Source organism: Mirounga leonina, unplaced genomic scaffold (genome assembly GCF_011800145.1).
Source record: "Mirounga leonina isolate KUSES-001 unplaced genomic scaffold, KU_Mleo_1.0 Mir_174, whole genome shotgun sequence".
In the NCBI taxonomy this organism is placed as follows: Eukaryota; Metazoa; Chordata; class Mammalia; order Carnivora; family Phocidae; genus Mirounga; species Mirounga leonina.
In genome coordinates, this window is record NW_023270451.1 from 74,560,539 (window position 1) to 74,704,717 (window position 144,179).

Here is a 144,179-nt window from a genome sequence, read left to right on the forward strand (position 1 = left end):
GGTTTTTCTGTTCCCCACTGGCAGTTGATTTTGACTTAGTGGGGAGATAGGAACCCCCTCAACATTTCTAGCTCAAGTGGAGTCTTTGGTTAGATGGCAGAACAGTTTAGCTTTGAAGGCTCTTTGCTGCATCATTAGACTAGTTTGTAATTATTTTATGGTTAGTGCAAGGTATGTTTAAACTATTATTTCTGAAAGTGGACTTGGAGTTATCTTGGTAGACAGGTGTTTGTTTATTGAGTCTTATCACTTTAAAATTAGAGGTGGCTTTTTCAAGTGTAATACTAGCTAATCTCAGCTGATTTCTGAAGTGTTATTTTTCTGAATAATAGAAGCATTGACTTGTTTATTTAAAGATTGTACTTGGAACCCAGCAGATAAGGGAGTTGTACAGATAGTCCTTGGTAGATACTTGGTACATATAGTAGATAATAGAGTAGGAATTCTTGGCTTATGGAAACCAAGTACAAACTACTATTTTGCATGTGTTACTCTGTTTCTGATTTGGATTACGTGAACTCACCCAAATTTATTCAACATAAGAGGAGTGTTTTTCTGTTCCATCAAACTCTAGATTACTTTGGGACTTTTCAATTCCATAGCACTAAATATTGATAGTTAAAAATATTCAGATGTACATGTACATCTATATACCTAAACTCTCTATAACATTTGTGCCCAAGAGTGAGTGATTTTAATTAGTTTGTATGATAGGTTGGGGGGAGTGCAGGGGACAGAGAAAGAGGGTTACAATATCAAATCACTGCACACAAAAGCACCCTTTTTCAGCATCACCTTGATTTATTTTCCTAGTCTTTTTTTTCTCAGAAGGAAAAATAATTTCATCAAGAAAACAAATGTTCCTGCCAAAGTTAAAGAATTTAATGCTTTTCTTAAAAAAAAAAAAAAGTCAACATTGAATTAGAGCATGCTGTGCCCCCTTCCCCATTTTGCTGACCAAAGTTTTTTTTTTTTTTTTAATCCACTGGCAGAAAACAAGATATTTTCCTCCGATTGGATGATTATATTTTATTGCTGCTTTGTTTAGTATAGATTTTTCTCAGTTGGGAAAAAAAGTCTAGGTGAAAAAATTATCTAACAAGAAAAGTAGTTTACATGGTCATAACACGTAAATTGCTGCCAAAAGAAAAAAAAATGTAAAAAAAAAAAGATTTTAAATGTAAAATATCACATAACTTCAAAAAACTTACCTCAATTTTCTACCATGTATCATGTACTATAAGTCAACTTTCTAAATAGGATTACAGTCCTTTATTATAAGCCCCTAGTGGTCCTATGGTATACATTTAAAAACACTACTACAAAATTTTTCTGTTCTGTTTCTGCCTATTGTGTACTTAAGCTATAGATAATTTTTGAATAAAAAGCCTACATAGGTATAAATGCAATAGTTAACTGATCCTGTTTGCTGATGTCCTTTTCATGTTCCACAGAAGGTGGCATCTATTAGTCCAGCATCTTCTCCTGTTTCTTTCCCTCCTTTTTCTTTTTCTTAGATTCTGCTGTGATAAAAAAAATAGAAAAAGAAGCATCGCATTAGTAAACAGTGGGGGCACTTTTCTTATACAGTAAACCCTTGAACAATGCTCAGGTTGAGGGCGCCAACCCTCCGTGCAGTCAAAAATCTGCATGTACTTTGTACAACCCCCAAACTTAACAGCTTACTGTTGACTGGAAGCCTTACTGATAACGTACATAGTCCATTAACACATATTTTGTGTATGTATTACATACTGTATTCTTACAATAGAGCAAGCTAGAGAAAAATGTTGATATAGTTTTATAAAAAAAAAAAATTCACATCTAAGTGGACCAAGCAGTTCCACCCCTCATTTTTCATGGACCCGCTGTCACTTTCCAGGAATGAAATGATTAGATGGAGAGACAAGGTACATGTGCGTGCCAGGGGAGTGCCTAGAATAGGCCAGAGTAACACAGGAACCTCCTGTAGATGCCGGTCATCTTATTGGTTGCCCCCATTTGATAGAAAAAATACTGAGGGTCCTGCTTAGAAAAGAGAAACAGGGCAGACCTCCCTGAGAGAATACACCAGGATACTCACTGCTCAATGGAGAGCTATAAAAGCTCTGCTTAGCCCCTCACTTCCCATACGCCCTTTCCGTGGGGCTGTTGATAAGCATTTTTGCTGCCAATTTCAAAGTGCCTCCTCTCCTGATTTGCCCTTTGCTTATATATTTGCCAGCTATTCATACTTGAAGGACCAGCTGTGAAACACATGGAGCTTTGACTCTATAGAGTCTCCTAGTCTTGGAGGAAGCAAATGGAATGTACCAACCTGGGCTACACCAGGTAAGTAAAACCATGAGGATTTAAATCAAAACATCCCATCCTTTTCCATTCAGTCATCGTGCTGTCTCCCTTTGCCTAGGCAGAGGAGAATGCAGTGTAGAGTAGGACATGTCAACTTGGGCTCCAAAGCTGAGAATGGTCAGAATCACTAGGCTACCAAGTGAAAGGATGTTGCTCAATGTTTGTAAGATCCTTCCCCCTGTTTGGCCCACAATAGTGGTAGAAACATAGGGGTTAGGTACAGGCTCTGGAGTCAGATGGCTGGCATGTAACTCGTAGCTCCAGCACTAAGTTACTTTGAGGCTTCCTCAAAGCCAATTCATGTATTTGTGTCTCAGATCTCTCACTTGTGAATGGGCATACGAATCGTACCACTTTATAGAGTCAATATCCATCTTAAATGAGTGGTAGAAAATCCCCTGAGCCCAGAACATGGCAAAATAGCCTGTGCTCAATAAAGGTTAGTCTAGGGGCGCCTGGGTGGCTCAGTTGGTTGGGCGACTGCCTTCAGCTCAGGGAGTCCCGGGATCGAGTCCCACATCGGGCTCCCTGCTCGGCAGGGGGCCTACAATAATGATGGCCAGCAGGGATTGTTTACTGGATCACAGGGCCTGTGTCCAAGAGGGGCCAATGGGATATAATGCCAATCACGTATGTTATAAAAACCCAACCTTATACTTCGGGCAGAGCTTGAACCTTTTTTTTTCTTGTCCTCATCACTTCTGATAAGTTCGAAAGTCCATTATATACCAGTTGAAATAATATTCCATACAAAGTAATTGTCCTAAGCTCCCTTTACTCAAGTTACGTCAGGAGTTGTTGCTAACATCCTGCTAAAGCACTGTTCACAGAAGACCGTATCTATCATCTACATCTGTGTCTTCACTGCCTGGCACATAAGAGCTCATGAAATACCTGTTGCATAAAAGTGAAGAAACGAACACCTGGATGGGAAACACAGAGTCAGTTCATTAGTATTTCTCAAGGAAAGTACGAGTGTAAATTCACTCAAAATCTTGCCTTATTTCAGTACTTCTTTATGAAGAAAAAAATTACCTATATCCGTGAACGTTACCAAATTTCTCAACCCTTTCCCGTCTTTACATAAAAGACTGAACTAACTCTGAATAAACGTTATGTCCCATTTTAGTAGCCTGTCAAGCTCACAGAGTAATCTGCTGAGCATGAGGGTCACGACTTGGCTCGGAGCAGAGCTACACCAGCGTAAAGCTAGTGCTTGGTAAGAGAGTCGCATAGCGGCTACTCTCAAAGGTTTTAAGAGCCATTGTGATCAGTATCCCGATGTCAAACGGTAGGGCACCTTAGGAGCCAAGGCAACAGAAGGAAGTACACTCAGGCCATGCTACAGGTCACTCTTCCCCACAGCGATGGAGGCTGTGAAGCCTCAATGGATGCAAACAGGAAGGGAGCCACTGTGGAAATGCGAGCACAAAGGGCACCTGCTGGAAAAGTGACTGGTTTTGTTCCCTTGGATGATCCCTACTGGGACATCACTGCATTGAACACTCAGTGTTGCTCTTGGTGTGCTTTAACTTCCTGGATTTATAAGCCTTCGTTCTTTCTCTGGCCAGTTTTTGAGGTGGTGGAGGATGGTATTCATCGTTCTCTCCTGGTATGTGTGTACCTTGTATTAAAACAACCTGTGTCTTTCCGAGTAAGATATAGTTGAAAGTGTTCAGAAAGTCCTAAGACTTATACCATAGAAAGGATCAAGGCTCCTCATATTGCTATGAACCACCTGGAGGGCCATCTTGACTGTATTCTATTTAGAAAACTCAAGACGATGCAGAGCAAGTTCTGATAGGGGAGAAAAGAGGCAGTAAGGAAACATAGGAATTAATATGAGTCATGGTACACTAAATTCTGAACCTATACATTTTAAAAATTCTGATTAGAAAACAAAATCCTTAAGACGTGGCATATGGCCCTTTGTTTAGTAGGGCAATGAGGAAACAGTGAAATTCTCCTAAAATCATACTAAGAACAAAGTCCTCAAAGAATTGATTCTAATCCAGATCTTCCATTTACCAGCCCTGTGATGTTGGGCAAATTGATCATTTTGCATCTGCTTCCTATAAACATCTGTTTCCTATAAACTGGGGATACTAACACCTAGTCTGTCCTCCTCAGAGGGCCATCATGAATATTGTGTGAGGTTACCACCTCTAATATCCTATTTGACCACTACTGTTCAAAAAACACTCATTTAGCAAATATAACCCTATATCCACTATATACCTGGCACTGTTCTAGATGCTGGAATATGATGGCAAACAAGACAAACTTGTGCTTTCATAGAGCTTACAAGATTTCAAGACTGCTTGCTGTGAGAGTCTTTCAAAATTGTAAAGTACTCTATTTTTTTAAGAGTCATGGGTATGTGACAGCTTATTTTTATGACCTGAATGCCTATTTCTCTTCTTCCTTGTTGACTGTGGCATCATAGATGCATACGATGTAAAAGAGTATCCACAGGGAGAAAAAGAATGAGATTTAGCCTGAAGGTAAGACTGACATTCTTCTTTAAAATAATTACTTGTCTGGTTTTAGAAGTAATACAGGCTTATATACAAAGTAAAGAAACAGATATGTTAACAGAAATTACCCATATTTTCACAATACAGAGATAACACGTTCCACAGTGGGTTCCTTTCAACGAATATATGTAATGTATACTTTGAGTAGGAATATATTGACAGTTGATAAAGTATTTTATACTAAAACTTGTTATTTCCATACCATTGCGTGTACTTTGCAGCATGTCCACGGAGGATTCCTTTATGACATTCCATTCCATTTGTAACCTTCTTCTCACTTTTTGTTACCATAAATAATGATGTAATGCACGTTCTGTAGACAAACCACTATATTGTCAAGTGTGGGCTTAGTATAGATTACTGGAAGAGGATCTGCTGGACCAAAGGGCAGGGCATTTGTAAAGCTCTAGATATGCGCTGATGAATTTCTTTCTTGAAAGGCAGTACTCATTGAAATTCTTAGCAGCGACTTATATAGGACCCCATCACAGCAGACTTGTTCTCAAAAGGCAAATAAACAGCACGCATCATCTCTTTTTCATCTGTCACAGGCCTTTTTAGGAACAGGATTGCCATGCAGTTGGTACAAGTAAACACCTGTTTCCATTTTCAATATTTGCGGGGGGTGGATGTTGGAAGAAAGATAACAATGTAAAGGTTTTCCGAGAACTCGAGGGAGATGTTATTTCAAGACTGGAATAAGCTGATCTCATTTTCTTATCAAAATGTCTTGGTTTGATTCATTTTTCAGGCCTGCCTGCGCCACCAGAAAACATAAAAAGGAATTGGGAGATGAAATTTGAGTGGAGCCTGGATTTTTACTAAAGTGAGTTCAACTCTGTTTGCTACTGACTCCAGTGAAGTAGCTAGCTTTGGGTCATTAAACCAATGGCAGGAACTACTGATTTGAATAGGAAAAAAGAGATTTGCACCTTCTCAGGGGCAGAATTCGTATAGGAGGCAGCTATGGACAATCAGAAACGGACATTGTAGATTCAAAGAGCAGGAGGGCAGGGCCAGCCGGGGCCAAGCCCGAGAGACCATGGAAGCTAGCCTTTGGAGACTCATGCAATAAATCATGAGAACTGGGGTGCCTGGGTGGCTCAGTCGGTTAAGTATCTGCCTTCAGCTCAGGTCATGATCCCAGGGTCCTGGGATCGAACCTGTGTTGAATCCTGCTTCTCCCTCTCCTCTCTGTTCCTGCTCTCAGTCACTCTCTCTCAAATAAATAAAATCTTTATTAAAAAAATCATGAGAACTGAGTGAAGGAAAAGGAATCACTGTCAAACAGTACAATTACAATGTAAATATGCCCACAAGGCTGGAAGCCACCAACATCCTTTTACTGTTTCATGAACCTATATTAAAACAACTTGCCTGTGCTTAAGAATTAGCTGCCCACCTACCTGAAAGCTAGCTGTTCCTCAGAACTGGTAATAAGGCTTGTTGAATCCTGAGTATGTAAGGTACTGGACGGCTCATGGGGTTGCATATATTAAGTTGCACAACATAGGAAGAATTTTCTATTTAAAAGTCAACAGTATAATCTTTACAATTTTTCTTAAATCATTCTCAGATCTGTTTAGTCCAATGTCTGTGCAATTATTCTGTTATTTCTTCTTCAGTTTCTTCTTTTGTGATACCATTTGCTTTGTTTCCTCTTACTGACTCAAGGCATTTACTTCTAGGATTATGTATGGAATACACACATACAAACAACTCCTCGATGCTGCCCACACGCTACTACCTGTTCTTTCCCTCACCGTCCATCTTCCTTTGCACAACACTACCTACCTCTCCCGCTCAACCATCCTCCTAACATGTCCCTTCTGCTATCAAGTAGATAGGATGGTACAGGCCAGATAAAAGACCGTATGCATCTGTCTAGACACAGGCTAAACATGTCTGGACTCCACTGGCAACCTCTGTCTTGCCCCCACTTACTCTGAGACGTGACTCAGCATTTAACTGCATCTCCTCAAAACAGAAAGTTTAACTATGAAAATGCTGGTGGGTGCTACAGATTTAACTGCACGTTTAGTGGATTATTTCATCGACCACACAGAGGAAGCTTAATAAAAGTCACTAACCATGTCAGTTACTTTCCAAAGCAACTCACCCAGCATTGGTAAAGTAAACCCCTCTCCCTTCACCCAAGACTCCTCTCTCTAGCCTTTTCAGCCTCTTTTCCTGCCCATCTCTCCATTCCCCTTTCTTTAAAGGAAGCAGTTGAGATACCTATTGGCTTCCCCAGCCAATCATGAAAGGGACCCTTGTTAGGATGCACTTTCTTTACTCAATAGGTCATGAGTGTGTGGGGGTCACTCCCTGATGTAACCTATATGTATGTGATACCAGGAAGAAAATCATCAACACACCTATGGTATCCTCATGTATTAGCTACACCTACTCATTGGTTTGGAACAGCTGAACGTGGGTGTGGATTTTCCCTCTGAGTCCCAGGAGAGAAGAGCAGTGAGGAAGGGGATCAGAAGTGCTTCCTCTGTGAGGCCTTTAATCCACGGTGTTCTCACTTGTATACAGTTAGAGAAGGAAGACAAAAGGTGTGTGTGGTGGGGTGGGGGTTGAATTTGATGTTCACTGGCTAAATTTTGTTTTTAACTACTAAATAAGCCCGAAGAGAGGGAAACATAACTAAGGCAAGGGAAACTGCATGTGCAAGGTGTGTGTTTCTGATACCGATGTTAGGGTGTGTGCACGCATGTGCGGTTGGTGTCCCAGTCATTATGTGTTGTCACACCTGCTAGTAATGGGGACTCTAACTTCATTCTCCTGTCTTTCAAAGTTTGAAGAACTCTACGGAGTTAGGCAGAGCGATATACATACATATGCATGCACACACACACACAACCATGGAGGGGGGAATTAACGTTGGGTTTCCTATGTTCAGCAAAAGCATCTGCCCCTTCCTCAATCGGTACACCACTCTGAAGACCTCACACTTCTTCCCTGTGACGTCCCCAACACAGATGCACTGACTTCTTCCACCCTCACCACAGGAAAGATATATTTCTGCTATCATATGTAAATGTTCAAAAGCTTGTTTCTGCAAGAATGAGGGCCCAGGTAGAAAATGTCTTATTATCAAATCTTATAAATTATATTGGTACCCTAAGCCAGAAATGAAGTGTATTACTAGCACATCATTACTTTCTCTTATCATACCTGATGTTCAACATTACATGACTGGTGCTACTGAAAAATCAAATTTTGATTTATGTCAAAGGGGAGAAGTTTTAAAATTTCAGTAGGTACAGCTCCGTAAGTCATTTCTTATTTGCTTCTCCAACTGATTTTTTTTTTTTTTTTTTTTGGTCCCAACTGATTCTATGTATCAATTGTTATGGGCTGAATTATGTCCCCCTCAAAAATTCATACTGAATATACCTCAGAATGTGAATATACTTGGAGAGGGTCTTTATAGAGGTAATTAAGTTAAAATGAGAACATCAGCATGGGCCCTCATCCAATATGACTGGTGTCCTCAGAAGAAGAGGGAATTTGAACACAGACGTGCAGAGCGCAAGACTATGTGAAGACACAGGGACAAGATGGCCATCTATGAGCAAAAAAGAGAGATCTGAACAGCTCCTTCCCTCACAACCTTCGGAAAGAACGGACCCTGCAGAAGCCTTGATTTCAGCCTTCTAGCCTGCACAACTAGGAGAAGACAGACCACACTGGCTGAGGTACTGTGTTGGAAGGCGTGCTAGCGAACCCACACATCAGTGAATTAGACTTCACGCTTGCATTTCTGTATAGCTTTCAGAGTGCCCTCATTAATTACAGAAGTGCAAAATATGTGTCAGTTTACTGTGTCTTAAATGTGTCCCCCAGCATTTTAAATATACATCATTTAAGTATGTGACTTTGGTAGTATGCAGTATAGGATTTTAGGCCCCCTTAATAGTTTCACGGATGCTCCCTGCAGTCGCCCGTTCACCCGTCTGCATGTGTGTCCTCCAGATTTCCCCAGCACCCAGTTCCTCTCGCCCCCATGCACCCGGTGCTCTGTCTAGGAAGCGGCCAAGGTTAGACTTGAAGAGGTGCCCCCAGACTTCTCTCTCTTCAGAGAAAAGCCTTCACAGCCGCTTAATTTCGTGCTTTTCTGCATCTGGGTGAAGATCTGAAAATATGCTTTTCTATGAATGAAAATAATACTCAAAAGCCTTGCAAGAGCAAATGAATATGTGAACCCACAGTAAATAGCTCCGGGTCTTGTCCCCTGTGTGCCCGAGCAGTAGGACACCGGGGACAGTTTTACCTGCTTTCTGCTCTTTGCATTTCTAATGAGCTCTTGTACAAATATTGTTTATCCCTCTAGAAAAAGTCTGTCGTTCGTTTTTTTTTCCTTTCCCTGCCTCTTGTGCTGAGCAATAGCTAGCCTGCTGTGATTTCCCTGATGCTTCCCAGAGGCCTCGCATCGGTGCAAAGCTGGCTGGAGTCCCTGAGGGTACGCGAAGCGTCTCCCCTGGTTCCCAGGACAGCAGGGCCTCAGATCCTTGTGAAGCACCAGAGTCGCTGTGACCCTCACCGCACCACGGCGGCAATCCTGAATCCAGCTCAGGGCCCGGCCTGGGAGGCCGCTGGGTAGCAGGCTGCACTGCACGGCTCTTACTCTACAGGAGTGTAGCCCCTTTAAAGGACCCCAGCTTGAGAAATGTAGCACTAAAGGTTATTATTTGCTTTGGAGCGCTTAGTACCCAAAGGCTTGAGCCAAAAATGATCTAACACAATTCAATCATCAATGACCCCGAACATGTGTTTTAGGATTACTGTAGAAATACAATCCAAAATTCTTAATTTCTTTCAGAATATCCAAAGAGATGCCATACGGAGCACTCAGTTTGGGAAGCATGGGTATGATAGAAAGAACTCTGGAAAAGGACTGTTCAGAGTTCAAGTTCAAACCTGACCCCTCTCTGGCTTGGTGACTTTCTGCACATTGCAACCTTCATGTCCTGTTTGCAAGATGGGAACGAAACTCCTTGGAGCTCCTGTGAGGATTGAGACAATGCACGCTAACAACTGAGTGTGACAGCAGTCACATCATAAATCCTCCGCGGAAACAACTTTGAGGTTGCTCAGCAATGCTCATGATGAGCGCTACAACTTAAAACGCAAAGCACACCTTTTCAGTCCAGAAGTCAGAAGGGAGAAATGCAAAAGCTGCAGGGGGCAAAGGAAGAAGGTCCCTCAACCCAGGAACTCATTCGTGTGACCACTCTTCTATTTCGCAGCCTTCCTTCATACTCTGATTCTATAGCTGTCACGTGTGTGCACAGCTCGTGAGCCTCTGAGCGTGGACTTCACCAAGGGAGATGCAACCAGACACCCAGAGTGAAGTAAACCCGACAAATATTTATAGTCCCTAGTTCTCACATCTGTCCCAGCTATGAGGACTCAAAATCCTCTCATAAGGATGGGACTAAAACACCCAGGTGACTCTTCTTCCAGGTGAGCAAACGGTGCCCCAACAGTGATTGCTCTGTCGGTTCGGAGCCAGTGAATGAATGATATGCTCTAGTGAGCCCACCCAGGACAACTGGGTCGGATGCTTCAATGATTGACTGACTGATTCATTCATTCAAATCGGTGCTATTCATTGAATTCCTCTCATGGACTAGGGACTACAAAGGTGAACAAGCTGTGACTCCTGCCCTCAAGAGGTTCGGGGCTGAGAGGCAAAGACGCACTCACTACAGAGGAACGAATGAGTGTCTTATCAGAACAGCCAGGCCTGCCGAAAGGCAGCAACCGAACGCTTGGGAAGGGAAGCCTTGCAAGTTTTAACCCTGATCTCTTTTCTAGTCCTTGAACAAAACAAAGTCTGTTTGGCCTCCAGGACTTTGAACTTGTCCTTGTTTCATTTAGAAACTAGTATGGCTAGCTCCTGCTCTATATTCAAGACCAAGTTCTAAACTTACTCTCAGAGAGGCTTTCCCTGGTTTCTCTAACTCAGCCGCCCTCCCCGCCCCCAGCCACTCGAACACTTGGCTCTTCAGTTTGTAAGACCACTTACTCTAATACGGAGTAATCCTTTTAGTTCCTAATGGTCTCTGTCACTATTATCTACCCACCACCCCCACTAGAACATAGCAGTAAGAGGGAAGGAAACCTGCTTCATATCACCAGCACCTGACATACTGCCCACTCCACTGTGGCGTGGCTGGGGCAAAGATCAGGTGAGAAGCCACTCAGGTGATGCCGGAGCATGGCGTGCTTAGAGCCAAGGTCTGATTCTATTGCTAATGGGAAGCCAGGACAGAAGAGGGAGTTTAGGGCTGAGTCTGAAATTCATTCTTTCTTCGATAAGAAACTGAATACCTGTATGGGGCGCCTGGGTGGCTCAGTTGGTTAAGCGACTGCCTTCGGCTCAGGTCATGGTCCCAGGGTCCTGGGATCGAGTCTTGCATCGGGCTCCCTGCTCGGCGGAGAGTCTGCTTCTCCCTCTGACCCTCCCCCCCGCGCCATGTGCTCTCTCTCTCAAATAAATAAATAAAATCTTTAAAAAAAAAAAAAAACTGAATACCTGTATGTATTTGTATTAGCTGTACAACCTCACACTAAGCGTCTAACTTCTCGGACTCAATGTCCTCATATGTAAAATTAGGAATGATGATGGTAACTATTTCAGAGTTTTTGTGATTATTCAATGACACAGTGTTTCCTCAATATACTAAAATATCCTCCAAACATACAAGTCTCTCAATAAATATTAACTGTAATTACTACTGTTCTAATGGCCATAAGTTCTTTTGCCTAAGAAGGTACGGAGGGCAACACCCACCTCAAGATTTTCATTTGGAAGGAAGGAAATAGTTTTAAGAATACCGCACATTTATCAAGCATCGTTACATATTCACTCCATCTTGACAATAATGAGGTATTCATTGTAGATTTTAGTTTACAGAAGACAAAACTGTTATGCTAATAAGAAAGGGGCAGAACTAGATCTTCTCACTTCAACTACAGTATCATGAATGGGAAATACATTACAGATGTTGAAAGACATTTCCACAGCAGAATGAAAACGAAATCAAACCTTAAGACCAAACTGAGCAAGGGTTTCCCTCTGATCAAGAAGGACAAAATTCCCGCAAGGTTCCCCAGGCTTCTCTTTCTGGTCAGATGCGAGGGCAGCAACCACCAACCCTGTCGGGGTCTCAGGAAGAAGGGAGCCCGTCCCAGGCTCCCTTCCACCTCCCTCAACACAGTGGAGAGTCTCTCAGCCTAGCAAAATGCATCCGCAGAGTAGTGGCACACTCATTGCTAAGGGATGGCAGAGCCCAGAGTCTAGAAAGAAAGGTTGGGAACTTCTTTTATCTTTAAAAGCAGCAACAACAACAAAAAAATCTCTTGAGCAGGGGAGAATTGAGAATGCTGGGAGTAATCACTTTACTGACCCCCTTTCTCATTTATAATCAGCTGCCAAGTGCTATGTCCTGCACACAGCTGAGTCCTGCATTGAAACAGTTGCTGTTCTTTTGATCTTTAAGGATGAATTGTCAAACCTAAGAGAGGGCTAGGCAACTGTCCAAAAAAAAAAAAGAGCAGCAAGATGGTAAAGCTTTGAGAAATAGCTGGGAAGAAGTAAAAGGAATTGGGGTTCTCAAGAGCAGGGGAAATGTAACAAGGCTCTGGTGACAGTTAATAGTGAGACCATTAACACGGTTCCCTGGCCCACCTGTAGCACAGACCCGCATTCCGTTGCTCCCACCTCGCCCTGTCCCAGGCAAACCTGGAGGCCGACACAAATGCCATGCGCCTGTCAGTATCCCCCCCCCCAAAAAAAGCACCACCCCTCACAATACCCCTTATTTATGTATCTTGTTTAAATAATAATGACTGATAATTTCTATTTCAACAATAACAAGATTCTAGAATGTTCTAAGATAATCATTAGGCCACATCTTCTGTAGTCCCTAGGAAAATCTCAGCTCTTACAAAGCCTTCTGCACGAGCCCTGATTCAGCCTCAGCTTAGACTCTGCACTCCAGTGGTAACTCCCAGAAGCCTGCTCCACTGTTCTGCACCTGCTCACTCAGACGGGACTGCCTGGAAGGCCACGGCTCTCCCACAGGTGGGCCATGTTGCCAGTTCCTGTTAGCTTGACCGTCTTCTCATTCTGTAGTGAGCCCATCCTCCAAGGGGACCACTGAGAGACACTGCGGCTTAGAGACCCATTCTTTGCCCTCTGAAGGGTTCTGTGCTCTGATCGTTCATGCAGCACTTTTGGCATAGACTGGCCATGGTTCCCACTTTCTTCACTTGTCCACAGCTCAATTATCCCCACTTCCCCCCCCCCAAACTGAAAAGACCATAATGACTCAACAACAACAACAACAAAAAAACAACAAAAAACTACCTGTGGTTCCAACAAGGAGAGACCTAACTCGCTCTACAGTGGAGGAATTGTCCCGATATGAGATTACTCTTGGCAACGTCTTTTCGAAGAAATATCATCAATGCCTCATCTAGGCAAAAGGAGTAAGGGTTAGGTCTGATGAGGACTTCAATACATTCCAACAGTCCTGCACACTTCCTGGCCGATTGCTCACTAAATACCAATTCAAGACCCACTCGCCTGCTCCTCTCATATTTATAGGGAGAGTTTTGAAAGTTAAACATGCATTTCCCAGAGTCCCTTGCAGCAGGATTTTATAGGTGCCCTAGTTTCCAGCAAGCAGGCACACTTTGAGTCTTAGAGGTAGAAGTCAGCAACCAGAACAAAAAGCGCCAAATTTGGGGAAATTGGGTATTTTGGCAAGAAGGGAGGCAAAAGTATCTAGTTTCAAGGGAACAGGTATGGTGTTCAATTCTTAGCATATGTGCTGAACTGTGGGTAATTTTAGCAGCAGGGCTTCTGCTCCATCAGTCACGTTTGGCATGATTAGACATTTCTCTTGGATCTATTGCCTTCTGCTGCAATCCTGCTGGACCCAACTCAAATCCTCTGGCCCTTCTGGAGATTCTGTGAGCTATATAATACCCCTGAATAACCCCTTTCTGCTTAGCTAGCTAGAGTAGACCTTGCTGCAACTAACAACCTGGACAGATACAGGATTTGCTTAATTAACAATTGTAATTCATACTCTCAATCTCTTTTCCTGAAAAAATAAAAATCTCCAGTGTCCAATGCAACTGCTCGCCAATTTATCCCTGGTAGATTCTGGCAGCAATGAAGCAAATTCCAGTTACAATCTTTCAATCGCTGACCTCTCCGGAGTGATCCCCCATCCCCAGGAAAGCTATATTCTAGTTATGCACCTTTCAATTCTTATGTTTACATAAGAATATCAATATTCTCTCTTCTCTGGGTATATAATACTAAAACCTCTTCTCAGATTGAGTTTCAACACAGGAGAATCTTCAGGTAAGAGTTTCCAACTTGATATCTAGTGTCACTGAAATTGTACCAAGGCTAGAATGTGGAGTTTCTGCAATATTGACATAACAACAGGAAGAACCATTTCTATCCAATGGACTGGAGTGTGGTGAGTTTTAAGGCGATTTTTAACTAAAGCAGGGGGGGATAGTTAGTAATCTCCCAGAGTTCAGGTGTCAACTCTGGATATTAAGTGCCCTCTCACCCCCAAGCAAGTCTTTTAAACTTTTGGCCTTATTAGGAATCAAGTCACAATGATATTCTCCTGACTTTTCTCAATTTAATGCTGGGTAGTCACAGCCTAATCAGGCATCTTAATGTTCCATTCTAAAATTTATTTATTTATTTATTATTATTATTTTTTAAAGATTTTATTTATTTGAGAGAGAATGAGAGAGAGCACATGAGAGGGGGGAGGGTCAGAGGGAGAAGCAGACTCCCTGCCGAGCAGGGAGCCCGATGTGGGACTCGATCCAGGGACTCCAGGATCATGACCTGAGCCGAAGGCAGTTGCTTAACCAACTGAGCCACCCAGGCGCCCTCCATTCTAAAATTTAAAGAGCATCTTTTCCACACCAAACGTTATGTCATTTGCATATTAAGCCATTACCATTTTCCAAAACAAAAGAGGACAGGAATCAAACCAAAAAGATGTATAAAACAAACATGTAAAAAAAAAAAAAAAAAAAAAAGACAAAAGACCAGAACCTGATGCTGCGTTTGATGAGAAGGATGATGATGGAAGGCGAAAAGGTACTTTCTGGCTATGAGCTCAGGGACTGGGTTAAGAAGGCAGAAAATGGCACTGAAAGACAAGAAAGCCCAGAACTGATTCTGCTCCTAAACAACAGGATGGATTTAGATGAATCACTGATGTTCTCTGTCCTCATCTATTCCATCAGGGTTACATCAGATGACAAGCAAGGTCCCCAGAAGCTCTACTATTTAATGATTCTAGACATCGAGACTTATCTAACATGGCCAAAGCTTCATGGGTGTATAATACCCAGACGCAGCACGATGCAATAGAAATGGCAGCGGGTCTTTGCTGTCAGTCTGACTCTGAATCTGAATCACCACTTACAAGCTGTGAAACGTTAGACAAGTTGCTTACCCTCTCTGGGCCTGTGCTTTCTCAAATACAAAGTAAGATAAATACAATTTAGTGCACAGAGTTGCTTTAAAGCTGAAATGAGGAGTGCCTATCATATCAAAGTGCCTGACTCAAAATTAGTGGGTTCCCTACCTCCCTCTTTCCTGAGTTAAAGTAGCAGGAAGACCTGATGAGTTATTCTTTCCTGAAGAAAGGGAAAAAATAATTTATAATTGTGTAACTGTATGAAAATATTACTTAAATGACTTCTTTACTGCAGCTTCCACCAGCCTATGATAAATTTAATGTGTGAAACCTTTTTTCTTTTAGCATTTATTTTTTATACACATTCAGCACCTACTATGTGCTACTCCTTGTTCCAAGCAAAAGGGATACAGTAGAGAACAGCACAGGTCAGGTCCCTGTCCTCCTGAAACTTACACTCTGGTAGATGTCTTCCAGAACAGTTTTAGAAATAATATTCGAGAGAGCACAGGCAGTAATTTCTCTGACATCAGTCATAACAACATTTTTCTAGATATGTATCCTAAGGCAAAGGAAACAAAAGTGAAAATAAACTATTAGGACAACATCAAGATAAAAAGATTCTGCACACAAGGGAATCAATGAAATTAAGACAACTTACTGAATGGCAGAAGATATTTGCAAATGACATATCCAATGAAGGGTTAGTATCCAAAATACATAAAGAACTTCTACAACTGAATGCCAAAAACCCAAATAATCCGTAAAAAATGAGAAGACATGAACAGACAGTTCTCCAAAGAAGACATCCAGATGGCCAACAGACACATGAAAAGATGGGCAACATCACTCACCATCCGGAAATGCAAATCAAAACCACAATGAGATTATCACCTCACACCTGTCAGAATGGCTAAAATCAGAAACACAAGAAACAACAAGTGTTGGTGATGATGTGGAGAAAAAGGAACATTCGTGCACTGTTGGTGGGAATGCAAGCTGGTGCAGCCACTCTGGAAAACAGTATGGAGGTTCCTCAAAAAGTTAAAACTAGAACTACCCTAAGATTCAGTAATTGCACTACTGGGTATTTGCCCAAAAAATACAAAAACACTAATTCAAAAGGATATATATACCCCTATGTTTACTGCAACCTGATTTATAATACCCAGATTATGGAAGCGGCACAAGTGTCCATCCAATTGATGAGTGGATGAAGAAGATATGGTACAGATACACAACAGAATACTATTCAGCCATTAAAAAGAATGAAATTTTGCCATTTGCAATGATGTACATGGATCTAGAGTACAATGCTAAGCAAAATAAGTCAGAGAAAGACAAATACCATATGATTTCACTCATATGTGCAATTTAAGAAACAAAACAAACAAAGGGAAAAAGAAGAGGCAAACCAAGAAACGAACCCTTGACTATAGAAAACAAACTGGTTACCAGAGGGGAGGTGAGGGGGGGGATGGGGGAAATAGGTAAAGGGGAATAAGAGTACACTTGTCGTGATGAGTCCTGAGGAATATACAGAATTCCTAAATCCCTGTATTATACTCTGAAAACTAATATAACACTATGTCACTGGAATTAAAACTTCTAAAAAAGAAGAAATCATGCTCTAGAAAGTGTCTTCCATTTGGAAGTCACCTTTGCACACGGTGTTGGGCTTTACCTAGTGCTGTGAAATACAGAACTCACTCCGGCTAATCCCATTTTCAATTAATTATATACCGTAATTTCTGATACAGAAATAAATGACAGAATGTTTACCTACTTGAAATATTTTTACCACCATTTTTCAAGGTGAAAGCCTGACCAAACTTATAACCTTCATTACATATTACCAGATGAGAAAATGTAAAAAGTCAACTATCTGCTGGACCAGGTCAAAAGAAGTCCTCGCTTAATGTCTTCACCAAATACCCTGAAGGCTCCTTCTGAATTATGTCCCCACTTTGTCCTATTTATTCCAAACTTTTCAACACTTTCCGTATCCATCTAGCCCTACCACCACCCACCGCCTAATCCCTCTCTTATTTTTTCCTCCTCCTTCATTAGACTGCAGTTTCTCTCACCCACTGGAGAGAAGCAGAACAGACTGTGTACACGTGTATGCACGCATGCATGCATGTATGTGTGTGTGGTCTCTCTGAGTTTCATACTAGCACAGCAATTCTTGATTCTGGCTGATACTGAAATCTTTTAAGGAACATCTTAATTTTCAAAGCTACGGAGGCTGAGACAGTTGGTCTGGATTATGCCTGGGTACTGGGATTTTTAGAAGTTCTCACAGGAAATTCTAATTTGCAGCCCACTGTGAGAACCACTGTGGTAGAGCATGGGGACTTCTTCAAATCCTTTTCTTCTCCATGCTCTATTTATGCTGAATATTTTGGTTCTCTGACTGGCTGAAAAATAAATTAATTTGAAAACTGTGTATCTCTGAGTTCTTCCAGTTTTGGAAATGTCTCACTGGATGGATATGGCCGCTAATTTTCATTAGATCTGTATGGTTGTCTTCAGACAAGTAATACTTATAAAGTTGGCCCATACATTCATATACTGACCCCACTTCATGCCTTCCAAATACACACTGCAACCAGCAGATTTCCGTGATCTGAAAAGGGCAGCCTGAATCCTCGATGTGCCATCTGCAGGTCTAGCCTGCATCTGGCCACCCTACCGTTGGGGGCAACCATGTCCACGGACAACTCCATCAGAGACTGAAGAGCTTCGTCCGTGAAATGAGTCCTTTCTGACTATCAGCAGCAAGCCAGCCTATCCTTCTGATTACTGGAGGTATTTTTTTCCCTATTTTCATTTACTGTAGGCTTCATGTTCATTTTTTTTTCTGAGTTTCTCCTTATATTTAATCTGGACAGTATGGATTTTCCAGTCCCGTATTTATTTGCAAGAGCTGCCATGCCCCATACCACAGAGCAGATCGCTTCAACAGCAGGAATTTACTTTCTCAGAGTTCTAGAGGCCAGAAATCTAAGATCAACTGTCAGCAGGGTTCATTTATTCTGAGGTGGGTCCTGTTGGCTTGTCGATGACCATCTTCTCGCTATGTGTTCATATGGTCTTCCCCCTGCATGTATCTGGGTCCTAATCTCCTTTCTTTATATGCCAGATTGGCCTGGGACCCACTCATACTACTTCATTTCACTTTAATGACCTCTTTAAAAGCCTTATCTCCAAACACAGTCACATTCTGAGGTACTAAGGGTTAGAACATCAACATTTGAATTGGGGGGGTGGTGGTGGTTTAACACCATTCAGCCCATAACACCCATGAAATAAGAGTGTAAGACCTCCTTGTCTTCCCTCAGCTGGGATCCTATTTCTATGAAACCACAGCCATGCTATTTGTTTTTGGTTCCCTTTCTCTGGCAGGAGAGCAGAGTGTAACTTTCTGGGAATGAACAGAAAGACAGCTCTACATAATTTGAAAATTCCATGATGAATGTAGTTGGTAAAAAAGCTAACAACAACAATATATATATATATAAAGGCTGAAAGAAGCGGAAGAAATATAGGACCTATCAATTTATGCAGTGGAGAAAGGAAAAATGTAAAATAATGTAGCTGACTTCATGAAAACTATGTTTGTTGGATAATCTAGGAGAGACCTGATTTTAGATTTTCTGCCTCATGATCTTCATAAATTTGTTCCTACTTGTCAGGATGCAGTCCCAGTTTAGGGCTTGGAATATACAGTCACCATACAACAACGGTCTTAATTGGCCTGTTCTGCTAAGTTGTTTATTTGTGCGAGGAGACTGTTCCAATCCCCGCCCCCACGCCCCATCTGTGCAGAGGACTCTAATTTGAACTCATCAATTGCCTGCTTAAAAGCACTGGTGTGATGCTCAACATACAGGGCTTGTTCAATCCCTTTCTTAAGGTAATTCACCTAAGATTTCCTTCCAGAAAATTCGAGTTTCCACATCTGAAGATCCTGTGTGAGTCCATCAACATTTGCACCTGAAAACTGTGGTATAATGACAGGAACCTACCTTGAGGTTTGGGCTTAGTCAGCTTGCCACAGGGCTTGGAGATGGTGACTGTCTTCTGGCAGTCGGCGTTGTGGAGGGCTCGCTTCAGACTTCCAGTTCTGGTCTTCAAGGCGGTATTCAGGTCGCATTCTCCCCAAGCCTGGAACTGGTATTTGCACTCCGCTAGAGGCAGGGTAGGACCAAACAGAAATCTTTGAATTCCTCTAGTAGTGCCATAAAGGTAGACACACTTCTGTTTTTACCTTTTTGTAGTGAGATCTTTGCAGAGTCCCATGCAGTTGGAAGAAATAATATGGAGAGATCCCTATATCCTTCACCCTATTTCCCCTCAATTGTGATTATCTTGCATAACCAGAGTTCCTGAGCACAACCAGGAAATGAACAGGGATACATCCCACAGAAGTGATCCAGGTTCTGCCAATTTCCAACGCACTCATTTGTGTGTATGCGTGCGCGTGCGCATTCAGTTCTGTGCAGCGGCGTCACGTCTGTAGGTAAGAGTGAACACCGACACCATTAATGTGCAAAAGAGCTCCAACACAACAGTCCTTTGGGTTAATCCCGTCACAGCCTTAGCCGAGGCACCTTCCTCCCTTCCCATCTGCTTGAGCCCTGGCCATCACTTATCTCTTTTCCATCTCTATAATTTTTGTCATTTTAAGAATATTATATAGGGGCGCCTGGGTGGCTCAGTCATTAAGCATCTGCCTTCGGTTCAGGTCATGATCCCATAGTCCTGGGATCAAGCCCCATATTGGGCTCTCTGCTCCGCGGGAAGCCTGCTTCTCCCTCTCCCACTCCCCCTGCTTGTGTTCCCTCTCTTGCTGTGTCTCTTCTCTGTCAAATAAATAAAATCTTAAAAAAAAAAAAAATGTTATATAAATGGAGTCATGCATACAGTGTATAACCTTTAGAGATTAGCTTTCTTTTCACTCAGCATAATTTCCTGAAGGCCCATCCACTTGTGTTTCAACAATCAGTTCCTCTTTATTGTTGAGTCATATTCCATGGTAGGTATGGATCACGGATTGCTTAACCATTCACCAGTTGAGGGATACCTGGGTTGTTCCCAGCTCTTGGCTGTTACAAGTAAAGCTGCTATCTGCTATTCGTGTACAAATTTTTAGAGGAATGTAAGTTTTCGTTTCTCTAGGATAAATGGCCAAGAATGAAACCACTGTATTGTATGATAAACAGATGTTTATTTTTTTTTAAGATTTTATTTATTTATCTGAGAGAGAGAATGGGAGACAGAGAGCATGAGAGGGGAAGGGTCAGAGGGAGAAGCAGACCCCCCGCTGAGCAGGGAACAGATGTTTATTCTTATTAAAAAAAAAAAACCAAAACCTGCCATACTCCTTTTTAATGTGGCTGTACCATTTTACATTTCCATTAGCAAGGTATGAATGATCTAATTTCTCTACCTCCTCTCTAGCATTTGGTATTGTCATTTTAGCCCTTCTGATAGGTATGTGGTATACAGTGACAGCTCACTGGTTTTTATTTCCATTTCCCTAACAGGGAACAGATGGTCAACGTCTTTTCGAGTGTTTATTTGTCACCTATATCTCATCTATGGTAAAATATTCGTCCATGTCTTTCACCCACTTCCTAATTGGATTCTTACTTTTGAGAGTTCTTTATATATTCTAGGCATTCATTCTTTAAGACACTTTTAAAAACTTTTTGTAGGTGAGTCTTTAGGGAACCCATATATAATTTAAGACCAAATGTATCTGAATTTCACCATGTGCTTATAGAACTTACTACCATTCATAAAAAGTACCCCAAAGGTTATAGAGAATGAAAAAGATACAGTGTGTATATTCATTGTCCTTCTTTACTGGCTTATAGGTCAGAATACATTTCTGCCAAGAATAAGAACATTTGGGGCATTGAGTACCACCACGGCCAAGAAAGACAAAAAGTCTGGAACGTGGAAGAAACAGGTAATCTGGGTGTTCAATAGTGGGTTTCAAAGTTGGAAGTGTTGAAGGACTCCTTCCCAGACAGTCAGAGGAGGCCAGCAGGAGAATGACAATAGTCAGCAAGAGAAAAGTCTATGAAAAGTGACTATAAGCAGCCTTGCTGGATTTGATAAGTAAATCTATTAACCAGTGTGGATGGTGGGGAAAGATCAAAAGGGGGGGGGGCCTGAAAGGCCCAGAAAGACATCTGGAGAAGGAGGAGAATAAATAAGAGAAGGGGGAAGGAAGAAAAAAGGAATGAGAACTAGAAGAAGGAGAGAGAGGAGAGAAGATAGATCAATGCACACTTAGGAGGGACCCAAGGGTATATTATGTCCCAAAGGGTACGAGAGTGGTTCTCGATCTAAGACTATTTTGACCCCGGGGATCATCTGGCAATATCTGGAGACATTTTTAGTTGTCACAGCTGGTGGAGATGGGGAGTGCTACTAGAAACCAGTGGAGAGAAGCCAGAGATGCTGCTAAATATCCTACAGTGCACAGAACAATATCCTGCATTGCTCTCCCCAACAAAAAACTACATGGCCCCAAATGGCAGTAGCACCAAAGCTGAAAAACCTCGGGGGTGAGGCAAGATACCTGGTTATCTGCGACCTGATAAAAATCAACTTATTTAAAATAAATGGTAGTCAAGCTCAAAAAGGTAACTGGCGGAAGAATGCAAGCATTATCCCAGTGTGGAAGATTAAATTAACAGGACAGTAGTGGTGGGACTTACCTCCAAATTGCTTTTTCCAGTTGCAGGGGATCTTACATCTCTGGGTCTTCATGGTTTGCTTACACTCGGCTCCGGTCCGGGTGCCCTCCCGGGTGCCCAGGCCACAGTCCCCACTGGTGGGCACGCACACACTCCACTGCCATTCCCCACAGTCAGACTTCTTCACTTTTTTTTCTGGAAAGAAGAAAGGAACCGCAGTCAACCTCTGGGAAACCCTGATTTCTATAACAAAGTTCACGCCAGAGCACCGTAATTGTGGGGTCTGTGCTTTTGACCTCCGTCTTCACTGTCCAGTGAATTGTAGCACCTTGACACGTTAGCCAAATGACTGAGTCGGTGAATGATCAAGAGAAGGGAGAAGGAAAACTGAAGGAGACAGAACTCATTAATTTAACTCTACGTGCTAGGGACTGTATAAGGGATCTAATGACATCCCCTTTTAGAAGCAAACACTTCTGTTAAAGATGTTCAAAAACAGTGAAACATGAAAAATAAGGCAACGTTCTTTTAGAAGTAATGGTTGTCAGATTAGCATTTCATTGCAAGTCAATGTTCCTTTCTCTGTCTTGGAGATGGAATAACATAAGCTAAATGTGGTGGATCACAGACATAAACAGACTCCCAGCTCCACAGCCTACTATTTATGACATGGGAGTGACATAGAAAAGCGGCTGTATCGCTCTGAGCTTCAGTTTCCCCCTTTGTTAATATGAGACAAAACAAAATGTCCCTGCAGGACTCTTTTTTGAGGAAGAGACTCAACATAAGTAAAACACCTGCTTGCTCATCACTGTTCTGTACATAGTAGCTACGAATATGACCATTATGTTCATCATCATCATCTATATTTTAGGACTTATGGTGGGGGGATCAGGGGGATGTCACTTAGGTTCTTCTAAGGAAGGAACAAAGGAAAGGAGAGAGGGAGGGAGAGAGGGAGGGAAGGAGGGAGGAAGGAAGGAAGGAAAGAAGGAAGGAGGGAGGGAGGGAGGGAGGACAAAAATCAGGCAGTTTGGATTAGATGGACTTTAATCCATGAACAGTCTTGCCTTCATAACCCTACAGCCTACCTGGCTTCTCTTTCTTCCCTGCTTCAGCAGTGTCCACAGCTGCCAAGATGAAAATGAATGCCAGGAAGGCAGCTGCAAGTTTTCGACGCGGCTGCACATACTGTTGGGACTGCATTCTAGGAATAAACAGAGAAACAGAAGAAGGTGGTGTCAGCCTAAGTCAGAGAGGAAGGCTGGTGGAACTCCTTAATGAAGGGCGCCATTTTCCATTTCTGGAATAGATTTTCGGAAGATTTCTATCAGTGCTCTTGGGCAGAATTCTTTCTTTTCCCTCCAACAGCCACTAAGTGTTCTTCTGCAATTAGTCAGGTATTCACTGAACAAAAATACAACAGTTCTCCATTTAAGAACTTCACACACAATCACTTGCTAAGTATGACTCAAGAATTATGGAAGCAAAAGAATTTTCATGGCATGTTTTGAATGGACTCCTGCAGTTGATCTTGCTGATGGGGACACATGGTAATGTCAGTAACTATGGTCATCTCTGTAACTCCTGACACTTCCTAGCAACAACCTTGGTGTTGCAGTCCACATGGATAATTTGAATGGACACAGTTAATGGATTATCTGTGCCAGTGTATGGTTTGCCTTTATCTTTAGATGTGTCATAATAACCAACATCTCTGACTTTGTTTCCCATGATCATGATTATTTTATCATCACTGTTCCATTATTCACTGGTCCACCAAAGAGGGAAGCACAAGACAGAAGTTGAACTGGCACACATTGATTTATATCAAATACATGTGTATGCTCACATAAAATCTAAAAATCTTCTCAATTCTAGGGTATAATAAAGAGATTACACTCACTCATAATTTGAAATTCTCCACATTTGATATGAATCAAAAATCCCAGAATAACATTAGAAAGACTCCCTTGGAACTTGAAGTCGCTCATGACAACTAACTGTCAACATGGTTACCCACGGTCATTAGCTCTGAGGATTTTTTTTTTTTTTCTAGAAGAATGACTTTACATTCCCTTGAGTGTGAATAAAACCTCTCTCACAATAAAACCTCTCTCACACACACACGCACACACACACACATTCTGTTCTATAATTTCTCTTGTTCAAAATCATCTATGAAGTGACATCCTTGTCAGTAAATTTGTCTCCCTTTCTATGTCATGGGAGTGCCATTCTTTATTTTTTTTCAATTGATGACTTTGGATTCCATGGTATAAATGAAGCCTATTTCGTTTACTAATTAAAATGAATATTTTGGTCATTTGGCCCTTTCACTGATGCTTAAGTCCTAACTAGCTACTCACCATCTCCATCACTTTCTAAAATCTAATACCGGATGCTTTGTTAATCCTCCTAATGCTAAATTTTTGTAACTGTACCTCACTGATGGTCACACAGAAACGTTCCTGTTGATTCTGAGACTTTTCCCGTGCCTTTCCTTGGCATGAATGATATGAGGAGCCAGTCTAGACTTCCTGGCCGGCAAGACTTCTTAGAGTTGACCACCCTGGTGCCTCTATACTGCTATACATTCTCATATATTTGAACATCACGTAAAATTATTAGGGGTGAAGTGAATCAAAGTGGAGGTCTTCTGTTGTTTTCTCCAAAGGCTGTCTGAAAACCTACTCTCAGTGACTAACCGCTTTAGAGGCAGAGAATTTTCATTTGAGTTTTCTTTTTTTTAAGGATTTATTTATTTGAGAGACTGAGAGTCTGCATACAAGCGTGCAAGTGGGGGGAGGGGCAGAGGAAGAGAATCTTCAAGCAGACTCCCTGCTGAGCGCAGAGCCCAATGCGGGGCTCAATCTCAGGACCCATGAGATCATGACCTGAGCCAAAACCAAGAGTCAGATGCTCAACTGGCTGAGCCTTCCAGGCGCCCTCATTTGAGTTTTCTTAAAGGGTAAATTAACTTTTAGATTCAAAACTTTTAATGTATTTCTTTCCAACTTAGAATTTGCCTTTGCATTTAACAATTACCTATGAACACCTGAAGCATTTACATTGTGATTTAGAGTCCTTTGAGAATTCAGAAGTTCCCACTGAGAAAGCACAGCTCATGAGTGAACGTTCTGACCACACAATGGGCTGATCCTTGTAATGCCCTTGGAGACCCTCTGAAGAACCTTGGCCATCTAGGCGGGCACAGTTCTTAATGGAAAGGTGCTGTCACTGGCTACTTTTAACCTCAGCATTTCTAGTTTTACACTGCTAAGTTCTTACTTTTATATTTATTTTCAAAAAGCTTCTCTTACTCAAGTTAAATTCACTTATAATTTCAAGGAAAAAAAAAAACCTCACCCAGACCAGAATGTCCTAAGGATACACTTGTTTTGAGTCATGGGATTATCTTACCCATAGTGGGAGCTGACAGGAAGAAAGGAGAGAGAGGAAGTGGATGAAAGTTGGAGAGTTAGAATAGAAACGTGCCCTCTCTGCTTCTGATATTAATTCAGAACAATTCAGAGCCTGAAGAAGTGGATGAACGGTGCATTTCAGTTGTAGATGCACTAAGGAAAAATGCACCCTAGTCCCCGTGCACAGAAAGTCGCCTGTGTACCATGTGCCATCATCAATGGGGCTGAGTTGGAGTATATCTTTGTCCTTCTCACCTCCTTCTCCCGTTCCTCCCGCTTTGCTTGCTATCCTGCTTGAGCCTCTATTTTGATAGCTTCGATTTTTCTGGCTGGTGAAAATGAACAAAGATTATTTAAGAGTAAGGGGTTTTAGGAAAGGGAGGATTAAAATTATCCCCAAATTCAAGTGTTCCCCAACAATGCCCAATTAGCACGCTGATGCCTCTGTTGCTGTAGTAAATACTTGAGTAATTAGTACTTGTGTAGCTAACAGTTCCCCTGCTTGTGGTATTTGCATAGCTGATTGTTTATTTGTCCTCAGCATCAAGTAAAGGCAGAAGTTCTCTCTGTAAATAGTTTAACCCTGTCCGCTCTCCAGGGGCGTGCTAGATGAACAGAGGCAAGGACCTTGATCATGGCTAATTTTTTGCACTGAAGGAAATAAAACAGGGGAAGAAGACGACTTGCGAAATCGGCTGTTCTTCTGAATCATTTCCTTATCTTCACCTCCTCTTACTGCCATTCTTCGTTTTGCTTGCCCTGACAGATTGAATTTCATCGGGTTGAATGGTCAACTGGAAAACTGCCATAGATGGATCGTGGTGTCTGGAAATTCCTGTTGAGTTCATCTCAATCACTAATAAGTCTAAAGCTCAGAGATTAAAGGAAATTAAAGTTAAAGAAACTAACTCAATGGAAAAGCATTAGTTTACTAAATCCTCGTCCCTTCCCTGGAGAAAAAGGTGAGGAGAAGGAAAAAGAGAGCTCCCCTTCCTTTGGCATTTTAATAGGATCTAGAATTTTAAAAGGCAATCAGCCTCTGGGTAAACACAAGACAAGGATGCTGGAATCGAATTGGCCCCTTAGTGATCTGTTCGGAAGGACAAACGTGGGACCCTGAGACAGAAGCCTTGGCTCAAACTTCAGCTCCACCACCTAATTTGGGGGATGTCCTCAGGCAAATCACAACCATTGGCACTTCTGTTTTGATATCTGCAAAGTGGGAGTGATTATAACAACTACTTGAGAGGCTTGCTGTGAAAATGAAGATGTAGACATACAGCCAATCCAGAATATGAAGAAATGTATTATTAGATGCTGAATAAAGTTAATTCACCCTTACACTCATCTTACTTACTACCAGGAAATACTTCTCTTCAGTTTTTTAAATTGAGGTATAGTGACATATAGCATTATATGAGTTTTAGGTGTCCAGCATACCGATTCAATATTTGTATTACAAAACGATAATATTGCTTTTTACTGAGAAATAACAGGCATCATGCTTTGAACTATCTAATATTATTCAAAAGCAAAACACAAAACAATGAAACAGAAAAAGAGAGAGAGGGATGATTTGATTGTCAACTAAAGACTTGTTCAGCATTATCAGGGCATAAATTCATTCTGCCCTTTGACTTCTTAGGTTAAAATAAACTCAAGGCCCTTTAACCCCAGTATTTTTCTGAAGTTCATGGAAGTCAAGAGGTTCCATGTTGAGAATTAGGGAACATGTCAGCGCAATTAAATTTGTATGAAATGGGGGGAAACAAATCTCACTTTGCAACGTACTTTATGCCCTCTGGTTGGAAAAACCATTCCAATCCCCTCTTCCTGTTTTAAATACCTAGGCCAGGGCCCCAGCCCATAGTAGCTGCTCAGTAAACCTTTTGCTAGTGAAAAATATCACCAAAACATGATATCAAACAGAGGAATTAATATGCATGCTCAACTGATTTCTCCATCCTTTGTCTAAGCCAGGGGATATGAAATTTACTGAAGAAGTTGGGCTTGAGACCACAGCCAGAATCTAAAGCAGAGTCATAGGTAATCAGTGTATACATAGTTACATACTCAGAGTCATCAGTGAGTGATGTGTAATGTTTCTGTACCATGTATTACACATCACTAGGCCTTTCTAGGCTTTTTGTGATCTATTTGCCCAAACTCCTGGGAAATAGTTTTTTACCTTTTTTATTGTAAAATAAAACACGAGGTATAGAAAACCACACAAAGCAAACATATAACTTAGTGAATTATAAGATAAATTAATTTTCCACTCATATCCAAAGGCTTTACCATGTTCCCCACCCCCATTATTGCTCTGTACCTCCAATACTAATAGGCAGTAATTACTTCTTTGCACTTCTTGAGGCTTTGATTCGAGTGAGCTTCCTTAGACACATCTAATTTTAAAAACTGATGTCTTTTAAATTGCTTTTATTACATAGGATTATCCTCCAGCCCCTTTTGTTCCCTTTTCTTGCTTTTCACTTTTTACAAGAACCAGGACATTTAATCAGCAGTATCCCACATTCTGGATTTTGATGATTGCAATTTCACGGTGAATTTCAACATTCCTTTGTTCAGCTGCAAATTGGCAGCTGGATGCAGAGGCTTAATCGGACTCAGGTGTTACCCGTTTGGCGAGACTGTAAGTGGCACTTCGCTGTTTCACCAGGAGCTGCATAATATTTGTGTTTGGCTCTTTTGTGATGGTAACAGCAATGGGTACTACTCAGTGATTACTGGTGGACTAGTATGGACTGAATATTCGCATCCCCCCAAAACTCGTATGTTGAAGCTCCTCATCCGCATGGTACTAGGGAGGTGGGGCCTTTGGGAGGGAATAAGGATCCAATGAGGTCATGAGGGTAGAATGGGATCTGTGCCTTATAAGAGTCCTGGGAGAGTTTTCTTCCTGTCTCTACTCTCTGTGTGAGGTTACAATGAAAAGCTGGCAGTCTGTGACCCAGAACCCAGTGATCCTGGCACCCTGATCTTGGACTTGCAGCCTCCAGAGCTGTGAGAAATAATAATAAATAAAAAATCTATCCTGAGTGTTGCTTTAAACCTTGTCCTTAGGTTGTAGTTTTGTTATCTGTAAAGCTGCCCCGTCTGTATTTATGTGAGGGTTCAGGAAGATTCCAAAAATATCCTGATACCTCCTTCCTCCCCACATTAGCACATTATTTCATTAAACATTTTTGGGACACCTACCTTATGCCAGCCATTGAGCTATATTCTCAGGATACAACAATGACCAGTGATAAGTTTTTGGTTGTTCTCATGAAGCTTGCACTCCAATAAAGTTTATACTGTCAAAGAGCCAATTATGGTTCACTATATTCTGATAAGAACTACAAAATGTCATGAAGTATAAGGGAAGGACAACTATTCTGCATTTCTCTTTCTTAAAGGTAAACCAAAGACAGGGATTCAGTTAAGGCCAAAGATTTAATTTCCTTTAGGTTCCCCATAAAGCAAACAAAACCACTGATGGTCAGAAATTCTGTTACAGGGGTGCCGGTGGCTCAGTTGTTAAGCGTCTGCCTTCGGCTCAGGTCATGATCCCAGGGTCCTGGGATGGAGCCCCACATCGGGCTCCCCGCTCAGCGGGAAGCCTGCTTGTGTTCCCTCTCTCTCTGTGTCTCTTTCTGTCAAATAAATAAAATATTAAAAAAAAAAATTTCTGTTACAGAGCATTAACTGTTAATCATGTTCTAGATGATTGCAGTCATAGAATTAAATGTCTATGTTCTTTTATCAGAAGTGACTTTAATTTAGAATGAGGGAGATTGGTCAGCTCGTATTAGTCAGGAAGATATTCGTTTAGTTAACAAGCATGTATTGTATTATGTGCAAGGACCTGTTTTAAGTACTTTATAAATGTTATGTTAATATTAACTAATACTTGAAGTATCACAAATGGTGTATCCATTTACTCAATTATTCAAAAATCCTGTGTATGTAAGAGTTGCATCCTTCATAGCATAGGTTGGTCTAGGCAGTGGTGACAAGGAGTTGAGGAACATGGACCAGAGTATTGACCCCGTGGTGCTTACACTTAGTGGGCAAAGTCAGAAGATAACACATAAGCAAATAGGCAAGTAAATAAGGTAATTTCTGACTGTGGTAAATTTTATGACTAAAATAAAAAGGTGACGTGATAAACTGAGTCGAAGAGGACTAGTTAGGTAGAGGGTGGTTATAGATGACTGAGAAAGAGCCAGAAGAATATGGTATCTCTTACTGATAAATACTTTGCATCAAGGCCCCTAGTTATCATTTTCCCTACTCATTACTGTCTTCTGAGATGGAATAGTATTAATAAGCTTTTATAATTCCTCTGGAATTCAATAATTAGCCATCTGATCCTCTTCTCTGATCTTGTTCTCTCCACTCTGCTACAGTTTCTGGGTCCACTTATGGTTTGACCAACAATCAACCATTTCTCACTCCTATTGACTTACTAGTAAGCAGCCCAGTCAAACCTGAAATCTTACCAGCATATAATCTGTATGAATATCTCATTTTTTTAAAAGATTTATTTATTTATTTATTTGAGAGAGAGAGAATGAGAGAGAGTGAGAGAGCACATGAGAGGGGGGAGGGTCAGAGGGAGAAGCAGACCCCCTGCCGAGCAGGGAGCCCGATGCAGGACTCGATCCCAGGACTCCAGGATCATGACCTGAGCCGAAGGCAGTCACCTAACCAACTGAGCCACCCAGGCGCCCCGAATATCTCATATTTCAAAAAATAAAACAAACCAAATCATTGTTTTAAGAAATGTTTACCTTTCCCAAGAAAAATAATGACCACTGTTTATTTAATTTAAACATGATATCCCAGAGTGTTCTTTTCTCCTGTTTTCTGACTTGGTAATACAGCAGGAAACCCATTTTGACTAAAACCACGTAGCCTTCTCACCTATGACCCTTATTAATCTTTACAGGGATGTGGAGGTTTCTTGAAAATGGGTTTCCACTTCAAATTCAACTCTAAATACACAAAAACATTCAGGGATGAGAAAGGGGAAAAAAAATCAATAAACTGAAGCAAGTATTCAATGGAAGTCGATTTGGCTACCCTTCATAATCTGACAGGGATGTGAAGGCATGCTTTTTCAACTACTTTTCGGAGCCACATGAGTTCAAAAGCGACTTGGGTTAGTTGTATTATTCCTTCACTGCTTTCATTTGTCATAATCAAAAGCAACTGGAGAGCGACTTTTAGAGTTTTAGAATATTCTAGTTTCCTCCTAATCTTTTTCGTATCTGTCTGCTGCAATCTGATACAGAGGCCTAAGTAAGGGTTTTGTAGTAAGCCAGCCCTCAGTTAGGATCCCAGCTCTGGCTAGGTAATGAAGCCCTACATTTAATTTCTCTGGAACTTACTATCTTTAGCTGGACTCATGGCTATAAAGCCTGTCTCACCATGTTTTGAGGTGAGAGAGGACGCATGAAAAGTTAGCACCACACTACCTGGCACATGGCAGACCCACAGAGCCTTCTGTCAGTAGACTTTCTTAACTTCTGTTGCAGCCCCCTTGCCCCTTCATCCTTAACGGTATTAGGACAACAAACTGGCATTTGGGGTGGGGTTTCCTAGAATAGAAGGTAAACCACTGAATTTCCACTGGGCAAAAATGGCAATCCAATTCTCCTCCTCACAGCTGACTGTACTATCTTGTGATTTACCTTCTAGCACGAAGTGGCCTTTCTTGCTTCCTTCTGATCTATACTCCCGTGAAGCCAAGGTGTAGACGGAATATCTAGAACATTTACAAATCTTTCTTTCTCACAGGAATTCCTTTCACTTATGCTCTCCCTCCTGCACCCAATCCATGTGTCTTTAGCCAGAAAGAAGGACTTCTAATTCTCTAAACTCAAAAACACTGTTTCAGTCAACTGATCCTTTGCTCCTGCCATCCCACACAACTAGTTCTTTCCCACATCTCTCTACCTAGCAAACTCTTATCACCTCCCAAGGTTTGCCATAAGAGATTTCACCCTCAACGAAGCCTTTGTCAAGGCAACATTGTCCTCTTTATCTTGGGAGCTCACTGTGCCATGTCCAATCCTTAGGCTCTGCTCACTTGCAAACCCTGAATGTAAAAGTGGCATATTACTGACTCTATAAACCGAAGCATATAAAACTGAAAAATATGAGCCCACTACACCATTATATTTAGTAACCATCACTTGGCAAGGCCCCTTTGACTTTTCTTTTGTTACCATTACTAGCAATTGACTCTCTCTTACAATTATTCCTTTCTTAAAAAACAAAACAAAAAGATACATTCTAATTGTAATGCACAAAGCACGTAGAGAATTAAAAAAACTGTAGTCACTGAGCAGTCAATGGATTTTCCTCAGGTTCCTGGCTAGCTAGTTGACTCACTCCCACACACCAGCCAGGAAGTAAATGCTCATCTTTGGAAAACTGCCAATGATACAAGCCATGACCCTTTTGAGGTCCTATTAGAATGACTGACAGAATATCCTCTAATGCTGAAGTTCTATCAAAAGTCTTAACATCAGGGGTGCCTAGGCGGCTCAGTCAGTTCAAGCGTCCGATTCTTGATCTCAGGGCAGTGAGTTCGAGCCAAGCATTGGGCTCCACGCTGGGTGTGGAGCCTCCTTAAAAAAAAAAAAAAAAAAAGCCTTAACATCTAGTATAACTTTCAGTGTGCGCATGTGTGATTGAGACTATGTTTGTGTATTTGTGTATATAATTGTGTGTGTACACAAACTGTATGCATTTTCCTCCAGGAATCCATAAACCTTTTAAGGGACAGGACACTATCTTTTCCTTACGTTCATTTATAAAGTTTAGAAGAGTGTTTGACATAGAGATGTCACTGATATATTTGTTAAATGAATGAAGAGAATCACATAAATAAGAAAAAAATAGCCCGGTGTCCAGTAGGATAACTCACGCCACTTCCTAAAATGGCACCAATTTCACACATGGATGGTTCCCTCACCTGGCTTTACATTTTCCTTGGCACAAATCCATGTTGGCTGTATTACGTCTTTATTTGTGTTTGCTAATTGTCTTCTCTCCCAAGACAGCAGACCTCTGGAGAAGAGCAGTAGGTTCTGGCCACTGAGATCATACTAAGGCTGGGCTGGGGAAACACCCAGAAATGTAAAGACATCCTAGGAGATGTGCTGCGCACCGGGTGTTATCTAGGTGCAATAGTAACAAAAACACATTTGAATTCATGTGTTCCTTAAACAGCTCAAGACCCTTGATTTTGGAGTTTATTATTCTTTAGTTAAGTCAGCTTTCTCCACCTTGCTTGTGAAATGCAGAGTATTCATTAGAGGTAGTTGACTTCTAAAGTTACAAAGGGTCAGCTAGACAGATACACCGTTGTAAATTTATCTTTCCACATTATTGCTGTACTTAATAATGGTGATTTCTTCTGTCTCCTACATTTGAGAGAGATTTGTTTCTATGGGGGGAATTTGGTGGTTTTGGGGTTTTTTTTAAAGATTTTATTTATTCATTTGAGAGAGAAAGAGAGAGCACGAGCAGGGAGCAGGAAGGAGGGGAGAGGCAGGCTCCCCACAGAGCAGGGAGCCCAACATGGGGCCAATCCCAGGACCCTGGGATCAGGACCTTAGCTGTTGGCAGAAGCTTAAGCGACTGAGCCACCCAGGCACCCTGGGAATTTAGTGTTTTAATTTTATTTTTCCTTATTTATATGTTCCCTTTATTTTCAGTAACTTTTCTTCAAGACTAAAATCATCATACTGATTTATTCTCGAATGGTTTGATCATTCCTAAAGTCTCACATAAATAGGCATTATGTTTATAATGAAAGCTGTTACTAAATCAGCCCTTCATTTTGGCCTTGTTAAGCTGTCTTATTTAAATACTAAGCCTTGAAAAGAATGCATCCCAAGCACATACATGCATAACTTCAGATGTACTCTGCTCACAGCAGAGAACTAAATTCAACAGCGTTCCACCTTTGATTTTAACTAAGTGCATATCAATTAGATTGATAAAGTAGGGCATTCATTTAATTTTGCATAACTCAATGCAAATACAGGGAACTTTCAGGCCAAAATATTTTTATGGCATGGTGGCACCTGCTGAAGAAGTGTGATATTTTAGGACATTTTTGTTAGATATCTATTTGCCAATTTCTTAGAGCACCTGCTAAGGGCCGGGTCTGTGCTAGGCATGGGAATATGAGAAATGAACACGATACAGCCCTTCCTCAAAAGAATTCTAACTGGGAGAAAAGAGAGATAAGTACGATGATTCACTGTGGTAAATAATATGGAAAAATTATACACACAGTGCTATCTGAGCGCATAGGCCCAAGTAATAATTTTGCTTAGCAAGACTGAATGAGGTAGAGGGTTGGAGCATTTTTGTCTGTTTTTTGAAAAAAAAAAAAAAAAGTAGTTGAAGTCTTCTAAGAAAGGAGGCAAAAAGGGAACTTCAGGCAGAAGAAACCACATAAGCAAATGTGTGAAGATGTTTGTAATATCTACAGGGGTGAAAAGTGATTAGAATATAGAGTATACGGTAGCAGGTAGCAATGGATGGACCTCAAGAGGAGGAAGAGGAAATGAGTACATTGTGGGAGCTGTGAGAGAGGAACATAGAGTCACTCAGTAGTCTGGAAAAGAGAAGCAAGGGAAGATCACAGAGTGAGGAAAGGCTGCTTGTTGTACAAACATGGCTGAAACTGTAGGTCACTGCCAAGGGGTCAACCACCACACTCAACAGTCCATCCAGATACTCTTTATGTGATTACTCTTTGGGCTGTGTTTTGTTGTTGTTGTTTATCAATTTCCAGATGTTTTAGGGACTTCATTTTGGGAGGTTTATTACAAAGGTACTATAATTGGGAGTCAAGAATAAGATCTAAGACTCAACCCCCCCCCCCGCACACCCCTTCTGATTTTCTTTAGGAAAAAGAATCACTGGGCTAAAGCAGTGATTTTTTTTTTTTTACAGCACTGGGGTTTCCACAGAGAGGCATCAAAGGCTGGTGCAAGGTGTTAAGTGCATCCTGAGCAGGTCAGCTGAAGCTTCCCATGTCCCTCACATTTATCTCCGCTTTGGCTAGAGCAGCTCTTCTTTCACAACTTTCCTCATTGGTTTCCTTGTAAGTTTCATTAGTCAAAAATGAAAAATGAATTTAATCATCACCTGTCTAGCCAATCTCATGTCTATACTGGAGGGGATATGCCAATAATACAAAACTATTTGTTTAAAAAGCAGAACTGAACAGATGTCTCAAGTATGGTGATGGAAATATTAAATATATTTTGAGTATGCAAAATACCTTGCTTGTGGTATTAAGAGGAATTTATGTAATTCCTGTATGTAAAAATAGAAATTTTACAAGTGTATGTTTCAACTATTCCATACTTTACAAGAATTTGACAGGATTTTATCCTCTTATCAAAGATCAAACACATAGTCTAACAAGTATGATCATAATTATGAGGATGATATAACAGGAAAGTCATATGGCAATAAAAATTTTGTTTTAATACTATGGAAAGAGAAGAGGCTTTGGAGTCAGCAAGATTTCCTCCACATTGACTCCATTTTTTATTATATCAGTGATCTGGACAAAGTAGTCAATCTTTTACACTCAATATCCTCCTTTATGGAAACTTACTATGTAGGCTTACAATCTGTTTGAAGATTACAATGAGATAACAGATATAATATGACAGGCACCTTAGGTTCTCCATCCGTGGTAGCTCCGGTGGTTCTTAGAGGAAGATAGTGGAAGAGAGTGTATCTTTATGAAAGGATACCAGGGACAACTTAAAAAACAGGGTGGCAATATGATCTTTTAAGATGGTTTGGATTCCAATAAGTAAATCTGGAACAAAAGCATTCCAGTGAGAGAAATAAAATTAGCTAAAGTTTTAGGTGGGAAATCAAGAGACCAATTTAAGTAAATAGTTCAATTTACAAGCTATAGTTTACTGTAGTTTTGTAGTAAAAAAGAAGAAAGTGTAGTGTAGCTAAGCTGGAGTCACAGCAGGCAGAGATTTGAAATCCTAATTATTATCAGTAAATATTTAGTGACCACCTGTTACATGCAAGATAATAGGCTATGTTATAAGGGAGACACAGATGTGAATTATACCTGATCTCATGAACCCTACAAGATTATTAACTCATTATAGAGACCAAGGCAATAAAAGTATATACCATATTTTGTGTGAGATACAAAAATGCTATAACTAAAAGCAAATGTGTTTATGATAGAAGAAGAATGTCTAATGTTCTCCCAAAATCTCTTCTGAATAGTTGAAAGGACACTTCTCAATTTGGGGCTGTAAAAATCAAAAGAAAGTCATCTGTATTGATGAACTGAGTTAATTTCTCAATAGTATTAACAAGTCATAAACAAATGCCCCATGTGGCCTGAAAACATACTCATTCAGCCTAGCTCAGCAAAGCAACCACATGTTCTTGACCTTGATCTGAGCAGTGGTTTCATGGACACACACATATGCAGAGATTTATTGCAACTTTCATGTTACTTAAAAAAAAAAAAAGAGTATAAAGTCTCCTTAGGTTAAATAAAAAAGCAATATCCACAAAGCAATCAAAGACAGTTCATTCCAACCTTACACAACTCTCCCAGAGAATAAGAAGAATAAAGAATATTCATTAACTGATATTATGTGGCCATATAACCTTCATGTCAAGACCAGACCAGGAAAATGAGGAAGTAAAAGAGCAGGCCCTTCTTATGAACAGAAATGAAAAAATTCCTAAACAATGTACCACCAAAATCAACCAGGAATTATGCTGGGTTTGTTCCCAAAAATGCAAGGTGGGTTTAACAGTCAAAAATCAAGCATCAGCCACATAACAGAGATAGAAGAAAAAAAAAAGTATAAATTTCAGTTTCAAGTAAAAAGGTATTTCCATCAAGATCACTACCATGTTTTCATACTCTTCTCAACAGGTCAGTACAGCTTAATTAACTACTGAGTTCAGATGGGATCTCTAAGAGCTGGTGGCTTTATTTGTCCACATGAAGTGACTCAATTAAAAACATAACCAGGGGCGCCTGGGTGGCTCAGTTGGCTAAGCGACTGCCTTCGGCTCAGGTCATGATCCTGGAGTTCCGGAATCAAGTCCCGCATCGGGCTCCCTGCTCGGCAGGGAGTCTGCTTCTCCCTCTGACCTTCCTCCCTCTCATGCTCTCTGTCTCTCATTCTCTCTCTCTCAAATAAATAAATAAATAAATAATAAAAATAAAAAAAACATAACCAACAAAATAGCATGCAGATTTTCATGTTCACTAATATACCACTAAGCAAATGAAGATTATCCAACAATATTGTGTATTTTGGGGAGGTAAAGAATAAATATCGTATGGCTGTGTGAGACAGAGAATTCTCAGGGCAGCATTGAGCACCAACTCAGAGAAGAAGCTCTTCTACATTTGCCAAAAGTCAAACACCTAATGAAAGTGCCCACCTGGGAAGTGAGACTTGAAGAGGGACCTAAATTTGTTGATGGGTCTGTCACAAACTATTAAATCCGTACTCAAAGACTATTAAATCCATACCAGAAAAGGAACTGATTATTACTTTTGATTGCAAAGAATTTACAGAAAATCTTTATCCAGTAAATCTTAATTGTACCTCAAAGGCTGTACCGGGTTTCTCAACTCAAGAACCTAGAATTACCCAAGAGCCTGCAAGGAGCAGGATTCTATTCACAATTCAGTGGAATTACCCCAAAAAGCTACCAGGACTAACAAGCGAGTTCAGTAATGTTGCAGGATACCAGATCAATATACAAATACCAATTATATAACTATATATTTGCAAAATATGTATCTACCAAAGGATGTTTATCTAGACTATATAAAAAAAATTACAACTCAGTAACAATAAGAAAATCCAATAAAAATATGGGCAAAAGAATTGAACACTTTTCAAAGAAGATATACAAATGGCAAATAACCACATGAAAGATGTTCGATGTTATTGGGAAAACCTCAATGTGATACCCCTATATACTCCCTCAAGTGACTTGAAGACTGACCATAGCAAGTGTTGGAAAAATGTTGAGTAACTTTAACTCTCTTAATCTTCTGATTACAAGCATATTGGAAGTCATTTTGGCAGTTTCTTAAGAATTCAAACATACCTACCATACAAACCAATGACTCTACTAATTGGTCATTCTCCCAAGAGACATGAAAACTTAGGGCTCCACAAAGACTTATACACAAATATTCATAGAAGCTTACTTATTTCTAATAGCCAAACTGGAAACACCCCAAATGTCCATCAACAAGTAAACTGGTAAATAAACTGTGGCATACCCATATGTTATCCTACTAAGCATAAACAAAGAAAAAATAATTGAGACATGCAACATGTATGAATTTCAAAATTGTGCTGAGTAAAGGAAGTTATTCAAAAAAATAATATGTACTGTACAATTCCATTTTCATAAAATTCTAGAAAATTCAAATTTATATAGTGACAAAAAACAGATCATTACTTAGATATGGAATCTGGGGGCATTGGGAAGACCATGAGAGAAAGATTACAAAGAGGCATCAGGAAATTTTTGGAAGTGATGGACATATTAATTATCTTGATTGTGTTGATAATTTTGCAAGTATATACATAAATCAGAAGTCATCAAATGAATACTTTAAATGTGCAGTTTGTGGTATATCAGTTAAATTCAATAAAGCTTTAAAACTGCACATGCCAAAGAATTATGAAATGGGGCATAATTAAGAGAAACTGCAGTCAACAGAAATAGATTCCAAAGGGTGCATGGGGGGGCTCGGTTAAGCAGCCGACTCTTGATTTCGACTCATGTCATTCTCTTGGGGTCATGAGATTGGGCCCCACATTAGGCTCTGTGCTCACTGGGGAGTTTGCTTGGGATTCTTTCCCTCTCCATCTGCCCCTCCCCCTGCTCACACTCTTTCTTTCTCTCTCAAATAAATCTTTTTTTTTTTTTTTTTAAAGATTTATTTGTGAGAGAGAGAATGAGAGAGAGCATGAGAGGGAGGAGGGTCAGAAGGAGAATCAGACTCCCTGTTGAGCAGGGAGCCCAATGCGGGACTCGATCCCGGGACTCCAGGACCATGACCCGAGCCGAAGGCAGTCGCTTAACCAACTGAGCCACCCGGGCGCCCCTCAAATAAGTAAATCTTAAAAAAAAAAGATTCCAAGATGACATAATGTTGGAATTAACTGAGAAGAGCACTGTAGATATAAATACTGTCAATGGTTCCATGAAAAGATAGAAACACCACAATAATAAATGAGGAATCTTAGCAGAAAAATGAAAACTGTAAAAAAGGATCAAATGGACATTACAGAACTGAAAAAATACATATGCAATGTTTCCTGGATGGGTTAATGAAAGATTAGATACAGCAGAAGAGAGATTCACTGAACTTGAAAATAGATCAATAGAAATGATCTGAACTCAAAACTTGAGGTATATAAAAAAAAAAAAATTAGTGCTTCAGTGTCCCGGGAGGCAGCATTAAACAGTCTACCAGGGAAGGAGCCCCAGAAGTAGGGAAGAGAAAGAATGTGGCACCACAAGTATTTGAAGAAATAATCACTGAAAACTTCTATAGTTTGATTAAAACATCAACCCATGGAACTAAGAAGCTCAGCAAACCCCAAGCATGACAAAAATAAATATACCTCACATAGGCACTTCATATTCAATCTATTGAAAACAAAATTTAAAGAGATGAACAGAACAAAAAACCTTCCAAGCAACTACGGAGGGAGGTACATGATGCCAACTAAAACAACAAGGATGACATTTTCTGATTTAAACACAGGAAGCAAAAGACAGTGGAAGAACATCTGACAGAAGAAAAAAAAAATCACAAACTGTAATTATATTTCAAAACTGAGGGCAAATAAATACATTCTCAGGAAAAAAGCTGAAAGAATTAGATGCTGGCAAGTTTTCTTTATAATGAATTCTAAATGCAGTTGTTCAAATTGAAGGGAATAGTCTATGTATGTATGTATTATAGATGTTAAAATGTATGTAATAATTATAGCCATATATATTTTATATATATAACATGTTATAAATATCATATATTGTAAATAAATTGTTGTAGAGTTTACAGCACATGTGGAAGTAAAATATATGACAACAATTAAATAAAAATGAAGGAAATGCAATTATACTGTTTTAAGGACTTTTGCATTTTACATAAAGTGATATAATGTTCATTTTAAATAGAAAGTTATGTGTCAAAGATACATATTTTGATTAACCCAAAATAATCAGGAAAGGAGAAACAAAGGAAAAAAGAACAGATGGGATAAAAAGAAATAGCAAGATAGTATATTTAAACCCACACAAATAATTGCATTAAATACAAATACACTAAATATATTGACCCAAACACAGATTGTCAAACTAGATAAACAAGCAATACTGAACTGTATGCTATCTACAAGAGACACATTTTAAATATATATATTTTTTAAAAGGTTGAAAGTAAAAAGATAGGAAAAGATATTCTACCAAATTAGTAATCATAAAAAGGCTGGTGTCTATAGTCGTATTAGTCAATATAGACTTGAAGAAAGAGACAAGAGGGACATTTTGTAATTAGAAAATATATATTCATCTATAAGACATACTACCAAATGGATTTGTACCTAACAAAATTTCAAAAAACATGAATTACTCAATCACTCAGAACTATAGAAGGAAATAGATCCAGAATCATAATCTGAGGTTTTAAAAATCTGATTAATTAAAATAATTAGGAAAAAAATTCAGTATAAATGAATTTTACTTGATACCAAAACCTGACAAGGATATTAAGGAAACTGCAGACCAATATTCCTAATGAACATAAACATAAAAATATTTTTTAAATACTAGTAAACCAAATCCATACATCAAATATTTAAAGAGCCAATAAATCATCACCAGTGGTGTTTATTCCAGGATACAAGGTTGTTTTAACAATCAAATGCTCATGTATTTCACTGCATTAACAGGAGACCAGAATAATGGAGAAAAATCATAGGATCATTTCAATAGATGCCATAAAAGAACTGAATCAAATCCAACACTATTTCTATGTGTAAAATTACGATGCACTAAAGTTTAAAAACTGCTGTAATCATCTTTTTTAATGGGCATAAAACAGTTACCTAAGTATGTTCAGAGATTTTAAGAAAAACTTCCAAAGAAGACTAATTTTCAGTTTCGTCCCAAATAACAGATGAGGTGAGGGAAGGAAGAACACTCAGGCACAGGCCAGCAGATCTGAGTAAGTGTGATATATTCCAGGAATCAACTATTAGTTAAAGACTGCTAGAGCATCAGAGAGAAAAGCTCGGAAATAGAAAAGGAACTGAGAGAAGCCACGTTTCTGGGTGTTTCTTCCTTGTGTATAAGGGGCCCGTGAGGACGGCAGTGATGTTTTACCTCAGGACATGTGGAACTCCAAGGAACCCTCGATCGGCTGTGGTTTCTGAGAGGGCACCCTGCGAGCAGTCAGCACAGTGACTGGAGGACACAGGACTGGAGTCAGGGAGGCTGAGAGAAGGCCGTCTGACCCAGTCCAGGTGAGGCATGACAAAGACTTAACACTGTGACACTGGAAAAGGAGTGAAGGGAGAAAGAAAAGGTACCGAAGAGCTAATACTGATTGCATTTATCAAATTAACTGAATCTCCTATGGATGAAGAAATCTCGGCCATCTCCCCAATTCTGATCTTAATCCAGAGACAGGTGCCAACGCAGAGAATAGACCCCTTCCTGAGGAATACGGACTATGACCTATTCTAAGGACAGTAATCTAAGCCTCTGAGATGGATTAAATGTGACTGAATTCTCAGCAAATACAATTTAGTTTCTTTTCCTATCTTGACTTTTCAGATCAGTCATTAAGGCTTAAAGACGTTAAGTGACTAAGGTTAAGAAGAGATAGGAAAGACCTGTTTGGACATGTTGAGTTTGAAGTGCCGGGAGGACATCTGAATTGAAATCGATAGGGGTAACTGATCGGGAAGAGAGCTCTGGTCTGATCAAAATGAAAGTGGAATCAACACAGGCTACTTGAATGAGTGGGAAGCCTTGGGGCCGCACAAAGAGACCAGAGAAGAAGAAGACACAGAGTAAGAACTGAAGAGGTACGCAAAACGTGAAAACAATTCTAGATTTTATGTAAGTCAGGATAGCAGCAGAAAGGTAAGAGTAACAGGAGTAAGCAAAGGGAGTCGAATCACGGAAACCAAGCAAAGAGGAAGTTTTCAAGAAGTAAAAAATGATGAGCAAAGTCAAAGTCTACAGAGAGGTGGAATTAGCAATAAGAGGTCACTAGCAAAGTCAGAGAGATACATTTCTGTAGAACTGTGAAGTTAAAAAAGCAAATAGCTAACTCAGAAACAATCACTAAGATAACATTAGTTGAGAGACCGTTTCTGGGCCAGTGAATATCCTGTGTGACTTTGCCAAGTTATTATGTTAGAAGAGCCTAATAAATATTCAATGCGACATCATGAAAGGCTTTGAGAACCGATACAATATAATGGAAAAGGCTGTCCAAGAGTCAAGGGACCAAATGCCTGCTAAAGGAGCTGGTGTGACTCAAAAGGATGGCGAAGACAATGACTCCCGTTAGAAACAGAATCCGATGAGACCCTGTCAGGTAAATTTGATTAGAGAGAGGACGCTTTTACTCATAAAAGAATAAGAGAAATAAGAGACCATCCCACTGCTTTTGGTTGTGATGCGAGGAGTCCTAGCACTGGATACTCTGTGTTTTTATAAAGCTCTAAAGATGACATCCATACCCCGCTTCTGAAACCGTTACTGCACAAAGTGCTGCTGTAGGGCCACGTGGCATCCACCTCACCTGAGAACATGTTAGAAATGCAGATTCTCAAGCCCCGCCCCAGAACTTCTGACCTAGAATCGACATTTTAACAAGGTCACGGTCCCCAGGTGAACTCCTACATAGATGGAAGTTTAATAGACACTTCTTCTGAACCATAATTTCTTCTGAAATAAAAAACTGAATATTGGGGTGCCTGGGTGGCTCAGTCGGTTAAGCGACTGCCTTTGGCTCAGGTCATGATCGTGGGATCCTGGGATGGAGCCCCATGTCCCCAGCTCCCTGCTCAGTGGGGAGCCTGCTTCTCTTTCTCCTCCCCGCTCGTACTCTCTCTTGCTATCTCTGTTGCTATCTCTGTCTCTCAAATAAATAAAATCTTTTTAAAAAAATTGAGTATTTGCTCTCCTTCCTTCCTTCCTTCCTCCAGCCTCTTCAAGTTTAAAGTAGGTTTTAAAGATACATACATTCTAGAAAGATTAAAAAATAAAAATAAAGAAAAAGGCTGAGGGAAAACAAATGTAGGGAAAGATTAACAGCCACCATGGATTAAAGACTTTGCCCTGTGCTAAGAGCTTTATCTGACTTTTATCCACACAACTTTAGAAGGCAGTCGATATTATTCCAATTATACAGGTGAGAAAATTTAAGTGAGAAAGTTGAGATAACTTGTCCTAGATCATGAAGTCTGAGAAACGGGGTCAGAACCTAGACCAGTTAAAACCAAATTAGTCACGTGCTCTTACCCACAAAGTGAAAATACAAAACGCCTGTTACATACTCTTTATGTGCATGCTAATGATCTACCCTGTATTTGGCTCTACACTTTCTAGAAGCTGATGTGATGGCAGCACATAGGAAGAACATGCACAGAGTTTGTATTTAATTCTTTATCAAAATGTAATATGTGCAGGGGCGCCTGGGTGGCTCAGTCGTTAAGCATCTGCCTTCGGCTCAGGTCATGATCCCAGGGTCCTGGGATCGAGCCCCCCATCGGGCTCCCTGCTCGGCGGGAAGCCTGCTTCTCCCTCTCCTGCTCCCCCTGCTCGTGTTCCCTCTCTGTCTCTGTCAAATAAATAAATAAAATATTAAAAAAAAAATTAAAAACAAATGTAATATGTGAAGACAATTATCACTTTTTTAGAGGAGCTATACGTCTTTGTAATAAACTGAAATGCCTACTGATTTTAGGTCCTGTTCTTAGCTAATATGTATATAAAGTATATCCAGAGAAATGTTTAGATTACAGGAAAATCTTGTACAAACTTTAAATGGATGACTGATAATTTATTATTCTGAACTTGACAATGAGGTGGGAGGCAAGTTGTGGTACAGAAGTAGAACACAGGGTCGGGAATGAATTCCTGGCATCCACTATATTCAGAGAGTCTAGAACCAGAGGCTTTTTGGAGGGTCTTCAAAAATGTTTGAAATTTGGAGGGAAAAAAAAAAGGGTCTCTCTAAAACAAGAAAATAGCAAATAACAAAAATTGAAATTAGTGTTTAATAATGGCCACAAAATAAAGCATGATGTCAACTTCATAAAGTATAATATTTAGCAATAAAAAAATGCACTATGCTTGAAAACCATCTTGAGATTAGATTTTCTAATTCTGCAGGAATTCTTGGATACACTTGGTCTAGAAATGAATTACTTGCAAGTAAATAATTTTCTAAAGCAAAATTACAATTAATTTTGCCCCCTCCCCAAAATGTGTGTATATATGGAGACAGATATATATCTGATATATACATATCTGAGAGGGCATTAGAAGTCCCTGCCCTTGACATAGGTACCAAAGTGAGCCCTGTGCTAGGCTAGGATGGAACCGGAAATATCGAAGAGCATGAGGGCTATCCAGCTTCCCTCCAACCCCATGACTCAAGTAAAATCCCTTCCTCCACAGTTCCCACACTACCAGGAAGTGTTCAGATGGGTACTAAGACACCGCAAGGTAAAGACGTGATGTGTATTTTCTTGGGTTAGCTTGCAAGAGCTGGGTTATTAATGTCTGGTTCCATACCAGGAACAAAGTCCTAGGATAATCAAAGAATTGCCCAGGAAGCCATTTGGATTGAAGTTAGCCTTTCCTTCAAGAACGGAAGAGCTGAAACTTGGCCGCTTTGATTTGCATGCCTTTCAGCTACTAGTTCCAGCCAATTCAGTTCATACAACTCCAGCTTTCATTTGGGGCTGAGTTCATTGACTAAAAAAATAAAGAAGAACGGGGGGAAAAAAACCTCACAAGAAAAGAAATCAAGGAAAGGCTTAATTGATTATGCAGAGTGTTGCTTTGGGAAAGGGGAAAATCTTATTAGAAGGCTGGCAAACTCACTTCATTAGGGACCTAGTGACATCTTCTAAAACCAGAACATTACATCAGGTTAGTTTAAAACATCAAATGACCTTGTCGTTTGGTCGGGATACCCCAACCCCATTCATTCTGTCTGGTTCATTCCTCGCATTTTTTAACCATACTTTTATTGATGGCGAAAAGGTTGCAACCAAACAAGCTGAATGAAATGGGACTTATTAGAAATTAGAAACACTAAAATCAGGGATTGTGATTCTGCTCGCTCACTTTGTCCTCTAAAAGCCCACTTTCTTTTTCTACTTTTTTTTTTAATTTTATTTATTTATTCATGAGAGACAGAGAGAGAGAGAGAGAGAGAGAGAGAGAGAAGCAGAGGGAGAAGCAGGCTCCCAAGGAGCAGGGAGCCCGATGAGGGACTCGATCCCAGGACCCTGAGATCATGACCTGAGCCGAAGGCAGACCCTTAACCATCTGAGCCACCCAGGCGCCCTTTCTTTTTCTACTTAACATGATCATTTGCCCCTCTTTCCACCATCCTTCTCTCTCATACATAGTCCCACTCATTATCCTTGCACCTGATGATTCTCTGTATGCAATGTCAAAATAAATGCAGACATGAGCATCAGATCTCATAAGGGTGTGTGAGAATCCACTACTTCCTACCCCTTCAGAGATCCCCTGAAGTGTGCCTGCATGGTTTCCACACCAAAAAAGGGGCTTATTTGTTTCCTTCCTTTCTTTGGGAGCATCAAATGCCCCACTCACTGAAACCCCCTGCTTCCTAGAAATAATTAGCCTAAGGGATAAAACTACCATTGCAACTTATAAAAGAGGAATTAAGAGATCAAAATGGTTCAGTCATGCCAAATAAATCTTATTCAGTTATGTGAGAAAGTGGCTAATAATCATGATCTCATGGCCAGTTTCCTTTTTGCTTTAGAAAATTATTTACCTGCAAGTAATCCCTATCTTGGTTTCAGGCAACATTTGACACATAACTGAGAACATAATTCTGAGTAAGACAATGAAATTCGAATTAGACAGTAATGTTTTAAGGTGGGTACACTTAAAATTTAGGTAACTACCACTCTGGAAAAGTCAACTGGAGAGATACCTACAAGAAAGTCACAGATTCTCTCTTTAACCTTGTTCTGTAAAACACTGTATGAATAAGCGAAATAAAAGTTAAATGTGCACGCTACTTCAAATCTGAGCAAATATGAAATTATTTTGATGACAAAATCAAAATGACATGCTCAATGGACTACTGTATCAACTTGAAATAAATTAATTAAAATAGAACAGTGAAGACCGTCAAGTCCTGCATTTAAATGTATTTAAATCAATAACTGAAGCAATCAAAGATAACTTGCTTCACAGTGGTTCACAGGATACCAGGAGGGTTTTACTGCACCACAAAACTTATACAGATGGTAAGTATGAGTGGGAAAAGGAAGCTAATGAGCAAATCAGTACATTCCACTTTTGAGAGGCCCCAATTGTTAAAAAGTTCTTCCTTATATGGAGCTGGAATCTATTCACTGTCAATTTCATTTAATTTTTCTCAGAGAGCAATGAGGTTGAGTTCCTGGTAACTCAGATATAGACACCAGGATATAAAATTAACTCTGATTATGTCTAAATGTGACTCTGACAGCAGGGAACAACACTCAAATGGATTAGAGATTATTACCTTGCAGTTGCAAATTTGAACTAGATTTTGAGTAGTTGCTAACCTAGATCATATTTATTTCCTTAAAAACCATACAATAACATCTTATTTTATTGGCATATAAATCCAGCAACTTCATGTTTCTAAAACACTGGGTCCTATATGTCTTTCTACCCCCACACTTACTAAAGTACCTAAGTACTTGGCAAATATTTACTGAATGAATGAATAAAATTTAAAAGACTGACCAGCCAAACCTAATGAAATGATATAATGTGGTGGATTCCCTTAGGGAATTAATCACTGTATGTTGAATTATACTTGTAATTCTGCAGGCTTGGCTAATTGGTTTTCAGGCCTATAGTAAATTGGAAGGAAAAAAAATAAAGGCCGTCATCAAGAATGCTGGTATCAGCATAAAAATAAAGGAAAATAGGGAAATTTTTAAAAAATTCATATGCACATATGGGTCATTTAGAGTAGAGTCAAATAACCCCCAACAACTCAGTTTTCCCCGATTAGAGCGCCCATAGACGTCAGAGTACTGGTAGATGTACGAAAGCACCAAGGTACACTTAGGTTTATAAGGCGTTATGTGATCAGCAACATAGGAAAGTATGCACAAAGTAGCTTTACAAGACTACACCCACAAAGTTAATTAGTTGAAAAAATTATTAGTACACAAAGGCATAAACCTTCAGCTCTCTAAAAATACTCCAGACTCCACTCTTTGTGGTGACTTGCTTCATCTGAGCTCCTGAGAGCGTCAGTTTCATGACACGTCCAGAAAACCTCCTTAGCAACTTCCGTTCTTATCTTCTGGCAATTCCTGCTTTCCCCTCAATTACCCTAACAGCTCAGAGTGGTAGAATGAGGACATTATATCCAGTTTATGGATATGCAAGCCAAATTAACACAAAAGAAAGTCAATCAGGAGAAAGTGAGGCTGGTCTCCTCCTCAAAGGTCAAGATTTTTGTTTTTCACTTAATCATTCATGTAGACAGAAAACATTTATGATGTGGATGTGTACTAAACTCTAGACACCAGGCTGGGTGATGCACGTGTAGAGCTAAAGCAACTCTCTTGGGAAAACAAACACATAAATAATTGGAGGATGTGCCCGGCTAGCTCAGTCAGTAGAGCATGAGACTCTTAATCTCAGGGTCGTGGGTTCGAGCCCCACGTTGGGCACAGGTCCTTTTGAAAAGGAAAAAAAAAATAATAGTAATTGGAGGAAGAGTCGAGAATGAGTTAAAAATCAGAAGGCCTGATAGGTTTAAAACACCATATACAGTACTAGATGTTTTTCTTTAAAGCACTTTTCCATTTGAAGCTCTAATTAGACTAAATAACCATTAACTACTTTTCAACCCCCAAAATGATGTGATTCTATCTTGTTCAATTTCACAAAATCACTGTGAAATAACCAATGTCAAGCATTGTTAATCTGCAGTTAATAGACTATGAAATTGAAGATTCTATAGATTGCATAACTTACCCCAAACCACACACCTAGTTAACAGTGAAGCCAGATAAGAAGCTAACTTGATTTGGATCCTAATTAATTATCCTATTATGTAATAAGTGTCATTCATGTTTTATGATAGGAAATCATTAGCTGTCCCATTCCATAGACTGAAATCTCACCCTGCTGTTATATTTATGATAAAGCACATCAAATAAATGAGGCTTGTTCCCCAAATGGTGGATGATTTGCTGTTTCGCTAGCAAAGTTTTTCTTTTTCTCCTCTTGGCATTCCACATGGACAATTTGTGTACGAATCCACTGTTATCTCTGCTTATAGTGCTTCTTTTAAATAGCTACTGCTTCCAGAGTGCTTGTAAAAAGCTTATGAATTGCCAAGCTTCATTACTGTGTATATGTAAAGCTTGTCAGCTATTTTGGGGATGACACAGAGTTCTTTTCTACTTAGGGTCCTTCAGGATGTGATCTAAGTACAAATAAAATGTGCATTTTTTTTCCCAGAGAAATTTAGAAAGAGGAGTGACCTTAAATTGATCCTTCAGCTACTCAATCATCAATGAGAATTTATTTAGTGCTGATATATACAAGACCCTGTGGACATAAAAATAAATACGCGACCTTCATCCTTAAAGAACTTAAGCTAAAATTTGAAGATTTTCATGAAAATTTAAGCGTAGCTCCTTTGCTCGATATGACAAGGTGTCCCACAGAATTAAAAGCTTATGCTATGTGTGCTTGTCAAAATGTTTATAGCACAGTCCACTGGTAAGCCAGGGAGATTAGAGGACTTCTTTTCTTTAATGAAAATTTTCCAAGTTATAAATGGTGGGTATGGTAATTAATATCAGCTGTGGACTTCCCCCCCAGAAGACCAACCAAAAAGATCTATTGACTAAGCAAAGCTAGCTTCACTAAATCTACAAGAGTAAGGAAGAATGTAACCTTGACTGTGTCTCAGTGTCTCAGGAAGAGTGGGTTCAGGAGGCTATTTGTGGGGCTTTGAGGTCCGATCTCAAGTGGTTGAAGTTCAATCTTTCAAGGCAAGGAATTGACCAGGAATGAGAGACTCTCAATAAGTAAACTGTTGTTTAATAAGGAAACTGTTTACCCAGGTAAGCAATCTATTGTTCTAGTAGAACAATTTGCTCAGATGAGTAAACCGTGTGTTTGGATATATTAGCTCTCAGGAATCTGATGAAGCAACAAAGTTATGACTTGGTTTTATAGCCCTATCTTGCTGGCCAATATTTCCTAGGATGATGGGAGCTCTGTGTAGGTCTAGTTTTTGCCTCACTTCCCATTTTACTTACATGTAAAATACGATTTATGATTATTGTTTATACTTTAAAGGATATTCAATCACATTCTAGGGGCTTCCAATGAAAATAGCACATGCATTTATTATCAAATATATTTAATGTTTATTGAAAGCCAATTTTTTTTTCAGTTTTTAATTTAGTGTTCTGTATATATTCATTTGCATAGAGGTGGAAAGAAACATTTCTTTGGGGAAAACAAAATCTTCATTCGGAGTTTGCCAAGTTTGGACCTACTGTTCAAGAAAGCTAAAAATATAAATTATATATTCATTAAAAGTGGTATTAGTATGGGATATCACTTTCAGTAAAAGCACTAAAAAGGCAGAATCAGCCCTTTGGCTGGATGGTGGATTTAATTTTAAAAGTCCAAGAGAAAAAAATAACCTAAATCTGCATTTTCTCTGTTTTCCTCCCCACTGAGGCAATCCTGAGATTGTTACTCATTTTGCACTTAAATGCAGGTGCCCTACCAAAGCTTGTTACACACGCATTCTTACTTCACAGTCAGAACGCCCTTGTCAAACAGGTAGCATTCACTATTTTACAGGTAGAAAAACAACAGAATCAAATAGATGACATATGTTGCCCAACTCATAGAGGTGTTGGTATATTTGAACTTCGTATATCTGATTTTTTCCTTTTTTTTTTTTTTTTAAGAGAGGGAGAGGGGTGGGGGGAGGGGCAGAGAGAATCTGAAGCATGTTCCACGCCCAACGCAGAGCCCAACACGGGGCTCCATCTCATGACCCTGAGATCATGACCTGAGCTGAAACCACCAGTTGGATGCTTAATCAACTGAGCCACACAGGTGCCCCTGTATATCTGATTTCTAAGCCTGTTCTCTTGGGCCTGCTAAGAGGAGGTTATCATCATGAAGTTAGAACCTCAGTAATGAAATACCATCTCCCAGTTCTCTAGAACGCAGACCTATTAATGACTTTTGCACTGGGGTGGGGGTGGAGTCTCTTTATTCAGAGAATAAGAGCAGTCCTTTGAATCACTGGGAGAGAACCCTGGATTCGGGGGGTGTGGTAGGCAGAATACTAAGATGTCCCCAGATTCCCAGCCCCTGGGTACACATACCTTCTCCTAGTTACTCAAGCAAACACTCATGTAAGTGTTGCTGCAGGGGGATCTCACAGATGCAGTCAGGTCCCAAAACAATTGACCTTAATATAAGGAGACGATCTGGGTGGGCCTGACCTAATCCTATGAGGCCACTAAATTAGGGTCATGCGGTCAGAGACAAGGGAAGTGTGAGAAGTATTTGGCACAAGGGACATTCTCCCGCTGGCTTTGAGGGTCACGTGGCCAGAAAGTGGATGGCTTCTAGGAGCTGACAGTGACCCCTGCTGAGAGCCTCCCAGGAAAGGGGGACCTCAGCCCTACAACTGCAAGGAACTGAAGATGACTGAAGATGACTAACGATCTGAATGAGTTTGGAAGCAGATTCTTCCCCAAACCTCCCAAAATAAACACAGCCCAACCGATACCTTGATTATAGCCTTAAGACCCCGATGGGGGGACCCGACCACATCACTGCCCAAGCTGACCTGCAGAAGTGTGAGCTAATAAACCACAAGGTTTATAGTAATTTGTCACATGGCAACAGAAAACAAAAACAAAGGGCTACAGACTTCTATAAAGTGAGAGTGTTAACTTGTGATTAGAACTTGTGATTCTTAGAAGTAAGAATGCGTGTGTAATGAGCACTTCTGGTTAGTTTGAAAGTGAGCTTGCCTTATCTGCAAGTAGTATAACCAATTTTCTACAAACACAGTTTCAAGAAAACATCATTGCTGTATAAACAAATTACAGGTCCATCAAATTCCTCTGGTCATCTAACCATGTGGACTTATACATAATAACAATAATACGGAAATAATGATTTGGAGTGTTCAATGTACTTCCGCATTCCCTGTATCATTTGAGCCTTATTATAAATCAGTGGAGCAAATTATTATTATTATTATTATTCCTCCCTATAGCACAAGAAATGAGCATGTAGAAAGGGCAGGTGACTAACTCGAGATCAACCACAGGAATTCGGCGGCGCAATGCCGTGGCCAGTAGGTGACAATCAAGGTCTTCGGATTTCTCTCAAAACCACATTTTACTCTCAGGGCCGACTAAAACATTTTGGCAAAACAAAGAAGTTATGTTCTCCTTTCCTCCTCTGTTTTAAGAAATAGAAGAAAAATAGAAGAATAACTAGATGATTTTATATTTGGAATAACTGCTTTTCTTCCCACATCACCTTTCCTACCCTTCACACAATGTGGGTTATTAAAAAACATTTTTTAAACATTTATTTTTATGTTGAAAAACATCTTTAAAAATTTTTTTTTACTGTTTTAAAAGAAACAAACTGAATTTGTAAAAGTTTGAACTACGCTTCAAAATGATTCAAGCTGTAAGGTAATGATAATTTTTCAATAGCCAATATGGGATTCATTAAATGTGTCTGCGAAATGAAATTCTATTGTTCCCATTAAAGTGAGATCTACGGGGTGCCTGGATGGCTCAGTCGGTTAAGAGTCTGCCTTTGGCTCAGGTCATGATCCCAGGGTCCTGGGATCGAACCCCGCGTCAGGCTCTCTGCTCAGCAGAAGCCTGCTTCTCCCTCTCCCTCTTCCCCTGCTTGCGTTCCCTCTTTCGCTGTCTCTTTCTGTCAAATAAATAAATAAAATCTTTAAAAAAAAAAAAAAACGAAGTGAGATCTACAGTTATCCACATGAAAAATGATATATATTTATTCACACAAGAAATTGTTGATTCCCTTTGTACACTCCAATCCTATTTTGTAAAAAAAAATATATATATACACATAGGCACGCATCCACACACTGATACATACATATACCAAATTTTTGACAGAGGTCATCTGTGGAATGGGGGCATTTTAATGCTTTTCTAAATTTTCTGCATTTCTTCTAAGGACCGCATTTTATAGTGTATTTTTATCCAAAAAAATCCCACTTTTATTCTTTTACAAAATAATTTGCTTGAAACTCTCAGTCTAGTTGTATTAAAGCAACACGGTTATGATAAAGTATTCAGGAGTCTATATGAAGGTTGGGAATTAACGCTTTGTTCCCATGCCCCTAGCTGGCTGTGCTCCCAGACACCCCCCGCTCAGCATCTACACCTGCGAGCACGGCCACCCGTGGTGACCGAGTGCCAAGGGCCAATTACCATGGCCAACAGCATCCGAGAGCCGGCCAGGAGCCCAGGCAGGCAAGTGAGCCTGAGGGAACTCCTACTCCTCCCTGACTCCATGTCTTCAAGGCTCCAACTGAAGTAAGCCGAGGAGAATTTTCTTCCTTCATTCTCTCCTTCATGGCCTGTGAAACGCCAGCCTCTTTCAATGGGGCTTCTAATCAGGGTTGCGGAGACCTATAAATCTGTCGCCAAAGGCAGTGGGATAAAAATGACTGCGAGTTCTTGTGACACACTTAAAAAAGTAGGTGTAACTTGGCCGGGGTTTCCACCGCCCCCTCGCACGGGGACCGTGTCCTGGGGCCCCCTCCTCTTGTGGCCTCACGTCACTCAGCCCCCGTGTTCCTCTGTGTCTGAAGAACAAAGCTACGAGTCTAATAAAGCGTGGAGACCCTGAGTCGTCCTTCTGCGTGCTTGGAACCGATGAAAATGTACGTGAATTTAATGGTTTTCTGTCCACTGCCGCCCCTAGAAAATATTCCACTAGGGTCAAGGGGCTGAGTTTTGGCATCTCGGGAGGGTCGTCTTAAAAACTGGGAAAAGAAATCATCACAATGCGGAATAAAACAATAGTTTTAAAATGTGAAAAAGAAGAAAACCGGATTCCTTCGTCCAGACACCCTACCAAAACTACAGTAATGTTTAATTGTCTTTGGTACTTTACCCAGCTCCGTATTTACTTTCACACAGTTGCCATCTTGGGATACTCACAATTTTTCATTGGTCTTCTCAAAATTTAACAAGCCGTAAGGCTTTCTCCATGATTCTAGGTAATATCTTAACTTCTCTTTGTAGGAGGCTCTATCATTCCTCCCAAGTAGATGAACCACCGTCTGATATGCCAATTGTTTCTCCAAAATGAAGATTCTTGCCTGGACGTCAGGCAAAGATGGGCGGAGAGCGAAGCCCCACCATGCGGCCCCCCCTCGGGTCTCAGACTAGCTCTGCCCATGTCACTCCCAGGGCTGCCCTGCTTTCCTAAGCTACTTCCAGTCCTACACACGGGTTAACATAAGCTGGATCTGACTCACGGGACCAGAAGTAAGTAACTGAAACTGGTCTGTGCTGTTATGGGGCCGGCATTCTTCCACCTCCCAAACAGTACAACTACTCACTGGGGAAAAAAGCAAAACGCAAGCTCTCCTAAATACATCTACAAGCCATTCATCATGCAATTGATAAAGTTTCTAGGCTAGCATACTTGAAGTGATCAAGGGTGCATTTCTTTGTGCGGGGTGCCAAGGGAAGATAGAAATATTTTATCTTGGGAAACGAAGCTTTGGATGAATCTACCAGACGCAGCACCATGAAGAGGGCAAACTAATGTCCTGACCTTACTTTCTAAATTGAACGATGTTATGAAAATAGAGAGCATGTTAAGAAAGGGCAGAACAATTTGCAACGATGTGGATGGAACTAGAGGGTATTATGCTAAGCGAAATAAGTCAAGAAAGACAAGTATCATATGATCTCACTGATATGAGGAATTTGAGAAACAGGATAGAGGATCATAGGGGAAGGGAGGGAAAAATGAAACAAGACAAAAGCAGAGAGGGACACAAACCATAAGAGACTCTTAATCTCAGGAAACGAACTGAGGGTTGCTGGAGTCGTGGGGGGGTGGGAGGGATGGGGTGGCTGGGTGACGGACATTGGGGACGGTATGTGCTATGGTGAGCACTATGAATTGTGTAAGACTGTTGAATCACAGACCTGTACCCCTGAAACAAATAATACATTGTATGGTTAAAAAAAAAAAAAGATAGTAGGAAGGGAAGAATGAAGGGGGGGAAATCGGAGGGGGAGACGAACCATGAGAGACTATGGACTCTGAGAAACAAACTGAGGGTTCTAGAGGGGAGGGAGGTGGGGGATGGGTTACCCTGGTGATGGGTATTAAAGAGGGCACGTACTGCATGGAGCACTGGGTGTTATATGCAAACAATGCATCATGGAACGCTACATCAAACACTAATGATGTACTATACGGTGACTAACATAATAAAATCAAAAAAAAGGGCAGAACAAGGAATCTTAAGTGTTATTTTTTTATTGGGTGTGATAATGGTATTGGCGGTATGATTTTTTTAAAACTTTTATCTTGGCAATTTCAGATGAAAGAATAAAACGTCTAGTATTTACTTTAAAATACTTAAGGAAAAGAAAAGCCTTGGCACACCATCCGAGCAAAAATGTTGACAGAGCATCACATGTATATCTTGCATCTGTTCTTTATACGTGTACTTACAGAGTTTCATTGTGTTTTTTTCCTTTTATTTCCTAGAAAGAAATAATAGTCACTCATATTTAGACCAATTTCAAGTATATTACGGGCTTCTGTATTTTAGAGATTAGCTATAAATTGCTTTTTCATTACCACTGTTATTTATTTATTTATTTTTTTACAGCTTTAGCAGAAGGGAGCTCTTCCTTCTAGCCATAGCTTGAGTGTTGAACGTGACTACTTAGGTCCTGGAGGTGGCCACCGATGCTCCATGAAGTATCCTTGTACAGAATCTAACAAGGTACCACTTCCTCCGGGTGAACACGAGCCCCCCCACTGGGAACACTGGATATGCCTTTTGCTACGCCTGGGTTGGGTGCCCTTGTGGGGAGCACAATTTTGCATCATGTTGCATGACCTGGAATAGTCCTGGTCCTGAACACTTGGGGGTTTTTTTGGTGTTGTTGTGTTTTGTTTTGTTTTTTAGTCTCTGGCTGCTTGGCTTGGCAGCCAAGTATCTAGTCAGAAGCCAAATTAGGATCACTTGCTCCCCAACGGGACATCTCACGCCCCACCAAGAGAGGCTGGCCTGTTAGCAAGTTTCTCTGCCATCCACCCTGGCCACCAGAAAACAAGCCAAGTTGTAGTTACTGAAAAGCCTATTATCTATTATGTCTTAACATAGCCTCTCAGTGCTTCTAGTTATGTGTGTTGATAGTATTGTACATGCGTACCTTGCGGAGAAGGTGAGGAGGGCAAATAAAATCTATGCCATTTTCATTGGCCAAATTATTTGGAGTGTGAATGAAGGTAGCGGTAGTTGCTTTGGCTAAGTTAGCATGGGAGACGGGCATCTCTGCCATCTTGTTTCCTCTTTTATAAGGGGACTCAGAGTTTTAAGTTGGAATTCAGGCTTCCAGAGAGCTGGCAAAGAAAGAAAGAAAAGAACTCACCCCGGGTCACATATCTGGTGACTTAGTTTGGCGACAGAGTCAGTCCTAAATCCCAACAGCCTACACCTACCCTGTCCGGCCCGAGAGCCACTAGCCACACGTGGCTGCTGAGGACACTATTCCATGGGGGTGGTCTGCACTGAGATCCTGTGTTGTCGGTGTGAAACGCACACCAGAAGCTGCAGATCCGGTGTGAAGAAAAAAACAACGTAAAACTACCTGAGAGATAGTGATCTTATTCATTTCATCAATGGTTTCTTCATTCATTCAAGAGCTGGGCACTGTGCCAGTCATTAAAAATAGAGCAAGAAGACAGACAAGGTCAGTCCTCGCCCTCGTGAAGCTTCAAGTCTAGTAGATGTCATGGGAGAGTCTCTTCTCTCAGTGGTTGGCCATTCTTATGAATACTAGGACTACGCTCCTGATACTCTCAAAGCAAACACCACGGTCACCCCGCTGCTATTCAAACACAGGGGTGCGTGCTAGGGGTACATGCCCATGGCCACCCAGAAAAGGCGCCATTTCTCACTGTTCAACCAAACAGCCACTCCTCCCAAACGAACACCTGAAATGTCACTATTCTGAATTTCCATGTGCTGGCCGTGTAAAAGGCACACGGGATTTCAAGGACAGGCTGAAAAAAAAAATGAATATAAAGTATTTCCTTCCTATTTGGTATTGATTCCATGATGAAATGATAATACTGTGTATGTGCTGGATTAAATGAAATGGATTAGGAAAATTAATCTGATCTGTTTTTTGCTTTTTTAAAGGTGTTTCCAAGAGAAAGAGGACTGTGGCTCACATAGTCATCTACACTTCTCTATACAGATATTTTTCCACTCCACCAGTGCAAATAACCACCCCAGCCGGAGCTCTGCCCCCAGGGAAGCTGTGGAACCACTGATGGAGGAACTTGATCTAACTAGGGGCGCCATAAGCTGCCTCCGTTTTCCCTTCTTTTATTTTCTGTTTGAGGTTACTTTTACCTTGGGTGACTAACGGAGGCAGCATAAGGCAAGGGAGAGGTACTAGTTCTCAATCAGAAAGCGGACTCCTTCGGTCTCAAGAGTTCTTACTGAAAAATCAAGAGCAAATCCTGAGATCTTGCAGAATTCCCACCTCGTTAGGGATAAATATAAAAACAATCTGTCCTATTTCAGACAGAATTGTAGTTAGTGAGATAAGTGTATATGAAACCACCTGATAAACCGTAACCCAGAATGCCATTATCATCATTTATGATCGTAATAAACACACCCGTAAAGAAGAAAATTTTTGAGGTAGAGAAGATTAAAATGCCTCCATTCTGGGAAAATTCCAAAACAACAAAAATTCAAAGACAAATATTACAATACTAATGTTTCAGTAGTAAAGTTAACAAGGGCGGAGGTGAGTTGAAGAGGTGGGGACCTCGAATGGAAGCATGTCCAAGAGTTGGAGACAGTTTGGTTTCAGAGCTCACATCTGTATCAACTGCCTGCTTCCAAGAGATCACTTTGATATTATTTGCCTTTCGAATGAAAATTCTCTTATATACACGACTGATTAAAAACCAACCAACCAACAAGCAAACTCACCCTACTTATATTGTGATCAGCTGTTGGGAGTGTTTCTGCAGTAACAAAGGTGGGCGGTCAGCCTTGATTTCACACTGCGTAAGTGGAAGCTTGTTGGAACAGAGGCCGCTTTGTATAACTTCTGGCTTAGCAATGCCAGGCACCACACCACTTAGCCCATAATCACACACAAGTGAAACACAGAGACGTGATTATTTTTCCTGGTGTCTGAACTGGTCCCAACATTCCTGGTCTCCATCAAACCCTAAAAATCAAGGCAGATCCAATGGCTTCAGAAATCCTACTTTGGTTGTGCTTGCTGCAGTCTAGGAAGCTTTAAAAAACAAAACAAAACAACAACAAAAAACAAACCTGGGTTGTTTTATGCCTGGCTGCACAATAGATTCAAAAAGCATTCCAAATCAGAGCTAACTTGAACCAGTAAATACATTTGCCAGGATGTATGACAAAGAGGTTGATATCATGGGGAAATGTATAGAGTTGAAAGAAACTGATTTTTCCTAAAGAAGCTTCCAAAAGACATGATTAGATCATGTTGAATTTTTTTTTAATATACCATGTTATAAGACAGCACATGATCATTTTTTCCAAAGAATCTGGACCATCACTTTCCTTCAGAACAGCCAGCCAGGGGAGCATGGTTAAGCTTAGGTCTAGTGTGGTTTTGTGGCATGAGAGGGCGTGGGACACCACACACGTGGAGGTAGGAACGCCACAGTGAGGGTGTTTAAGACCCAGCGAGCAAACCTGTCTGAAGGAACAGAGGTTTCACCTCACGGTATAGGTATAGCGGCATAGCGAGGAGAGTCTCAGCAGGACGCAGACGGCGGCATGCTCAAGTGGGTTCTTGGAGGAGAGTTTAATGATCTCATTGTTTAAAATGATGCAAGGGGCACCTGGGTGGCTCAGTCAGTTAAGCGTCTGCCTTCGGCTCAGGTCATGATCCCAGGGTCCTGGGATCGAGACCCGCGTGGGGCTCCCTGCTCAGTGGAGAGCCTCTTTCTCCCTCTCCCACCTGCTTGTGTTCTCTCTATCTCTGTCACTATCTCTCTCTCTCTCTCTCTCAAATAAATAAATAAAATCTTAAAATAAATAAATAAAATGATGCAAAGAGAGTTAAACCAAACCAAAGGAGATACTGGAACATACTGGGGTGAGCAATGGCAAGAGAGGTTGACACCATTAGGTCTAGATGGAAAGTAGAAGGGATAATTGTCAGGGCCTCAAGAAACAGCGAGTACAGGAGAGGACAGGCCAAAGTTGATCACACTCTGGAAACTCACAAATGAGCAGAGAAGGAGGGACAGAAATAAACAGCCTGGACTCATTCTTTTCCCCTTTTATGAGCCCTTGACAGCACCTCTGTGGGCCAAAGCCAACCAAAAGCCAGATGGCAAAGGAATCTGGTTTTCCATGAAGGTCAGCCTCCTGGTATTCAGAGCAGAATAGAGAAGATTGGAGAGGGGGCCTGGAGGGGCAAATGGAACATACCCCAGAGAGCTGATGAGTTCAATCGAGAGGATTTTGTGGGGCTAGAAGCTTCCCTATGGCGGGCGGGCGGGCGGGAATGGGGGAAATGTGGGTTTCCCATCTACCCACTCCTGTCCTAAGCTTGCCCTCATTCTGGTTCCCATTGTCCAGTAGCTCGAGCTGCAGGCAGCAGAGAACTGGTACAAGCAGTTCAAGATGAAATACCTGCATCAAGGATTAAGGTGCAAGAATGAACAAGAAATAAGTCCACGTGCAACTTTAGGAATACAATAAGAATTCTTAGATATCAAAACATTATTGCTTCTAATCTTGAGCCTTCTACAATCCTGAGATTTGGGTTAATCCAAATTTTGATTAAATTTTGATTGAACTAATCCTAAACTCTGTATTCATTAGCTGAGCAAATATGCTTTGGATTTTCTTTTTCCTGACTTGGCCAGATATTGATCTGAACCGCCTAAAAGCTTACAGTCTCTGAGTAGATATTAAACAGAGAAAAGTATCCTAATCATTTAATATAGCAGATTCTTTAATGAGAATTTTTTTGGTTCAAATTTTCTGATCCTTCCACGGGCTTTAACATAAAAATGTTGGTAATTAAAGAGTTCTAAACCTCTTATTATAATTCATAAGTACATGGCCACTGGGTGGCTGGTCAGGAGACACCGTGAGACCCAGTGAAAATTCTCTTGGTGGCTCAGCACAGCGCATTAAGAACAGACTGTTTTAATAGAAGCCCTGCTTTATTCCCAGCCCTGTTGCCCATAATTATTGTAAAGCAGGACTATTTCCTGCCTTTCTGCCCAAAATAGCAGGAAGCATCCAACTCTTTCAACCCACTTTGCTTATGGCACCACCTCTCTGCAGGGGTTAGGGTTCACTGCCAAGAATTTCAAAAAAGCTAACTCTGTTTTGGTTACTTATCCAGAACTTAGCTTGTGAGCAGAGAAATGAAGGAGGATCTGTAATACGTCCAGGGGTTTAGAGAAATGACATGGCTCCAGGCCTGGTTCAGTGCCCCGAGGGATCGCCAAGATGGCAGCCCTGCTTTTTTCCAGATTCACTGTGGGAATCAGTTCCAGGTGACACCTGGTGAGCCTCTGGCTCATGAGAAACAGTTGGGGAACTCGAGAGAGTTCTTAGTAAGTACTAAGAGCAAGGGACCAATCACTGGCCCTTGGGATTTAATAAAAAGTTGCCCTGAGCCTTCCTCCATGCTTCCCCTATGGGTCCATGTTACTTGCCAGTGGGCATTCACAACCCGACACTTCAGCGTGTCCAGCCCCACGTCCAACCTTTGGTAGCTTCTGAGGTCGTGTTCTTCAGGTATCCCAGAGCTTGGACAGGATGACTCCTAACTATAAGAGTTCACGTTAACCGTGATCTGCTGTTTCTTTTTTCTTGTTGGTTCTGGGCTCCATACTCAATGCCTTGCATGTTCTTATCCCATTAATCCTTACCACAACCTCATTAGTCATCACCATTAACCCTACTGGTCAAACAGGAGAGCAGAGTTTAAAAGGATCAAGTCATTTGGCAGACTTAAGGAACAGAGAGCTAGGGCCCAAACTAGGAAGTGCTGTACCAACCAGTGCAAAGTGCACGGCACCAGGCACCTCTGAGTGGTCTCCAGGGGACATGTAATAGCCTCGTGCAGCACAAAAAGTAGCATTCCCAAGGAGACCACCAAATACGGTGGGTAGTTATCTTCAAAGGGGAGGCAGCTCTAAAGAACTCAGCTTCTGACTCTTTTGCCAGAGACCCTGTCCTGGCTCTAGAATCATAGTGGCCTCCAAGTAAAACATACTTATTACTTAAAAGGCCAGGGAAGCCCCAATTTTACCAAAATCCTCAAAGTCCCCTTCATTAGATCTGAGCTGAAAGTCCTTTCGCAAAGAGACCAGGCCCTTTTACCCTAAGTCTTGTGGTGGAGGCAATGTGGGGACCAAAGACCTCAGGGGAAGTGACTGCCCCACCCAAGGAAGCAGTGTCCCTTCTTCTCTAACCCTTGAATCCTCTTTCTTTCTAGAAAGATAGATAAATGGACGGATGGATGGATAAAAAAATGAACAATGATACTACATAAAAATTCACTGTTTAAATGCTTTTGTATCTTCTACCCCATTTGGCTCAGAATTTTGTGATCATCAGAATAGCCTTAGGGCTTAAGACACAGGTTACGAAAACAATGAATTGTGGATCACTACATCAAAAACTAATGAGGTATATATATACCACATCTTCTTTATCCATTCATCTGTCGATGGACATCTTGGCTTTTTCCACAGTTTGGCTATTATACAATGGAATATTATGCAGCTATCAAAAGGAATGAAATCTTGCCACTTGCAACTACGTGGATGGAACTGGAGGGTATTATGCTGAGCGAAATAAGTCAATCAGAGAAAGACATGTATCATATGACCTCACTGATATGACGAGTTCTTAATCTCAGGAAACAAATGGAGGGTTGCTAGAATGGTGGGGGGTGGGAGGGATAGGGTGGCTGGGTGATAGACATTGGGGAGGGTATGTGCTATGGTGAGCACTGTGAATTGTGTAAGACTGTTGAATTACAGACCTGTACCTCTGAAACAAATAATACATTATATGTTAAAAAAAAAAAAAAAGAAGATAGCAGGAGGGGAAGAATGAAGGGTGGGAAATCAGAGGGGGAGACGAACCATGAGAGATGATGGACTTTGAAAAACAAACTGAGGGTTCTAGAGGGGAGGGGGGTGGGGGGATGGGTTAGCCTGGTGATGGGTATTAAAGAGGGCACGTTCTGCATGGAGCACTGGGTGTTATACGCAAACAATGCATCATGGAACGCTACATCAAAAACTAACGATGTAATGCATGGAGATTAACATAAAAAAAAAAGACACAGGTAGCTGATCACAGCAGTACAATTTGAGAAGCATTAAAATGCACCAGCTATTTCAAGTGAACTTAACAATTTGTCCCTTCTTTCTTCATGCATTCGTTTATCACTAAGGGCTTCCTAGATGTCAGCAACTGTGGAGAGCAGGGGCACAGAGCCAAACACAGCACAGAACCTGCCCTCATGGAGATCGCAACCTGATGGAGGAAACTGACAAGTCAACAAAAGCAGAGAGGATGTTGGGGCAGTATGGAAACAGAGAAAAGCACGGACCTAACTCTTCCTTGGGAGTCAGGGGTGAGTTAGGGCAGGTGTTTCAGAGACAGTAAAGCCTGGTGGACCCTGGAGGGAATGAGAGGTCATTAGCATTGGCTGATCTCATGGCAGAGACAAGGAAGTTCGATGAAGAGGATATTGTGGGGCTAGAAGCTTCCCTATGGCTGGAGGTGAACCAGCTGGGAAAAATCTGGACTGGATGTTTAAGAAGAGAGAGGAATAGTGAGCATATTGATCAATCAGATAAATAAGTAATAAATAGAAGGATCCACAGTTTCTCTGTAGGATGCCAAGAGCAGCTGAGAATTACAGACATAGAGTCAATAGAATTGTATAGCAAGCCTGCCTGGGGGCAGAGTGCCATGTGTCACAGAGGTTTAAATTTTGGATTCTTGTGGAAACGTACCAAGGAGCTCCCTGACAGATGCAGAATAACTAGAACTCCGGGAACTCAGATTAAAACGAATGAACAAATATGCAAACCATTTTTTTTTGTTCTTTGAACTCAATAGAAGTATGTTTGTCCTGTTTTGTTTTTTCAATCAATGTCTTAATTGAAAAAAATTATCTTAGCATTTGAAGATCAAGACCTAACAAAATAGGGGGCGCCTGGGTGGCTCAGTCAGTTAAGCGTCTGACTCTTGATCTCAGCTCAGGTCATAAGCTCAGGGTCGTGAGTTCGAGCCCCAGGTTGGGTCTACTTAAAGAAAAAAAGACAAACAAAAACGACCTAACAAAGTAGAGGTAACCCCCCAAACCCTTTACTCTGGATTGTCAAAAATCCAGGGCAAGAATCACAACATGAATACATGTCCCTTAAGAGTTCTAGTAATTTATCATTTTTGTTAATTGGTTTTATTTTATTTGTTTGTTTGTTTGTTTGACAGAGAGAGAGAGCACAAGTAGGCAGAGCAGCAGGCAGAGGGAGAGGGAGAAGCAGGCTCCCCGCCAAGCAGAGAGCCTGGCATGGGACTCAATCTCAGGACCCTGAGAGCCGAAGGCAGACACTTAACTGACTGAGCCACCCAGGCACCCCAACTGGTTTTTTAAATAGTAAATCCTAAAGGCATTCTTTTTAGAAATTTGTATTATAAAAAATTTTTGTCTGTGTAAAATAAAAATTATTCCAAGGTTTAAGAGAAGTCAATAGGACACAGAAAGAAAGGAAAGCCTAATCAGTCCCTACACTGATTTAGTAATTTATGGTTTGCAAAGAATGTGGTACATATTTTCTTATTTGATCCCAGCCATCGTGTGAAGCAAGCAGGGCCATTTATATTATCCCCATCTTCCAGAGGTGAAACCTAATCCCCAAAGAAACTAAATATCAGGAAGAAGTTAACACCGCTAGTTAGAAACACAGCAGAGGCAACAAACTTCATCTGCTGATTCTTAGTTCCCCAAAGGCTTGAATGTTGTCCCTACTGTAATGTAGTTTTTAACTACTGGTAAGAGGAAACATTTGCTTGCTTATAAAATGAAAATAAACACTTCTGGCAGTCAGGTGAAAGTCAGTGAAAAAATTCCAAAGACAGACTAGATAAAACAAAGAAAATGCGAATCAGAAATGAATACAAAGGAGTTGAATTTACCACCAACCAGTGCCAGACCTCACGTGGAGTTCTATTGGACCACGGGGCCCGCTCCCTCTAAGCACTTCTCGGTTTGCTCTGCAGACTGACATTTTTGATAAGGAATTTTAAGAGGTATCCCTCACTGCTGTCACTCTTCCTGAAATGAAACTTTGTAGAGAGGAATACAATAGTGAACTTCAGCTCACACTTACTTGGTGCTTATAATATTGTAAGGTACTTCCATTTGAATGATCTCATTTTATTGTCTTGATAGGCTTTTTGAGACATTTTGATGTCTCAACCACCTATCAGTTCAGCTCTGCTCTCCCTTCCATCAGTAAACTATATACAACGCAGTTCCTTCGTGAAACAATAGCTATTACTTATATGGCCTCAAAGAGCGAGCACCTGATGTTCATGTTTATTCACTGTATAGTATTTATTGTGATCATATCAATAAGGCACTGTTTCTATGGGCCAGCTGCATGAGACACGGAAATAGCTTTGTTTTATAACATTCTCTTTGTATTTGTTGTTGTTGCTGTAATGGAATTTGTCATATATGGCCGTGAATTCTACTAAGGGTTTCAGACTTGGAGAGTGTATTTCCAAGACTCATTCCCTCTTTACTTTCCCTGTTCTGTGAACGCAGTTTACAAAACAAGTCACACACTGGAATCACAAGTTACAGAGCCCAGGAAGAATTTTTACATCCCCCCTCCAAGTGATTCCGAGGACTTCCCAGATTTTAAAATGACTGTTCTACAGAACATTCTTTTATTTTGTTGTTGATTTGAGTTGAATCACTGTATTCTGAGGATTCCATCTGATTCTTATTGTATTATTAGCATGAAAACCTTTCCCCAGACAAAACTAAAGCCTAATCATATGAAAACCTCCCTTAGTAAGACTCTGTTTATACTAGGACCATTTGCTATAGGCCAAGTAATATCCTAGCATATAAAAAGTGTTTATGATGTCCGATAAATTCTTAAATCCTCCTTATCATCTATTCTTTCCACACACATTTACTGAACACTGCTGAGGTTTGTGCTGTGAGCAGAAAGACAAATAGGATGGAGACCAAGCCCTTAAAAAGTCAGTGGGAAAATAACGGCTTGATTTTGTTGTTAATCCATTTCTCATCAAAATTAAATCTGGAGTGGTAAATAGCACGTATGAGTGAAAAACCAAGCAAATCTCATTCGCTGAACTACTTCTATAAAATTTCTGGCAGTTTAGCCACGAGACAATCACTAATACCCTAAAATAGGCACACTTAAGCGTGTGCATATGTGCAATAGGACACAAATGACCTTGAGTGCTGGTCTTGCAAAGTCTCTAAGAAGAGACAATTTAAATTTAATTTGTAGCGTAACCTCCCACCTCCCAAAAAAGCTTTGATGTTGCACAATAGTTTGCTACCTAATAGTTTTGAGTAGAGTTGTCTATAAGATAGGAAGGTTGTAATCTTCTCTGTACAGAGTGCACAATATACACCAGGTCCAACCCTTGAGAAGATAATGCAGAGCGGTATGAAGCATAACACCTCTTGTGTAGAGTCACCAAATACTATCTTAAAAGGCCCTGCAGATAATGTTAACTGACTCCAGGGTCTGCATTCCTTCCCTTCTCTCTGATCCTTCCCTCCTTTTTTTCCTCCCTCCCTTTGCTTTGAGCCTTCTGACAGCCAACGACTTGCAGTTACTTTGGGTTACAATATGTTATCCCCAGTGGAAATCAGAAGCTTTAATTCAAAACGTGACCAATCTTGACCTCTGACCCCAGTGCCTCCCACCCTGCTGCTCCCCTCCATTTTCTGTCTCCATGGAACTGAACAGCCAAGTGGAAAAATGGGAGCAAAGTCTATAGCTATTCACAGACCACCCCACTCCTCCTTCCCCTCCCCCCCAAAAAGAGAGAGAGAGAAAGATGAATGAAACTCATTCATCAATAAGCAGGAGATGAAGAAGAAAGCCTTATTGGCTGAAAAGCAAGCTAAGAAATAGGGAGAGCAAAAAACAAGGAGTGCCAGGAAAGAAATAGAGAGGAATAAGGAACCAGCATGGACCGTAAGTTGTGAGATCTCAAAAAGAAAAACCCCAAAGATGAAAAGCAGCATTGCACATTTTCTTCCCCCAACTGCGTTATCTGCGAGGGGCCAACTGTTCCAAAATGAATGCCTGTCACTCGCATCACACCTTCTTACAACAAAAGCACCCAAAGAAGCACCAAAAGGAGAAGGCGCAGAGTCTCTGGGACTGTCTTTTCTCTAAGCACCGTGGGGACACCCTGGGGCAGCTGGGAGATATGGAAAGGGAGTACCTGCCAGAGAGAGGGGAACCGAGAACTCCCCTCCAATCCCACACTCATTCAGAGGAAGAGTTTTTATAAGAAAGAAAGCAAGTTATAGCCTTGACAGCCGATGTATTCTTTGGGTTCCTCATATAGTCGATCTTTATTTCAACAGTTGTGTCTCAGCAACTGGACGTGCCCAAGGTCAAACCGCCACCTAAGGAAGTGATCCAAATGAGACTGGCCAATGGCTTCCCCATCCACCAACTTGGTAACAGCACAGAGGTCAGCAAACCCAAGAGCATTTCCTCCCAATAGAAGAATGTTAGATGGGGAGGTGCGGGGGTGGGAATCAGTATTAAATTCAGGTCAATCTCAAGATAATCTCAAGATAGAGCTTGATATTTCTGCAGCATTCACCATATTTCTCCTTCACCCATGAGAGATAAACATTTCTTCATATATTAATCATCTATCTGAAAAGCTGTTTTGTTTTTCCCATGTGAGTGCTAAGCTCGGAGATTAGTCCCCCAAAAGGTTCTCAGTTTCTGCGCATCATGTGCAACATTGGGCAAGAAGATGTTTCCATCACCCCTCAGTTCATTCCTCCTCCACCAAAGGGACCTTGGCCCTATCATTATAGCTCAAAAGGTAGGAAACAGTCTCCCTCCTTCTTCATGGACAGAGTCCAGCTACTTTCTAATAGAATTCTAAAACTCTTCTGCCAGAAAATTTCACCTTAGTCCTCAAGAACTGTTTGCATGCCCCTCACCACCTTTATTTTGATCTCTGGTGATGCTTGTCTAGCACTGTCAGATTTTGAAGCATGGGAATGTGCATGAAGGAGGTGAGGTATTGTCACAGGGAAACAAGGATGAGGCAGATAGTAAAAGTGGCAAATCTACATGAGCTCGAATCATCAGGTGGAAGCTCATGCACTTCAAGTTCACTAACTTACCACTGTGAAGAGCAAGGACCCTGAGCATCTCCGGAAGTCACAAGATGGGACATAGAGATGAGTGTGGAAGAAGCCCTCATTGAAGAAACACCCAGAGGCTCTTTGCATTGTCACCAGACAAAGGACAGAGATGACCCTGCGGTAAATATTGGGGTGGGTGGTTACCCCTCCCCTGGGCTGTTCCCTTACCTCCTCCACTTCCAATTCTGCAGCTTCTCATGAAAAGCAGTGAAATGGGGACTAGAATGCAGAGGCAGAGTGGATTCAATTCCTTTTGGGCCTCTGCCAGATTCTCATTAGGTCCTGGACATGTGAGCCAATGCTGATTTCCATGGCTGATCTACCCTAAATCTGCCCTTCCTGAAACACTAGCCTTTGTCCTTCCAGTCGCCGTCTTTAAATGGGGATTTGGGTGAGAGCAATACCAAACGGACCGTCATTATACACCCATTATTATGAAATTGATGGGCTCTAAGTCTTTCTGGCTGAAAGCTCTGACAGGGTGAGATCACATCAGATTGTAGAATCATGGCTCTCCCTGGTAAATCAGGTTACAAATGAGAGCTAGAATTGGGAGGGAGGGTCAGTAGGAGGATAAAGGAGGAGTGTTTTTCCTCAAATTCACCTCACTTCATGCTGGAGTGAGAGGCCATCCATACTCACGAAAAGCTAATTATATAAATCAGATGCCCTGGCTGAGTTTCCAACCCCCTGAGAGCAGGGAGAGCTAGGAATAAATGAGTCCTCTGCAAAATGAAAGAAACCCTTTGAAAAAATGCCAAAACCAGTGGTTATACAGCTTAACTCACAAATTTTTTTTAATGGAAAAAGAAAAATCTGGACCAAGGATAACAAAAATAGCTGAGTTTTCATCTTCCAGCAGATTTGGAAATGTACTCTGCATTTGTTTACCTCATTGCCAGTATTTACCGGTCTTTACTTTGGCATCACTAAATATGACCCCTGAGATGCTTAGATTTCTAAATACATGCTCAAAATGAAATCTGACTCGTGTCTTAGGAAGATCACATTTATGTTAGGATGTCATGATAATAAACCATTGTTCAAGGAGGAGGCTAACTGTCGTGGGAAAAATCACAGCACTAAGAATGAGGGATATCAACCTTTAAGTCTCTGCCACTCACCAGCATGCCATCTTGGGCCGTCACTTCCCTTTCCAAGGTCTCAGATTCTACAGATGAAATAATGGGATTGATGTACACTAGCAACTAGCACCACGTGATCTATGATACTAAATATCCATACAGGCCACACGCTGTCAGCGCTCATATGAACAACTGAAACTGAATCCAGATATCAATGGTGCACATGCCACTTAATTTGAATTTCAGGTTTTAAATTGGGGCTTTGATGTTGACATTTACCTTCTCTATGGATAGTCTCAGCCTCCACGAAAGCGCATTCCTATTCCGTTCCCAACTCACCGACATGGCGTCCTGCAGCATCCACTGAGGTCCAGTGTCTGAAAGCTACTTAATTCCTGACAATGTAAGTTCCTTTTTAGGGCAAGACAGAAAAGACGCCTGGATTCCCAAGCCTGGCACCTAGAAGTACTCAATTACATTCGTTTATGAACTGAAAAGCCACTTAAATATTTTTCAGAATGCCTCTAATTGGATGGAGGGCTGACTTATTCACACTGGTTTTGCTTTCCAACAATCCATTTTTCCTAATCTTTATTTCTGACCAGATCAACTGATTAAAATTAGTTGCCTGATTAAGAACTCAGACTAAACATATAAGCATAAGTTGTCAAAATCATAGTGATATAAAGAGATGGAACAGATTACAGAGGCCATCTGGTCTATCCCATTTTTCAGAGCTACAAGGCTAGGAGAGAGATGAATTTCTTGCTCAAAATCATACAATCATATATATGGCTTGTGGTGGGGCTGAAATCAGAATCCGTATTTCAGGATACCTAAGCCAATTCGTTTTCTATCACATCATATCCTGATTCTATTATAAGTTTCTCTTATTTGAATATATATTTATATATAGTGTATATCTACTCAATGTATACATATATAGCTTTAACATGTAGTTAAAATATATATTTAATGTGAGCCACCAGGTTGGTGTTTTCTGTGTGTAATATGGTTTATAATTTTGTGATTACCACTCCCAGTGTGCTTTAACATATAGCATTCCACCTGATAATATCAACAACACTGCCCAGTAGAAAGAGATGCTGAGTAACTGGGCAAGGTCACTGGTAAAGGACAGAGTCAGGGCCAGAATATATCTGTGACACCCCTCACCACACCTCCCCCCCCCAACACACACACACAAATGCCCTGCACAGCCACTTCTACTCCTGCCCTTATCCCATGCACAGTGTCAGGGGCTAGAATGAAAGGACATTGCAAGGTTTGCTGTGTTCTTTGGAAGTGAGAAATAGCTTCATCTGTTCATGGGATCTCTCAACTATCTAGGATTATATTTTCTGCCCTCTTTTCCTCAAGTTACAAAATCCCTACTGAGAGACACACCTACGTCTTAGCAACCCTTCCCCCTCTGACTTGCTTTTCTTATAGCCTATAAAATCTTTATCTAGCCTAAGGGGAAGAAGCTAGGTCTTCTTCATTGTTCAGTTCATTGTTATGGTTACAACTTTTATGCCCTGAGTCCCCCATGGCTTTGAAAGCCCCCAAATTGATTGCTACTCAAAAGTCAAAAATTTTGCCCTTTTCTCATGATCTGCTATAACCACTTTCTCTTGAGGGCTGCATTATGGTTTTGTGTGGCTGCTCAAGGGAAAAAGGGATACAAGAAAATTGGATTTACAAGTAGGGAAAAAATTCAGTTGAGAACTAATTCTTCCATTGCACATCATTACTTCATAGAAATACATACATACTTATGTACACTCATATATCCTACCAGTGGTGATTAGATTCTCAGATCAGCTGACCAAAGCCTATAGAAACTTCTAGAGAAATTAGCCATCTGCCTCATTTCCTTTTCAATGGTAGGTTATGCCCAGTTGCTCATGAGTTCTCATGCTCGGACCTTGGGAAGGCAATATTTGTTAAAGATATCACCATAAGGGCTCTCCATTGGGATGACCAGGTCACGATCACAGTTTATATGCTAAGATAGGTGAGGATTAAAATCTTCGCAGCAAACAGAATGGCCAAGGATAAGATACTCCCAACCCAAATTTCATCTCTCCAGTTCTCTCTAGCACATTGGCTTTCTGTAAGTTCCCTGGAACTCAGACACTATTCTGGGAGTTATAAAGATTAGGGAAGAGCAAGAAAGTTTGAATCAACTGGCTATCTCTACATTTACTGGATTACCCTGAATTGTCTGAGAATGGTATTCTGCCATCTAACAGGCTTGGCTGGAAATTAAGTTACCTCTCCACCTGTGAGGTTGATTTATTCTATCAATTCAAATGGCCATAGGAAGCTGGGACTGAAAGAGAAAGTAAGATGATGGGATACAAAATAGACACTGAAATACATCCTAAAGCAAAGTGAGGAAAGAGAGTTGGATACAGTTTCTCGGGGGAAATGGATGGTTGGAATGCCTAAGGAAACCAGTTTGTATCAGTGATTGGCCATGTCACACAAAAGTAGATGGACCTGGTTTTCAGACGCAGGTAGCAACTCTGAAGCTCTAAGAAATCTTTAAAACCTACCAGACAATGTCGACAAGGGAGAAGTACGATGTCTTCCAATCTGAAGGACAGTTTATTAATTATTGTCTATTTTTGGTGCTAACAGTTTTCAAAGCCAATTTTTAAATTATACTGTTGCAATCATTCTCCAAAAAAAAAAAAATGAATATAAATGAGGTGTACAGCCATGAGGCAGCCAAATGAATCCATCCCTTTCTTTTTGGGGAATCTCTGCAGTCTACACTTCTGAGGAGAGTTTTACCTGAAGGCACTTTCCCTGCTTTGCTACCAATGCCAGAGAGCAGGGTAAATGAGACAGGGAACTAGGCTGCGGGATGTCTACTAAAATGGAAGTGGAAGATGCTCGAAGACAAGTATTGCTTGGTTCGACAGTATGTTTGGTTTGCGCTGTACGCTGCTTTCCTTTACCTTCTGCTTAGTTATAATCTCTGCCCACTCTTTACCCCGGCTTTCCAATTCACTTTCACTGCCTACCTTCTGAAAGGTTGTGGCAATTTAACTTGCTTTAAAAAAAAAAAAAAAAAATTGGGCGCCTGGGTGGCTCAGCTGGTTAAGCGACTGCCTTCGGCTCAGGTCATGATCCTGGAGTCCCTGGATCGAGTCCCGCGTCGGGCTCCCTGCTCGGCAGGGGGTCTGCTTCTCCCTCTGACCTTCCCCCTTCTCATGTGCTCTCTCTCGTTCTCTCTCAAATAAATAAATAAAATCTTAAAAAAAAAAAAAACCACTCCGCCACGCCTCCCCCATATTTAATGAAAAATAGAAGCTGTTAACATGAGATTTTCTACATCTGGTCCATGAGGGAGACCAAAAAAAAAAAAAAAAGTAGGGTTAGGAAAGGGCTAGAAAATTCTATTTCTTTTTATAAAAGTTTTAAATATTTAACTTTAAATAGACTCATACTCTGGTTTAAAATAACTTACCACAAAACAAATGCATAAAAGGCCTGAAACTATAAAACTCCCAGAAGAAGACAGGCTGTAAGTAATTTGACATTGGTCCTAGCAATATTTTTTTGAATCAGTCTTCGCAGACACAGGCAAAAAAAAAGTTAAAATAAACAAATGGGATTACGTCAAACTAGAAAACTTTTGCACAGCGAAGGAAACCATCAATAAAACCAAAAGGTAACCTACTGAATAGAAGATATTTGCAAATGATACATACAATAAGGGGTTAATAGCCCCCAAATATAAAGAAGTTACACAACTTAATATCAAAAAGGAAAAAAAAAACCCAACCTGATCAAAAAATGGGCAGAGAGCTTGAATAGACATTTTTCCAAAGAAGACGTGCAGAGGGCCAACAGGCACATGAAAAGATGCTCAACATCGCTCATCCTCAGGGAAATGCAAATCGCAACCACAATGAGCTATCCCCTTACACCTGTCAGAATGGCTAAAATCAACACAAGAAACAGCAGGTGTTGGCAATGATGAGGAGAAAAGGGAGCCGTTGTGCCCCGTTGGTGGGAATGCAAATTAGCGCAGCCACTCTGGAAAACAGTATGGAGGTTCCTCAAAAAACCTGCACCCTCTTGGAGTATCCCTCTCCTCAGGACTGGATGTTCATCATGCCCTGTCGTACTGGCCTGGGCCCCAGGCAGATTTGTTGCTCGTCTTTAATCAGCTGCTGGGTGAGGAGCAGCAGGTGGGAAATCACACTATGAAGGCAGAATATCTACTTTGGAGTCATTGAAGGCTATCTTTCAACTATACAACATAGCCAAAATTTTCAGAAGGCTATATAATGCCCTAAAACATACAAATCCTAAGACATGCTCTCGAGAATAACGTCTATACTAAATACTCCATTAACTAAAGCAAGTTCAGGGGTATCATGGCCCACTATTCTTCTCTACGTTTCTTGACCTACTCTGTTCCATGTCACCATTGAGATACCCACCGTTAATGAAAGATAGACATGTATAAAGATATTTATAGCAGAATGCAAAGTTGGCATTTTAGAAGTGGACCATGTTGCAAGAATACAGACTCTATCTCAGGAGATTTAATAGGCTTAGAAGCCCAGGGCAATTATATATACAAATGTACGATATACACTATGCCTATTTTTATCTCTTAGGTCCAAACCAACCTTCTTTATGCTGCTTTGTGATGCTCCAGGATTCCTTAGTGTTTTATTTTCAGTTATCTAGTTAACTTTATACATAGTTAGCTAATATTTATATTCATTCTGTTAAAATACTTGGTACGGTTTCTCTCTTGGCTGGTGCTAATTGATACAGAAATGGATAGCAGGCGTGAGATCAGGAATCAGACCCTCATAGATGGCCTTTAAGATTGGTTTGGTTGTGTCCTTGGGTTTGAACACAGGGATGGGCTCGCCACCAATGAAAAATAGCATGCTAATAATTATGTGATCGACGGCATCACAGTTACTCAAATGAACACCTGTGGAGGACTGTGATCAAGTGCCTACTGAAGAAAGGTCTTGAGAGCCCAGAGGTTGCTGTCCTTGACCATTATGTCATGGTATGAGCACTGTGATGCGAGCTGGATTCTTCTGAGTTCTCTGGAGAGATTACAGAGAGAAGTGATAAGCTCAATTCTAAATTCTTACCACAAATCACTGAAGAGAACCTATCTAGCAGCCCGAAAGACTCTTATCTCTTGTAAACTCTGGGCTGATCTCCCCGAAAATCAAGCACAGTATCTATGAGTGTGTGGTACAGAATGACAAACCATGTTGAAATTAACAACTTGACCAATTCTCTCACGTGCCAGTCAGGACATTATTTGGGAAGTAGATTTCCCGAAATTTGAAAAGGGGAGATCTCCCTGGGCTCTGACAAAAATACCCAGGCTCTTGAACCTCTGAGTTACCTGGAGCTTCCCTTTAGCGCCCCTCATTGACAGCTTCACATGGAGCCTTACTGGCCAAACAGAAATGTGGTCTGCGGTGTCCCAGCCCCAGAATCCCAGGACAGAGCAGAGAAGGGTGGGTGCGGAGCTGGGAGAAAAGAGTGCTGTACCCAGAACGCGTGAGCAGCTACGCTGTTATGTAAGTAAGCCCATACTGCAGTTCTGTGATCTTAAGTCAGTCTCAGCCTCTGTTTCCACATTTGCATACTGAAAAGAAAATACTGGACTCGGTGGTACTTTCACTTTGGTTGTAAGTAGAAAAATCCTATCTAGAACTCTAATATATAAAATGCATAAAAACAAGCTGCTCTGATTTGATCTTGTACCAAAACAGGAGACCCTCCCCTTGCTTCCCGCATCTACCCTGAGGCCCCTCTTCAGAACCCTACACCTCTACTGCATATAATCAACTTCTGAAGGACATAATCTCTTAATACTCATTTTGCTCTACCCGTAACTGAGGCAGAGATTTTTCTCTTCACGTCTAAGGAAAGTATTTTTAAGTAGGTCCCCAGACCAGCAGTGCGCGCGACCAGGAGGCTTGGTAGAACATTCTCAGGGCCCTGAACTCCAAAGGCCTCTGCCCACGGCTCAGTCTCCCCGCTGGCTTGCTGTGTACCCTCGGGGCAAGGTGCTTACCCTCTGGCTTTCTACCCCTGGAATTCAGATCTTGAAGGCCTGCTCCAGAGCTAGGGAACACAATTCACAGAAGAAAATCCCTTGGGGGCACAAACAAAGTCCTGTTCCTGAGAAACTGAGAGCGAGGCCTTTTCCACGACTCCACATGTCAGGTGACACAAGGGGAGAAAATGTTATAAAGACAGGCCAGGGTCACCTCGCATTAATAACGGGGGGGGGGGGGACTCGAGGCTTTCAAACAGGAGGGGGCTAATTTCAAAAATGACGGCTGGCAGAGACCAGAGGACCGAGAGAGCCCCAAGGAGAGTGCAAAGCACTTTCTTTGCTGTAGAAACTGGCCGGCAATTCAGCAAGAACAATAAGCAGGAGACTAAAGGCCTCCTGGGGCGCGTGGGGTTGCACAGTGGGTTCCCAAAGCATTACCTTTGCTACAAATGAGCCAGCTGCCAAATTTGGTAAACATCGTAAATCTCCCAGAACAGGGCTGCACTCAGGAGGTGACCCAGGTGTTTGATCATCGAGGATGCTGGAATATGCACGGCCAGCACTGCTTGTGCCAAAAGGGTCACAGCCGCCCCTCTGTGCTGCCCCGTTTCCCAGGCCCCTGCGTGGACCGGCTCACAATTCCCTGCTTTGTCTGTCCCCAAGCCCGCCTCTCCGCCAGACAGGGGCTTCCTCTCAGTTTGGTGGACCCTCTCCCTCCTGCCCACACGCCTAGCAGCCTTCATCAGAAACCCCATCAGTCAGCTCGAGCTTTCCTGACGCCGAGCGAGCGCATCCATCACTTGCGAGGGGACACCTTACTACAGTGAAATAACTTTCTAGAGCACCCAATATGTATGTAGTGATGCCTTGTGGGGTATTGTGCTATAGGGAAATTTTTAAAATAGGCACATAGTTTACGGTCTCTGCAGGAAGAAGAGGCATCAACTGAGAAGGTGAGTGACATAGCACGTGTGGATAAGGGTCGACATGGTTAAGTACCCTTGGAGCTCAAGGAATGGATGGTCAGGCGGGCTGGAGGGTTTAAAGAAGACTTTCTGGAAGACATGGACTTGACTCTTTGTTCACAGGAAGTAATCTAGTGGCAGAGAGCCTGCTGGAGATGAACATCCTCAACGCGCCAAGAATTTCAGCACCTCGTCCTTCCCAATTTCAGCGACTCCAGACACTTCCAACAACAGGATAGTCAGGGAGAATTACAGATTCTTCTAGATAGCATTTTATCACATGTGACTCCACATTCAGTATTAATTTTTGTATACATCGGGCTCATCATACATAATTTTAAGGCAACAAATGATAGGCTCTATGCCTCTTTTAACTCTGTGTTCCTTTCCGGAGACCTGACACGCGGATGTGCGTGCTCTGAAGGAGTGAGTGAAGGACCGGCCGCGGGCGTTTCTGGAAGGCGAGCTCCTCCTCCGCCTCTCAGGTGTTTGCTTTCATTCACCCTGAGGCTGGAAACAGCATGGATTCTGGAGTCAGACAACCAGAGTTCAAATCTAGCCTTCGCCAAGTACTGGCCGGTGACGGAGAAATTGACCTGCCCCTTCTGAGCCCTCATTTTCCTTATGGATAAAATGGGATAATACCACCTCGCGTGAATTAAGGGATGTAAAGGCAGAAGCAGAGCATCCGATGCTTAGAACTAACTTGCCTCCACCAGCACTTAAGTTGGTTCGTTCTCTGGCATGTTGGTGACTAGTGTCATTTGTCTCTCTCTTTTGATGTTATGAAAGGAGACCTTTCTGATCCACATATCGATTAGCTTCCCCCACTAATGTCTAAGCTACAGATGGTACGGATATCGTGTGTTCCAGAGCAATGCACACACCTGCCATCCAACCTCACCTACTAACCCAAAGACCATGTGCATTTTACTTACCGGCTCTCAGCCTCAACTTTCTCATCCATAAGATGGGACCAACTGGGTCCCATCTTACAGAATTACTGTCAGGATTCACTGAAGTCCTATGCATTAAAGGATTTATCAGAGTTCCTGGCTCAAAAAAATGTTAGGTACTATGAAGGTCAGCATTTCCTCCCTTCCATTTCTTTGCAAGCAGAAGCCTCCGAAGAGGGCATGACTTGAATACCTATAACCAGAGAGCTTTCTTTTGAGTACCTTCTTAAAACTTGACATTGAAGCAAGGCCCTCCAAGGGACTGAAAGCAAATATCTCTTCCTCATTTCACCAAGACAGCAGTGGCCCTCCTCAAATAGCTCACAGGTCTTTTTTTTTTTTTAAGCTCTTCAGCTTCCTCCGTAGTGACTGAAATGGAAAACTTCAGGATTTCTCCCCTGTAGGGTTTTGTTTGCCATTTTATCAGAATCTGACTGAGATCTCAGACTGTCCTCTTGGCATCCATAAAGGGTATTCAAACCTGCACAGATGAGGAGGACAAGCTGCCAAGACTGCAGGCCCCAGAGCCTGGGCTCAAGGTCCGTGCTACCTTGAAGCAGGCAGGACACACAGCCGGTTCTCCACCCTCTCCGGGTCTGCTGGGACTCAGTGACATTGTAGCTTTCTATATGTAGGGTAGGACTTCAGTGACATCAAAAGGTCAGAAGGACTGTTAAGATGGTCTGGACCGGGGCACCTGGGTGGCTCAGTCGTTAGGCGTCTGCCTTCGGCTCAGGTCATGATCCCAGGGTCCTGGGATCGAGCCCCGCATCGGGCTCCCGGCTCAGCGGGGAGCCTGCTTCTCCCTCTCCCACTCCCCCTGCTTGTGTTCCCTCTCTCGCTGTGTCTCTGTCAAATAAATAAAATCTTAAAAAAAAAAAAAAAAAAAAAGATGGTCTAGACCATTTTTCCAGTCTGTACTCAATACTCCTGGCTTCCTTGATAGGCCCCCTGAATACACATCCCACCCATTGAAAATCCACATGTCCGTGTGCCCACGATAGAAAGAGGCAGAAAACAAATCCATCCCTCTTTTCAGCTCTGAAATTCCCTTGCATACCGTATGTATGCCCAATATGTGCTTGCACGCTTGGAAGACACAAACATAGGTATTCATATTTGAATGACAACTTTTGCGCATCCTCAATTTTATTATTATTTCATGCCATAGAGGAACGAAGTAGTCCTATATTTTCTTTTTCTACTCATCGTTCACTGACATTCACCCATGCACCCCAACACCTTTGCTCACTTGCCTGATAGAAAATTAAGAGCCACGCATTGGCACGTAAAATCTTTCTCAAACATTTTAGTGTCAAATTTAAAATGTGGACTGCATTTCCTAACTATCCTATCCACTGTACTCAATTGTCAACTGGATCATTTCACACTTCTAGGAAATTTCACACTGCTATTTTTCTCTCTGTGTTTAATACCTGTCTCTGCATTAATAAATATGTATTTATTATAAAGATTATGACCACGTTTGCTCCTTCTCAGGCTTAAAGCTATTGTAGAGAAAGTAAGGGGGGGAATCTCTAGAAGATGTTTAAATAGGATAAAGAGCTAATACACAAATGGGGAGTCCTATAGAAAGAAATATGATGCTGGAGACTGAATTGAGAAAAATAAGCAAACTTCTATTACACTATGAGTTTTTTTTTTCTAGTTTGCACTATACACTTTCTCTTGGTTTTCTGACATGAGCTTGTCAATTCAATTTTATTCCTAACAGCAACAGCCTTACAAAAACCAGCACCCTGGCTTCTCTGGTCCATCAACCCTATAGCCAACCTGCCTCACGGGAGACCTTGTTGTTCCTCTTTGGAGGCCCTGATGTGGCCACTCATCTTACGGAGCAAGCTCGGATTGGGAGAACCCTCCGTGCTTTAACTTCAGGCTTTATTTTTCAAAGACTCAAAGTAAGCTTTGAGGTGAAGTGTATGTGCTGACTCTATAGTGAGTATTCAGCAAAGCCCGGAGAGTCCACAGGTGTTCAGAGCATCCAAGCTAATGGACAGTTAAGGAAACAATCCAACAGCTGGAGGAACTCCCTTGCTATCGCCAACCTAGTTTCCAAGCTCCGGGCGGCGCTCGATTATGGGACACGTGCACAACTCAGCCAGCAGCGATGCTTCCCGCTCACGCTCTCCCCGCCCATCCAAGTCCAAGGTTCATACCATGCATCCAACTGGCTTCAGGGCAGGCTTTCTACCTGCTCACAGCTTGGCTAAGAATCAAAGACATGTTGGTTTTGTCAAAAGAAAACCCTTTAATCCAAATATGGTTTGGATTTCTGTTTGGCTTCAAAACAGTTCTTAACCAAATACTTTTATATATTTTTTTTTATAGAGATTTCTCTAATTGGTGAAAAATACATAGGTTATATAGAGTATATACTCTCAATATATTTTATCTTTATATTCTCTCTGTATATATTCATATGATAACAGTGGCAAGATTTCTCTTATCAATAATGTTTTATCATTGATGCCAAGTTCCTAGATGACAGGTGATAAAAGACATTAAATACATGAATGTATAATGTCTCTGAAACAATATTATCTTTGCTAGATATTGACTAAAGCTTCAGAGTTTGTTTTTTCTTTTTCTTTTATGGACATCAGAACATGGTTTCCTCTTCTTGTCCAAACACTATTTAATACCTGTTTCTCAGTTGAAGTATGGCCACAGCCTTTGGAATTCCAACACAGGATCCCAGATTTCAATATAAGTGTTCAGCAGAAATAAAATATTGTCTAATGCTTAAGTTATGTGAGAAAAAAATTTCATAGTTGTAAGTTAAGGGTCTATTTATAGATTTATGATTTTTTTTAAATTTGTTTTACTTAAAAGAGGCCACACATGACTAGGATAAGTAAAACAGTATGTTTATTATTAATAACTATTTTATTTTCATAAAGATATTACACTGCAAGTTACAGAATAAGAAATTTGGACCCAGTCATTGAAATTGGAGGAGATAAAACGTAACAGTGGTTTTATCCCCGCCCAGGGACAGCGTGTGGTGGAAACTAAATAGGCCTCTCTTGACACCCTCCTTCCCTGGCCCAGGCACCCTCATAATGCGTCTCATTCCCCTCTTTGATTTTCTTCCTAACCCCAACACTAACTGAAATTGCATCTGCTTATTTGGTTCTTCTTCCTTTATCCAGAATGAAAGCTCAGTGAGAGCAGGCACCTCTTTTCACCCGTTTTGCAAGGATTAGAAGAACAGTATGTGAGTATCCTATAAATATTTGAGAAGCAAATAAATGGATGGATGTTTTCAGGTGGTGACCTCTATTCTATTTTAAAAATACAAAATGCATCATCTCATAGTTATTGTTCGGAAGTGACACACACACACACACGTAGTCATGGCCTTGCACAGTAGCGCCTACGTAAAAATGGGCATGCAGACTGAAACCATGGGAAGCAACCTTAATAATCACTAGGAAAAATTATGATTGTTCCTTGAACTTGGAAAATTTTCACCAAATCATTAAAACCTGTCAGTTATAAATGCCCTGGGAAATAAAAAATACAGCAAAACTAATAGTATACTGTCATTTACAATGTTAGCAATATTGAGATTTAAAGTGTTTCATCGTTGTTTTTGTAAATACTTCTCAAGAATCCTCTGAAGAGCTTGCTTTCCTTTTCTCATTGTCTAAATCACAATATAGAGCAAGCATCTTTTCTATGTCTTGGCAAATGTCTGCGCCATTCTAGGCTGAGATTATTTTATTCTTTCATTCTTCAGGTTTTCAAGTCTTAGCATACACTGGAGAATTCCATTCAAGTGAGTTTTTGGCCAGCATCAATCACTTTGGCACATCTTCATCCTCTTTGTCTTATCTGTCTTCCTTGTTTATATCAAGTTTGCATTCACCAAGTGTCTTTGGCTACATATGTGCGGTCTCTCAAAAATGGCCGTGTGTCCACATTCCCACCTCCCGTTTCTTCCTATCTCCATTTGGGTGTCCTTTTAATTTCACTTCCAGTGGTAAACCACTTCTCATTTCTTGCCCACACTTTCAACGTTATTGGCCAATTTCTTTTTTTAATTATCCAATTTTGGAAAATGTCATGTGGGTTTATACTGGGGGACAAGGAGGCAAGAAGACTACCTTCTGCACTCTCCTTGCAGAACATGAATGACAGACACAAGGTGACCAATCCGGACAAATGATCAAAGAAGTGATGTGATTGGTCACCGATTAGAAGGCACATTTGTTACTTACACAGTGATTTGCGGAATGACGAGCCGGGGTGAAATCTATACTGTGTACAATTACTTATGGTTAATATACTAAAATCGAAATGTTATTGGGGGATTAGGGTTAATTAACTAACCTGTAGTAACCAAAATTCATGCCTACTGGAACCATGCAAAGTAAAAAGTGCCTATAATTGAAAATTTCATTCCTCTGCCAAGCTTTCCTGTACCCTCCAAATACTTCTGTGTATGGGAGAAGCTACTTTAGAAACATGGGGAATTGGGGTTTTACCCTCAGAAGTCTTGGATTATAAAGAGAGATTATACTTTTCTTAATGTCTTTCCCTGAGAAACAGACAGCAGCATGTAGTCACAGCCCAACTCCAGGAAAACAAAAGGTAATTATAGAGCAACAGATTTGCATTTACTGGCCAGGATCAGAAATGCTTACACTGGTGGTTCTTAAGTTTGATCATGTATTACAATCACCTGGAAGGCTTATTCAAACACAGCATGCGGACCCCACCCTCAGAGTTTCTGCGTTAGTAAGTTTGAGGTGGTACCTGAGAAGGAGGCTTTTTAGCAAGTTCCCAGGTGAAAGTGACGCTGCAGATGAGGAACCCCAATTTAAGAACCACAGATTTAAACATAGTCAGAAGGTTATTCCATGGGGAGAGTGCAAAGTCTCAGGAACCAACGTCTGGTAGGAGCATAGACATTGAATCCAAGTGCTTAAGGGTATCTTAGCGATCCTTTGGCTAAGGCCCCTTATTTTACAATTAAGGACATGAAAGCCTGCAAAATTCAAATGATTTAATTAAAATACGAAGTTAGCCAGTCTTAGAGTCTGGTCTAGAACCTAGAATCTATTTCCTATAATTTCTGGAAGACAGCCAGCATCATAATAGACCCTATTCTCAACAGACATATGATGAAAATATCACACACACACACACACACTCACACACTTTTCTCAAACTTCACTGACTATGAAATGGCCTGGCTAAAAATTGCTGTGCCTAAGCCCTCACCTAAAGGTTCTGACTTCACAGGTGGAGGACGAGGCCCTTTAGATTGCAACCCCATGATTCAAATGCAGGTGAACTGTTGTTCTTCAAGAAACATTGGCTTATTTGGGGACCTTGAGAATAGCTGGCTTAAGAAAATACATCAGAGTAGAAAGAAAAACTGTCCTTGATGACACAGTGGAGCCTCTGAATCCACAGAATTTTTATGTTAAAATTGTGGGTTTTGTGTTAAATAAATAAATATTTTGTTAAAGTCAAATTAAAAAAAAAAAAAAGAAACATTGGCTTACCCAATGTTTTAAGCCAAAGAATCTACACAGAGCAAAGAATAGAATACCAAATGTCTTTGAATTTTTTATAAAATACTTCCACAGATTATGAGAAATCCCCCAATTCTCCTATGAGGTGGATGAGGTAACATCAATTCTCCCTTCTTAAAGAAACTTTGGACAAGTCTTCCCCTTCCTAGAGCCTCCTTTTCTTCATCTGTGTAAGGGGTAAAAGTATTTTTTTTAAATATTTTATTTATTTATTTTGAGAGAGAGAGAATGCAGGGGTAGGGGCAGAGGGAGAGAGAGAATCTCAAGCAGACTCCATGATGAGTGTGGAGCCTCACTCAGGGATCGATCTCACAAGCTGAGATCATGACCTGAGCTGAAATCAAGTGTTGGATGCTTAACCCACTGAGCCACGTAGGCGCCCCAAGGGGTAAAAATATTAAACCTGATCTCATACAACTGGTCTGAGGACAAAATGAGATAGGACCTTTGAAAGCAAATTGCAAAGGGTAGAATATTATCGAGATATTAGTTACCTTCATTACAGAGAAGCCTAAAGAGTATGATTTTTTTTTTAATCAAGTGGGATATCTGCAGATAAGTTTTTTTTTTTTTAGGATTTTATTTATTTATTTGAGAGAAAGAGACGCAGCAAGAGAGGGAACACAAGCAGGGGGGTGGGAGAGGGAGAAGCAGGCTCCCCATGGAGCAGGGAGCCTGACGCGGGCCTCGATCCCAGGACCCTGGGATCATGACCCGATCTGAAGGCAGACGCTTAACGACTGAGCCACCCAGGCGCCCCAAAAGATTCTTAGTTGTATTATAATTGGCTCATCCTGGCAGAAGCTTACTGATTGGTCAAAGGAAACAGAGGTGGCAAAATCTCCACGAAATCACAAGATTTCAGCCTCAGAAGCCCCAGATTACCTGGCCCAGCATCTGCAGACTAACCTCTAATCTGGAACAATTTTAAGTATAATATATGCAGGGCTAAATGGCTTTCTTTGAAAATCTCTTGTCTAATCTCTATCCCCAGGCCATTTCCTGCCTCTTCTGACTCAAACTGGATTGGAAACCAGACAACTGTGACTTTGAGCTTTCTTTTCTTTTAGCAAAGGTGCAAAAATTATTTTTAAAGCAGAAAAACGACAATGATCCATTTACCTCCACTCTGCCCCCACCGTGAAGAAGAGCCCCGGGGTTGGGTGAAGAAAATGCCAGAAAGGAAGGGAGAGTGCTCCTACCGCCGCAGGCTGTGTGGAGGGTGGAGGAAGGGGTGCTGAGTGAGGCCAGCGAAGCAGCCATCTTGGTACAACACATCCTCCCCCACAGGAGCCCTTTCAACAAAGAACACAAGAACCGTTCTCCCTTTGACGGCCTGGCTCTTGTTTTTCCCCACATATTTCCATCAAAATTTGTTGATGCGCAAGTCTGGCTTTCACGGTTCTTCTGCTATCGCGTATCGGGCTCACCTCTTTCTTCCACTGGCTGCTCAAGTGAGGACTCTCCCCTGACAGGCACGAGGTCGTCCATTTGAGGAAAGGAAAACGAGCGGTTTCGGGGAAAGAGTGGGCACCTCGGTATGAGTGACCGGTGCTCATCTCAAAGGTGGTTACTTGAACTACAGAAGGCTCCCGGACAACCACCGATCTCTTTTAGAAGATGTAGCTTCAAACCCATTCCGTGTGAAATGCCTGGGCCTGATTACAGAGCCTTCTCGAAAGCCGACGCATCCAAGGAAGATCTAAAGCGAGGAGCAAAGGAATCAAAAATATTCCCCAGAAAATAAAATTGTTAATGGGGTCTTAGCTCATTGTAGCTAGAGTATGTTGCAAGATCTCCTGGGGCAGAAGGTACAGCAAGGAGCCTGGTGACCGCTGACCCCGTGGTGACACGCCTGGGGCTCGAGCTCATCAAAAGGCCTCCCCAGACACTGAGGAGGCCCACAAAATTCAGAGAGACCTGGGACACAAGGGTCCAGCTCATGCTCGGGTCTGGGGGTAATCCCATCTTGCCATATTTTCTTCAGACCCAGGACATCCACCTCTTCTCCCAAATCAGCCCTTTCTCTAGATGTCTTCTTTCTATCCATGGCACCAGAATTCTCCCAAACTGGTCAGCTTCAATGTCCCATTTTCCAACCACCCTTCAAATACCCACCTTCCAACCTAACATCTAGACTTCAGATCGCTTGTCTCCAGAAAGGATCCCTCCCAAGTACCTCGTTACACCAAGGCATCAGAAATGCATTCATTCGGTATTGTGCCCAAGCATTGGGCAAAGAGCTCCACAGATAAGTAAGGAAGGGACAGTCATTTAAAGTAACTGTTCAAGAATAAACTCAGGATTCACACTGTTTTCTCTATCTAGAACGCCCCCTTCCTTATCTTCTTCAAGCTTTAAACACAAGTTAGGAGACGTGATCTCCTAGAAGCCTGCTTTGAATCCACCCCCAGCGGACTTAGGTGTCTCTCCTACGGACTTTCAGACGTGCGGATCTAGATCACTGCACGGGCACTCCACTGATGTGCGTGCCTGTCCCCCAGCCAGACTGTGGGATGTGAAGACAGAGACGGGGCTGTATTCATCTCTGCATTCCTAGCACTTAACGTAGAGCTCAGCACACGGTGTTCATTGCATGTTTTTGAATCAATGAATGAAAACTAGAAATCATAGAAAGTTGGGGAACAGAAAAAGAAGTATTCATTTCAACTGGGGCAGTAAAGACAATTTTCATGGAGGAGATGGTATTTAAGCAAAGCGCTGAAGCATGAACAGGATTTCCAGAATGTGAAAGGATCAAGGGCTTGAGGGGGAGGGCTGGTATGCAGAGGATTATTTTTTAAAACCTAACAGATTCTCTCCACCTCTAATCTATTACTTTTCTAAAAATCATCTTTCTTATACTTCACCACTTTTTTTCCCCCCCTTCCTTACTGGTGGACAACCTTCAGTGATTCCTTTCTGTCTAACACAGTGCAATTCAAGCACGTTAGCTTGCATTCAGGGGTCTTACTCTTGCTGTCCTATGCTTTTTTTCTGCTAACTTTGGTCCTCTGGTCACCTACTGTGTGCACACATCGGGCCCGTCTGCAATCAGTCCCCTGTATCTTGATTTTGTCATCTCCTTGGCTGTCCCCTTCCTTCACCCCTCACCTGGATGCTTCCCCCGCCCCACCCTTCTCCCACTCTCAACAGCCCTCTGTCTTTGCAAATCCTACCTCCTCATGGGATCCCCCTTTGCCGCTCCAGACCAGAACACTTTCTTCCTCTAGGTAACTTGATCGAACTATTCTTTTACCAATTCATCATATGCTATACTGTATAGTTTTCTAACTACAAGTCCACTGTGTCCCTCTTAGGAGGACCCAGACAAGGGACCTACAGGCTAAGATAATGGATGGTGTCCCTCTGTAACATGCACAGTGTCTCAGACAAATACTCTACTGGCTAAAAATTCTCACTGAATTAAATACTCCTCTAAGGATCTACGAGGGGTCTGTAATTCGGGCAGATACCTTCTTATTCAGGTACCAGTGGATAGGGTGCTTATGACAGAAAATTTAATGAGAATAAAATTCTATTATTCGTTTGTTACAAAATGACTAACTCTGCCTCTGTTACGAAATAAAAACTTCCCACTTCTCTCTTTTGTTGATAAAATTACAGTCACAGTTACTCCTACCTTGTCTACACAGCCAAGGTAATGCCTTTTTTTTCTTCATACTGGGTGACTAGCCCTTTAAGACAGGTGCACCCTTCCCACTGTTTTCACGCCAGCCCTTGTAACTGTGGGACTCCTTCACGCTCTTCAGCCTCCCAGGCTTTGCCTCGAGTCAAACCACATCAATACCAGTCTCAGACCTAATCGTGAAAGACATCGGGAGGCAGAGGGCTCAACACTTCATCCCACACAACAGGCTGTGGGGCATGGAGAATCCATCGCCTAACCTTTCCCAGCCTCTGTCCATCTGGGCCCCACTGTTGGATGTCCAGGCTTGACAGGGAATGCTTACCAATGGGGAACTGTAGCAGGATTTTTTTCCCCCATCCTTTGGTCCCTATTGTGTGTTCAGCTGCTGGAGCTAGCTGCTAATCAAAGCCAGAGGCTCTCATACACAAACACAGCATTGTGGCCTCCCCAGGGCTGGAACACAGCAATCCAACAATTTAGTCAGGTGATAGCAGGCCCAGACAGAGCATCTCCCGGACACCCTCCTGCCTGTGTTCCCCTGTCCCTTCCTCAGCACAAGCCCCTTGAACCACCAGGCCAGGCCAAGTGATGCTTGAGGAGACAATGGAAAATGAACCAATACATGATAATATGCAGCCGAAGAGGTCTAGCCTAATGACAGACTTCTTTGTCCAAGGGAGGGTATTCTCCCGATCGGTGGGAGGTAGAAATAAATTACACAGTACAAGACCTTATTTCTAGACCCTGGCCAGGGGAAAGAAGGGAATACTGAGCCAAAACCTCTTCAGATACTCACGGGACCCTTGTCATGGACCAGGGGGAGGGAGGTAGAACAGCACGCTGCTTAAGAGCCCTGTGGTCAGAACTATTTGGACTACAATCTTAATTCTACCTCTCACTAGCCTGTGATCTTGGACAAGTTACTTAACGATCCTGAGACTCTGTTTCCTCATTTTTAAACTAAGAAGGAAAATGGTCTTTCTCCCACGGGGTTGTTGGGAGTATTTAATCTGGAACTGAATGTAAAGTTCTAGCACTGTGTCCTACACGTAGAAAGCACCCGGCAAAACATTAGATAGCATTATTCGAGCTGGTGGATGGTGCTCAGAAGGGAAAAAGGGGAGGAAGTCACACAAAGAGTGAGCAACGTCTGCAGCTTCTAGAAATCGCTGATGGTAAGGGACAAAGTCTGGCCCTGGAAGTTCCCAGAAACAGCACCTCAGAGGTGCTGGCAGGTCCTGAACTTGACCAACTGCCATGTGCGCCCAGAGCACAGCAAGGGAAGCGAGGGATGCCAATGGCCAGCATGAAGCCTGGATAAAAAGATGCCTCATAACAGCAGAAGGCAGGCCTCTGGGTGTCTGAACATTGATAGTGAAAATATCCCTGAGTATGAAGGATCGAGGGGAAAAGAAAAGCTGGAGATGCCAAGGAAAACAATTGCTCAGGTCACAATTTGCGGCTAGGGCAGCCAAGTAATATTAAATCTTGCCAGGGTTGGCGGGGGGAAACCAGTGGGGATGGGAGGTGGGGGGTAGAAACTAGGTAAAATGTTATCCTAATTCTATGAAGCAACAAATGTGAATTGAGTACCTGGCTCTATGCCAGTTGCTATTTGGGCAGTGATGAAGAGAAAGAACTAGAAATGATTACCAAGCAATAGAGTTTTAGAAAGATGAGATTCAGTGACAAGACACATGACCACTGAAACTCAGAATTAATATAATGATTTCCATTAAATACAAAGGACCAATGACCCAAAATGATTTAACAACTGAAGCATCTTCAGAGGCTCCTGAATGCCTCAATCAGTTAAGCGTCCGACTCTTGATTTCAGCTCAGGCCATAATCTCAGGGTCATGAGATCGAATCCCACGTCGGGCTCCATGCTCAGCAGGGAGTCTGCTTGGGATTCTCTCTCTCCCTCTGTCCCCACCTCCCCACTCGTGCACACCTGCACACATACCCTCTCTATATAACAAAAAATAAAAGCTTTTAAAAAAATGGAAGCATCTTCATATGGAGATCAACAAATGGAAATAGTATCAGATGTTATCTTGAGGAACAGGTCCTAAGATCTGCAGATTTGTTTCAAGAAACACCAGTCAATATTTGTATGTCTTACCCTTTCTAGTATGTACCTCAAGTGTCCCTCCGTGAAGCCTTACTAATTGGTCTGTACTTCACTGCCCTGTTTGTTACCTCTTCCAACTCAGAGGTTCCTGGCCTCTCTGCAGGTCTCACGGATATCCCAACCCCACTGCAGCATGATGAGTCATAACAGATACAAATATTTAACACTCTCAAGGGACAGAGTGTGATTTTGTTAAAATTGCACCAAGAATAGAGATAAGCAATCCCTTATCACTCTGGAGTCCATCCCCTTTTGAGAAAAACAGCCTCTAATACTTAGGTTGATCTTCTTCACCAAAGATATACTTAAAATCACGGTAAGAAGAGTAGTTACACTTTCCCCCGATTCTGTATTGGTTTTCAAATGTTGCTTAGGTTCTAATGGATGATAATAACCTGGGCCACACCTTGGTGTGAACTTGGAAATCAGATAAGGAAGAGGTCAGTTGGAGGAGGGAAGAAGACAAGGGGATACCAATTTGTTCTTCAACATAATATTGGACTTTTTAATAGAAAGGGCCAAGCCTAAACTTTTTCTAATTTAAACAAGATACTTAACATTACCCATTACAGCTGATAAATGGATGGCAAGGTACAAAGCCAACCCAGGAAGCTCATTGGCATGTGTGCAGCCAAGCCGTGGGCCTGGAGGATCCTGCTGTGCTCCAGGGCATGAAAGGGAGCCTCTCTGTCTCCTCCTTGATCCCCTTTCATGATCCCTCCTGAGGGTGGAGAACACATGGATGGAGACAATGGGCTAGAGGACGTGCACCTTTATGGAAGAGTTGGCTCCAGCGACCAAATCGTCTACCTCTCGGTCTTGCACCCAAGATTGTTCAGGTCCTAATTGAGACACTGGAATTGCTGCTACTGTTTTTGTCTTCAAAAGCTTCCTCTGAGAAGAACAAAGAGGGGCCACGGTTGCTCCACAAGAGCTTGACTTCATGATGTCTTTATACCAAGAGGCATCAAGAGCCCAGGAGATTGGGAAAGCAAACAAGACCAATCCAGCCCAGAGAAGTCTCCTAACAAACCCCACCAGAGCCAGTGGGCTCATTGGTTCCTCCACAGTGGAGGAAACCTCAACTCTATCTAACAGAATTTTCTGGGAGGCCTGAAGTTCCTCTCCCCAAGCACAGGGCTTCCGACTATCAGGTTTGGGGATGTTTTCCCTAAAATCTCAAACCAAGTCCACTTCCATTTCTTTTGTCTACTGGTTCTGCTGCCTTTGAAGTTAACCACTCTCATTTTAACCACTTGCAAGAGCACATCACTGGATGAGACGTGAGACACCCAGAGTTAGGCTGCCTTTTGGAAACATGGATCTATTTTGAGAGAAATTTGTTAGAAATCCACCTCTACCCACTAACTCCTGCTGAATTATTCTGATCTACTTCTCCAAACCAAATTCATTTATGACAGCCTTGAAGTTACATCTCCAAATCCCCAGATATCACATATCAGAGGGCAAACTCTGTGATCCCTGTCAGACTAAAACCGCTATTTAAAAAAGGCTAAAAATCATTTCAGGCTCAAGTTGGTGGGAATCCCAATACTGACATAGACAATCAAAGCGTTTAACTACCGCCTGTCCTCTCCGATCAGGAATGTGGTTGTCAAACGCCAATTTGATCTGACTCACTTTCAACTAGAGCCAATTTGTACCTTAGTCATTCCAAGTAACAACAGAGCAAATGGACAACTCCCCACTGGGTGCCAACGCATCAAAGAGCCGCAGGCTTCAAAAGGTCTGCTGCCCCCGCAGGTTACCCACCTGCAGTGCTTTGGGCCCAGAGGGTGCCTAGCCTCCTGGGAGTGGCTAAAGGGGTTAGATGGGCCCTGGGCAAGATCAGGCAGCTGTGGCTTCCCTGGGGACACTTTTACCCCCCCCCCCCCCCGCCCCCGCAAACACACACATGTATCTGGAAGGGTCCTCAAGGATAAGAATGGAAGATACTGTTTACTCAGCTTGACCTTTAATTGGCATACACTAAATTCCACAGGATTGCTAAATTCCACAGGATTACGTGTTCTTGGTTAAGCAGTACATCCTTTGCTGGGACAAAGATTTTGTTTGTTTGCTTCCAGGGATTATATTTGTTTTCATTTTTCTACTTCCAACTTTATTAGGAGACTCTGTAATAGTAATTGACTAGCTTTTTTTTTTAGGATTCAAAGTTCCCGATGTCAAGCTAAATAAATTGAATTTCCATCTTAATTGGCCTATTTAGTAAAAAACAAATGCACATGAATGTGTGTAAAGCTATTAAAAATATAGCATGCATTAATTATAATGTTGGTTTTTGAAAGACATATCATTATTCATTCAACTACTTTTTAAATAGTAGATCAGTAGATCTAAAACTGTAGATGTAGGTCAGAGATATCAGTAGATCCTAAAACTGTAGATGTCAGAGAGATCAGTAGATCCTAAAACTGTAGATGTGTATCAGAGATATCAGTAGATCCTAAAACTGTAGATGTATATCAGAGTGTTAATAGCAGTATCTGTTTGGAGCAAGACTGAGTTTTTCTTCTTTATAGTTTTTAAAACTTTGAGCATCTTATACCATGAACACATATTTTTCTAGGATGAGGAAAAAATGATGTTTGTTTCAGGTATATATTTCTGTTTTTCTAATAACAAATATAATAATGAAAAAACCTTTATTATTTTTCATATGATTAAAGTGAAGCCACCTTTTCACAAGTTTGACATGCATGGAGCTATATTTGAGATTCTGAATATTGCCAAAGACATTGAATTTAATAGTTAAATGTATGTTGTAAATTAAAAAAGAGGATAGGAATAAAGGCTCTTGTTACAAAATTTAAGTATCTAAATTCGTTAAAATAATCTAATAAACTACCTGCTTCCCTTCCTAGAACAGTTCAGTCTTCCTCAGTTATACCCCTTGGACCACATCCACAGAAATATATTGCACAGAGAAGGCAACATTTTTTTTTTTTTTGTAGAAAATATTTTTTGAACAACAAAATTGACCCTTGCCTAAGATTCTCCAAAGCTGCAGGGTATTTCTTTTAAGCTAAAGATCCCACTTCAGGCTTAACATGGACGCCCCATAGGACCAGCTTGCACATACCCACTTACAGCCCCTATGGTGTTCTTCGGATCTCAAATGAAGACCACTATCTGTCAAAACCTCAGGGATGATCCTTGGATATTATGGGCAAGAATCCCAGGGCTAGGTTTAGAAAAGGCTACATTATTAGCAAACAAGGAAGGCCGGTGTGAAAATATCATTTGAAAATTGTGTGTGGTCTCCATTTGTTTTAGCTTGAGTGAAGATTTTCTATTACCCAAGAATGGTACTGAGATATGTTCCTTATTGCTTAAACCTGGCTCTGAGGCAAAAATCTCTGGCTCCTTCTCTGGGGAGCCCAGCGTCTTCTTGGAAATCACAAAGATGGAGGACACCTGCTCGACTTCCATTACAGTATGGAAGGGACAATCAAGGAGAATCCTACTCAAAGCCTAAAGAAGAGAATATTCTAGCATCAAGAAGACAAATGATATTATATCCTTTTCATACTAAGAGTGAAGTTTCCTAAACACGTCTCACTAGCTTTTAAGGCCAATTAAGGCAGCAGGATTTGGATCACTTGTCCACTCCAGGGAAAGCACTGGAAGGAGATAATTGTACACACCTGGCAGGGGGGCCTCTTACTCTAAGGGTCTTCAGCTGAGGCAAGTAGGAATTCAGATGGTGATTGCGCTTTTATAAACAACCAAACACTGTAAATATTTGGACATGAAGTATAGGCATGAGCAGCTTTTGCCTGTAGCAAGAAGGGTTATTGCCCATGACCCTCAATGTTTGTATTAAGCTGTGAATGTCATGACCGGAGAGTTCGGATCCCTCTCCCATTCTCTCAAGTTCGTTCATCTCCACCCTGGTGGCTGGCTACTCAAAGTCAGGTCCCCGGGCCAGCAGCTGGCTATTGCTATCGCTGTAGGAGACGTGCAGGCTCTATGAGTTTGCCGAATGCCTGCTAAACCACAGTCTGCATTTTGGCAAGATCTCCAGGGGACTGAAATGCCCGTGAAAGTGTGAGGAGCGCCTGCTACAGTGTAAACAGTGTTGCTATTCAATTGCAAAGACTAAATTTAGCAAGCATAACGGATTGAAAAATTTGGTATGTCTCCTTGACAACTCTTAGGAAGAACTATAATATAATATTTAGTAAAAGAATGCAAAACCATTTTAGTTTAGCATTTTTTTTAGGATTGTCTTGGGTTTTTTTTTCTCCCCCCCACTCCGACTCAGATTTTCGTTTCTTCATACCCTTCACACATCTCTCCTCCTACTCACTTCAACCGGTCAAACGTACCTTCGGGCACCTTAAGCCATCTCTAGGCATCCTCAGAAAGTGACAATGACAAGCAGCAGAATCAGGGAAAAAGAAAGAACTGGCCCCACTGATTTTATTACGAACCGCTCACATCTAGCGTAAGAGTTTACAGTTTATGAACGCCGGATTGTCACAATGTACCTTTATCACCGAAGGCAAAGCAAGTGATACCATCACCATCCTCACCGACACCTGACGGCTAAAAAATCCTGAGGTTGCATGAGATTCCATGACACACGCACCATCCCACACCGAACAACAGGCAGAACTGCAAGGAAACCATGTGGGTTTCTGCAGCTTCACCTGGACTCCTTCCTCTGAGCTCATGCTTCCTTGGTGGTAGCAGGAGTCAGGGAGAATGCGGTTATGGGCATCCCCAGTGTCAGCAATGGGATGGCTGCATTGGACTGGGGGGTGCCCTGAACGCACAATGCTCTCCTAGATGCTACAAGAAAGGCCACGGTCAGCAGAAGCCTGATTTGGAGACCCCAGGCCTTAAGCATGACCACACGTTGTAGGTTTCTTTTCAGAGGAAGGGAGTTTGGGAGCTGCCTTTGCAGAGAATGATCTGAGAGTGTGGAGAGCAGCAGAAGGGTCTCATCCAGGTTTCCGTCTGCCTATTTGAGAACGCAACTGGGCCTGAGAAATAAAAGCCGTGGGGGAGCGTGGTGTCATTGGGCACAGTGTCATTGTGTCCCCCCCGTAATTAACACCTTCATCACCCTCATCCAACACTCCCTAGCTATCAGACTCTGGGTTCAGTCCTTCATGTTCATTTTCTCGATTAATAGTCATGGCAATCCTACAAGGGAAGTATTTGTGCTCTCATTAAAATGAGAGACCAGGCAATTGAAGAAAAACTACAGTATCTGCTGATGGTCACAGAGCTAGTAGTATTTCTGTGGTTTCTGCCTTGATTTCCTTGACCGTGGAGCTCAAATATGGGAGTGTTAGAGCTAATATGTCTACTGCATCACCAGCATCCAGGTGGCCTGTCACATGTCCAGGTTCCTTGATTCCACCCCTTAAGTCAGAATCTGTAGGGATGGGCCCCAGGCATCTGGAAGCTAGGACAGGACTCTAGTTATTCTGATAAGCACTGAAGACAGGGAACCACTACCCTAGGTTATTTGGCCTCGTACTATATATACTTTGGAGTTTAGGTTTGATATAAGAGGCAACTGGGACATGAAAATTAATTAGCCAAAGGAAGAAATGGCATTATGTTATAGACGAGAACAAAATACCCAAAGTAGGAATTTTAAAACCTTTAATTTTTTTTTAAGATTTGTCAGAGAGAGAGAGCATGAGCAGGGGGAGAGGCAGAGGGAGAGGGAGAAGCAGGCTCCCCGCTGAGCAGGGAGCCCCATGCAGGACGTCAATCCCAAGACCCTGGGATCATGACCTGAGCCAAAGGCAGATGCTTAACGACTGAGCCAACCAGGCACCCCAAAATCTTTAATACTTTCATGGCACTTACTGAGAGGTCACCTTAACCTCTCTAAGCTTAACTGTATCCGTTTGGGGAAAAAAAAAATCTTTCTCAGCCTACCTAACTAGAATTGTTACAAAAATATAAAAAAATAAATGTAAAAAGTCCTGAAAAGCAAATGTTTTATAGCCACATTGGAGTTATGATGAAAATAAGTCTTCAAGTGAGTAGTCTTATAGCTTTGAATTACATGGTCTGTTAAAGAAGAGATAAGTCAGATTTCTCTCCCCATTATGGAGGTAGCCATGAGTCAGAGACCATTCAAGGTTTGGGCATAAAGTGGACGAGGGGCAGTATGATTAGGAAGACAGGTCAGAGAACTGGCAGGCTTAGATGACCCTTGGAATGAAGGAGGTGAAGAAATGAGAGATGGAGAGGCTTTTTATAGAGGTTCGAGGCTGAGAATGGGGGTGCTCAGATTTAAATAAGAAATTGGCACCAGGTGATGTTTAGAGGGATTATGTATAGAGAACAGATCATCAAGGTCTTTGGAGCATGAGAGGCAGAGAGAATGGTATTGAGTCATTTATTTTTTTCACTCATTTCCCAGACATTATTGGTCATTTTCAATGGTCTGGTGCTAAATATTCTAGGGTTCTTGAGATGAATGGGAGAGAGACCCTGGCGTTAAGGGTGCATGGTGTGGGTGGGGCGGAGCTTGTGGTAATGGTGAGTAACTATGACAGGGGAAAGATGAGCTCCTCCAGGGTCAACCCTGCTGGGAAAAGCAAGAGTTAAAGTCACTTGAAGGGGAGAAGAGAAGAGCAGGGCAGAATCAGAGCTCCACCTAGAGGACAGATTTGCCTGGGAAACCCTCCTTGGGTGCCTTCAACCTCTGACTCACAGTTTCATCCAAATTCCACAGCTAACAGGGAGGATTTGCTTTCTTTTCCTCCATGCATAGATTTCCACTGAAGGACAGTCATCTCATGTCCGGTATATATTTTCCTGAAGAGGCCATCTACAGTGATGCGTCAAGTCTTTAATATTATATTTATTCCAAATAACTCCGAGTGAATTCTCAGATGTCACTTTCACTCATTTCCTATCTGCCTTATCACATGGCCAATGTGAAATGAAACCACAAAGGAATCGAGAGTTCAATTTCTCTTCCAGAACAAATGGCAATGAAGTAACCGAAAGACAGTGATGATTCCGAAATAAATATTATCACCTTCTCCGTTCAGCCTTTTTGAGTTAAAGTTCCTTTTTTCTCATTAAAAAAATTTTTTTTAATCACTTTTTTGCTGGAACTGCTTAGGACAAAAACTTTGTATGTACATATCTTACTGTAACTTGTGTTGTAGTTATTTTAATGGTATTCACACATACACTGAGTGGCCCATAAGCTATTTGAAAGCCTATTTATTTTTGTATCCCCTATCACACTACCTGACATGTAATGGGACAGTCAATATGTGTAGAAGTCTGTTGGGATTAAGAATAAAATAACAAGAAGTCCTTTGCTTTAATCTCCTTCCCCAACTAGGATTGTGCTCAAAGCATCCCCTTTAGTATTCATTTAAAAAAAAAATTTTAGGGTGCCTGGGTGGCTCAGTTGGTTAAGCGACTGACTGCCTTCGGCTCAGGTCATGATCCTGGAGTCCCTGGATCGAGTCCCGCATTGGGCTCCCTGCTCGGCAGGGAGTCTGCTTCTCCCTCTGACCCTCCTCCCTCTCATGCTCTCATTCTCTCTCTCTCAAATAAATAAATAAAATCTTTAAAAAAAAAATTTTAGATGTGACACCAAAACTCAGTAGAGAATGGAGAGATTTGAGAGTTCTCTCATGAAAATTGGAGTAGAAACTCAAAGAGTCATGATCAATACTGAAGCATTTGGAGAGAGAGGGAGGGGTAGGGGGCGAGATCTGAATATTTGGAAATGAATGTCCACATGTCTACATTTGGAAGTTGGGAAAAGCAAAAAAAAAAAAAAAAAAAAAAAATGCTGAGAGGAGTGGCCAAGGAAGTTGGAGAAAGTTAATATGTCAGAGAGGTTGCACTAAAAGATAATCAGATAATCATAAGAAAGCAGCGTTGGCAAGCCATTTGTTTGATGAAATGACCTGTAACTTTTAAAGTGTTTTTCCAGAGATGGGGGGGAGGGGAGCTATAAATGGATTTTCACTGTCTGACATCTCTTTTAAATGTATTTGTAATAAAGGATTTCACAAGTTAGCACCATTTCCATATACAAATGGAATTGTAAAACTGTAAGCCTTAGAGAAAAGAAACTGTTTTATTTCTTGAGCATATTACATTGTCTAGCACGGTATTAGGCAGCTAGCATTTATATAATAAAAACTGTTTATTATGGTTAAATTGACTCGTCATAGGAGCAAGAAACATTGCATTGCTGCGGGAGGACCTGGGGGGATGGAGGTGAGTAATCCTGGCTCCACTGAAGTTGAGAAACTAGAGGAAAATGAAGCCAACACCTCTCATAGTGATGAAAGCATAAACTGATCCTAGCCAGGGTCTTAATCAAAAGGGAAACAATCCAGGGTAGTCCACAGAGAGCACATTGGACCAATAACCAGATTTCAGTGAACCAGGTCAGAAAAACGTGAAAATTTCAGCTAAAAAAAGCCCAGCCTTCCATGAATCCCAAGATATGGGCAACCCTTCCCGATACATAGGTACATGAAGGTGTATACACCACCACAGATATGGCAAAGGAATTGGGCAAGACACCCTGGGACTTGTTAAATGGGAATTGATGGCACTGGATGAATAGAAGGGAGTAATGAGAGCCAGATGAGGGGGATAGGGAAGTGTTAAAGTTGGAAGAAGTGGAAACAAAAGGTTAGGAATACAGCATGCTATTTGCCTTTTAAGTGACATTTTGGTTTGTACTAAGCACATTTCTTAGAATTAAGAGTCAGTTACGATGACTCACTTCTTTCAAGATTCATATACAAAATTTGACTTTTTTTTTTTTTTTTTTACTAAGTATGATGTTTAGGAATCTAAGAATTCTGCTTTTAGGAAATACATCATGATGATTTTTTTTTTGATATGTCACTTCACCTAAACCCACTGTGAAGAAATGGTTAAAAAAACAAATCCCAGAAGAAATTAAATTTTATTTCTCAAACTATCTCAAGCATCAACTATTCACTGTATTCTTTGCCTATGCTGAAGAAATAGGGATTCGTGGCAAATGTGATCTACATAATCGAATCCACAATGTTACCATAAATATAACACCCTCTGATGATTATAGCTACTCTTTTAAACCACAGACATTTTAGCTTTTTTTTTTTTTTTTACCAAATATTAAAACAGGGCAGAACGAAAGCCTTGTTATATTTGACAACCTAGGAAGATCGTATGACACTGAGAACTCTGCCACATATGAGACTGGCATGAAGTGGGTGGAAAAATGGCTCGATGGATGGAAACTTGAATTGGCCATAAACATCAGGAATGAAGAACAACTTTCCAGAGTCAGGCTGTGGCCCAAATCCCACTCAGGCCAGTTGGCTCTGGATCGAAAAAAGCCAGCCCAGCTCATAAAGAGAAGATCCGTATCTGAATATTACCTTACACAGAGCAAAGGCATGGCCTTGTGCCAAGAGGAGACAGAAGTGCTTCTGATTATTCATTAGAACGGCAGCCTTAACCTTTTAAAGGAGCCCCAATCAGCATCCCAGCAATGGAAGGGCACAGAGCCTGGACTCCCCCCAGGGCTCCAGAGTAAGCCACACCTTAAACTAGACTCCAAGGCACTCAGGTGTAGACCATGCTTGCTCTCTGATCCCCCTGGGTGCTCTCAATGTGGACATTACCTTCAGGAGAGAAGTCAAGGACCACTCCCCAAAGCCCTACGCCACCATATTAAAAGCAGGAGTGGAGAACTTTTATACTCTGAATTTTGACTTCTGGCCTTCGATCTGCCGTTAGCTAACCACACAGACCATTTAACTCATTCTCCTGAGAAAATTTGAAGAGTGATAAAAAAAAAAAAAACCAAACCCCAAAAAAACACCACATGTGAGAAAGGATCAGAATCCACATGAGAGGTCATTTAAATGAGAAAGCGAGAGTATCTTCAAAGGGGGGAAAAAAAGCATCTAAACCTAAAATATTTCATTTCTAAGATTGATTTTATTGATAAAAGCGATTAAACTATTTGGGGACCTTATTTCTCTCAGGTTATTTCCAAAGATCAAGTTTCGTGAAAAATTCAAACAAGGCAACTGGCTTTACTAGAGAAAAAAAATGCCCATTTAAAAAAAAAAAAGTGTGTCCTGCTACATATTGCTGTATGTAAAGACCAAATGAGGTGCACTGAAGCTCTCAATAAATGTGCAAATTTATTACTCCAAATATCATGCAAAGAGGTCTAGGAAACCACAGAACTATGTATTATAATATATATTATATTATATGTACTGTTAAATTATCCTCATTCTCTGTAATACCTCATTTAAACATCAGGTAATACAAGTTATATATTAACAGAATGTTAATTGGGCATTAACACTGCTCCCTCTTCAAAAATACAACGCGGGGAGCCTGGCGGCGCAATCCGCTAAGCGACCCCACCTGGTTTCAGCTCAGGTCCTGATCTCAGGATCGTGGGAATGAGCCCTGCGTGGGACTCTGTGCTCAGTGCGAAGTCGGCTTAAGACTCTCTCCCTCTGCCCTTTGCACGCGCTCTTTCCCTTTCTCAAATAAATCAATCTTTAAAACAAAGAAAATACAATGCAGTTGTATCCCCACGTGACCAGCTGAAAGAGAGCACCTACTGTGGTCCTGTATGGCTTCAGGTGGGCACTCCTCACAGATCTCACTCATGAGAAGAAAACTGTCCTAAAGGGAGCCTGGCAACAGTAGGGATGGGGGGGGTGGGGGTGGAGATTACCTTCTGAAGATGTAAAGCACAGTTAGAGAACTCACAGCACAAAAGTTTCTTAAAGCACAGAATAATGGAAGTAGGGTATTGTTGTTGTTTAAATAAGAAAAAAATCTGCTCTAGTTTCAATGAGAAAGTACGAGTATCTCCACTCTAAAGGAACCCATAGCCCAAAAGAGGAAAAGAGCTAATACCCGCTCTAATTTCCTTTGAATTTAACTGGACTGTGAGTGTTTTTTAATGATTTGGTCTTTAAAGTGCATAATTTACTTAAAAAGGCACATAATGAAGATGGAAAATGCATGCTTTATTTTGTGCTGGGAGACACTTCTTTTGTTTCGCTATCAATACCTTGAAATATCTCCACATATCAATTAGTCCCCAGTAATCAAGGGGCTAAATGGGCTCTACTGTTTCATCAGCTTCACATTTGCCTGGAATCATGAAACTGCTTCCTTATGTTACTAGTCCCAAAGCTCTTCTTGGTAGCTCCTCAACCTCCTCCCAGGCCCTTGCTCCCACACTCACAGGCACACACCACCTTTCTCAAGCTGCTAAAACAACATGCCCACCCAGACGAAAGATGCTCAGACAGAGGGAAACTTTGATGTCCCGCCCATTGCTGATTCTCCCTCATCGGCCTCCTCTCCGCCCCCCATGCCACCACTCCTATTTTTTTCAATGTATCCCCAAACTTACAAAGCAGCTGTTAACATAGATAAAAGGAGTTAACAGCAAAGTGTGTCTAAACTAGAGGTGTGTGTTCTGTGTGTTTTTGTTAAGGAGAAAGAGGTGTGTCTGTGTGTGTGTGTGTTCAAGACAGGGAGTTTGAGGTTTTGCATGGGAAGGAGGAAAGGAGGTGAGTACGTTCCTTGCTTCAAAAACGTTAATTTCTTAGAAACTAAGTATCCGGCAAGTTAGTAATAAACATACCCCACCCTTATGTACGTGAGCTGCAAAGTTCAAGTGCCCGCGTCCAGGGCGGTGATTAAAGGTAGCATTCAAATGAGGAGACGGGGTTAAGGTGTGTCTTTTAAACTTTGGATGCGACCCTTTCTAGAGCCCCTCCCGGGCTGGCGGGCAAGACCAGGAGCGTCGCGGCTCCGTGCGGGATTCTCGCTGTCCCCCGGCCCTGGGAGGAGCAGCCCCCCGCAGAGAACCCACAGGAGCCAGCGCGGAGGCCGCCGCTGGCAGGCCCCGGTGCAGGCGGAGACGCGGGGAAAGGCCGGGACCCCGAGCCCCGCGGGCTCAGGCGCCGCAGACACACCTCCCACGGCAGGTTTTACAAAGCGCGAAGCCCCGGCGTGGTGCCCCGCTGCAAGCAGGCGCGCGGTGCACAGGCACGCAAGGCAGGACGCAAGCTGCTTTCCTCCCACTCACCTACCCGCACCCTGACTCCCAGACCCGCCCCCCCCGCCCCCGCCTCCCCGGCCAGCCATGCCTCAGTTGGCCTCCGGAGCAAGTCCGTTTTGGAGGCAGCCCCCTCGCAGGGGCTACCAGGCAGCCTCTCTGCCACTCGTCCCGCCATCAGCGGCGGCACCCGGACAAGTGGGCGAGGGTAAAGGAAAGTCGCCCGGGGCCGCCGCCGAGAATCGCGCTGCTTCCCACTTACTTGGAGTGGCAAACGCCGCACGCGCTCGGGCTGCCTTTGTTGAACGCGGCGAGGCTCTGCGCTCGGTCGGGTGCCGGGTGGCCGCTGGCTGCGCCCTCGCTGCCGGACGCTGACGGCCCGGGCTCCCGCTCCCCTGTGCCCGCTTCGGCTCGTCCTCCGCGCGGCGGCTCCGTCGGCGGGATTTGGGACGGGCAGGCGGGGAACCCGATCCAGCCTCGGCCTCCGCTGCGCCCTGCCGGGGAGGGAACGGAAGGGAAGTGGAGAAGGGGAGGGATGAGCGGAGCGGGCAGGGCGAGGACGCGGGCTGGGCGAGGGAGGGAGCGCGCCTCTCCCTCGCGAGCTGATTGGGAAGCTCATTAAAGGCAGGAGTCTCCAGGGCCGCTCTCGCCCCGCAGGAGCGAGCGCACGGGTTTGAACCAAGAGGCCCGGAGATGAAACATTGTTTTGTTGGGAGCAGAGCCCCGCACAACCTTTCTTGTCCAAACTTTCGGCCCGACCTGTGCTTTAGGTGGGTGCGCACCCCGGCTTCACAAGGGGGGTCGCTTAAATGGGCAGCTGATAGCATTTTAGGATACAATTTGGGCCCCATTTTTTTTTTTTTTCAAATGATATTCGGGATGAAAGAGCCCAGTCTTCAAAAGCGGCCTCTCATTCCTCCCCCCACGCGCACACACCCTCCCCTGCACCCAGCTCCGGTTCCTCCAGCTGTCAGTCCCGTCCCACCTGCGCGTCACAAATGTGTGAAGTCCTTTCTTGCGCTTGTCACCAAGAGTGACAGATGTCTGGAGGTTCCCAATTAAATGCCACTTTCCTTTAGGGGGCTCTTTCCTTTCTTGGCTTCCTTGGTGCCTGGAGTGACCTACTTAGTGACATGCCTTTGACACCCAAGGGTTTAGAGGCTTAATCAATGTAGCTCAAACTCTGGTCTTAGTGAAACTCAGAGGCTGGGCTGCTTGGCTTTCTGGATTTCCATTATGTTGGCTTGAGAAACAATGCTAAGGTAATACAGCTAGGGTTGTTTGGATAACCTATAGATGTTTCTGATACAGATGAGATAAAAGTATCGCATAAAATAATTGGGAAGTATAAAACAAATTTCCCCAAACATTTCAAAAAGTGAGTTTTGAGATTTTCTGCTACTCATCAGTTCTTGCCTGCTGCGTCTTCCTTTTACTTCCTTCCAATTTATCATTCGATGGCATCCTCCCGCAAATGGTTGCAAAATAAACTTCCATTTTCCACAGTTCTGAGGTCACATCCCTTCAATTCAGTTTGGTAAATATTAAGTGCCTTAAATAACTCTGAAAATTTACATTTGCTGAGAACCATACTCAACCCCCCAAATTAGAAGCACTGTTTTGTGGCAAGTAGTTCTCAGAGATTTGGGGCTCTTACGTTGACTGCTACCTGGACAAATGTCCCAGGAAGGTGCCCACTAGGGTCCAAGAGGTGTCTCTACAAGTAGACCTTTTAATCAGTCAACCAACCATTTTTTTTTTCAAAAGGGGAGGCATCAGAAATTCACTTACAAACCTCCCATCTATCCCTATACCCAAACTCTTCATACACACACCACATATCATCCTAAAGCAGAAATAAATGAATAAGGAGCTGTGTCCCCTCTACTCACAGACTTTATGTGACTTCTTTCCCCCTTGTGATTCCATTTTCCCAGTGATGAAGCAATATTTGTTTTAGTGTGATTTCATCTGTATAAATTAGGGAGGAATGCACATTGTTCTTCATTATTTTTATTTTGCCAAAGCTCTTTTCTGGAAGAGACTTCTCAACATTCACTATCACTCCTGAAGGGTAGAGTTTCTAGGCCTTTAAACAAGGGGTTATCCATTTTCTATTTCTTCCTAAACTTTATCTTAACATTTACAAATGTAAATGTTGCTACCGGTCATTATGTGCTTAGACTACAGGGTTGAGAAAGCAAGCATGATATCCCCATGACTTCCACTCCATTACATGTCTTATATCAAAAATATAACCCCTTATTCAAATAGGAATATATGAAAATTACTGATATCAGTGGTTCTCAACCAGGAGAGTGTTGCCCTCCAGGTGACATTCACCAATGTCTGGAGACATTTTTGGTTGTGACAGCTCAGGGGAGGGGCTTGCCACCAGCACACCTCGCGTAAGGAGAGACCAGGGATGCTGCTGATCACCCTACGATACACAGAACAGCCCCCACAACAAAGAGTTATTTGTCCCAAAATGTTAATAGTGCTGAAATTAAGAAACCCTGACTAAATTATTAACTATCGTTCTTTTAAAATATAATGGAAGATTAGAGTCTTTTTTAAGGAATAGCAATCTCTGAGGTTGAGATTAGACATAATTTACTTCAACCCAGCATTTACACCAAAGTTCAAGTGGAAGATATGTTCAACCGCACTCCAAAGTGTTCACTCCAAATCCAACCTTCATCCTGCTGCCTCATCATGAGCCTGCTGATTCAAGATTTCAACTCATTCTGTTCATTTAGCCAATATCCTTTGAAGACTCAAGTTTTTGAGTGAATAGAGCCATGAGCAAAAACAGATGAAAATCCCTACTGTGCTAGAGCTTAAATTTTTGTTTACATAAATAGACAAGTTTAATTAGCTAATTAATTAAATTTTTAAAAGATGTGAGGAGTGCCATGGGGGGAGGGGGAAGGCAATGAAGGAAGATAAAATTGCCAATTTGGGAGAGGAAAAGCTCCCTGGGGTGAAATTTGAGTGAAAACTTAAAAGAATTGAGGGAGGGAGTTGGCCAAGTAAATATTTGGGAGGAGACTCACCAGGCAAAGGGGTCTGTGCAAAGGCCCTGAGGCCTGAACTTGCCCCACGTGTTAGAGGACCAGGAAGGAGGCCACTGTGGCAGGAGCTCAGTGAGTGGAGATAAGCATCCAGGCCAGATCATGCACAGCGTTTGTCTAATGTAAGGAATTCCACTTTTGCTCTGAAGAGGTGGGAAGCCTTTGAGAGTGACAATATCTGACTGATTTACTATGGTCCCTCTGTGTTGAATAGACCACATGTGGGCAAGGACAGAAACAGAGGTCCCATATAAGAGGCTACTATAGTAATCCACTGTCTGAACTTCTTCTCCCTGTTTCTTGGTGAAAAATAACTAACTGCAAACACCCTTTCGCACTTTTCTCTGGCCCCCAGACATGCCACGGTGGTTGCTTCAGCTTCCTAATGCTTGCCCTCCCTGCCAGGGACCAGCCTCTCTAGGTGTAATTAATGAGCCCCTTCATGAGGGCTACAGGTGAAAATATGACCCATGCAAGACAATCTGAAACCACAGAAATTATAACATGTCCTAGGGGTGTTCTGAAAATGTGGCCACTGATTTTGCAGTGACAAATACAAGAAGTGTGAGCAGCATGGAGTGAAAAGATGTGAAGGAACCGGATGAAAAGTTTGTCGTGTGTCTCTCGGATTGCCTACTTGTCAGGATGTTTAGATTCTTGGTTATCATTCTGAGCGCTGCAATATCCCTAGAATGCAAAAGGACAAGCCATCAGGCTCACAGAATTTGATAGAAGTCCCATTAATATACTTCTCTTCCTCTCTCTGAAATATTCCAAAGGTCATAAAATAAAACTTTATTGTTTTGATCACTGTAACTAGATTACAAAACGTACTTCTCTATTAGATAATCTTTGTAATGCTTGTGCTTTTTTTTTAATTAAAAAACACAAAACTCAACTAAAATGGCTTACGTATTTTGGGACTTTATCTCAAACAAGACAGGTTGGTAAAGTCAGTATTTCAAAGTCTTCAAGGACCCAGGTGTTTCCACCTTTTGACTACATCTTCAGTTTGTCAACCAAGACTTTTCAGGATGGTTTTGAGGAGCATCAGGCATATTTGGCTTAAAGTAAATAAGGCCCAGGTGGGTGGGGGGGATGGGGCCATGGGGTGATGGGCATTAAGGAGCGCACTGGATGTAATGAGCACTGAGTGTTATATGTAACTGGTGAATCACTAAATTCTACCCCTGAAACTAATACACTATATGTTAACTAAATTGAATTTAAATAAAAAATTTTAAAAAGAAAAATAAATTAGGCCCAAACCCCAGTGGAGAATAGATCCAGCCTCCCCAGTCATGTGGCCACACAGACCATGCCAGCAAAAGGAAGAGGTAGACTAGATTTGGGAAGCAACCAACAATGCCTATAAATTTTATAAATTTACACTTTTATCAGTCAAGCTGCTATGAGTCTCAGTAGCTTGACTTAAGCCCCTCAATCTTGTCTCTCTCATCAAGAGCTGTTAAAATAACAACGTTCTCAACTGGCAAAGCTGAGGAGCAGGCCTTGAGTCTCCTCCACACTTACCCAGCAAATCAGGCCTGAAATACCCAAAAGAGTTTGAGCACAAGAGTTACAAGAAAACTAAATCTGCAAACCAATATCCCTCAGGAGAATAAATGCAAAAGCCGTTAACACATATCATCAAATCAATGCCAGTAATGTGTAAAAGAATATGGCTGTATATCACATTGGGTGTTTATCCCTGGAAAGCAAGTTTGGTTTTCCATGTGAAAATCATATAGCATAATTCACTCTATTAGCAGACTAATTAGAGGAACAAAAAGATTATGTTTGCATATAGAGGAAAAGGCATTTGAAAACATTCAACACCCATTCATGATAAAAATTCTCAGCAACTTAAGGATATAACTGAACATCCTTGTTCTGATCAGACCTTATTCTTGCAGAAAGCGCCCAGCTACGGTGAATACTTACGTGAAAGTGAATGCTTTCCATCAAAGATTAGGAACGGGGCAAAAATCACCATTGCTATAACTTTTATTGGATATTGTACTGGAGATCTTAGCCAGTAAAATAAGGCCAGAAAAAAGAAATAAAAATAATGGAAAGAGGTACAATTTTTATTCCCATGTGACATGAGTGTATATATGTAGAAAATTGTACTTTATGGAGAAGCTTCTAGAACTAAGTGCCCTTAGCTAGATACAAGTTCAAATTATAAAACTCAATTTTATGTCTATATGCTAGCAATTAATCATTGGAAAAACAAATATTAAAAAATGTATCTTGAAAGCATGAATAAGTAGTGAGATAAGTTTAAGAAAACATGTCCAAGACTTAGACACTGAAAAGCACCAGACATATCTGATGGAAGCGGTGGAGATAAGTGGGAGAGATTCGTTATGTTCATCAATCTGAAATTTTAACACTGCTAAGATGTAAATTCAATCCATATTTATCTACAGATTCGGTGTAATCCAAGCCACATGCCAATAGATTTTCTTTCTTTTTTTTTTTTTTAAAGATTTTATTTATTTGACAGAGAGAGACACAGCGAGAGAGGGAACACAAGCAGGGGGAGAGGGAGAAGCAGGCTTCCCGCCGAGCAGGGAGCCCAATGCGGGGCTCGATCCCAGGACCCTGGGATCATGACCTGAGCCGAAGGCAGACGCCCAACGACAGAGCCTCTCAGGCGCCCCACCAATAGATTTTCTAATAGAAATTTATACACTGGTGCCAAAATTTCTACGGCAGTGCAAAGGATCTCAAGCAGGCAAAACATTCTTAAAATAAAGAACACAGTTGGAGGATTCATACGGCTTGATATCAAGTCCCAGAAAGCAAAAATAAGATTATTGTGCAATATTGGCATCAAGATAGACTTTTAGATCAATGGAGAACAAAACCATCAATTTACAAATAAACTCAAACATATTTCACGAGGAAAGGATTGTCATTCCAAATGGTCCCCAGAGAACTGAATAATCGTGGGAAAAAGGTAAATTTTGACACTGCAGAGAAAAATAAACTCAAAATGGATTGTGGCCCTAATTGCAAAAGCAAATGCTATAAAATTTCTCGGGAAAATAATAGGAGAAAATCTTTGTTACCTTGGAGTAGGCAAAGGTTTCTTAGATAAAATATGAAAAACACGTAAATTGTTATTAAAACATTGGTAAATTGAATTTTATAAAAATAAAATTTTGTTCTTTGAATGCTACCACTAAAAACAATAACAAGGCAATCCTGAGAATGCAAATAAATATTCTCAACTACATGTCTGACAAAGATTATGATCTAGGAAATTAAAGATTTCATGTAACTGAATAATCAGAAGTCAATCAACCCAATTTAAAAAATGGTCTCCACAGACACTTCACAGAAGAAAATCCACAAATCCCAATAAGAAAAAATGCTTCGCATCCTTTTCCTTATCAAGGAAATGCAAACTAAAACCCCAAGGAGATACCACCACATACCTACTGAAAGAGCTAAAATTAAAAAGACCAACAATCCCAAGTGTTGGTGGGAATATAAAATGGTACAACCACTATGAAAAACAGTTTGGCAGCTTCTCATAATTAAACATACATCTACCATCTGATGGAGACTTTTCCCTGTTGGCTATTTACTCCAGTTAAATACATACATGTGTCCCACACAAAAGTGTACACATAAATGTCCATCACAACCTTATTTATAATTGACCCAAGTTGGAACTCTGTCAGTTGATGAATTTGTTAATAAAATCTGGTTGATCCATTCCATGAATATTATTCAGAAATAAAAGAATAAATGTTGATACATACAACAACATGGATTAACTGCAAAAACATTACACTGAGCAAAACAAGCCAGACACTTCTGAGCACATACTGTATGATTCCATACTGCTGTTATTAATAGATATTCAGTTGATAGTTAACCCAAAAGGATGTCTGGTGCGTTGAGGCCTGACCAGGCAACCCTCTGAGATTCTGCCTCAGGACCCGCTCACGCAGGGCAGCTAGGGACACACAAACACAGTGCCATGTGTGAAGACGTGTCCCCTGTCCTCAAAGAACTTACACATACAGCATCACTGATAAAAATATAGGAGTTTATAGTAATAGGTGGTTTTTCTCAGTTTAGAGGAAAAAGGATCCACATCAAAGGTTAGGAAAAGAAAAAAAAAAAAAAAAGAAATGGAAGGATGTATATTTAGGTTTTGAAGAATGGGTTTAAAGAAGTGTGGCTGGTGGAGTCAGAGAGAGCAATTATTTCAGCGTGTGAAGCCCACGACATCCAGCAAGAATAATGGGTATGATTCATAGACCCCTTTGGCTGAAGCAAGGGGCTAGGTCTGGGAGCAAACCTGAGCTGAAGTGAGGTTCACGTGTGGCAGATCTGGAATTTGCCTTTGTGGTGGACAGGACAGAGACATGGGGGCTTCTAAAACAGATGGACATGGTTTGGGTAGCATTTATGAAGAGTGATGTCATAAAGCATGGAGGCAGCCTCAGTGCAAGAAAATCTACGAAGAACTTGTCATCTCATCAATCTCTCATTCCAGAGCCTAAGCTCTGATAGCGTCCGGTAAAATTTATTTGAAGGGCATCCTCTGAAATTTGGCCTTTAATAATGCACTTAATTTCTTACTGTCTCCAGTGAATTATGTCTACTGGAGCCGGGTGGCTGTCCCCGGTGCTCTCTGTGTACAATGCGGCATGACGCCTCACTGGCTCTTGCTCTGTTCTGTAAGATAAGGTCTTCCCTGCTCTGCATTCACTAACACCCTACCCTTCCGTCAAGTGCCTCCTCCTGTGGCATGAAGCCTTCCAGAATGACACAGCCACACGGAGCTGCCCCATCCCCATCACCACCTCTCTCAGAGTTCATAGTTCATTTATCAACAACAGCAAAACCCAGCGAGTTGTCCTTTGTAAGGAATGCAGTTACAAGAATATGGGGTTAAAGTGAAGAGTGAGATGCCCTCCAGCTGCTGCTGATTAGTTTCAGACTTCGGATAAATCACGGATGGCTCTCGATCTTGATTTTCTTATCTCTAAAATATAGTAGGACCAGGAATCTTCAAGCTTCCTGCCATTCTGGGTGTGGGATTAGACATTTTATTACAATTTTTGGAGTTTGGAAGCCCTAACATGTATTCACAGGAACAAAATTCATCTTTCTTTTAATTTCCCCTCTTAAACAGTGCCATCCCCAAGTGATACGCAACTTCACCCCCTTTGAATAATGTAAGTTTCACGAAGTCTTCCACATGTATTTTCTCACTGAGTACACATCAGGAACCCTATAAGGATGGATACCATTATTACTACTTTATAGCTGGGGAAACAGAAGTTTAATCCAGTAACAAGGAGAGAGGAGGGTGACAGCTTTTCACAAAGACATTTATATGTCTTCTCTCCCCACCCTTCGCTGACTCCCTCTGCCACTCAACTGGTTCGAGAAAATATACGTATTTCGTATCTGAGATTAATTTCTCACTAATGACAGTTCTGTAATATAACGAAAAGCTTATGCACATGCACCCCATTTAGACCTTCCTTAAGACTTTAACACTTCCTTTCTTGTATCAAAAGGGTTTTTTTTTTTTTTTAGGGGAATCAGGCAAAGAGATGTGAGCCTGAGTCATTTTGTTATGATATGTTGGGGCTCTGTGGTTTATTTTAAGATCAGTTGCTATTTAGCAATTCATAGTCCTAGTTTTATTTTGGAAATGACTTTCGGTTTCTATTGCATATGAATATTTAAGACAAGATGAATATTATTTGAGACCAAAGTTTACTCTGTGGAACTCAGCAGAACATTTTCTGAGATTCAAGTAGAATGTGGCTCTAGGACCTATTAGTACAGATGGATTCTGCCAAGCATCCACCACCTACCCTTGGACAAGTACACGATTATGCACACACACGCAAAGAAGGAATGGAAAGGAAAGCAATACACGCAGGTACACACGAACACACGTGTCTAGAATGGAAGGAAATGTGCCTGCAAGTTCTGTTTACGAAAATTGCTGCTCCTTGAGATGAAATTTCAGAAGTCATTAGTTCATTCGAGAGGGAGAAAGCAAAAGAAGCCTAAAGATACTGAATACCTTGTTTGGCCAAGGTTAACCCACAGTATCTTATGTCTATAAGGCAATTTTCCTTTCAAGGACACACAAGACTATCCATTTCCTGCTAAATGTGCATAACGAAATAGATACAGATGTTGGATTGCTGAGTTGGAAATAGAAATTTTCTTCTTACTCCGAGGGGTACCAGAGCCCCGAGTCCGCAGTCATTTCTGCTTCTGCCCTCCCCCGCCCTGGACCCCCACACGGGCTTGGGTTGTGCATGAAAAGGGAGATTCTGTGACTAATATCAATGAGACAAAGAAATGAAAGCTCTCTAATCCCTGGGCCGGGCGCCAGTCGTCCCCGCTATACGGGGCCATTGGCCAGAAATCCCACTGTATGCTGGGCCCAAAGCCAACCAGGATTGGATACAATGAATTTCACAGCCACCTTTTCAGAGCTGACAGCAAATGTCGGGGCACCAACAGCCTTTGATAAGAGCTCCAACTTTCTCTCTAACATTTCTACCCAATAATAATAAAGCTTTTTTTATTTATTAAGTGGTACTCTCTTGAAGATTATTTTGTGCTTTTAGAGACACCAACTCATTCATCTTAATGCTTATAGTGAGAAGGGGTGGGGCTGGTGGCCAAGGCTGGGAAATCAATATTCTCTTCCTGTTTTGAGAGAGAGAGAGAGAGAGAGAGAGAGAGACATTACTTTATGCAACAGTTGATGCTATTATTGAAATTTCTAGACAAAGTCTCACATGAATATTCTTCCTTAAATTAAATGTGTTGCTGTGTGATTCTTAATGAGTTGTTTACTTAGAATACCTTCTCTCCTCTTGAGACTGGGGGCTTTTGAAAGGCCAAACACATACACAAACCAGTTAATGCTGGCGCCCTTCATGGAACTTTCTGGCTGTTTCAGATTTAAATATTGATTTCTTTCTCTCACTCTCCCTGTCTCTTCACAATGGCAGCAGCTGTCAGGAAGCTGGGAACTTCGTGCCAAGAAAGTACCCAGGAGAATATGAACACCATTAAAATATTTTTTACCTTTTACCGTATTGTTGTTTTCCAAAGCTCTTGAGTAGCTCGCCGGATATCGGGTAACCAAGAAGGGCTGTGCTTCCACTGGGGGAACATTGGATCTGATTTCCATTAGGGATTCTGAATTATTTAGTGGGACTCGAGTGCCCCAATCAGCTGCTTTCTGAGTAGTTGCCTCACGGCATTCATTCACATCCAGTGTGTGTTGAGGTCTTCTCTTGAAACCAGAGCATTCACAACTGGTCACTGCTTCATTTTCATTTTCTATAGTGTAGAAAAAAAACCCTTAACTTTCCAAGAATTAGGTTGAATATAATACATATCTTGTATGCAAAGGGAGGCGTAGATTATTGAAAATTTGAATAATTGCGACTACCTCACTTAATCACCACCTCCTTCTCATTTCCAAATCCTGTCATAATGTATTCTGGCATGTAATTTCCAGATTTTGCATTCTTTCAAACTGTAAACGAATAGTAATTGCTATAAGAAGTTAAATTCCTAGCCCTCGCGTTACCTTGCTGACTCATCCTGTTGTGTTTAATGGGTTGACATTTTTGATTGACACCAGTAGAAATTCCGGTGGAAATCCAGACAAGAAAATAAAAGGTTGGGTTGAAGGGAGAAGCCAATGTATAGATACTTATATAGATAGATATCCCTTTCTATTTCTTGTTTGTTAGAGAGAAATCAAAACTGAGACACAGCAACTGACTATTATATATAGATTTGCCACTTTTTAAATACATAGCATGCTTAGAAAGAGACTGTAGCAAACATGTCTGATGAGATGAGCTTGGGTCAGGTCTATGGATAACCTTGCCAACATTCATATGGAAGCTAGAGTTTATTGTATTGTTTTAGGCATTCGTTGGTATGTTGTGAGCTAAGAAGCACCATATATTGGATTTCCATTTTAAAGGTCTGGTTCTGGCTGCCTGGATGAGGGGGAGTGAAGATGCAGTGGGGATATGGGTTAAGATACTGCAACTGGGAAATCATGGTGGTTGAATAAGTAAGCCAGCAATGATGATGGAGGGACAGCAGATTAGAAAGCAAATAATGGACAAGAATCAGTAGATGACTGGCTCTGGATGGCAAAAGGAAAAAAATGATCAGAAATAACCCCTAGGATTTGAGCTCTGTGGATGGTTATGCCAAACTTTGAGACAGGGAACAGGACTGGGCAACTAGAAATAAGTCCACTCTCAGAAATGCTCTGTGTGGAGGTTTACGTGAGATTCAAGTGGAGAGTGCATTACTTAAGCAAGATTTAAAAGAACTATATACCTATACCACGGCACAGACTGACAGTTTTAAATTCACTTTTTATGTATTTTCAAAGCATGATCTAAGCCTCTGGGCCACTCTGATTAGTCCATTTAGAATGCCTCTCTAAATCAGTTCATGTAAGAAGCTCTCAACCCTGGAATAAAAATCTTCCCAAACTAGAGTTTGCCCATTAAAAGGGGGTGTTTAATTTTCAATGCTTCCATTTCTGAAGTGAAAAGGAGAAACTTTGCTCATGACTAATTCTTTCATTTTGCCCCCACTTGGAAGTAACCATATTTTGGAGGTTCCTTATATCGAAGTGATTAGAGAAATAGGAAGTTGTGTCTTTGTTTAAATAAAAACCTGGTTATCTGCTACATAAGGGACAAATTTGGTAGCTTAACTAAGCCTTGTTTTCCACCCCAATTCCTCCTCCCTGAGTGCCCTGCTCTTATCCATTTAAACAATTATTCTCATGAATATTTAGTACATTTGTAACCAGATTTTTGCTATTGCCCTATAATTTCAATGTCTTAAATCCTACTTGCTTCTTACTTTGCTTTGTGTTGTATGTTTGTGAGTCTTCTTTCTCGTCATATTGTTGTTTTCTTTTGTTTTGGCTCTCTGTGTACACAAGTGAGAGGATCAGAGCCACCCTAATTTATGCTCCATTCCCCTACCCCAGCTCATTGACATTTCTTGGGTATTGCTTTTATGTGTGTAGGGCTGGGTATTTCCAGTTCCTTTTACGTAGCCATCTTGCACCTTGTTCTCCAAACTTCCCTTATATGACACTAATTTTGGTCCCATCCTACTCAGATGAGTCAGGGAGAGGTTGGGAAGAAGAATGCAGTGGTTGATTTGTGCATGATATCTAAAGTCAGTCTCCTGACTACTCAGGAGAAACTTGGCACCAATGGGAATTTTATCAAAAAGGAAGAATGAGTATATTTAAGAAGTAAATACAGAACAAAGTTTTCCTGAAAAACTGGAAAAGTACAAGTTGATACCAAGGAGATGACTATAAGTCGAACATATATTTTGCAAATTCAGGAGTATGTAATAACAGGCCATAATCTTCTTCATCTTCCAAGCGCTGAGGTAAGCAATTTACAAAGATCACATGTAATTCTCACAACAACGCCATGAGGTAAATGACTCATTATCCTTATTTTTCAGATAAAATCACACAGCTTGAGGTGGTCAAGTCGGCGTCTGAGCCAGGTCTGACCTAGAATGTACTCGGACCTTCTTTGGTCATCATCTTCCCAGACTTTTCATTATCTTTTTGCCACATTACATAACATTTTGATCTGTGGGAAATGAATCGTTATGGTTATTTACCTTTTGAAACTAAACTGTTAGAGAAAAATCATGATGGAATTCAGACGAGAAGATACATTTCTGTCCTAAAGTGTGGCCTCCATTTTTAGGAATAGTTAGGAATGCTTTCAGCTTCAGATAACAGAAAACCTGCCTAGCAATGTCTCACATAACAAGACTTCTGGAAATCTGTGGTCGTTGGCAATGGTTCAGTGTCTCCAAGATTTCAGAGCCCATTTGGTGTCTCTGCCATGCTCTTGTCCTGCATCTCGTGTCTCACAAGATGACTACATCTCAGGAGTGGTGCTCAGCAGAGGGTCTCTCCTTGAGTATCTCCTTCATGTGGGGAAAAAAATAAATCCTTCCAAGGCCCCCAGAAGACCCTTCCTTGCATACTATTAGCCATGACAGGGTCAGATGTGATCTTTCTTGGAAGAAAGATTGAGTAAGTTGGAGATACGATTTTTTTCAGCCTCCATAATGGGGGGCAGGCAGCAGAGATGGAGTTTGCAGAAGGCAGACATCTGCACCAACTCTTCCACAAAACAGGCAGACTTTTTCCCCTCGGTATGATGAATAAACTGTAATCACATGATCTCTTCCCCTGAAGACCAAACACTGTTACCTGTACTTAACCTGGGTTTTTGTTGATTTGTTTTGGTTTGTTTTTCTAATGCTGGATTTCAGCTCCTTTATCTGTACTAAGTTTTAGCAACATTTTAATTTCCTGTTTTAATTACCACAGGCTTAATAAAAAGCTGTTGCGTGGGAAAATAGTTCTTTTCCTCTTCATCTCCATCAGGTTACTTACTTCTGCCTGTGCAAACAGTCTGTAAGCAGTTCTGTTCTTTTCCTTAGACTTTTCATTTTCTATTTCAGTCTCTTTAGAGTTCTTTGTTGATCTCACCATATAAACTCAGAACTCCTTAGCAGGATCTGCTGATAACTGGTTCATGTTTCAAGCACTTTTTCTGTCATAATGTTTAGAATAAGAAAACACTTAGAGCCTAAGATAGACTCCCAATAAGTGATACTAATGCCTCATTCAGCCAAATATTTTATCTCTAACAGTGGCACAAAAGATGTGTGTGTGGCCACATGTTATTAAAGGAGGAAGTTATGCTAAAGAAGATTATTTTTCCCAACCAGCCAATCATATATTTCTTGCTGATGAATTTTCTAGACCCCAATTGTTCCAATTCATAGTTCTTTTCCACTTCCAGGGTAGGAAGACTTGAGGAAACAACATGCAATGCCATCCTGTGGGCTGTGTCCTTCTAGAAGCCATAACAGCAAGCCCACTAGTCCATCCATATGAACCACATTTCCAATATCACATTTATCATTAATAAAAGCAATATTTTGGGCTCCCATTTGCTTTGTCCTGCTTTATTTGTATTTATTTATTTTTAATGTCTCAATTGGCTTGGAACTTAAACAGTAAGTGTTATTTAATGACTCCTTGAACCCCATCGATAAACAACTTATGATCATAATTCCTTTTCTTTCACACAGTACCTATCTGAATTTATACAAGCTACTTAAATCCTAAACCTTGGTTTTTCTCATTTATAAAATGGGATTACTGGTAGGTACTTACTCCAGATTGTAACGAGGATTAATAATGAAAAAATGAGTGTAATGTGTACTCAGAGCAGATCATGGAATGTAAAAGACATTCAATAAATGGTCATCTCTTTCTGTCCTTTGTATCAGAAGCTGAATAATGCATATAATACAATTAATAAGTATAGGAGGGCCTCATTATCTGAGCATAATTAGAACCTGGAAAATACCTCTTTAGATAAGTGACCACCATTTCATAGTAAATGGGGATTGTTATATTGAAGAATAAAATGAAAATATTCATATTATTTAATAAATTTAGGTTATAATTAAAAATACGCACTAATTATTAACCCAAAGAATACGTCAAATGATAATTTATTTTTTACATTTTGTTTCTGTTTTTCCAGCAAATTGTACCACAATATAATATGCCTTATTTCACGTTTTAAATCTGAAGCATGATTATATTTACAATAATTTGTAAAGCTTTCATCAATTTTCCAAGATTCCCCCTTATTCTTTGCAATTCAATTATTCTCACTTCCAGAAACTACACTGCCATTGTTCTATATCTTTTAAAAGGTTTGTGATTTATTTTTATAATTTATTTTCCTTGTATTATGATGTATCGTTAAGATATTACAGCATTCAAAAAATCAGTGAGAGACTGCCCAATAAGATGTTGGTTCAACAGTTGAGGGTAGATGCTAGCATCAGGAATGAAAGGCTAAGTAGAGACTAATTTTGCTAGTGATGTGTTCAAAAGCTAATGGTTCTATGCCACCGCAACTTTTGATCTGCTGTGCCTTTGCAACCACAGGAACCTGAATAGTGAAGTGTTGAATAACTAGGATATTACTGGTCAACTATCTTAAGTTTATTGTAAACTGGATAAAATATGTCATAAACAGTTGGGTTTTCTTAACCTCAAAGATGTATCTTAAGAACCTACAGTACAGAGTAATTTTTAGTAGCTTTTCTAACCTCACGTTTTGTGATTCCTTGACCCCATGGCCAGAGGCTTATCAGACCGGCATACCTGGGGTTTAGAAACTCACAAATGATTAGTGTGCACTATCTTCCCCAAGAACCTAAAGTAGCTCTTCATTAGGAGCCAAAAACTCCTCCAAATCATTGAGTGAGTGGCTTTTTATAAAAAGAAGGAAGAGAGGAATGTAAGAAGGGAAAGAGAGAAAGAGAGGAGTAAGGGGGAAGGAAGCAGGGAAGGAAGGAAGGAAGGAAGAAAGGAAGGAAGGAAGGAAGGAAGGGAGGGAGGGAGGGAGGGAGGGAGGGAGGGAGGGAGGGAGGAAGGAAGGAAGGAAGGAAGGAAGGAAAGAAGGAAGGAAGGAAGGAAGGAAGGAAGGAAGGGAGAAAGAAAACAAATAAGTTCAAGTGCCTTGAAAGCTTGGGGCTGCAGCTCCTTAAATGTCCATCAAGACCTGAAGCAGAGTTCTCAAATCAGGGGTCATTGAGGCTGAAATACCATATTATGGAGTGACTGCAGACACAGCTGCTTCTTTATGAAGTGAGAAAGTGGCTGGAAGCTATTTTCCTACTGATAGTTTCTCAGTCTTTCACCTCACCTTTCCTCTCAAAGACTTGATTATCAGCATAAACTATGTCCTCTGATATGGATATAGCCATAGATCTGATAGCTTTAGATGAACATTAGCAGAAAAAGTACAGTAAAGCAAACAAATTAATTCACATTAATTTAGCATTAACTATGTTCCAGTGTTGTTAACAGTGGTCTGTGTCCATGAAAGTGTTGGAACCACTGGAGTCAACATAATGCAGATACTGGGAGAATCATGAGGCTTGAATTCTATTCCTAGTTTAATTTCTGTGGACTCCAGTTTTTGTTTTTGTTTTTTTTAATTTTCAAAGTGGAGTGTTTGAAAATACAAATAAATACCTTGTGAGGACTGTCCAACTCCATAATTCTGATTCTATAGTGTGGTATGGGCCACTTCAATGCACAAATTCAATTATTGGTGGGCTAAAAAAAATCATGTAACTATTCCCTCTCCTGTCTTCACTAACATAAGGGAATGGATCACAAATGGTCAAGCCAATTGGGCTGTGTCATTTCAGATGCTGAGACTCTGATTCAGTTATCCATGGCTTTGTTTCAAACCACCCCAAATTTAGTGGCTTTAAAAATCAGCAATCATTTATTTGCTCATGATTCTGCAGTTTGGACTGGACTTGTCAGGGCAGCTCTACTCTGCCACACACTGGGACTAGACCATCCGAGATATCCTCTTCAATCACACATTGGATGGATGCCTCCACTGGGGTGGCTGAAACAGATCAGGGCTGGCTAGACATCTTTCTCTCTCTGCATGTCTCCCCATGTGGCTAAGTTGGGATTTGTCATAATGGTGCTGGGTCCCCAGAAAGAGCAGACCAAAGGGACGAGCCCCAGTGGGCAAGTGCCTATGAAACCACTACTTGCTTCACACCAGCTAAAAGGGACATTAGCAAAAGGGACAAACCCAAAGTTAATGTGGAAGGGGATTATACAAGACATTAAGATCAGGAGGCAAGGTTCATTGGGGTCATAAAATAACAGTCAACCAGAGATCCCATTCTGGTTCAATTTATACTAGTGAGGAGACTGGAATAGCTTCTGATCCAGGCACCCACAGCCTCTGTTTTATTACTTGAAAATAAAAATTACAATATAACTAATAAATTTCTGAAAGATTCATTTTTCTTGAGTGGAGCTAATAAATCAAGTGACTAGGACATTATTCTAGCACGAACCATATGGATGATATTTAGTATTTGTTGCCCATCCAACCTTTACTCCCCACTTCTTTTTAGACAAGATAAATAGAATGAAAACTCTGAGTTGGGTTTGGGTTAGAGCAAGAAAATTCCTTTCCTTCAGTATCACCCTACTCGTGACAACCTAAATGGCTATTTTGCATTTGGGAGTTAAGCATGTACTTTTTACCAGAGGCTACTGCTAACGGAGTTGAGAATCTCACCCCTGATTGCCTCTATCAGAGGAATGACTATATTGTTGGCAGACAGAGCAGCTGTAATCTCTTCCTGCAATGAGCCAGCCACTCATTGAGCTGGCGCAAACTGCTGCTATTGATTTTTCTATACAGATAATTAAAAACAGCTTGTATGCCTGTATTTCATACCCATCATCAGTGACAATGAAAGGCCTTAATTCCTGCGACTATATCATTGTGTTCATTGCAAACCTTAGGTTTGGGCTGAAGAAGCATTTTCCTTTCTGTGGAGTACAAAACAAAAACAAAAACAAAACAACACACACACACACACACACACACAAAACCAACCACAAAATACCAAAAACCTAAATTCAGAGGAGTCAGACCAAATGTAATTCCAAAGCTGAGAATAAAAGTTATGAATAGAGGACGTTTAAAGAGAGGCTTCAGGCAACGGGGCTAGACACAGAAACTGGAACTGAACCCTATGGGTAGGCTGGAGAACATATAGAATATCACTACAACTTATGCATTGGCAGAGGTTTCAATGTTATGAAAGAATCTTCTGAAGTTTGGCTCTATACCATCTGAATCTGGAAATTTGGTGATTCTCAGAAGAATAAAGACAGTTTTAAACCAGGCAAATTAAAATCAGAAAACTATCCCAAGACCTAACCAGATCGTTAACAGGGTTATGTGTGCATGCATATTAGAAGAGACAGCACAGTGGTTTCTTCTTAAACCAGCAATGCCCACAGACTGACATCATATGAAACTCAACTTAGGACAAGCCTATGAATGTTCTTTTCCATTCTCAGTTCAAGCTTTTGGGTCTATTTATTCCACATTTCTCCCAATTTAAGTTTTCAGAATTGTACCTTATTTATCACCGTCAAAGTGTGTATATCTTTAATTTTTAAGGCACTTTTACAAGCCAGAGGGAGTAAAAAGGATTGAGGCATACTTTAGATTAGGAACTTCCATGTCAGAGCAAACACGATTAAGTATACTAAGTCATCTAAGTTCTGTACAGGCCCTCTCCTTTCACCCGTCCCCCACCCCACAGTGCAGGGAAAGTACAAGAAATGTGATAAGCATGTCATCAATGTTATTCTCCCCAGCATATTTTCATAGGTACAATTGACGGAGCACTTACTATGTGCTAGGCGTTGTTCTAAGTATTTTTCCAGCCAATGTCTCATTTCACGTCCACAAAAATCCATTTGGTTGGTGGTACTGTTTTCTACAATTTTGATGAGGATGCTGAGGCTGAGAAAGAGTGTTACATGACAAAGTTCACCCTGTCTGTAATCAGCAACATAGGTGTCAAACCCAGGGCTGTCCCCAAGGATTCAGAAAATGTTAAGCAGAAAAGAAACCCCATGACCCTAACTGGATTGGTCAGTGAAGGAGAAACATCCTTGTTATCATTACCATGGCTGCCATGTAGTTATAACACCTAATAGTTACAAGCATTTGTGCTCCATGTAAGTTCTGGTCCTTTCCATCTGTATAAAACTGAGCTAATTATCTTTATACCTCTAACGTGATAGACTGTAGAGTTGGGGAGCTAGCCACCTGTGACTCTGTACCGATCCCTGAAAATAAAGACACATAAAAATTCTCAAGGGTTGGAGCCATAGATATCTTATTAAAAAGGCATTTGTTTTAGATTTTTAAAATGCTGACCAGTTATGAATGCTATGGCAAATAGTGCTCAAACAATACATTTGGGGGATAATTTTAGTAATGTTTTCCGAAGGGAGGACCTTGAATGGAGATCATTTTGAAGCTTTTTCCATCTTTATAATGACCTTCCATTAAAAGATCCTCTTCAGGGACACCTGAGTGGCTCAGTCGGTAAGAGCCCAACTCTTGGTTTCAGCTCAGGTCATGATTTCAGGGTCGTGGGATGGAGCTCAGCATCTGGCTCTGTGCTCAGCCTGGAGTCGGCTTGAGAGTCTCTCCCTCTCCCAGGTCCCCTCTTCCCCCCACTCTCTCTCTTTCTCTCTCTTAAGTTAAATAAATAAATCTAAAAAAATAAATCCCCTTCAGAGCATCTTACTACTTGAGAGAAGAAAGGGGCCCTCTGGAGACCATCAGTTTTACAGGCTCATTCTACCAATGAGGAAAGTTGGACCCAAGGAGAACAAGAAACATACCTTCTCAGGAGCAGAGCTGGGCTGAAATCCAGTGCATTCTCTTTGTTTCACCCCAGTAGCTCCTTCAGGCGGCATCTGAAGCATTTGAACATACCATTGCAATACAAGTTGCAAATGGGGAGCCCCTGAGCTTTGGTGAAGTCTCCCTATCACAGTTAACTATGTGATCTTGAGCAGAATTTTCAGTCTCTTTGAACCTTGGTTTCCTCCTATGCAAAATGAAGTTATTCAACAGGCTTTCTAGAGTCATTTTGCTTCCATAACATGTGACTCTGTGATTTGAATGTATTGGCAAATTAGTTTCTACTTTTCACAAAGCACACGGGCCTTCTTCTTCCTAAGATTCTCCAGATTTCTAATGAAAAATATCACAATTGGAATCCCAAAGTCAGACAAACTTTAAGTAAAAGACAAAACAGCCATCTTCAGACATGCAAGAACTCAGGGAATTGATTTCCCTAGTGCTTAGTTTTAAGAAGTAATTTGTGACTATACTCCAGCAAATCAAGAAACTAGTGCTTAGTTTTAAGAAGTAATTTGTGACTATACTCCAGCAAATCAAGAAACTAAGAAATATGTGAGTCAAAAGTGGTAAGACAAATGCAGGGGCACCTGGGTGGCTCAGATGGTTAAGCGTCTGCCTTCGGCTCAGGTCATGATCCCGGGGTCCTGGGATCGAGCCCCACATCAGGCTCCCTGCTCAGTGGGCAGCCTGCTTCTCCCTCTCCCTCTACTTCTCCCCTGCTTGTGCTCTCTCTGTCAAATAAATAAAAAATAAAAAAATTTTAAAAAGTGATAAGACAAATGCAGAAGTCCAAAGAAGAAAAGCGTAAGGTGATAATTGTACAGCATGACTAGGAAAAAGTTCATCAAAATTAGAACAGGAAGCCAGTGGACTCCGAGATGCCTTCAGAAGAAAGAATGAAATGGACTCCAGAATGACAAGGGAGATCGATGATACTAGAGACATAATGAAAAAATTGTGTGTGTGTGTGTTGTATCTTTCAACAAAAACAAAGACAACCAACACCAAAAGAAAGAAAAAACAGTATCAAAATGTCCAAATATGAAGCAGAGCAATCTAAAAAAATAGTAAGAAAAACGATTTGATCTGAATGACAGAAGCATTGTCTTTCATTGGCATTGGGGTCCTGGCCTTGAAAAGCTTCAGAAAAAAATGTAAACATAGCTTAATATTTGCCTCTGAGAAACACATTAACCTGCCATGCTAATAAATGTCCATGTTCTTAACTTTCAAATCTTAGAATTCAAAAAATTGACAACATGTAGAACTTTTAACATCAGTACAAAATAGAATGTAAAATGTACATCTGTAGACTGTATCAAAATCAACAGCTTCTGCACAGTGAAGGAAACAATCAACAAAACTAAAAGACAACCTATGAATGGGGAAGATATTTGCAAATGACATATCTGATAAAGGGTTAGTACCCAAAATATATAAAGAACTTATACAACTCAATACCCAGAAAACAAGTTACCCAATTAAAAGTGGACCAAAAACATGAACAGGCATTTATCTAAAGAAGACATCCAGATGGCCAACAGACACATGAAAAGATGCTCAGCATCACTCATCATCAGGGAAATGCAAATCAAAACTACAATGAGATAAAACCTCACACCTGTCAGAATGGCTAAAAGCAAAACACAATAAACAAGTGTTGGTGAGAATGTGGAGAAAAAGGAACACTTTTGTACTATTGGTGGGAATGCAAACTGGTGCAGCCACTGTGGAAAACAGTATGGAGGTTCCTCAAGAAATTAAGAATAGAACTACCTTACAATCCAGTAATTACACTATTGGGGGTGTTTACCCAAAGAATACAAAAAACTAATTTAAGGGATATATGCATCCCTATGTTTACTGCAGTATTATTTACAATAGCTAAACTATGGAAGCAGTGCAAATGTCCATCAATAGATGAATGGATAAAGAAAAGGTGGTGTGTGTGTGTGTGTGTGTGTGTGTATGTGTATGAAATATTATTCAGGCATAAAAAAGAATGAAATCTTGCCATTTGCAACAACATGGATGGAGCTAGAGAGAATAATGCTAAGCAAAATAAGCCAGTCAAAGAAAGACAAATACCATATGATTTCACACATATGGGGAATATAAGAAACAAAACAAAGGAAAACAAAGAGAGAAACAAATGAAGAAACAGACTCTTAACTATAGAGAACAAACTGGTGGTTACCAGAGGGGAGGTGGTGGGGGGATGGGTGAAAGAGGTGAAGGGGATTAAGAGCACACTTACGTGATGAGCCCCAAGCGATATATAGAATGGTTGAATCTCTATGTAGTACACCTGAAACTAATATAATACTGTATGTTAACTATACTGGAATTAAAAAATGTAAAAACAAAATAAAATGCACATCTGTGACAGGGAATGTAGTTAACAGAAGTTGAGAAGTGGAAGAAGGGAGATGAGACGGGGATGTGTTAAGATTCACACGAAACCCTTATGGTGATTGCCAATGTAGCCCGAATGCGCAAGAAAAGGAACCAGAGTGGAAGCAGGAGATTTGTAATGTTTTTGTTAAGAAATAAAAAGCTGTGGCCGAGTAGATGGTAGGGGTGCAGCATGGCTCGTGGCAAAGGGCATTATTCCCAGTCAGGTGTGAGCATTGGTCGTTGTTCCTTCTCAGCATTTGGGATGGTTCTCCAAAGTCTGGGTGGGTCTCTCTCTCTCTCTCTCTCTCTCTCCCTCTCTTTCTCTCTCTCTCCCCCTCTCTTTTCTCTCTCTCTCTCACACATACACACACATACACACACACTGGCAAATGTTTTACTGAATACCTAAATGGAGGTCTCCTCAGATATGTGGGGTTCTCTGTGCACTTTCCTGATACTCTGCTCTATAAGCTTGAGTTGCCTTGGTCTCCCCAACTCAAGAAATCTGCCAGGCTCTGCCTGAATTACCCTTCCCTGAGCCACTGTCTGGAAACTCCAAAGTCTGTAAAATGGCGTAGTCATGCAGCTGACAGCCATCTCTTAGGGATCACTGTCTTTTTTTGCCTAATGCCTGGTGTCTTAACAATCACTGTTTTATATATAGATGTTCTTATTTCAAGTGGGAGGGTCAATCTGGCTTCTATTAGTCCATCTTGAAAGAAGAAATATATTTTTTTTAACTTCTGCCTTGTCAGGGATCCCTTTTAGTTTCTGCCTTGTCTAACAGCCAATCTTTGCTTAGTTCCTGATATTGAAAATCTAACTTAACCACTGTTAAGGACAGTACTCATACCATCTACATCTAGCAGCCAGTAAGAGAAGAAAAGAAACTAGTTATGTTTCTTAATTTTTATTCTGTACATTTCCACACAATTCACAATACAGAAAAAGTGTCCAAAAAGTAACTGTAACTAGTCAATTTCATTTTCAGAGATTAGTTCAGTCTCCCAAATTAATTCCGTTGAAAATCTCTGTAGAGCAACACAGTGATCAAGATACTTTATATAAATAGGAAATGCAAGAAAATTAGGGAAAAATACTTTATGACTTTGTTACAAAAAAAACTCCATTCTTCCCTTCCCCCCCCCCCCCTCCCCCCCCCCCCCCTCCATTTCATATTCTCTGGATCCCACTTCACCTGGAAATAAAACTTCATCAACTTACTGCCACAGCTGCTACTTTTTTGTTGTTGTTTGGATTCCACCTGCTAGCTGGCAGCTTTGCAAAAGCATGGCTCTGGGATGTGATAGGGCAGAATCAGAAATCATGAAAGAGCCCTTTATAATGTGACTGAAACTCTTCATACAGATGTAGACTCTGAGAGGGAACTACCCACAGCCAAGGGTATTCTGGGTGCCTAAGAATCTTTTCCCACTCAGAAATCAAATTCAACGAAGTATATTCATTTGTATGGAACTGAGATTGTCCTCTGTTCCTTAACTCTTTACAGGAATGGTTTGCCCCACTTTCAATCAGCTGTGATCCATACTATATTCAGATTCATGGTTGTCACTTAACCATTGGTAATAAATAAATAGTAATTAAAAAAAAACAGACTAACCTTTACTGAGACTAATTCAGACTCTACCTTCTCAAAGACATGAGTTGCAAAATATTCTATTGTGCTAGAATATTTTGTCTATGAAAGTTCTGAATCTCATTTCCCAGGATAGCAAGAAACCCACACTTCCCAGCCCATAATCAGGATGTTAGCAAGCATAGAACTGAGTTCTAATCGCATTGGAAATTAGGCATGTGGTCAGAGCCTCAGTCCAACCAATAAGGAATGGAGGGCAGGGAATGAAAAATTGAAGTGTTAATAAAACCCAAAAGGTCAGGAACTACTTGGATTCCTTATACAAGGTGCAGTAAATATCAAAGCTGGATAGCATCTTAAAAATGATAAATCTCACCAACATATCTCACAGGGTTACCCATAAATTTAAAACAAAATATAAGGTAAACCAATTTAGAGCTGTCATCGGTTTATTTTTACAAGTAAAAACAATTTGTAAACATCTCCTATTCTATAATTTTAAGAAGAAAGGTTATATGTAACCCCCAAAATAAAAAAAAAAGTTAGCCTTTGAATTTCTAAGGATTGAATATATTTAGACTTATGAAAAAACCCTAAGTCGTCCTTATTTCTCTCAAATTTTACCATAGAACATCACAGATCTGTGGACAGGTCTAACCTCCTATGAGCACGTAGAGAAAGTCCTTCAACAAACAACCCAGTCCTGAGGAAAGCTCTATTAGAGTTCTCTTATAGGAACTCTCTCCTCCCCTAAATTCCACACATAATTCTTCTAAGCTGCATAGATTGAAAATTTCATGATATTCCTTCAAGCCACTTTGAACAAGTTAATCTTTTTCTACATCTTCTGAATTTGCTTTTCATGAGGATCAAAGTTTGCTGAGGGTATATATTATTTATGTGTGGGTTGTCATGGCAATTTGTGTGAAGACTGGAGCCTTATTATTGTACTACTCTTGAGAATCTTTTTTGCTCATATCTCTGTTCTTCCTTTACCTTCAGGGGCAAGAGGTGGGGGAGAAGGTGGAGTGGGAGCATTTTCTGAGCAAGAATCCAGATAAAAGTCCATTTTTTAAGACTATCTCAACGGTGCCTTCCATCAAGCCAACCTGAAATCTAGGAACTCAGGTCTTATTATGGAAGAAAGGGAGGACAGGCAATTAAAACTATAGTCCACAGGACCCATGGGTGGCTCAGTCAGTTAAGCGTGGGACTCTTGGTTCAACTGGAGTCGCGATCTCATGGGTTGTGGGACTGAGCCCCACATCAGGCTCCTCACTCAGCAGGGAGTCTGCTTGAAAGATTCTCCCCCTCTGCCCCTCCCCCAACTCATGCACGCATGCTCTAAAAATAAATAAATCTTTAAAAAAGATTTAAAAAATGGGCTTAAAAAAACTATAGTCCACAAACATTATAGCAACACTAGTCTAGTGATATAAGATTAAGTCCTACTTAATGGCAATAAGTTATAAAAACTGTCTCTATGCCTCTTTACCAGAAAATAGAGATCTTCTGCCCCTTCTCCAAGCCCCAGCCACAACCACATACCCCAAACAACAAATGGGTAGAAAGTAGGAAAATGAGCACTAGATCCTTTTTTTTTCTCTTTAATTATTGAACCTGTGACTGTTCTGCCTTAGTAGAAACATATCTTACTCAAGAGATTTGGAAATTGGCTAGCAACAAAGAGAGTTATGTGTGTGTATGTGTGTGTGTGTGAGTGTGCACGCACATGCAAACGTGCAGGTGTGTATGTAAGCAAAGCAAATTGTTTTAGGGTCATGAAATACCTGCTTCTCAATGATCTGGGATATATTTGCAATGACTAGTGTTTTTACAAAAAAGCTTTAATTGCCATCTACATGGCAGGAACCTAGAGAGGCTTAGGGTTCTAAATGAGTTCTGCTTGAATCCAAAAATCACAGAAATCCAAAACTAGAAAATATCACAGAAGTCTTTTAGTCTAAGCGTCCTCACAGTTAAGGAAGGGCTTTTTCCTGTTCCCTCATTTGGTTGTTTAATTTTCACTGAAATACTAGGAAAAAACCCTAGCTACAGTAAGTCACTTTGTTTTTCAGAAAGCCCCATCCATTTTTCTGGATGTAATGTTTAGGAAAAAAAGAAATCCTTCTAGAAGTAATAAAGCCACCTCCTTTTCATTTCTGTTCTGAACTCTTCTGTCTTTGCTTTCTTCTGCAAATTGTCTGCCCTAGAGAACCTAAATCTCACCATTCTACTTCACCCGTCTCCTCCAAACATTTCTGTTCCTGATCTAACTTTGTCCTCTTTCAAGATCAAACATCCTTCTTCTACATAGTCACTGATCTGTCTGCCGAGGTGCCTTATAAAAGATGAGAGCAGGAATTGAAGAATCTCTCTGGTTTGTTTATTCTTCCCATATCAAGGTCAACAGAACTTCCCACAGGTGTATCAGACCTCTGTGTATGTGACAGTAGGACAGACATAGCTTTGCATGCCCACCTGCTTAGAGCAAAGAGGTCTTGAATGGCAAGCCCATTTTCAACACTTTTTGGTACAGAATTCCAAAATATCATTCCAATAGAGACTTCCAAGGAGAGAAGACAATACTAACATTTTTAAATGTTGAGACTCATAGAGAAACCAGGAAGTCATCCTCAGTATTAGCTTCTTGTGAAATGCCCGCCAGCACCAAAACATTTGACCTTTTTCCCCTTGAACTTTGCCCAACCTGATAAGCTTCTGATAGCAAAAACTCTGATTTTTAACTTCATATTTTCCCTCAGTTCTACCCAACTCTTACTGTGGGATGCTATGTCATTATCTTTTCAAGGAGGCACCTTCTAAATTATGGAAATCTGCATGATGTAAAACAGCAGTGAAGGCTAGGGTGGGAAACTGTTTACTTAGCAAACATCTACCGTGGATGTGTTAGTCTGCAATATGTAGAGATGTCAGTTCTGATGGCAGTTCTACCATTTACTATATGAATCTGCACAAGTTGAATACAGTGTGTTGAGATTTGGTTTATTCATCTAAAATGATCTGCACGATCCACCTCATGGGTTTGTACCGAAGTTCAAAGCTGTCACAAGGGCATCGAAATGTTAAAACACTAAAATTTTAAAAATTACTGAAATTGTAATAAACAGTATAATAACAGTAAGCAGTATACATTCATTCGAGGTGTTTAAACTATTTTCTATTGAAAGCTATATGTGTTCCACTAAAAGATTGAGAGACAAGATCATTTCAGTTGTTCCCACCACGAAGGGATCCCTTTCAGATGCCATTTGGCTCAAAATATGAAAACTCTGGAAAACGTTCAGAATCATTACTTATCTCCATGGGTGAGTGCTCCCTAGCAGTTATCATGTCTGCAGCAGAAGCAAAGCCATTTTCCATGATTGTCTTTTGTGTCTGTTACTTGGATCCCAAATACCTTTTAGGCAAAATTTTCTTCTGTGGTTATAGTAGATTACATTTAATTGTGAGAAAACCAGTTTCCAATATGACTTAAGAATGCCTAAGAATATTCATCAAAATCCGTGATGCTTCCAGAAGCATTTTGGAGTAAGTTAGACCCCTTAGTATATTTGCTTTGCACTAGCTCTTAAATTCAGGCTTAGTTGGTTTAAAATTTTTTTAATGATAACCAAAAGTAATTCTCTCCCAGATTTTTCCTCTCAATGTGGTGTTTTAAAGATTAAAAATCAAGATTTTCAAAAATTTTAAAAATGAAGTCCTGCCATTCATCATTAAAAAAAAAAAAAACAACTTCAAAAACTCACAGCATCTGATTCCAGCCCCTTGGATAAAGGTCCCTAATCACAGCATCCTTCCAGGTAGTCAGGAAGCCCCTGTTCAAACAGTCCCACGGGCTGAACACATGGAATTCTGTAAGGGTGCCCACTCCACTCTTGGACAATATTTATACTTCATTGTTGTATTCAGTCAAAACCCACTGCAAATTTTGCCTATTGCTTCTAGTTTCGTCCTTGAGAAAGAGCATGAGTTTTAGCTCTCATTTGAGTCATATTTCTGTCTCATCTTAAAGTCTTGGTTGCAAATACCTTTTGAAGAACAGGACCAAGACTCTTAGGAAAAAGAAATGCAAAATATCACTTCTTTCATATTCATATTCTCATTTCATATTTCATAGAGCCCAAACATTGCTGGCTGAAGAGTGACTGGCACGATAAAGGCCTGATGGATTCCCCAGTGCACGCTTCCCTGGTACCATGTGCATTTCCCCTAGGTTGCCAGCTCTGTGAAGTCAAGAGTTTTGGCTCTTGCATTCATTCTTAGATCCTTAGCATGCTGCCTGCATCAGAATAAGGGATAAAATTTTTTTAATATAAATGATTAAATATACGAATGTATGCTTGACTCATGAACATATGATTGCATGCAGAATGCCTGAATACATATATAGACTCTGGAATCTGTCTACCATGAGGATACCATTCAATATTCAAATTTCTAATTTAAACGACAATGCTTCAACAGCCTAAGAATTATTTTTTCTGCTTTCTTTTTGGGACCAGGTCCATGCTATGTGTCCTGGGAGAGCAGGTTTTCCGAGGGCACTCCTCCTTGCTTAGTTCCTATTTTTAGGCTTCTCAGTAAACTGTGGGGAGACAGCCCAAAACCCACAGATGGCCACTAGGGGTATAACACGTATCTAATCCAGTTCATCTAGGTGACTTAGGGGAGTACATGGTTTACATCACCGGATGTGGAAGAAGCTGCCATGATTGTGGACACCCACGGTGGAACTGAGACAGACGTGTGCTAAACCTCTATGGCAGATGGCTTCTCAGAATAAGGCATGTTGTAGCTCTGTAAGATGATCAAAGTCAGTGGACATCTATTTGTCCTTCAGGCAAAATGGATACTTGTCCCAGAGGGTAATTTCATTCTGATCCGTTCTGAGCAGAATACCTGCAGAAGATTTGGGTGTCTGTATGACAAAATGACTGAAGGTGGTGGCCAAAAGTCCAGGAGGACTCTTGTCATGGTCAGAAACTGGAGGGACTAGAGATGAGTCAAGACCAGGACACAGAAAGGGACGGGGCCAAAGTCCATCTGAGAGACCAGACAGAGAAAAAAACTACAGTAATCAGCTGAATATGGAATTCAGAGAATGAGAAAGTAGACAGATTCAGAGAAGGTTCTAATGAGACCTGGGCAGAAATGATTTTATACAAATAAATGTTAAAAATCAGTTAGAAAAGCCTCTCATTTAATAGATGTTCTACTTTTTTCTTACCTGAACTGAAAATAATCCATTTAAGTAGAGCAATTAGTTTTATTTGATGGCTATGATGCATCATTTCAACAATGATCCATCTTATTTTTAAACAGCATAACTGAATAAAAGATGGTGCTGTTTTCAGTGATTTTCATGAGCTACTCCTACTGGAAGGAAGCCAAGCTCCTCAGACCCCAGCCCATACCCAAGTTCCTACACCTTCCTGGCAGCAGCTTGCCCTCATTAAATATCATTAGGCAATGTATGGAGTGTTAGCCCTGCAAACTCAGCCTTGTAAAGTGGAATGAGCATGACAGAGAAAGAAATTTTCCATCTGTGATCCAAAAATAGCACAGACAAGTCTCTGGGCTCAGGTAGGTCTCATGCTTCATGGAAGGTAACATAAAAAATTATAAGACCTCTTGGTCATGGAGTTTATGACACAGGCAATAGCAAAAGCCATGTGTAATTGGAGTGGCTGCAATAAGAGAACTGAGCTTAGCAGCAGTAAAAACAACAAAGAATAAATGAAGAATTCCTGTTAGCTTGTCTTTGCCTGTTGGTGTTAACTATACATAGAGAGATGATTAGCATGCTTCTAAAATGTTTTGTCTACTGGAAACCTATGCAATAATGTATGTATAGTATATATATTATATATTTGTCTATTATGTATACAAATAAATACATTTCTATATGTGTGTGTGGGGGGGGCTGTGTGCACAGAGTCTTTCTGACATAACATACAAGCAACAATGCTGATCAGTGTTAACACTGTTTATCTCTGGGGTGTGGGACTCAGGCCACTACACGAGCACAGAGGAACATCTTGACCTTGCCTGTGATTCTCATCTGTGCTATTAGAACTTTTTTTTTTTTAATAAAAAGCATGTCCTATCTTTATGATAAAAAAAAAAACTAAACATGTGAAATAAAATTGACATGTAAAAAAATAAAACTGCTGCCCCACATATTATAAAGCATGGATATTACGAGAAGTCTAGGAAATACATTTCAGAAATCCTTTAGGCAAAGAAATGGTTACAAGGTCCAAATGCAAACTGCCTGTATCTCCCAATGCAAACACATCGGCCTAATTGCTAAGGCCAGCTACTACAATGGGCTAGGGGGGCTGTCACTAATGTCATGGCTGTGCACTTGCCAGCTAAATTCTCTTCTTCAGAAATTGCATGGGTTTTAGGTTATAGCCTCCATAGAGGTAACCAGAACTCTCAAAGTGAGATTTGCGGCCATGGTATTTATTTCCTTCTTGGCTTCTGGTTTTTTGTTGTTGTTGTTGTTGTTTTTAATCAGTCCTTGAATGTGATAAAGCACAGCTTAACTAGGTGAAGCTGGGTTCTAAACTGGGATCTGTTTCATTAAATGTGTACTCCTGGAATATAGGGCTCCGAAAATGACTACCTTTAAGGTTCTCTCATGTGGTCTTGTAATAACTCTCCATTTCTCATACCCCTCCCTGTCAACCAAACCCACAAATGGAATGCCCATGAGGGGCTCTTCTGAGCCAAACACAGAGGATTGGCAGCTAAGCCAGCCATGCTCCAGTACTGTCCCGGGAGGTTTTGTAGAAAATGGTATTTCTGTGAGTATACAGTGTCATGTCTTTTAAATTAAACGTTTGTGGGTTTACAGATCCAGACCAGGGCCAGACCATTGGCTTCTACCCTTTCTGATGGCCCATTAAAGGGGAGACTCTATACTTGAGCTGAGCTGGAAACTCTTGGAGCATGTGGCCTCAGCTCTTTCTGAAGGCCAGGACTGTCCCACGCAGTGATCAATTTTAAAAAGTGCTACAGGAGGTAGGTTTAATATTGAATCCATTAAATATGTAACTGTTCCGTTCATTTTTGATGTCCTTTCCTCGGAAAACCCGAGTCCTGAGGGTGTTTGCTTTTTCAAAGAGATATTTGCTTGTTGTACATAGTTTCCCATCCATAATGTAGAACTTTTTTTGGCTTGGAATGATTTCCAAATGTACCAGAACCCCTATAGTAGTCATTACCTTATCTATTTTCATACCAGGAATTTACTGTGACTTCAGTCGGACCTATTTAAATTGGCCTGTAGCCTTCTATACCCTAAGTTTTCTCTGGGCTGCTTTGAAGCATCACAAAGAAATATGAGATGGTAGTTGGTGAAAATAGTCCTTTATCCCAGAAATGGCGGCTGGGTAACTGACTGTGTGGCCAACTGTTTGGCTTAATCTGGGGAATGGAAGGCACCATTCAAAGCCAGATTCCAGTCTGTTTTACGGATTATATTTCTGTCATCACAACATCTCTTAGACAGTCCCACCAACTGAAAAACTCCCAGATGAAGCCCAGTGATTAAATTCTCCTGGAGCCTATTTTTTCCAATTTCTGGAAACAACATACTGCCCTCCTCCTTACCTCCCCATAAAACCCAACAGATAATTCCATTTCTAAGACTGATAGATGGAAATAGATTACTCATAACCAACCTATTCTCCCCCCACCGGAAATAACACCAATAATTTGATTTTGAAAAGGCTAAAGAGATGCTTCATCCCCACCCACAGAGAAGCTATTCCTCCTTAGTACAGTACTCATATCTGTCCTCTCAAAATGATAGGTGACCAAAATGCAATTCAGGTAAGCAGTGCGTCACCACTGGACCTTTAAAGTAAATGCAGAAATACGATCATTTATGTGTTCACATGCAGAGACACCAGGGAAGCACTTTGCTTGTGTCTAAGAGCCAAATGGAAGAGAGCTCAGAAGACCTCAGCTTTAGTCTGAAACAACTTTGGATCACCCACTTGTGTTTCTGACTCCTACCCACGTCAAGTAGGCCTCTTCACTGAAAGTTAGGAGCCTTTTCCTCCTGCTCTTTTAGTTATCACAGAGTCCCTACTGGAGGGACCTGTAAGTACCAACTGATCCGTGGCAGGATTCGAAGTCATAATTCCAACGCCAGAGACACATTTCTGGCTCAGCTCCCACAGTGGTTTTGTACTAAGAATTTCCTGGTAGGGGGAAACGAAGAAAAGAATAGATTAGACAACCCCATATGTAAGAAGTGGGGTTACAGTGCTATCAGGTATAATCTTGGGACCTGACAAGTAAAAGGTGAGGCGTCCATCGGGAAGATCCAGCCGTCCTGGAAATCCAGCAGTGGAACTCATAAAACAAGGCTTTGTCCTTGGGACAAGGCTTACTCGGGGTAGTGAAAACCAAACACTTAGAAGGAAAACCTAAAATGGGCCCCCTCTCACCACTACACCCAAGAGTCTCTACTTATTAGCCTCTGTGCAACATGCCCACAACTGTTTTCTTGCTTAAGTGAGTTATTTTGACATATGTTGCTGCTTTTGCATTGGCTGTTTTATTTCAAGTCAGTTAGCCTGCTTTCTATTATCACTAGAGAAAGTCTGGAAGGGAACGCAGTCACAGTGCTCCATTTCCTGGAACCACAGTCCCCACACGTGGTTTTCTGCTCAGCACCTTCAACCGCACTTAAAATCCAGCGGTTCCGCCAAACCGGCCGTGGGCCTTCGTTCAATCCTGTGCTGGTCTCTTATCGTCTACATCGCAGCAAAAGGCAAAGATGGCTACACGGAGGCAGTATGGGGCTGTGCAAACAGCCCAAGCTGAACCAGTCCTTCATGGCTATCAGCAACAGCCCCGCCCCCAGGGCCGGGCCCTGGGTCCCTCCCATGCCACCTCACCATACTGCAGAGGTACAGCACACAAGTTGACATTATCCATGTGGCACGTCCCAGCTCCTACAGAATGACAAGGGATGAGGGAGGAGGGCAGGGGAGACATGCAAACGGTCACTAATAGTCTCTGTATATTTCATCTTGGAAACAGAAGCAGCTTTACAGTTGTGTTTCTGCGGGACATCCAGAGGGTTTTCAGAGACCTCCAGAGTGCCTTGTGGTCTTCAAAGACTGAATGTAGAGAGAGCAGATCGTATTTACTTTTTTTTTTTTTTTTTTGAATGATGGGTAGTTGCAGTAGAATTGTGGGGTACAGAGGAGTCGTGAATGCACAGGGGGAGGAGGGAGCAGTGCCATTTGTACGAACATCCTTTGAATCTCGAAAATAAATTATACAGGTGAACACAGAAGTTCATGCTACTTGCTGGAAGCAATAAGGATCAAATTTTGTGGAATGTGTATTCCACAAATCTCCAGGTACCCTGCCTCTTCCTCAGAGGGCTATCGTGTTCTGTTGGACATCCTGGTAGCCCTTAATAACTGGTGGCATGGTCTCAGATAGATTCTTGCAGAGAGAGACAGATTTGTGGATTCCATCAGCTTCTTCCAGGGGAGCTGCCCGATTGCCGGGAGGGCACAGGTGATACGCTTGCTTAGGTTCTCTTTGCAATCTACCAGGGTCAAACAGCAGTTTCCAGGTCCTCATGGCCAATGATCTTATAGTTCTGGCGGCTTTCTAGGTATGCAGCCAAATCTGGGTCTCCAGCCTGCTGTGCTCTGTCTTGAGGTGTCTTCCCCTAAAGGTGACAGTGGGAAGGAAGGAGACACAAATACGTGGAATGAGATTTATTTTTTTTAAATCATGGGGGTATTCAAAGATTACTCCCCAAAGGATTTTTCCATGCTTATGGTTTTAGAGTTGACAAGACACTTTCAAATCTATTGTCACATTAAACCCATGAGGTAGGTAAGTTCGAGAGAAAGACACGATCACTTGACAGGTGGGGCTGAGGAAAAGGGGGTTCGGAGTAACAGCTGAGGAAAAGGGGGTTCAGAGTAACAGCAGGAAAGAGTGTGGCACAGTGAGTTTGGGAACCCCAATTCTTTCTGGGAGAAGGGGGATAGAAATCACTGAAGAGAAAAGTAGGAAGTAGGCTTTCAGATGCCCGATGCCAGACTCTTCCTATTACACTAAACACTAAACTCTGGGAAGCAGCAAGCAGAAAATGAGAGTACCGGATGGTTGTAAATGATCTAAAGATGTTTCTTTGCTGGTTTCGAAGTCTTCAGTTAAGTTCTCCCAATTCAGAACTATCTCATCTCTCCAAAAAGTGAGTTAATTTCTGACTACAAAAGTGATGGATGTTGATTAGATAAACTTGGAAAAGCACAAAAGTGTTAGGAAGAAAATAAAAATCACCAGTAATTCCTATACTACACTAAGATAACTGCTGTCAACCTTCCACAGAGTAGCTATTTTGTCTTTTTTTATGGCTCTACACATAACAATTTTTGTAAATAGAAAACCATACTATGGGGCACCTGGTTGGCTCAGTCGGTTAAATGTCTGACTTCTGATTTCAGCTCAGGTCATGATCTCAGGGTCATGAGATCGAGCCCCATGTTGGGCTCCATGATGAGTGTGGAGTCTGCTTAAGATTCTCTCTTTCCTTCTCCCTCTGCCCCTCCCCCTGCTTGCATTCTCTCTGTCTCTCTCTCAAAAAAAAAAAGTCTAAAAAAACCCCATACTCTGTTTACATACTATTATATAACACACTTTTTCACTTAACATGTCAAACCTTTATGTCATTCAGTGTTCTTCTACATCATCTTAAAGGACTGTATCATTTCTTGCAGCCTACTATAATGCCATATGCATGTTTATACACACACATGATATTTTTGGAATAAGGTCAACGAATAGATTCGGTAGTAGAAGGAAGGAAGGTCTCCATTCTTTTGAATGCATATAGATATTACGTAATGCTCCTTGAAACTTCTAATTTTTGTTCAGGGATAATGGCTTTATCTATTTAAAAAGTAATATAAGGGGCGCCTGGGTGGCTCAGTCGATTAAGTGGCTGTCTTCAGCTCAGGTCATGATCCCAGGGTCCGGGGATCAAGCTCCACATCGAGCCCCACATTGGGCTCCTTGCTCAGTGGGGAGTCCGCTTCTCCCTCTCCCACTCCCCCTGCTTGTGCTCCCTCTCTCGCTGTGTCTCTCTCTGTCAAATAAATAAATAAAATCTTAAAAAAAAAAATAAAAAGTGATATTAAATTCAAAAAGATGGAGGCATGAACATTGTACCAAAGAAATAGCTCCATGTATAAATGCACGCGAGTTTTACGAAAATTGCTGAAGGCTTCTCAGCCTCCATCTGAGTCACTGCAATGGAGAGTGTCAAGCTCAATTAAGCCTGTAGCTTACAAGGGTATGTGGGTAGAGAATAAAAGGAAAGTAACAGTGGCTCTGGATTCTTTCTAAAATTTTACTTATTTATCTGGGATTTAATATTGAACCACTAGCTTAAAGTTCCTATATAAGTTTTTCCAACTTGTTTATAGTATTAGTAGATTATCTGATCTTCAATATTAATAAGGTTGGAATTACTAGCTTCCAAGTATTCAGAGAGGTGGACTGGAGTGGCCCTTGAGTTGATTTTTAAAGGAACTGTTCTCGGGGCGCCTGGGTGGCTCAGTTGGTTAAGCGACTGCCTTCGGCTCGGGTCATGATCCTGGAGTCCCGGGATCGAGTCCCACATCGGGCTCCCTGCTCAGCGGGGAGTCTGCTTCTCCCTCTGACCCTCCTCCCTCTCATGCTCTCTGTCTCTCATTCTCTCTCTCTCAAATAAATAAATAAAATCTTTAAAAAAAAAATAAAGGAACTGTTCTCATCAAGAGAAATTATCAAGATATTGCTTCTCCCCAACCCAAAAAAAAAAAATCTAGGAAAAGATCCAGTCATAATTATCATGTTCTGCTTTAACTTAGCATAAAATTACAAAATGGGAAAATTAACAGGTCTCCCAAAAGGATGAAGCATAGACTATTTCATACAGTAAGACCTCTAGAACACAATGTTGGGGGAACATAAGCATTCTATAATAGCATGAATAGTATGACTTCACTGACTAAAAAAAAAAAATGAGAGAGAAAAACAGGCATACCTACATGTGAAGAGAGATCGTTAAAATTTTAATAGTATATAGGTCTAGAGTGTGAGATTTCTAGTGATTTTTATCTTTGAAGAATATCTTTGCATTGCTTGAGTTTTCTATATAAGAATGCACTGTATTTATAATCATAAAATTAATGAAGCTGTGTTTTGAAAAAAAAGCACACACATACATAACACAAAAGAGGAAGCAATCTCAAGGCATGTTGAGCCCATTTATCTGATTCAGAAACTTAGAAAGATAAAAAAGAGCAATCTGCTCAGGGGCCAGGTCTCCTGCCCAGTCTTTTAAAGAGCAATCTGCTCAGGGGCCAGGTCTCCTGCCCAGTCTTTTGTTTGTCTCTTTCAGGTTGCTCCTCCTTTTCTTTTGATTTCCTGAGGTGAGTGTGAGAGCAGTCTTTTGTGTGGTCAATAGGCAACTGCCACGCTGGAGTGTGAGTTGGCCCCAGACAAGCCAAACCTACCTGAAATCGAGGCCTCCCCTGATCCTGTCTATAGGGTTTGTGTTCCTCCATCGGATTACACGACGAAGAGTTTAAGCGCAAATATCATCTGGGAAGAATATCACATGGAGCACTTATCTGCCACTTGAAATCCTATACCCACTTAGCTAACCAGGTAACAGACCAGCTTAACATGTCCCACAGCCCTAGGGAGGAGGAACCCAGGTGGCCAGGGTCCTCTGTCGGAGAGCAGGGATCCGGTGGACTGCAGGGGCGTGGAGAATCATGCAATGCAGCTGGCTCAGAACTGGGGTCGAAGGAAAAGAGGCCCACACAGGAGATAAAGTTATTTTATGGCACTCACTGCAGTTTGAGGAACCCCCAGGGTGAAAACTGCACATAAGCAGTTGCTCGTCCCTTAAAGAGGTCTCATGGGGAATATGTCTGTGTTCCTTGGCTACATTCATCAGCCCCAAACTTAGGCTATTCAGTGCCTTAGCTTAATGAAACCCTCATCTCTATATTAAAATTCTTCTCTGCAACCCTCTACAGTTAAACGGTTTGTCCTTAGCATCTACCCAGGGATGCTCAGGCTCCCCTGCGGCACCGAGGTATTAACCGTCTTCCACCCCCCTCCACCCCGCCCTTCCCTTCTCCTGGGCTGCAGTCCCCGGGCTGCACCACTGAGCTACACCTCTTCCTTTGCTCCAGCTTTCAGCCCTTTCCTCGGTGCTCTCTGTAAATGAACAATTCACAGTGCAGCCTGATCTCAGGTCTCCTGAACGGAGTTTCTCCTGATGCCTGACCTCTACCTGTTGGCATCTTTCCGGTCAAGGTCGGCACCGTAGGTCACTCTATCAGTTTCTGGCCTCACTGCCCTCTCCTTAAGACACTAACACACTTTAAAGCCAGATTGACATGTCTTTTGCTGCAGGGGAACCAACCACATTTCAAGTCACGATGCCGTAAGTACCACTATAAGGCAAAGACATGATCCAAACCATTCAAGAAAAACCCACTTTGTGACTTTGTTGCCACACTTCATCCCATTGGATCCAGGGGGGTGTTCTGTCACCACAGGAGAACAACTCATCTGCTGCGCTGGGTGTCAAAAGAGCTAAATTTGGATTTGGGCTCAGCTCCTGGTCTAAGGGTACAGAGCTTTCTTTGGGTTTCAGTTTCCACGTCAATGAGAGAAATTCCCACCCTAACTTCAGGGGTTAACTTTCAGGGAAAAATATAAGAAAATAAGTAGGAAGAAACTTTTAAAAATAAAAAGCCAACGTAAAGGCACCAGATTTAAGGCTGTAACCTCTCCAAGTCCGGGCTGACCATCCTGACAGCGGCGGCTAATAACCCAGGCACCCGTAAACCACAGATCGGAAGCTACCCTAGATAAAGCCACTGAAGGAGAAATTCCAAAGCAGGCCAATGTCTTCTACGCCTCTCCTAGGGCTTTGAACCTCACCTCCCCGCAACTTGGCTGCTGGCATTCGGCAGGACAACCCCAAAGTCCCAAGGCCAGCACATTCAGAGGTTTATAAAGTCCCATAGGCAAGCACACACCCTTCCCTTTGTGCTTATACATTTAAACTACAGTTGCTCTAAATGAAGCACTTTATTTTTTCCTCCTTTTTTCCAAAGCCCCAGGCACTTCCATAAGCGCAGAAAGGATGCCTTTGCCCTGGGCACAAGTGAAGGCAATGGTGCCGGTGATCCTGCCCAGGAGGAGGATGTTTGCACTCACTCATCAGGTTACCTTGGAGTCCGTCTTTCTCAGAGATGCTCCCGCATCCACCAGAAGCTGGCACACGGCCCGGTTCCGCTGGCAGGCAGCCTTGTGCAGGGCGGTCTCACCCCTAAAGCAAAGAGGAAATGGGAAACCACCCATAAAGGGGTTGGGGGCGGGGGCGGGAGTGGGGGCGGGGCTGGAGGCTGCAGGGAGGGGGTGAGGGTAGCTTCCTATCCCTGCTGCTGAGGTTCTGGGCTCATCCGCCTCCTTCGCGATCTGCAGCTGAGATCCGGGCACATTCTGGGGAGGCGGATGAGGGGGTGTCTAAAAATGCCTTCAGTTAGTCATCAACGAACCAGAACTCCAATCGCTGTCTCAAGAGTGTTAACTAGGCTGAGTGATTTTGTTTTCAACCACCGACGTTTGATTTAGGTAACACTCCATGGCACTGTTCAACAAACTGATGTGTAGAGATGGGTCTGAGCCCGGTGGAATGATTTTCTCTGTGGACACATGTGGGCAGAACATAGGGGCACCGGATCAAGTACACACGGGGCAGGCATGGAAAACCACAGACCCCTCAGGCACCTCACACAGGTCTTGGCAGACCACCATCTGGCCCTCCGTGGAGTATCTCTGGGGGACTCGGCGTGGAAGGACCAGGTCAACACAAGCCGCCCTACCTACTGATTTCATGCGAATGGCAGGTGGGAGGGTGCGGGTAGCCACAGAGGACATCTGGGAGAGCTGGGAACCCTGTTGGCCATAGGCCGCTCAGTATAGGAAGAGGGCAAAGCAAAGTAGCCATTTCTACCCCCTCTAATGGGCAGTCTAGGGAGGAGGAGGTTTCCATTCTGAGTCCAAAATTGAAAAGATGCTTAATGCCAAGCATGTGGAAAATCAAATGTAGTCCTTAGAACAAACAGGTTCATGACAACTTTGCCAATAGGATGGCGTATGTGGACAAACTCTCTGTCACGACAGTGTCTTCCCTGTCTAGTAAGTCATAACTATAGAACTCTACCCTTCCCACTCAGCTTCCATTCTATTCATTTCTACTTTTCCTCCTCCAGACCTACTTAACTACTCCCCATCCATCTTTATCTCTTTTCAAATGTCTTTGAAGTTTTATAGTGCTTCTTATATGGCTTTCAGGGTGAGATGGCGAGCCTTTCTTTGTTCCTACTTGGGGAGTAGGAGCTATTTTGCTGCCCTAGGAATAAAAATGTTGAAAACAAACATTATCAGTTTGGGGACCACCCGAGAGAAGATGACTTTCTCAACTGGAGTTTCTCTTCTGAACCACAGAACATAAAAATGATTGGATTTACTATAGTCTTAATTCTCCAATGGTTGTATATACCTAGTTCCATTCCAGACCCGGTATAGAGGTTTCATTACAAACAAAGGATTCCGTAGGGTATTAGGACTTAATTTTCTCACAAACCCCAGTTGAGAAAGAGTAAATAAAAAAGGTAAATGTATTTATCTAGACTTCTCAGTAGTCCAAGATGCATCAGTGCAAAACTACCTTGCCTATAGGAAGCTCTAAATGATGACTAGCAATGACTGTGCGTGCAACCATTATTGATTCTTGTCATCAATTTTTATTGTGTAATTTTTGATTTAGAAGATTAGCCCTGCACAGTTATAAATACAATTGAAAGTGAACTTCTTATCACTGACATTTAAATTATCTGCTGTATGCTCTATAGGCTACATTCTTCTCCCAGATATGTTCTAAAGAAAATAATCTAGACTATGTAATGAAAGGAAACACTCACGTTTCGCTGTCTGCCATATCCAATAACTCGGAAGGTCCTAAATAAGAGGAAAACAAGATGCCATCAAAAATAAGTTCAGAAACTAACATTAACAAAAAAATCTATAGTCACAGAATTAAAACACGTTGGAAAGCTGAATAAAGTAGAGTCATTTGGTGCAAGGGATATTAAGACCACCTCCCCTGCTCCCCCTCCCCCCCCAAAAGAATGGATTTCTCTATTCCCACTCACCAACCTCCCAACCGCCACCAACCGATATGTGTGGAATAATACAGCCTATGCTTTTAAAGCAGCTTTCAATCAGGTTGAAGACATAAAATTAGTCAGAATAGAATAAGTAAGAAATAACTAAGTGGTTACCTTGGGGGAATGGGGACACTTCAGTGGGCTTTAAGGATTGTTTATCATTCCCCAGAGGCAGGTTGTTTAAGACGGGGTTTTATACTGGATAATTTTAAAGCTACAAGATACCAGAGATATCATCCAGTCCAATATCTATATTTTAGAAACAGAGTAAAATTATATTTTTCATAAAATTTCCCTTCCAAGACCTGGAAGAAATATTATGCACAGCAAATGATTATAGATGCTTCCTTAGGAACTGAGATGTCTGATGAGTTTGTGCACTGATGATGTTCTATTTGTTCACCAATTAAATCATTCAATCTGCAAACAATGCTTGGAATGACCACCTTTCCACCTTCTGCACCAGTGATTCCTTCCCCAACCCTCCTGTACTCTAATCAGTCTACGGGTATCAGCTGAGACACATTTTCCATAAAGCCCTCTGCAACCCCCACTCCAAATACTGCATTAAATGTCCTATGTGCCCCCTCATTTTGTACACTAACCCTATGTCCTGTACTTGGGAGGGTAACATAATTTATCATCCAAATTGAGACTGTCCCAGACAGGTGGGGATATGTAATTACTTTAGTGATCATGACATTTAAACCATAATAAAACCACCTGCGGATTTGTCTCTCTCCATAACTAGACTGTGGTAAACCCCCTGGAAGCTGTGGCTTATGCCTTGTTCACCACTACATCCTTCCTTGGTGCCTGGCATAGAGCCTGGTACCAAGCAGATGCTTACATGTTTGGTTGAATTAATGAATAAATGTGCTTGGACATGCCAAACACAGTTCTAGGTATTGAGCATTTTAGTCTTTAAAAATATGATCCTATTGATTTGCTCTCTGTCTTGTTGGATATCATTATAATTGAAAATTTGCTTTTATGATTACTTATTACATAAAAAGAAGAAAGGGGAGAGATTAGGACTTCCCAACCATGAAAGTCACTGGCCAAGAAGATGACTAAGATGCCATGGGACCTTCACAATCCTCTTGGTCATCCAAGAGCTGGCTCCTCTTTCACATCTACTGGCCGTCTAGGCCAGGTGAATTTTCCCTTGCATCCTCTGCCCTATTTGTCTCTCCTCTTTGTCCTATTTGACAAATAGGCTTCCTAATTGGTCTCTGCCTAGAGCATAATTAGCATTCAGAAACAGGTACTAAGAAAAATGAGAAGGTCTCTCATCATTCAGATTTCTAATTCAGCATATTGACTGCTTACTGCCAAGTATTCAACCATGAAAGTTTGCAGTCTTTCACCTGGAACTACCCTTCCTCAATTTGTTCCAGGTTCCATTTCTTCGTATCAGCTCAACTGGTAACTGTGCCATCACCCGCCTCTCTCTGGGGCTCTCCCAGCTCAGAGAGCTTCTTCCCTCCACTCTCCCGACCCAGAACAGCCTTCCCTTTTCTAGCCACATACCTAAGTCTGACCTGTCCTGTAAAGCCCAGTCTGTGACAAGGTCTTCTGAAACGACCAGCTTTGACAGAAAGAATCTATCCCTTCTCTGAACTCCTTCTCTCGTAACACTTACTTGGTTCCACCCTTGTATTATGTATTTGCTTTTCACTCATACGCCTTGTCTCCCTAAATGAATTATACTAAATCCTTGCCGTGTAAGAACATTTATTATTTTTCATTTATTATTTTTCTAGCACCTATCCTACATTAAGGATTCAAAAAGACGTAATGTATTTATTTTTGTTCCTCAGTCTTGTGGTTCTAAGGAAACATGAACAATAATGACCACAACAAACACCCAAAGAAGTGCAAGGCAGTACCATGTAGTGATGGGTACTAGAGCTGAACCTCCTTGCTTCAAAATTCTGGCTCTACTTGCCACTTACTGGATCTCGGGCCAGTTCATTTAATCTCTAGGTCTCTTGATTGCCACGTACATTTGAGAAGGATTGATAATATGTATCTCACAGGATTCTTGTGAGGTTTCATAAGTCAATATAAGTTATAGGCTTAAAATGGGAGCTGGCACGCTACATGCAAATTCAGATCGGAGGTGTCCTATTCTCTGACTTAAGCAGGTTACGCTAAGTGGAGATGTGGAGCATCAGCCGAGGGAGGAAATGTACTGGGCTCTGCACTTACCTCCATTCACTTCTGAAGCCACTTGTTGACTCAAATGCTAGGTCCTGAGAACCAATACTCCAAACCCCTTCAACTGTTGGCAGGGCATTCTCCACAAGGTCAAGAACAAGGACACTTACAATGTCCAGTGGTCCCCAAAGAGAGTGCCTGCCACCTTCAGCCAACCCTTGGAGCCGTTCGTTTGCAAAGAAATTCCATGAATAGGAGCACCCCAGCCCCACTCCACTCCAGCAGCTCTGTTCCCACCATTCACTGCTAAGTGCATTCTTATCTGGGCACCAGAGGCCTCAGCCCCTTCCCCCTTCATTCAGCACTCAGAGCTGCACCCACGGTGGGTCCACCAACTCCAGGGTCCATGCCACCATGTAACGAGAGGCTGTGGGACCAGCTACATCAGTGCCAAACCGCCGTTGTTTGACACTCTGAACGTGGGGACAAGGCAGAGAAGGGACCTTGTTCCTCAAGGGTCTTACAAGAATCGCCATAAATGCAGCCAACCCAGAACAATGGCAGAGCTGATTATCCAGTTTCTGAGTCAGGCATGCCTGTAGCTGCTTATCACCCTCCCCTTCTCTCCTTTTAATCCTCGGCAGCTGACAGAGGTTAGAGGAAGAGGTGCTGCTCCTAAAATGAGACATTCTTGCTCTTAATTAAAACCTAACAAAACTCCAATTATAGGTTTCAGGAATGGAATGGGCTCTGGAATGATGGACTTAATTAACCCAAACTTTCCTCATCTGCCCATCAATACATATAATCACCAAAGAGCAGAACGTTTTGAACAGTGTCAGGCAAATCACCAATGAAGAGGCAAGGGTGGCAGCGAACTGATGACAGGCGGGAGTGTGGAGCTATTTTTAATAGTACAGGTACATTTTCTAGTAATGTTTTAACCTGCTTTAAAATAACTGTGTTTGCATAATGCTGGTGAGAGGGGGTTGCAGAGGAGGAAATAAGAAGAGGCCTGAGTGCCAGGTGCAGCCCAGGAACAGGCTGGAGGTTCCCTCCCTTCCAATGATCTGCTGGGAGCTCCTTCAGTAGTATATTGTGCTGTTTAGTAGTGCTCCGTGCGGGTTAGTAGCATTGATTCTCCAATCTTACAATTTGGAGAAAGGGGGCATGGCCAGAGAGACAAAAAAATAATCCGCCCAGACCTCACAAATTCTCTTTAAAGGAAAAAGTATTTAAAAAAAATAGCATCTATGATTTTTGGAAAGTTAATTTGAGTCTCACTCATAAGGGAGAGCCCAAGAGAAAGAAAAGACGATGGAATTCTTCCAGTTTATATCCATGGTGACTATTTGGATCTAAGGCTTATTGCATATTTTAGGTATGCATATGGTCTGATTGTGGATATCATGCCATCTCCCTTAGGGAACTGGAAGGAATACCATGACTTTGTTAGCAGTGAACTCACATTTATTCCCTGAATATAAAAGGACGTCTTGGTTCTCTGTCCCTTCTAGGGTTTATTACAATGTCCACACTCAGTCCCACAGGTGACCTACACCAGAAAACAACTGTTAAGTCCTGACTGAAGGGACACGTGTGCAAATTTCTCCATGAAACTTTCAGAGGCTGACGATCGATCACTGCCCCTCCACAGCTCTGCACCAGTTGTCACTGGAGCCCTGCATATAATACCTCTATCGATCTACCCTGCATTGTGGTTGTTTATCCGTGTTTCATTGCCCTCACCAGGTTTTAGAACTGTGGAGGGCAGAGACCATATACTACATACAAGTCTTGGCAAGTAACCTAACATCACTATGCTTCAGCTGTCTCCACCTGTCAGATGGAGATAAGAGAGCTCACTATGTAGAACTGTTGTAAGAATTAAATATGTTAATACATACAAAGCAGTTAGAACCATAAAAGTTAGCAGTGACTATCACTATAATATTTTTTCTCAAAAGTTCATGGGGGCAGAATTCATTTTTTTTCTAATAAATGAATGAAGACCTTTAAAAATCAATGTGGATCCCAGCCAGCATCCTATTTTTTCTCAGAGAAAGATCCATAAAGGTAACATGAATTCAAAAGACTGTGCTACATAGGGAAATGGTCCAAAAAATAAGGGGGAAAATGTACTAAGAGGATACCCACATCAGTATTCGGGCGAAAGCCAGGGAATGCGAGAGGAAGCCAAACTTCACAAAGCTCCCAACACGAGAAAGTGAACAGCATGGTTAGGCAGTCAAGCCTTCCAAACTGCAAGTTTGCTGCCCGGTGCTCATTCCACTGGCTCTCCCACTGGACACCCCAGCTTTTGCTGGCGCAACCCTGTCATCAATACTGTCCTCGTATTCTATATGATGTGTCTTTTGTCACGTGCACCCTTTAGTTTGCTTCCCACATCAAGGCATCCAAATCCCCTTTGCTATTCCTTCCACCTCTCCATGGCCTCTCTCTCCCCGGACCTCATTTCCCATTAGTCTCCCAGACGCTGCCAGCAGACCATTCCAAATCCTCCTCTGCCCCAGGACAAAAGCCGCACAGATGTGGGGAGAGCTGGCTCTGGGAACTCTAACAGCACCGTCATCCTGTCCCAGCGGGGTGGTGGTCGTTTCTCTCGGGGGACCAGAGGCTGAAAAAGGGGGGTAAAAAAGAAGAAAGAAAAGAAAGACTAGAGACAGAAAACGAGGGAAGACAAAATAAGCCATTGAAATCAAAAAGGAAATGCATGAGTGAGATTTCTATCAGGACACACGGTAGGGGGGCAAAGGGGTGGGAGTGGGGAGAATAAAAACAAAGGAGCGAAATGTGTGGGGTGGTAAAAGCCTAAAACAACACAAAAGTCTCTTGGAGGGGTACAAGGCGGGAGGAGGGAGTGGGTAGAAAATATGGTTGAAAGGAGCTGAAAAGCAGGAACCACTGGGGGACCCGGGCTGGAACCCCTCGGCATCTTTCCCTCTCCACCCTGTCCCCATGGAATTTTAGCTCTCTTCCTCCTCCATTCTCTCTGCAACCCTCCCAAGGCCCAAATTCCAGTTTTTCATAAAGGAA

At 41.5% G+C, this 144,179-nt stretch overlaps 2 protein-coding genes and 1 non-coding gene across 4 annotated transcripts in view; 1 reads left to right on the forward strand and 2 right to left on the reverse strand.

Moving 5' to 3' along the window:
• Positions 1-1,003: 1,003 nt before the first annotated feature.
• Positions 1,004-99,662, reverse strand: PTN (pleiotrophin). Of its 2 annotated transcripts, none has more exons than XM_035021182.1 (5): positions 99,426-99,662; positions 23,184-23,299; positions 22,114-22,287; positions 19,408-19,569; positions 1,004-1,520 (listed from the first exon to the last, which is right to left on the reverse strand). In XM_035021182.1, the coding sequence occupies exons 2-5, from the start codon at positions 23,296-23,298 to the stop codon at positions 1,468-1,470; spliced, it is 504 nt and encodes a 167-aa protein (XP_034877073.1). In that variant the 5' UTR covers position 23,299; positions 99,426-99,662; the 3' UTR covers positions 1,004-1,467. The 2 variants fall into 2 exon arrangements, with proteins under 2 accessions (XP_034877073.1, XP_034877072.1); XM_035021181.1 differs by having other exon boundaries at positions 1,004-1,523.
• TRNAK-CUU lies at positions 47,497-47,569 on the forward strand. Its single transcript has one exon. It is a non-coding gene; the product is annotated as a tRNA-Lys (tRNA).
• A 29,137-nt stretch (positions 99,663-128,799) lies between the features above and the next one.
• Positions 128,800-144,179, reverse strand: part of DGKI (diacylglycerol kinase iota) — a 428,452-nt gene continuing 413,072 nt past the window's right edge. The window contains exons 31-33 of the mRNA XM_035021183.1: positions 138,714-138,750; positions 136,957-137,056; positions 128,800-132,376 (exon numbers count right to left, since the gene is read on the reverse strand). Coding sequence (XP_034877074.1) covers positions 132,260-132,376; positions 136,957-137,056; positions 138,714-138,750 — 254 coding nt within the window. The 3' untranslated portion in view covers positions 128,800-132,259. The remainder of the gene's footprint in view (positions 132,377-136,956; positions 137,057-138,713; positions 138,751-144,179) is intronic.

Excerpts from the sequence above, each read along its gene's own strand:
- PTN (XM_035021181.1), bottom strand. The coding sequence starts at position 23,298 with ATGCAGTCCCAACAGTATGTGCAGCCGCGTCGAAAACTTGCAGCTGCC. Across the intron at positions 19,570-22,113 it reads CTGGAAAAAGCAATTTGGAG|CGGAGTGCAAATACCAGTTC; the intron begins GTAAGTCCCACC and ends CCCTGCCTCTAG. Across the intron at positions 1,524-19,407 it reads GACTAAGCCCAAACCTCAAG|CAGAATCTAAGAAAAAGAAA; the intron begins GTAGGTTCCTGT and ends TTTTTATCACAG.